This window comes from Cucumis melo, chromosome 3 (genome assembly GCF_025177605.1).
Source record: "Cucumis melo cultivar AY chromosome 3, USDA_Cmelo_AY_1.0, whole genome shotgun sequence".
Taxonomy (NCBI): domain Eukaryota; kingdom Viridiplantae; phylum Streptophyta; class Magnoliopsida; order Cucurbitales; family Cucurbitaceae; genus Cucumis; species Cucumis melo.
Window position 1 is genome coordinate 25973549 of NC_066859.1, and position 143065 is coordinate 26116613.

Below are 143065 nucleotides of genomic sequence, written 5' to 3' on the forward strand. Positions count from 1 at the left end.
TTTTTTTTGGAGAAAATTTATGGATTGGGTTAATAGTTTTTTTTATGTGGTATAATATTTTTTAAATTAGATTGTAAATATGAAAAAAAATTATTGCATACTTTTTTACGAAAGCGTCGAACCCGTCTTATTGCAAATAATTTGTTGTATGTGTAATGTTATTAAATTAGTACAGACAGTTGTCCAATTTAAAATTAATTTCTGAACATATTATGAAAATTTTATTAAAATTCATTTTTTAGAAAGACAAATTAATTATTTTGTATTTCTAATCGGCGATAGCGATGTCCTCCTATATTTAACATATATAAATAGCTGCTATAACGCTTTGGGAAAATTGTGACTATTTTCCTTAATTTTAAATAAACATTACGAAGGAAAAAAATAGTTCTTTACAATAGGAAATGCATAAACAGTCAACATCATACAAAAAAAAAAAAAGATAAGGAAATAATAAGCAACCCAGATCCGTAGAAACATAAACTATCTCGTGATGTCTCGTAGGAGAACTCTACAAAAGCACTCCCTCTCATCCTTAGACATGAGTACGAAACCCCGAAGGTCGTCCATACGAGACAGAAGATGCCTTTGCAATAGCGCCTTATCCAAATTCGTAAGTTCTGGCATCTCACGCAATATGCGGAAGAATTCCATGCGCACATGGTTGTCATTTGCAAGGGTGCGTGCAGGCCACTCTGCAATCATCCTGAGTTGCTTGTTTGTTTGGTCGAGCGCCAGATGTATGGCTTCAACTTCCAAGTCTCGCTGACTTCCTCTCTTCCTCTTGGATCCACTCGATCCGGTCCTACCCTCTGAAGCGCGAGAAGGTCGAGATGCACGTACATCGTCCTGCGAGAGGTCAATCCCCTGGCTGTACACGGGCGGGAACTCCTTGTTTTCATCCCTCATATCAAATCTGTCATATCTGCCAGGCTCGTTAGACCCCACGTCGGCGAATGTCTAGGCGAACCGACCCGTCGCCCTATCGCGACCGAAGACATATGTAAGTTCGTCGTAATACGGGATGGTCTGTTCAGGAGTCCCTTCGCTGCAGGATGCGACTGCGGGGAAAAAAATATCACGTATAATTACTGATTGAAAAATTATTAAGTAAATGTACATTGTGAACGTTGTATGACGTTTATATTATTATATTTAACTTAACCCAATTATCAAATAATTCTTTCTCTGCAATGATACATTTCTCTTCATCGTTCCATCCAAAGCCACTGCTCGTTCGCCCCCGCATTTCGACAATGGCCTGGAATGTTCGCTTCAGTGTCTTAATTCTACAATCAATTACAGTCGTTGCTCAACCAGATAGTTTCTCCACCATCATGCGTACCAACTGCGCAAGGTAACCTGGGCGGAACGTACCATTATCTGATTTCCATCCCCTCATTGACACCAACTCCATTAAAAATTCCACAAGAGTGCCCTCCTCCTTCGTCCAGACATGTCTCGGGACACGATTTGAGGTTGACATACTGAGAATGACAAATTATAAAAAATACATGGAGTACGTTAATAATTTCACAATTTCACATTTAACAGTTAATAACAAAAGGTACACGTACATTTCATATGCAACACCCGAAATTACTTTTTACAGTACATTTTACACATGATAGAAATTCAACATTACAATCGATGACTTGTAATGTAAAATTGTCTTATCTAAGCGTTACACAACTACCAATCAGTGAACATCGATTCGACTAGTTAGTCACGCCACTGAGACCACTCGTTTGTTGTCTCAATGTAGTGAATGTCTTCCGAAGCGGTGCTCATCGCGTACGTTGAGTCCCCCTCGTCCACGTCGTCAACGTCCTCGCAATATATCATTTCCTTGTTGATCAAATTGTGAAGCAAGACACATGCTAGTATGGTGCGACACTGGACTTGCAGATGATAGTACAACTTCCCACGAAGAATGGCCCAACGACCCTTAAGAACACCGAACGCGCGCTCAATGACATTCCTTGCCAAGGAGTGCTTCATGTTGAAGTACTCCTTTGGATTTGTTGGCGCATTTACAGCACCACGCCACTCTTGCAAATGGTACCGCTGGCCTCTATACGGGGAGATATACCCCTCCGCGTTTAGATAACCCGCATCGCACAGATAATAATATCTTGTTATTTAATCATTTGTTTAAGCGCTTTGAATAGGTAAGTAGGAAGCGACGATGTTTTATTATAAATAAGATATACCCTTTGGCACTTGTAGCCCATTTTCTCGTGAAAGGGCATCACGTAGGATCCACGAGTCTGCTGCAGATCCTTCCCAACCGGCGAGGACATAAACGAAATCCCCTTTCGTGTCACACACCCCCAGAACGTTTGTGGCAATTCCCCCCTTACGTGTTCTAAATGTAGGCCGATCTTCTGCGGGGACGTTGACCTTTATGTACGTTTCGTCTAACGCGCCAAGGCAATTCTGCAGGTTCAAATAAACACGCTGAAATAAGTGCGATGTACGTAAAGGTCAAATACAATGAACTTCTATCATGCCCACCTCGAAACACTTCCAACGTTGATCATTACATTTATTTGTATATACACATTATAAACCGAACAATATTTAAAAAAAACATGGTTAATCGCGATGTTCTACATAAGACAAAAAACATGGTTAATATTTGTACATAAGACACGATATAAAAGGTAAAAAAATAAAAGAATATTACATATACATACCTTATATGACGACAAATATTACCCGAAATCAACATTTAATTCGTAGCCTCAGAGTTCTGAAACCATTCAAAATAATGAATAGAATTCCATCGTAGTGGACACATAAAAAATAAAGAAGTAAACATGAAACGATAACAGACAAAGAAGGAGAGAAACATATAGCAAAATGAGGACAGAAACGTATAGCAAAATGAGGACAGAAACGTATAGCAAAAGGAGGACACAAACGTATAGCAAAAAGAGGACACAAATGTATAGCAAAAGGAGGACACAATCGTATAGCAAAAGGAGGACACAAACATATAGCAGAGGACAAAAACATATAACAAAAGGACACAAACATATAGCAAAAGGAGGACACAAACATATAACAAAAGAAGAACACAAACATATAACAAAACCAAATATGAAACATATATGGTAACTTAAATGAAGAATCGACAAAAAAAAATGAAGAATTAGCAAAAAATTAAGGCAGATTAAATGAACAGAATTAAAAAAAAAAAAAGATAACTTACAAAAGAGAAGATACAAACAGAGACAACAATGGAGTGAATGAAAATAGGAAACATGGTTATATATAGGAAAAAGATGGGGCAAGTTGGGAGGGCTTTAATGGAGGCAAGCCAAAAAATAAACAAGAAAGCATACAATGTAAACAGATGGAAGAGACAATAGTATGCAGCCATATAATTTTGAACCCAAAGGATGGAATGAACAATACTATGGAAGAAAAGTGTGTAAAGAACTTCAAACAAATGTTGTGAATACGAAATGAGGCAAGACCCGTGGTATGAAAACAATGCAGCAATGTAAACCAATGTAAAAGGTAAGCAAATGTTATCAAAACAATGTAAAATGTAAAGCAAGAAGATAGAATGGAAGGCCAAAAGAAGGTACAACAATGTAAAGCTAAAGCAATAAGATAGAATGGAAGGCCGCAAAAGCATGGATAACCCGTTTACATACATATATGAAAAACACGAGTGCTAAATTATTTCAATCAACACAGAACAAAATGCAAACAAATACCAAAATTCCAAAAGAAATAAGTTTGAATTGAAAATGGAAACTCATCATTGGCTAAAAAAAATTGGATTCAAGACTCAAATACCTCCCTACCAAGCTCCGTCGACATCCAATGGCAGACAACGGTGTGAAGTTTTTGTCTTATCAGTGAAGGGAATGACCAAATGGCAAGCGAAACACCCAGCCGCAACAATAGAACCGCGAGCGGCAAGGAGTAAATTACAGGGTCACCTTCAATAAAATGACTATGGAGGCAAAACCCTAGATTCCAAAAGGAAATCGTGTTTAGAGCCAACGATGTCGAACAGTCGGCTTCAACAAACACGAAAAACCTTTCGGGAGTGAGAGAGATGGATGAGAGAGATGCAGATAAAGATTCGGCGTCACGAAATCGGATTTCATCGCGAAAACGCAACGGACGAATGAATGAAGAAAATATCGACAAAATGCGAGTTAGGATCCATCGATTTTGCATGCAGATGGATTGAGGGAGAACATAAAACGATAGAAGGAGAAGCTGATTTCATTACAGAGAAGACAGAACGAAAGAATAAAAACTCGAAATTGATTTAATGAGGGAGAAGACGAAACGAAAAAAGGAGAGCTCAATTCCTTAAGGGAGAACACAGAAGAAGATTTAACACGGGTTCAACACGAAAATTAAAGAGATGTATCGCGGGATTGAGAGGAACGCCAAAACCGGGTTAACGAAATGGGGAATAGACGTATCGCCGAATTAAGGGGCAGACGAAATTGGCCCAAACAGGGGTTAGGGTTGGGCTAACCTAAGCCCACAGTCCCAACCCTAACCCCAAACGGGCCCTAAGTGTTTTATCTTAACCCTGAATAATGTAATTAAGGCATTTTTGTCTTAAGCATGTTAACATCTAAATTAGTTTAGATGCATCCAAAGTAAAATCTCGATCTTTTCTTCCGTTGCACTGGTATGCTTTCCATCAGAATTATAGTAACCCAACCCGTGTTTGGGGAAAAGATCATAAACGTTGTTTTAGGGTTATCATAACCTTTCTTCCTTCTCTCTCCTTTTTAAACCTTTTTCAATTCCTAATAACCCTATCTTTTCAACTCTCCCATAAAACTATCTTTCTAAACTCTTCCTCCAAACACATGTTATCCCTCCATAATCCAACCCTTCCACCAAACGACCCCTCAAATAAAAGGACACAAACTAATTATATAACTTTTAGGGTCAAAAGATTTACAAACATACACTACAAGAAAATATGTACTTTCCTATGTAGGAGCTCTATCGGAAAAGGTTAGCAAGCCTAACTCAACATAAGGCAACGTCGATATATGGTAATTTAATAGAAAAATTACAGACTTGTCCTGACGTCACGCATAACAATGTCAAAAGAAGTTTGTAATATTTTTTTATATAAGAAACGTCAAATATAAGAATAAGAAATGTCACAATAAACGATAATAACACATAGATTTGAGCTATCTAAAAAAAAATAAATTACACATCTAATCTCCAATAAATGAAATTAAACAATAGAGCCAAAAGACTATCAAATAAAAAGAGAGACAAGAAAGGCAAAAAGATAATTCATGATATGATCCCAAAAGTTAACTACTTCAAAAAGAAAAAGAGTAACAAAAGAAAAATGCACCAGTAATATGAACAAAACAAAGAAAGAAAATAGAAATATATGATAAACCCACAATTGTCAAGAGAGTTAAGTTAAACAAAAAAGACTCTAAAAAGCAATAATGAAACAGACAAATAAATATTTAAAAGAGAATAAGCGAACAAAAGAGAATAAGAGAACACAAAAAGACCTACTAAACCATCTGCACAATATCTAACAAATCAACAAGATCAAGAGAAGTGAAACTAAAAAGATATCACATACAATAAGAACAAAAAGAAAAAAAAAACGAAACAATTAAGATGAATATACCAAAAAGAGAATAAGCGAACACGAAAGTACCTACTAAACCATCTGTACAATATCTAACAAATCAACAAAATCAAGAGAAGTGAAACTAAAAAGATATCACATACAATAAGAACAAAAAGAAAAAAAACGAAACAATTAAGATGAATATACCAAAAAACACAAAAGATAGTAATAATATTAAAACAACTAAGATGAATTTACTAAAAAGAAACACAAAAAAACACAGTAATAATAAAAAAGTGAAACAAAAAAAAGCAAAATAAAACAAGATTAAGAATAAAAAAACAACACAAAGAGAAAAGGGCGGGGAAATATTTAAAACCATCACAGAAAAGTAGTCACTCGCTGGAAATATCAACAATATTGTCTAATATTTGGTGACTATTTTTGGAAGACCCACAGATTAGATTAATGGGCCAAATATCTTCAAACACAGAAGAAAACCCAAAAGTAAACCTCCCACCCAAGCTTGTCAGCTATTGGGCTTTGGTTCATTGTTGTAGCTGACTTTGTTGGGCTTGGGCTTATTTAAGCCCAACAAGAAAACTGAAGAAGTTTACTTGACAATCAACATAATAATAATAAATCTAACAAATCGATGTAGAGGTGGAATTGAGAAAATAATACACAAAAGTGAAATCCCACAATAGAAGAGTGATTTTTTCTAACAACCGTAGAACAATATAAAACAAATTTACTGTAAGAATGTAGAAACAATCACCAAAAAAGAATAGGGTTATAGTTACTGTAATCAAGAAGAAAATTAGAGTTATAGTTACTGTAAACAAGAAGAGATAATGTTAGATATCCTAACACGGTTAAGATATAATTAGAACTCACGTGCTTACAATATAATAGAACTCACCAAAATAATGGAGAATAAAACAAAGGAATGTACCAAATACTTAAATAGAGCCATACAAAGAAGAAGAGAACATTCCAAAAAAATTAACGATGTATAAAATAATTGTAAAACACACACAAAAAAAAGAAGAATCTGCGGTGCCAAAAGAAAATAAAATACTAAAAGACAAAAACAAATCAATAATCCATAAACTCAAATTCTCAAATTATAAAATTAAATAAATTAAAAAAAAATTACCAAACCTAGTCATGAAACAATAGAATCCATCATCCTCACAATAAAAAATAATCAACAACTATATGTACAATACCCAACAAATCGACCGACTAAACAATAGTGTATATGAAATATAATGTAAGAGGTGAAACTAAAAAGATATCACACAACAAGAAAAAAACTGGAAAAAAATGGAACAATTAAAAGGAACATAGTAAAAAAACACCATACAAACCATAATTTGTACCGAACCAATAATAATAATAATAATATAATTAAAGGGAAACAAAAGAACACACCCGACGCAAAATTGGCAAGCTTAAACTACAAGATTAAAAATAATGTTATAACTATAAAAGATAGACCAAACACAGACAAAAGGATGAAAAGATAGACCAAACACAGACAAAAGGGTGAAGATATTAAAAACCATCCAAAAAGAATAAACTATACATCCAATCCAAATTTTTAACAAAAGCAGTAGAACAACAGCAAAAAAAAAAAAAAAAGTTCAACCATCCTACAAGTTACTAAGTTTGAATGTCCCCTAGTCCCAATTGTTGAACTTAAAAAAACAGCAATAAAGAACAAGAGATGTTAAATAGAAAAATAAAAGTGAAGAGACAGACAGAACAAAGGAGAAAATAAGTGAATTGCACTCTAAAAGGCAATAATGAAACAAAAGAAAAAAATTCTTTAAAAGAGAATTAGCAAACGAAGAGAAGAATCAACGAGAAAAGAAACAAACATATACCAACACAAAGAAATTATCTTCTAGAAGAAATGTTATACCAACAAGAAAAGAAACAAACATATACCAAACAAAATTTAACTAGACTTTTGTTTCTTTGTGCCATGTCCAAATGTTATAGAGTCCAGTAAGATTAGGATGTACGTAATAAGAAATGTCATAGTAAAGGATAACAAAGCATAGAGAAAAGGTGAAAACAAATTGAGCTATCCAAGAAAAATAAATTACACATCCGAACTCCAAGAAATGAAATAAACAGTAGAACCACAAGACTATAAAATAGAAGAAACAGTAGAACCAGAAATGAAATAATCAGTAGAACCACAAGACTATCAAATAGAAGAAACAGTAGAACCAGAAATGAAATGAACAGTAGAACCACAAGACTATCAAATAGAAGAAACAATAGAACCAGAAATGAAATAAACAGTAGAACCACAAGACTATAAAATAGAACCAGAGATGAAATGAACAGTAGAACCACAAGACTATAAAATAGAAGAAACAGTAGAACCAGAGATGAAATGAACAGTAGAACCACAAGACTATTAAATAGAAGAAACAGTAGAACAAGAAATGAAATAAACAGTAGAACCACAAGACTATCAAATAGAAGAGAGAAAACAAAGGCAAAGGGTGAAAGAAATATAATCTAGACATGATCCCAAAAGATAAATAAAATAATCTACTTAAAACGAAAAAAAAAAAGTAACAAAAGAAAAATGTACCGAGAATATGAACAAAACAAAAGAAAAAAAATGTACCAAATACACAGAATTCAATCAAGACAGTTGAACAAAAATGGCTCTGAAAGCAATAATGAAAGAAACAAAAATAAATCTTTAAAAGAGAATAAAAGAACACAAAATAATATAATCAATAACCATAAGCACCATATCTAACATATCAACAAAATCAACATGAGTGAAACTAAAAAGATATCACACACAATAGGAAAAAAGAGTGAAAAAAATGAAACAATTAAAATGAATATACGAAAAATCACAAAAGATAATATTGGAACAATTAAATGAATATACGAAACATCACAAAGAAAAATAAAACAAGAAGATTAAGAACAATGTTCAAACTAAAAGACAACACAAAGAGAAAAGGGCAGAAATGTTTAAAACCATAAATGAAAAATAAATTACACATCCGATCTCAAAGCAATCAATGAAATGTATGATCCAAATTTTCAAAAGATAATACCCAAATGCATAAATAACAATGAAAAATTTAAAAATAGCAGTAGAAAAACAAACATGAATAAGAAAAGGCAAGAAAAAAAACAATTCAACCCTTGTTTGAGTGTTCAAGGTATGAATCCCCTAATCCCAAAAGTAGTACTTAAAAAACCATGGACAAAACAACAAGAAATGTTAAGTAAATGAGAAGAGACAGAACAAAAGAAGAATAGAACAAAGAAGAAAATTAATGAAAAATGTACTCTAAAGGCAATAATGAAACAAAAAAATAAACCTTTAAAACAGACTTAGAAAATAAAAAGAAGAATCAACAAGAACAGAAACAAGACCCAAACGCAAAGGGTTCAAGAAGAAACGTGTTAATATTTTGTGCCAAACAAAACTTAACTAAAAGAATAAGAAATGTCACTATATAAAAGAGAACAACACATGGAGAAAGGGCCAAAAGAATGTCAAATAAAAGAGAGCAACAACAAAATGCAAAAGGACCATGATATGATCCCAAAAGATGAATAAAATAACCTACTTCAAAAAAAATAACAAAAGAAAAATGTGTTGTTATCCAAATACACAGAATTCAATCCGAGATTTGAACAAAAATGGCTCTGATAGCAATAATGAAAGAGACAAAAATAAATCTTTAGAAGAGAATAAAAGAACACAAAAATATATAATAACCACAAGCACGATATCTAACATATCAACAAAATCAACATAAGTGAACAAAACAACATAAAGAAACAAACATACACACATAAAACAAAGGGAAGCATCAACAAGAAAAGAAACAAACATATACATAAAGAAAGTATCTTCCAGAAGAAATGTGTAATGTTTTGTACCAAACAAAATTTAACTAAACGTTAGTTTCATTGTACCAAACGAGTTATAGAGTCTCAAATGTTATAGAGTCACGGATTTTCCAATGAGATTAGTCAAGATGCACGTAATAAGAAATGTCACAATAAAGGATAACAACACATAGAGAAAAAGTGAAAATAAATTGAGCTATCCAAGAAAAATAAATTACACATCCTATCTCCAAGAAATGAAATAAACAGTAGAACCAGAAATAGAACCACAAGACTATCAAATAGAAGAGAGACGAAGGCAAAGGGTGAAAAAAATATAATCCAGATATGATCCAAAAGATAAATAAAATGATCTACTTAAAAAGAAAAAAAGAAGTAACAAGAGAAAAATAAAAAGTAACAAGAGAAAAATGTACCAAGAATATGAACAAAACAAAGAAAAAAAGTGTATCAAATACACAGAATTCAATCTGAGAGATGAACAAAAATGGCTCTGAAAGCAATAATGAAAGAGACAAAAACAAATCTTTAAAAGAGAATAAAAGAACACAAAAAGATATAATCAGTAACCATAAACACCGATATCTAACATATCAACAAAATCAACATAAGTGAAACTAAAAAGATATCACTCACGATAGGAAAAAGGAATGAAAAGAAATGGAACAATTACAACGAATATACCAAAAATCACAAAAGATAGAATAATATTGGAACAATTGAGATGAATATACCAAACAAAATAATATTAATAATATAGAAAAAGTGAAACAAAAAAAAGAAAAATAAAACAAGAAGATTAAGAATAATGTTCAAACTAAACAACACAAAGAGAAAAGGGCAGAAATATTTAAAACCATCAATGAAAAATAAACTACACATCCAATCACAAAGCAATGAAATGTATGATCCAAAATAATGTTACATCAAATGCATAAATAACGATGAAAAAATTAAAAATAGCAGTAGAAAAACAAACACTAATAAGAAAAGGCAAGAAAGAAAAACAATTCAACCCTTGATTGAGTGTTCAAGGTATGAATCACCCCTAATCCCAATAGTTGTACTTAAAAAAACATGGGACAGAACAACAAGAAATGTTAAGTAAAAGAGAAGAGACAGAACAAAAGAAGAATAGAACAAAGAAGAAAATTAATGAAAAATGTACTCTAAAGACAATAATGAAACAAAAAAATAAATCTTTAAAACAGACTTAGAAAATAAAAAGAAGAATCAACAAGAAAAGAAACAAGACCAAAACACAAAGGGAGTATCTTCAAGAAGAAATGTGTTAATATTTTGTGCCAAACAAAATTTAACTAAAAGAATAAGAAATGTCACTATATAAAAGATAACAACACATGGAGCAACAACAAAATGCAAAAGGACCATGATATGATCCCAAAAGATAATAAAATAACCTACTTCAAAAAAAAATAACAAAAGAAAAATATACCAAGAAGAATATTTAACAACACAAAGAAAGGGAAAAAAAAAACAAAGCATCATATACACAAAATACAATCCACAAATGTTAAGAGAGTTAAACAGAAATGGTTCTAAAAAGCAACAGACAAAGTTAAATAAAAAAGAATAAAAGAATACAAAAAGCTTTTTAAGAAAATATTTTCTATATACAATAATATTTGTACACGACTAACAAAAATAAATTTATAATAATAATAGGAACAACCAAACAAAATAATAATATATTAAAAACAACAAAATAAATAGTAGAAGAACCCGGAAAAATAAAACTAGAAGGAATAAAAATGTCACACAAAGAAAAGAAGTTCGAGAGAAAATGTCTTTGGAATTTTCTTTTCGAACATTTCATGCAAGAGTATTTTCGCAAAAATATTTAAAACAAAACATTTGAAAAAGAGAAAAAAGTCAGAAAATATTTTCGCAAAGGAGGATTTTTACACAAGCAAAACTGAAGAGAAGAAAGTTTGAAAATATGCTTAGGAAAGAGTTCTATTAGAAAAAGCGAATGGAAGAGAATAAAGTTCGAGATAATATTATTTTATAAAAAGTTCCTTAAGGTTTCTAGACAATTTGTGTCGTATGGGCACCAGACACGCTTCTCTTTGCAAATGAATAAAGAAGATAAAAAGTTTGGAACGAGAAATGAACAAGAAAAAAATTTTGCAAAAAAGAAAAAAGGATTGAAGGGAAAAAATGTTTCTGAAGGAGATATTGAAAGTTCTTTGAGAAATCCGTCTTCAAAAAACCTACAAATGAATGTTTTTGGATAGAACTTCTGCGAGAGTTTTTGCAAAAATAAAAAATAAAAAGAAGAGAAAAACGTTATATAGAACTTTTGGCAAAATTTTGAAGAAAGAAAACTTTGAGGAAAGAAAAAACAGTTTGGAAAATTTCATGAAAATTTCGCAAAAACAAATTAGGAAAGAGATTAATTAAAACAGTGGGAGAAAAAAGAGATATTTTTGGAAAATACGTTAGGAACGGTAGAAATTTTTGGAAATATTATGAAAGAGATTAATTAAAACAGTGGGAGAAAAAAGTTTGAGGAAATGTTTTTGAAAATTTCATAAAAAAGTATTTTTGCAAAAACAAAATGAAGGTATCAAAATATTTGGGAGAGAAAAAAGTTACAGAAAATATTTTGGCAAACAGAATTTTTAAACCATGGAAGAAAGTTCGAAAATATGATTTGGAAAGAGATTTTTTGGCCAAAAAAGAAGATTTGAGACAATATCGTTTTGTAAAGAGGTACTTGAAGTTTGTTTGACCGTATGTGCCGAATGCATGCTTCCTTGCAAGGCGGCATCTTCCGCGCACCGAGTGCATGCTTCCTTGCAAGGCGGCATCTTCCGTGCACCGAGTGTATGCTTCCTTGCAAGGCGGCATCTTCCGCGCACCGAGTGCATGCTTCCTTGCAAGGCGGCATCTTCCGCGCACCGAGTGCATGCTTCCTTGCAAGGCGGCATCTTCCGCGCACCGAGTGCATGCTTCCTTGCAAGGAAGCATCTTCCGCGCACAGAGTGCATGCTTCCTTGCAAGGCGGCATCTTCCGAGCACCCAGTGCATGCTTCCTTGCAAGGCGGCATCTTCCGCGCACCGAATGCATGCTTCCTTGCAAGGCGGCATCTTCCGAGCACCCAGTGCATGCTTCCTTGTAAAGCGGCATCTTCCGCGCACCCAGTGCATGCAGCCTTGCAGCGGCATCTTCCGCGCACCCAGTGCATGCTGCTTCAATGCTAAGTGACGGACACAACGGCAAACACCCTCCCTCTCTTCTAAAAAGAATGTTTTTGCAAAGAACAAGGAAGAATTGGAACCTGAAATAAACCAGAAGAATTTTGCAAAAACAAGATCGAAGAGAATTGGAAAAATGTTTTTGAAAGCTTTTTGAGAAATCTTTTTTGAAAAAATAGTAAAAAATTTGTAAATTCGTGAAAATTTAAAAGAAAAGTTTGAGATAAAAAATTTTAACAAAAGTTTATAAAAATTTGTCATTTAAATTCGTGAAAACAACATTAATCAAAATACATATATGAAAAATTCCAGAAAATGAAAAAATGAATGAAAAAGAGAAATTACATTACATGTTTGTCATTGAAAATTATAGAATACTGTGCAACCCATAAGTCAGAATCAACCGGAAACACACAAATTTTGGCAATTAATTTGTGTAGATGAAACCCAATAGGTCGAAACAACAAAATACACAACAATACAAATAAAAATCAGATAGGTCATCAATTAAATTCACTACTTCGACCTACCAAACTAATATGCAATAATGAAAGAAGAAGAGGGGAAAAATATGCGTAATGAAAGGGGAGAAGAGGGGAAGAATATGTAGTAATGAAAGGAGAAGAGGGGAAGAATATACAGTAATGAAAGGAGAAGAGGGGAAGAATATGCAGTAATGAAAGGAGAAGAGGGGAAGAAAAATGGTACATGGAAGACGGAAGACACATTCGATCGTTGATTATTATGATAGCGGCTTGCCTTATCAGGTCTTCATCGACGATTGCCGTATATACAAGATTTTCACCTACTAGCCGTTGCCAGTCTTGCATTATATATTGTTATTTTCTAGAGTAAAAATAAATATTGCAACGGCAAATTGAAGACAAATTCATTTCAATTACATTCAAAGAAAAATACAGTATTTAAAGTCTTAAAAATAACTACCCACTAACATCATGACCCCAAACTTTCTCCACTAACATCATGACCCTAAACTTTCTCCACTAACATCATGACCCTAAACTTTCTCCACTAATCAACATGACCATAGACTTTCTCCATGATTACAAATCATGAATGACTAATTCCTAAGAAATAGGAACAAACTTGAACTAAATTAACTTAACAAAGATAAACACACATAAGCATGTTTCAATCCTAAAGCACTTTCTTAACACTCCTCCTTGCTTTAGGAGTTGCAAACACCAAGTTTTGACCTTAGAACTCGAACTTGCAAGTAGGCAACGGTTTAGTTAATATGTCTGCAACTTGATCTTCTGTTTTGCAGTAGACAAGAATCACCTCTCCACTTTTCTGCACTTCCCTTAAAAAAAATAACTTGATGTTAAAATGTTTAGTCTTCTTATAAAACACAGGATTATGAGAAATAGCAATAGCCGCTTTGTTATCAACAAGAATCTCCGTGCTTTTCTTCTGCTCCAGATCAAGGTCAAGTAAAATTTTCCTCAGCCATAAAGCTTGATTGGCAGTAGCTGTTGCAGCAATAAATTCTGCTTCAGCAGTGGATTGAGCTACAATCTCTTGCTTTTTCGAGCTCCAAGAGAAAACACCAGAGCTAAGAGTAAAACAGTAACCTAAAGTGCTTCTCATATCATCAATGGAACCTCCCCAATCACTATCAGAAAAACCAATCAGTTTGAACTCCTTGCCCCTAGTGAACTTAACACCAAAATCACTTGTGCCTTTGACATATCGTATCACTCTTTTTGCTGCCTTAAGATGTAATTCACTTGCACAATGCATGAAACGAGACAAAATACTCACAGCATTCAAAATATCAGGTCTTGTTGCTTGTTGCTGTGAGATACATCAAGCAACCAATTAAACTCCTAAAATATCCTTCATCAACTTTGTCAACACCATCTTCTTTGCACAACTTCTCTTTTTGATTCATTGGAGTGCTTACAGCCTTACACTCATCCATCTTAAACTTCTTTAGTATTTCCTTTGCATATTTTTTCTGACAAATGAAAACTTCACCTTGCCCTTGCTTGATCTCTATGCCAAGGAAGTAGGACATGAGCCTGAGATCTGTCATTTCAAACATCTTTATCATCTCCCATTTGAAATTTTGAATATGATCTGCATTGTTTCCTGTAACCAGTAGGTCATCAACATACAGTGAAACAATAAGAATGTTAGTACCATTGTGCTTAACATATAAGGTTGATTCTGATAGACTTTTCAAAAATCCCAAGCTCAGTAAATGTTCATCAATTTTGCTATACCAAGCTCTTGGAGCTTGTATTAAACCATAAAGAGCCTTCTTGAGAAGATAGACTTTATTTCTTTCACCTTGCTTCTCACATCCTTCGGGCTGCTCAACATAAATTTCTTCTTGTAAGACACCATTCAAAAAAGCTGATTTGACATCCAACTGATACAATTTCCACCCCTTTTGTGCAGCTATTGCAAATAGTAACCTGATTGTGTCCATTCTAGCAACAGGAGCAAAAGTATCAGAGTAATCAACACCAAAGATTTGAGCATACCCTTTAACCACAAGCCTGGCTTTGTGCTTGTTAATCGAGCCATCAGCATTAAGCTTGGTTCTAAACACCCATTTAACTCCAATTACCTTCCTATCTTGAGGTCTGTCAACAAGGATCCAAGTTTTGTTCTTCTCTATCATTGACAACTCCTCCTCCATTGCAGCTATCCACCTTTGATCTTTCTTTGCTTCTGCATAGTTTGCAGGTTCACACACAGCAACATTGCACCTTTCATAAATATCAGAAAGCAACCTTGTTCCTCTCACGGAAGCATCATCTACTATTTCATTCTGCTTGTCATTTTCCAAGGTCTGACCTTTCTTCTCTGCATCATCAAAGTTCCACTCTTCATCTTCCTCGAAGTGAACATCCCTGCTCACGACAATCTTTCCAGTTTGTGGCTGGAAAATTTTATAGGCTTTGCTGATAGAACTATAGCCTATAAAGACACCCGGTGAAGCTCTCCTATCAAGTTTGTCACGCTTGCTCTGTGGAACATGAGTGAAACACAAACAACCAAATACTTTGAGAAATTTCAATGATGGTTTGTACCCATACCATGCCTCAAATGGTGTCTTTTCCTTCAATGCTTTTGTGGGAAGCCTATTTTGAAGAAATACAGCTGTATTTGCTGCCTCTGCCCAAAACTTCTTTGGCAAACTCTTTTCATGCAACATGCATCTTGTCATCTCCATGATGTATCTATTTCTCCTCTCACTAACTCCATTTTGTTGAGGAGTGTAAGGAGTTGTAAGTTGATGTTTTATGTCTGAATCTTCACAAAACTTGTCAAATTCTGCCGAAACATACTCCTTCCCATTGTCAGACCTTACCATTTGAATTTTGCAACCACTTTCATTTTCAACTCTTGTCTTGAACTTCCAAAAGACATGAGCAACCTCTGATTTAAACTTCAAGAAAAAAATCCAGCACATTCTGGTGAAGTCATCAATAAAAGCAATATAATAGAGACTGCCTTTTAAAGAAGGTGTTCTCTGAGGACCTGCAACATCTGTGTGAATGAGCTGCAATTTTTGAGTGGCTCTCCAAGATGACTTGGGAAATGACTTCCTATTTTGCTTTCCAAAATGACACGCTTTGCAGCTTGAGATTTCTTCACTAAGCTTGGGAAAATCAAGTGCCAACTCCGTTAGTTGTAGCAGCCCTTGATGATGATAGTGACCGACTCTTTTGTGCCAAAGCTGTGTTTCATCTTCTTTGAGAGCAAAAACAGATTGCTCCTCCTCTAAAGGATTAAGTGAAAAACTTTTTCCTTTCATTTTTACTTTGAAAATATCTTGATTTGCTGCATCCTTAATCAAGCAATATTCATTTTCAAAAGTAACTTTAAAACCTTTTTCAATAAGTTGACCCACACTCAACAAATTTTGGTTAATGTCAGGTACAAAAAGAACATCATGTATATGTTTTGTACCTTTACAACTGGCAATCGCAATAGTCCCTTTTCCTTTGACTGAGATGTAGTCTTCATTGCCAATTCTGACTTTGGTGATATTTGTTGGCTTCAGATCTTTAAACAACTCCTTGTCATGAGTCATATGGTTGGTACATCCACTGTCAATCAGCCAGCTTTCATTTGACTCACCACCCACGAAGCATGTTGCCACAAACAATTGATCCTCCCCCTCCTCCTCCTGATAAGCAATTTTGGCCTCTACACCTTGTTGTTGATTATTGTTCCTGCAAATTACAGCTTCATGCCCCATTTGGTTACATTTGGTGCACTTGGCGTTTGGTCTCCTCCAGCATTTAAAAGGAGGATGACCCTGTTTATTGCAATGTGAACAGGGAGGATAGGATCCCTTCTTGACTCCTGCTTTGTTGTAAGTTGAAGATTCTCTAGTAGAAATTTGATTCTTCTTGAAAAACTTCTTCTTCTTATTGTTCCTAACGTTCTCATGATGCTTCGCTGGCAAGGCTCCTTCAACAGCACCTTCTTGCCTCATGGCTCTTCTTTGTTCCTGCGCTTGCAAAGCATTGAGTATCTCTGCAAGAGTGATTTGAGTCAAATCTTTGGTATTTTCTAAGGCAGAAATAGATGCCTCGAATTTTTCAGGCACCGATACAAGAATTTTTTCTACAATTCTTGAGTCCTTGAACACAGAACCAAGTAATCTGATTTGGTTTGCAATGTCCAATAACCTAACAGAATACTCTTTAATTGATTCTGTTTCCTTCATCTTCTGCAACTCGAATTCTCGAATCAAGTTTAGCACACGCATTCCTTTGATTCTTTCATCTCCCTCATATTCTGACTTGAGATAATTCCATATCTCATATGCTGATCTCAGAGTCATAATTCTAGTGAAGATAGTAGATGAGACTGCAGCAAACAGACATGCCTTTGCCTTGGATTTCTTTGTCTTCTTCTCCTTTTGCGCTTTGATTTGTGCCATGGTAGGATTGTCTGGAAGAGCAGGAATTTCATAATCCTCTTCCACTGCTTCCCAAATATCCAAAGCTTCCATATAAGCTTCCATACGAACTGCCCAAACTTGGTAGTTATCTCCATCAAATATCAATGGAGAAATTGAAGTGAAACTAGAACTTGTTATGGCGTCCATGACACAACAACTCACACTCACAGATCCCTTAAGAAGAGAGCTCTGATACCAATTGTTATTTTCTAGAGTAAAAATAAATATTGCAATGGCAAATTGAAGACTAATTCATTTCAATTACATTCAAAGAAAAATACAGTATTTAAAGTCTTAAAAATAACTACCCACTAACATCATGACCCTAAACTTTCTACACTAATCAACATGACCCTAGACTTTCTCCATGATTACAAATGACTAATTCCTAAGAAATAGGAACAAACTTGGACTAAATTAATTTAACAAAGATAAACACACATGAGCATGTTTCAATCCTAAAGCACTTTCTTAACATATATAATGGTCTTCGCCCACTTGCCGTTGCCAGTGATAGAGCAGGAACTGCTAGCAATGGAGCGGTGAATTCAAATTTCAAATAAAAAAAAATAAAAACACATTAATTGTTTAATGGTTTTCGTTATAAAGACATTTAATAATAACTAAATGGGTCGGGTCGGTCTTTTGCTAAAAACCGGTCCGACCCGGTTCGAAATGTCATAAAATAATCGATTAAAAAGAAAGGGGGAAGGGAGCAATGGGCGTCCTTATCTGAAAAAGAAGCATAACCCAACCAAGAAGCTTCTGTGGTCGCGGCGGCCGAAGCGGTCGAACATGGTTCGATCGGCGGCGAAGCCATTAAAAGAAAGGAGATACCAACATTCAAAACACCGTCTCTGAAAGCCCGCTGCCATGGTTGAAGAGAGATGGAGGAGGCTGAAAAGCGAGAGATGAGAATCATGGTTGAAGAGAGAGGTTGAAAAGCCAGAGATGAGAACCATGGTTGAAAAGCGAGAGATGAGAACCATGGTTGAAAGAGATGGAGTGAACCAGAGATGAGGGATGGAGGGAGGTTAAAAAGCGAGAAATGGGTTTAGGGTTTCATTGAGAGAGAACCACCGGAAATATTAACAATATTTTCTGATATTTGATGACTATTTTTGGATGATGAAATGCATGAAGACCCACAGATTAAAAGGTCATACATTGGGCCAAATATCTTCAAACAGCAAAGAAGGCCCAAGCTTGAAGCTAATATTTGGGCTCAGTATATAAAGGACAGCCAACCTCATTGTTTGATCACACAAAGACAAAGTCATGGCTCTTCAATGGAAGACTTATAATAACTTTATGGCATGCTCGTATCCAGAATTATGGCAGAAGTGCAACAACCCTTTTGTCAGAGAAACTTATGTTATGCTTCTTTTTCAGAGAAACTTATGGCAGGCTCGACCGCTTCGGCCGCCGCTACCACCTTCTTTTTCAGATAAGGACGCCCATTGCTCCCTTCCCTATTTCTTTTTCTTGTTGGGCTTAAATAAGCCCAACAAAGTCAGCTACAACAACAACAAACTTCTTCAGTATTTTCGTCCTAATTGTTTCATTTTTTTTTTCTCTTTTTGTTCCTGTTGTTGTACGTGATATCTTTTTAGTTTCGCTTATGTTGATTATGTTGATTTGTTAGATATTATACAGATGGTTACTGATTATATTCTTTTGTGTTCTCTTATTCTCTTTTGATGTCTTATTTCATATGTTTAGAGTCTCTGTTCATTAGTTTAACCATATATTTTCAAATAAATATTTAGGTATGTTTGGGGAAGGGTTATAAAGGGGAGAATTAGGTTATACATATCCAACCATGGGGATGGATATAAGCATAGTTTTACCCTTCAAAACCTTTCTTAACCCTTCTTTGGCTCTTCCTTTTTTCTTTTTTTTTTTTCATTTATAATTTTTATATTTATGAGTTTTGTTAATCTTAATCTTTTTATTTTAAAATCATAACATTGAGTTATGAATTTGGTATAGTTACATTATTAAAATTTTAACTTTTTTCTTTATTCTAATTAATTTATTGTGATTACACAATGAAATTTTTAATTTAATTATGTTCGAATTCATATCAATATATTTGTGAAATTAAAATTTTAAGATCAATCTCACCCTCGTATTTTGTTAATTTGCTTAAACATCTAAGTAATGTCAATTCAATAAAAAATGGTAACATTCTAACAAACAAACTACCATAAATTGATTACAACAATTAGAAAACTATAAGGACTATTCGATTAAATTAAACATTAGTGGGTGCGTTTTCTCTATATTTTTTCACTTTCATAATGTTATTCTGGTTATTAAATTAAACTTGGTTAAATGAACATAACAAATCTTTTATTATAGAGTTGTAGGTTAACGAATTTTTTATCCAATAATAGTTACATAATGATTAAAATAAATATTTTGAAAATATATAAATCATCGTTTAAAAATATTATTTTAAAAGTATACTATAATAAATTAAAGAGAAATCTAAAACTAGTTTCATTATAATTTTTCGTTAGAAAACAAACTATGGTTGGTAAAAGCATTGATTGTTATTTTTTGTTTTCGGTACGTCGTATTTTCAATTGTTATTTGCACTTATTTACATGTTTATGAATTGTATGCGTGTCATATTCATAAAAAACAATTTATTGAAACGTAATGTATACTTTAAAAAAATGTTAGAAAATGAACATTTGTAGTTAAATAAATTAAGACATTGTTTTACGAAAATTTGGACGATTTGATAAATTAAATATACGAAATTCATGTATTTGATTTAAAATATGAAATTTATAAACAAAAAAAAATTCACACCTTACTCATTTGAAAAATGTTGAAAATGAACGTCGTATTTAAATAAATTGATAAATTAAATATACGAAATTTGTGTATTGAATTAAACCATTTGAAGATAAATTAAATATATAAACTATGGTATATACACAAATTATAAACTATGGTTGTTTTACGAATTTTGGTAAATTAAATATATATATATATATATATATATATATATATATATATATACACTTTTTAAAATAGAAAAAGTCCAGATGACCACCGTGTAAAATGCAAAAAATGTTCCATCAACCACGTCGTCAATAACGCGTGTAATATATTTATAATCGTTTAGATTTGGTTATTGTTTGATATGGCTACATGATCTTTTTTTTTATACAATTGTTTATTTTTTTACACGATAATTTATATTTGGCTACTCCAATCTAAATGATTTTTTTTAATATAAGATACACGATATTTTAGATTTTGCTATTTTTTGTACTGATGTAAAAAAAGAAAAAGAAAAAAGACGATGGAAATAAATTGTAGAAAAAAAATAGGAAAAAGGAAAGACGAAATTGTAGAAAGAATACGATGAAAGAAATAGCAGAAGACAAATCGCAAAAGAAATATGATAGGACAAACTTGAAATATTTAAAAAATGACTAATTTTATGGATTTCGTTATACGAGTCATGAATAGTAATAGTTTTGTGTTTCATTACATTTATGTAAGCTTTCCATAAAAACGAATTTCACAACACTACCTACATAATCATTTTCCAAACACATTTTATCATAATCCTTCATCAAATACATCTTATCAACACTTTCTCCATAACCCTTCCTTCAGACATATTTTATCATAATTCTATATTTATCATAACCTTAACCCTTTATAACCCGATCCTTCCTCAAGCGATCTTTTAGTATTTTCCCATATGAGATGTTATCATCGTCTTTTTAAGTATAAAAAATTAATATTCACTCGTTACATTGGAATTTTCCCTACGCCAAAAGAATAGTAAAACTAAAACATAATTGTTATTATTTTTGGATTAATTTTATTTATCAGTACAATTAATATTAATTAACAATGTTAACGTTTTAATTGATTATGAAAACACCCGTATGTTATATAGACAATCAATCTTAATTAATACCATTCATAATTACTATTTCATTTTATCACATTTAATATAAAGCTTATTTGTCATTACAATTATAATGAATAGTTTTTTGTAGCATTAAAATTAAATTATTTACATTTCAATATTATTTTCTTAGTGTAACGTACAAACATTGATCTATATACTTTTCTTAGACAATTATTTATTTTTATTCATTAATTAATTGACATAACACTACATTAAACCATACCCACATTTTAGTTAAGATTAGAATATCATTTTGGTTATTTTGGTTATTGTAGGTAAATTATATTCTATGTTTGTCATCTATACTTTAAATGTAAATTTTTTTGATTTTGGTGTATTTCACTAAATCCTTAACTTAATTTAAAGATTTTAGCATATTCTATGTAAACTTTTTTTTTTTCAATAAAGTTATTATTATTATTATTATTTAATATATTTCGACAAGAAATAACTTCTCGTAGTAGAATAAAGAATTGTAATTTTACGAACCTTTGTAAAGTTACGTATTTACACAATTTTAAGGGTTGTGTTCATTTAAACCATAAACTAATAATTGTATTAATTCAATCCTAAATTTTTTAGGCAAACCCTAATTAGTAATTGTATCAATTTAAATTTTGAATTTTCATACATATACCAACTTTAATAAGAGTATTTTAATGTTCAAGCTAAAAATTCAAGGTCTAAATTGGTAGATTTATAAAAGTTTATGGCCTAAACTGATCCAGTTTAGATTAAATTTAATTTAACCTCCAAAGTTTAGAGTTTAAATTGATATAAACTCCAAAATTTAGGATTATAAATCCAATTTTTTTTTAAGATTATTAGAATCAAATTACAAATTTACGAGGAAAATTAGCGTTACATTTGCAATTTAACCCATTATTTCCAATCGTGGCCCTATTTCTCATTTTTGCAAAATGATCTGATGCTTTTGTAATTGTTTATCGTGTCAAGGCAATGATGAGTTTGATAGTCACTTTCATCCACTTGTCCATCACACTTGCAATAAAATCCAACTATTTTAGAAATTTGAATAGCTGTAGAAACTTGCCTTCATCAGTGTCTAGTAATTTTAGTTCTGATCCTTCTTCTAAAGTTTGAGATAATTATTTCCTATTATGTTCTTCAGCATTGATTCGGAAATTGGAAAGAAATTAGAAAAGTTTAAGTTGACAGCCAGTACTTTTGATGGGGCTGTAGGGTTTTGAGCCCAATTATGGTCACAGAGAATTGGGACAACCTAATCGTTTACTTGTTTGATGGGCATCCAAATATTTTAGGATTAAACGAATTGTCCTATACCATTAATTAAGGTTCAAATAAGCTAACCCATAAACTCACAATATCAAAAAAAGAGATAAAGAATACGAGGCAGTTTTACGATAATCAAGCAACTTCTTCATATAACTCTTAAATCAATAATTGACCAAAAAACTTAAGTTCCCGATTGAAGTGAAATGTTATATATTATATTAAATTTATCTTTATTTATTGATTCAAGTGTCTAAGTCAAAGATACTTTTGCTTGAATTTGATGGGAAACTTCAAACTTGATACTCTGCTCCTACTTGATCATTCCATTATATATCTTTCGATTTTGAACTCCATTATATCAAAATGGTTTAAGCAAAAGTATCTTTGACTTAAAGGTAAGTAGAAGCGGATGACACTCAAAGTGAATGTGAGGTAAACGAGATACTCTATCAATTTTATATAATATAAAGGAAAGATTAACTATTTAGTTACCCTGAAATTAATTTTAGAATACCTCAAACCAATTTATTATAGAAATTGGTTTCTTCAAAACTTATTTTCTATAAAGATAAATACTTGAATAGTTAAACATAACACTCCCAGGATCACTATAAAACTAAAGGACGGACCTAAACTTTAGCTAAAAAATAAAGAAAATAAATAATTTGTATTCAATTCTATTTACCATTCGAATAAAAAAAACGAACATAATGTTATATCAATACTTTTAAATAAGTGTAATACTCGAACAAAATATACCCTCTTTTTCTCTACACTCTTTTATTGTCTTTAAAAATTGTTACGAATAACAAAAAAACTATTTAAAAAATATATAAGAAAAGTTAGAAGAAGTGGATAAACTTTGCAGTATTTTATAAAAAGTTCAAATATTTTGATATTTTTAAAAGAATAATGGTTATGAATAATAAAAAAATGAAACTATGCAAAATATTCGAATAGAGGATAATAAAAGTTTTTTGAAATTTATAACCATAGAATATAAAATTTTATTATAGATTATGAAGAGTTTATCACCTAATATTCGAAAATGTTTATTCTTTGTTATCATGGGAGACATGAAGATAGTATTTTTTTAGAAAGGAACCTACACGATAGACTATAGAGTGGAAGAGTGGGAAAAACACACACCATGTAAATGAAGGAAAAATTGATCAGTAGCGTCTTCAAATTCCAAAATTAGTTACTCCCTACGAACTCTTCCGTCTCATTTGGAGTCTCTCGATTCAGTTTCTTGCAAAAATGGAGAGTTTGCAGATACAAGAAGCGACTAATTTGCCTTTCATCGGTTGAGGAATATGAGCAATCAAAGCAAAATTGGCTCATTTAATTTCCTTCTTCATGAGTAAGAGTTTCGTTCCGTTTTTTTTCCCCCAAGAAATAACGTCTGAGCTCTTCAATTTCCCTTTAAAGCCTCTCATGGCAGCTCGACCTCAAATTCCCCGTTTATATATTCCTCTCTTTTCTCTGCATTTTCACATTTGCAGCTCTGTATTCATCTCCCCCTTTTTCTGTCTCAATCGGGGGAGAGATACAGTGTTGAGCCAAAATGAAAAACCGCGGCCTCAGAAAGGTTTCTGCTAAATGGGTTCCTTTCTTTTGCCTCGCTTTCTTCCTCTTTGGGATGCTTCTCACTTCCAGTGGCAGGTGATTGTTTCTCGCTCTGATTCTTGGATTTCTCTGTGTAATCGATTTCTATGTTGGGGTGTTTTTTTTTTTAAAAAAATCTTATTAGGAGATTATGGAATTGGGTTAATGATGTTGCAGGATGTGGACGCCAAAGCAATCGGATTCACGCCTTGTTTCCCGGCTACAAAATGAACAGCAACAACTCTGGAGTGTTTCTGAAGGCATCACTACGAATCAGGTGAAAGTCTAAAGTACTCAAATTTAAGAAGTTGGGTTTTGTTGTTAACATATTTGAGGATTGAATCGTTTTTAGAAATCTATGGAGGACAAGAGAGTGTTGGCGGAGTTTCACAAAACACAGGCAGCAATTCAGTAAGTGTCTTGATTTGGTTCTTTGTATTTTGATCAATTTGATTTCGTCTTTTAAATTGATAATCTGGATTGAAATTTCTGCGTTTTGTGGGGGGCGTTATAGATCTCTAGGCAGGCAAGTTTCTACATTGAAGACGGAAATGGCTGCAGCTCGGAAGGTTACTCCTCCTGACATTAATCTGCCATCAGATAGAAATCATTTCCCAAGGAAGAAGATGTTCATAGTGATTGGAATCAATACTGCCTTTAGCAGTAGAAAGCGGCGTGATACTGTGAGGGAGACATGGATGCCTCAAGGTATTTGGCACTTTCTACTAACTTGTATCTCAAGAAAATGATTGTCCACTGGCAGATTGATTAATTTGATATAAAACAATTTCTACTTGAAAAGCTACTTATCTTCCATTCAAAGGCAATTACACTGTAGATGTTGGAGAATAATACTATAGTATACCATGTTAATTTACCATAGAAAGCTAGTAGATTATGGTTTATTCAATTCTGTATGCATATATAGAGATAACTATGTTTTTTGCTTTGGGGCTTGTAAACACTTTTTGGAATCAGGGGTGAATCAGTAAAGCAATATATCTGCCCCTTAAATTTTCAAAAGAGAAACTTAGCTCGCCTATGAAAATTTCGAGCTCACCGCTGCTTGGAATAGCGAGATAGGACTTAATACCATGGATGTGTATATTTTTTAGAACACTCTTATGCATACATTAGGATCACCCTCAAGGATTATGGTACAGATAAGCATATGCATTCTATCTTAATCCTTGTTTGTATTGATAGCTAAAAAATGTCATTTCCTGTTTGCAGGGGAAAAACTCTTGCAATTGGAGCGCGAGAAGGGAATTATCATTAGGTTCATGATTGGCCATAGGTACCAATAACATTATTCCAGATTGCGTTGGTTATTTTCCTTGAATTGATAGAAGTTAACGTCTGTATTATTAAACAGTGCAAAGTCCAACAGTATCTTGGACCGTGCCATTGACTCAGAAGATGCTCAACACAAGGATTTTCTAAGGCTGGTAAGTAAGAAAGCACATAACACATAATATATGGATGATTAGAATTCTACACGTTGAGATGGACATGGAATTTGGTCTGAGCCGGTCGTTACTTCACAGGAGCACATTGAAGGGTACCATGTCTTGTCTGCAAAAACAAAGATTTTCTTCACCACGGCTTATGCTAAATGGGATGCTGACTTCTATATTAAGGTTGATGATGATGTCCATGTCAATTTAGGTATGCATTACCTTTTGGAATCACTTGCAGTTTCGTTGTAGAATAGTGGTCTGGTGTCAATTTGCTTGTTTTTCTTTGAGATTATCATCAATATCTTAGAGCATAATTGATAACCATTGTGTTCTTTTGAAGAAAAAAAATGCACATTTTATTGTAATTTCTCTCTTTGGAATTTAAACAAAAATGTACGTTTTCTTCGTAGGTGCTTTAGCTACAACTCTTGCGACTCATCGTACTAAGCCGAGAGTGTACATGGGATGTATGAAATCTGGACCCGTTCTCTCTGACAGGTAATTCTTTTGAACGCTTGATTAGCAATAGTTTGTGCATTATCTGTTTTCCCTTATGCTGATCTCAAGCATCTTATGGAACTGTGGAAGGGAACTCAAGCTTCTGATTCTTTTCTTGTAAACTGGAAATAGTATGAAGATTGCAGACAGACTACAAAATCTTACCACCTTCGTACTCCTTCAATTGCTTCATTGCATTTACCCTTCATTTTCCCTCCATTGATTTACTTGTAATGGAGGGAACGGCTAAAAGAACGCAGTTTTCTTTTTCTTTGTACCAGTGAACCTTACCTCAAATGCTCTTGTCATGCTTGATTAAAAAAAAAATACTCTGTCGTGACAGGAATGAGAAATACCATGAACCAGAATATTGGAAGTTCGGAGAGGATGGAAACAAGTATTTCAGACACGCAACTGGACAGATTTATGCAATCTCAAATGATTTAGCTTCTTATATCTCAACCAACCGGTGAGGACAATTGTTTATTTAATTATCACGGTCAATTAGCAGACACGCTGCCTAAGGAGCTCTGTCTAAACAATTTTATGCTGTTTAACCTTTCTATTTGCAAGGCTGTTTAAAGTTGTAAAATTATGTGACTGCAGGCAAATATTGCACAAGTATGCAAATGAGGATGTTTCACTTGGAGCGTGGTTCATTGGTCTCGAGGTCGAGCATATTGATGACCACAGCATGTGCTGCCCCACGGAACTAGGTATGCCTCTTGTTAAGACGTACATCATCAACCAACTAACAAGTCGGAAGTTTGAATTCATGTCACTTGTGTGTGAACTTAAAATAGAAAATGCAGAGTTTTCGAATGATCGTCTTATGTTATAAGTTTTGTGCAAACGGTGGATGCAGATTGTGAGTTGAAAGCACAAGCGGGGAATGCTTGCATTGCTTCATTTGATTGGAAGTGCAGTGGGATATGCGAGTCAGTGGAGAGAATGAAAGAAATTCATGAGAAGTGCGGGGAAAAGAATGACACTCTGTGGACTGCTTCCTTCTGACTTTCTAAAAGTTTTGGCATATAGATATAATATACAGACACAGAGAGAAGCTGTTCTGTTCATTTGCAAGGAGGTAGCTAACGAAGGGGCTGCTTCTTTTTCAGCTGTTGTGGAAGCAATGTGAGAGAGATGAATGAAAATGATTAGTGACGTTTGTTTTTTCTTGTTATTTACACTTGCCAATCCATAGCCTAATAACAATAGGTTATGTTTCTAAATTCATCTATTGGCATTTCTCTGTACTTAAAATTATAGTTCTTTGACAGTAGGGGAACTTCTTGTTCTCTATAGCTTAAAAAATATGATTTAAAGTTTCAGTTTTACATTGACTAAACATGAAATACTTGTTCCTGTAAATATAGATCTAAAAAAAAAAAACTACATACTTTCATATTATCCATTGTGCTAATAGTAATCGTGTTTAAGAAAAACAATTTGGGAAATTGCCAAAAATAGGTTAAAAAAAGAGATTTAAATGAATTTTGGGACAAGTTTTCAAAAGAAAGACTTTTAGGACAATTTGGGTGTGAATAGACAAAAATGCCCTTCATTAAATTTCTATCGCTCTCTATTGATTGTTTCGCCTACCCACGTTCGCTTTCCCTTCTCTTTCGCATAGAACACCTGAAGTAAAAAAAAAAAAAACATCTCCTTTCTTTGGCTTTTCAAATTTCCCGCTCTGCTCTTCGAAGATACTCCGACTGTTCGTCTGTCGTCGGTCCTCCAGTGCATTTCGTCGCTTCTCCTTTTCGAACCTAAGAATCAACTTTGAGCGTGTTCTCTTATTTCAGTGAGTTTTATCTGTAACCCATTTTCAATATATTTGCTTTTTCTTGGCTTGAATCATGACATCGACTTCAACATCGACCGACGGACCCTTCTACAAGATTAATCCTTCCCATCATTTTTATTCCCTAGTAAGCTGTTTGTCTCATTTGGAAAAGACAACACATAATATTAAGGCCAAACTCAAACCCGATCAATTAGCCTTATTTAGGAAAACAAAGTTTGGGCACTTTTTGGACCTAAATATTGTCTTCAATGGGCCACTCATCCACTACTTACTGTTAAGGGAGGTGGAAGATGAAGGAAAGGATTCTATAAGTTTCCTACTAGGGGGCGTTGTTTGTACTTTCGGTAGGAGAGAGTTTAACATCGTAACTGGACTATGGGGTCCTAAAGAGGACTATATTCAGTTGGGTGGGAACAGTCGACTGTTGGAGAAGTTTTTCAAAGACAAGGACTGTGTTTACGTTAGCGACTTAGAAGATATATTTTTGGAATACGAGGGTGATGACGATGATATCGTCAAATTAGCTTTAGTCTACTTTATAGAGATATCTTTGTTGGGAAAAGATAGGCGAACCAAAGTGGACATTGGTTTTTTGAAGATTGCTGATGATTGGAATTCATTTAATAATTATGATTGGGGTCGGATTGTTTTTGTACGCACGCTAAGTGCATTGAAAAGAGCCTTGGACAAGCAATATGCCAAGGGAAAGAAGAAATCAACACAGACAAAAAAATATACTATCAATGGATTTCCGCATGCATTACAGGTATTTGACTTCTTACTTCTTACTTCAAAACTTTAAAAAGATCGTTTAGTTATTTGAAACGATCGTTTAGTTATTTTAAACGATCGTTTAGTTATTTTAAACGATCGTTTAGTTATTTAAACGATCGTTTAGTTCTTTTTAACGATCGTTTAGTTATGTTAAATGATCGTATAGTTGTTTTCAAACGATTGTATAACCACTTGTTTATATATCTATATATATCTTGTGGCACTTTCTAAACTTGTTTGTCAAATGTGGAATAGGTTTGGGCATATGAGTCTATACCAACCATCATTGGATGTGGTGTAGATAAAGTAAACGATCATGCCATACCACGAATGCTGAGGTGGGTGTGCCAACAATCACCAAAGTCCCAAACTATAAGCCAGGTGTTTGACTCGCCAATGGTAAGTAGCAAGCAATAGTAACTTACTTAAGGATCGCGTGATTTTGTGCTTATTTCTTTGTCCTAAATACATTTGCCTTTTTCTATTTGCAGTTTATAATTAAGGCGGTCATTGAGATGACACCTGAAGAGGAGCAATTGAAAATTGCTTCAGGTGAACTTTTTGAAAACTTCCGCTCATCTACCATTATTCAGTCGAAGAATGGTGGTTCAAAAAGAGTACGAGAAGTTGTTAACGATGAAGATGAGTTGAAAAAGAGTAAGAAACAGAAGTCCAAGATTAAGATGAAAAAGGCTATTCGAAATCTCCAAGATCGAGTAGCGGTTGTTGAAGGCCAACTTAATACTATAAAATCCGATATTGACGAATTGAAGGGCCTGATGTCAACCATATTGAAGCACATTGGACTTCAAAGAAAGGTTAGGAATGAAACTGTTAAGTGTATTCACGTTAGTTGTTTCATATTTGGTAACCATGTTCTCGCTAATTCATTTTGAGGTTCCATAGGGTGACGAAGGGGACCACAAGGTGTCCGAAGGCTTGGAGGATGAACACATTGAAGTTAAAAAGAAGGTTTGGTTCCATGTTCATGCTAATATTGATGTTTAATTTCTATCATTATATACACTAATGCATTATGAGCTTCCATAGGGTGACGAAGATGTGTTGGAGAAGAAGGTTGATATTGGTTTAGAGGAGCCAATAGATGTCGTTGACGATGAGGACGTCATAGAGATAGAACCATTTCTCACTCAACGACCACACGTTCGGCCCGCCCGTAGGAAGCGTGCAAGTGTTTACCTATCAACCCCATTCACAACTCTACCTAAACGGTCTCTGACATCAACCACCAGCACCTCTGAGTCTGAAGCAATTGTTTATGATCCTATGCACAAAATACTTGACGTCCATTTAGATAGACTTCGAGCGTGGATTACAGACAAGCGTACAGACGATGAGCTGCGTGAAACCTTTCATGGGAAAAAATCGAAGGCTTTTTTCAGAGACTTGTTTATGTGTCGCCGGTGGTTGTCGGATGAGGTATGGGATTATCTTATCATTTATGCAATTATAATTTTATCATTGTTATGGTTCTATACATTTACTGCTTACTTTTGTTTGTATTAGCATTTGGATGCACTTTTTCTTTTCATTCGCTTGAAGATTAAGGCAGCCGGGATACCTTCTTCTCAGAACTTCACAACTGCGGACACAATCTTTATGGTTTGTAATCGTCTCGTTACTTTATGTATGTATTTGCGTTTGATATTTGTCTTTCGGTCTGATATTTGCGTTTGTATGTTTTTCTTTGCAGCGCATTTTAGTTTCGAAGTGGCCCCTATACAAAGAATGTATTAAAGAGAATCGCCCGTTTGACTGGGACGAAGAGTATAGGTTGGTTGACTATGTTGTCGGGTCAAAAGTGGACTTCCAAGATCCTTGGGCAAGTGTTGATTACGTTTACTCTCCATTCAATGTCCATGGCAACCATTGGGTTCTATTATGCTTGGATTTGGTAAGTTGTCAAGTGAAGGTATGGGATTCGCTTCCGTCACTTACAACTGCCGAAGAGATGACAAACATATTACTGCCCATTCGACAGTTGGTGCCAAAGTTGTTAGATAGTACTGGCTTCTTTGATAGGAGAGGTAGATCATCGACATACAAGGAACCTTGGCCAGTTGTCATTGTTGACCCAATTCCACTTCAACGAAATAATTGTGATTGTGGCGTATTCGCAATTAAGTATTTTGAGTACATAGCTGCTGGTGTTGGTTTAGATACATTATGTCAAGAAAACATGTCATACTTTAGAAAACAATTAGCATTTCAAGTATGGACCAACCAACACTCCTATGTATTGAAATATTAACATAAATCACAAGTATCAATTGGCTGTTCTATTATTGTGTATGTTGCATTTCAATTAGTAGTATCGATTATTCTCTATGTTGCAAAACTACTTGTAGCTAAACGATCGCTGAATTTTTTTATGATTTTAAGAATATCGTTTAGACTTTACCAAACGATCGTTTAGACTGTACCAAACGATCGTTTAGACTTTACCAAACGATCGTTTAGACTTTACTAAACGATCGCTTAATATTTTGACGTTTATTAAGAAGATCGTTTAGACATCGTTTATTAAGAAGATCGTTTACACTTACCGAACGATCGTTTAGACTTTACCAAACGATCGTTTAGACTTTACTAAACGATCGCTTAATATTTTGACATTTATTAAGAAGATCGTTTAGACATCGTTTATTAAGAAGATCGTTTATACATATGTGCGCGATGAGTATTTCTCTACACGAATATTTTGTGATATGTATCTAAACGAATACAAATATTAACTCAAATATTCTTTCTCAATTTTGGTCGCGTTTAATTGAAAATATCACAAAGTATTTATTTTATAACAAAGTTTAAAATTATAATATGTTATTCTCTCTATAAAAATTACATAAAAAAATTATATAAACGAATACAAATATTAACAAAAGTATTTATTGGCCCAAAGTTCCAGCACATATTGTTGTCTAAACAGTTTCATGTTTGGCACAGTTAGACAACCAAGGTCACTAGCAGTTACAAGGCATTCAACAAATTTGGTACAGAAAATTCCACAATCCAATGAACGCCCTTTCTGTAATGTGGCCTTCGATCTGCGTATTGGCCAAGGGCCATATGTGAAACGATCTGAATGGAGGTTGACTCCAATTGCAATCGCGAGTGAGGCAATGCATCGTGCAGGCATTTGAAGAGCTTCATCAACAAGTTTCTGCTCAACATAATTTGGCATTGAGTCGAACACGTAGATCCTGCATTTTCTCATATCAGCTGCAATAGCCAACCAGTGTTCTTTTATGTTGATGCAGGTAATCACGTAGTTGACATCTCCCCACCCTGGTATGTCGTTGTAATCACCAACAGCAGTGTTGAAATAGTATTCGACATCTTTTTCTGTCCATATACTTAGGTGTGCTGTTGGGTCTGTCCATTCAGCTTTCTTATTATCTGGTGTCACCAGATGAGTATCAAAAATGTGGTTCCAAACAATGCAGTCTGGTTTATTGATTCCAGTCTTCAAGAACAAGTCAAAATTTAATCAGAATATAATGATGCAGTTTAACTTGTATACAAAAAAAAAATTAAAGAATAACAACTTACCAGAAAAGAGGAATGTAATATTCTAAAAGAACGCTTGCAATGGTGCTTGAGATGCAACATTTTATTCTGCAAGTGGGCGAATAGCAGATCCAATGTCTACAAAGAAAAAATAAACGATCGTTTAATGAATGAAAGGAGAGGATAAGCGATCGCATAAGAAATGTACATGTGATCGTTTACGTAGTAAGCGATCGTGTAATATTAACTTAACGATCGTTTAGTTAATAGAAGCGATCGTTTAGTTAATAGAAGCGATCGTATATCAAATATAAGCGATCGTTTGGGAAGAGTACTTACGTCTCCATGTACCCATGTGTTTTCTTCAAGCTGTCTGAAAAAGTCTTTCTTTCTGGTTGTGGAGACTACTTTCCTTTCTTCATGGGTTGTTTTTCTTGATTTTTTCCATTGCAAGTATTCCTTCCATAATTTTGGATCCACTTTCCACATCGGATTATATGGATCTACTTCTCTGATTTCCACATCTGGGACAGGTGTTGTAGATACTGATATGATCTGAGCAGATGTTGTGGGTGGATTACCTTGTTCATCTTCATGTTGCACCTCTTTATTTGCTATTTTACATAGCTTTCTTCTCTTTATTGGTTTTTCTTCCACATCTTTATCAGGCACAGTTACTGGTTCTTTTTCAACCAAAGTAACTGCTTCATCATTTTTTTTCATCTCAACCTGTTTTTTTGTTGTTTCCTGCAATGTAATCGTATTAAACAAGTAACAAACTATTCATTCAAACGACTACAAATTTGTTGTGTATACATACCAGTTGAGATTCTTCATTTACAATTTGTACAGTTTGATCCATTGGAGCCAATTCACAAAGTGCAAGAGGTTGGCTCACATATGGAAGGGTAGTAATCATCTGTGGCAGGTCTGATTCTTTCTGAATTTGATGACTTAGACTATCCGATATATCTCTTATAGTCATTAGCAAGTCTGCATCCCTACCGTCTATGCTTATATCACTACCACGTTCCTCTTCATGTTCCCTAAACAAAATGAGAAGAAACATGAGAATAAGAAAAAAAAATACAATTGTTAGGTATTTATAAACTAGTAAACAATGAATGAAATGTTAACCTTTGGGTTTCCTCTTGACGTTCAGTATGTTGTTCTTCAGTAGGTTGTTGTTGAGTATGTTGTTCTTGAACAACATACTCATTGTCATTCTGATCAGTATGATCATTCCCTTGATTTTCAGTTTGATTCTAACAAACAAATAAAAACGAACATAAAATTAAAAAAATAATGTATTGTTAAACCATCGTGTATATAAAAGTAAACGATCGCGTAACTTTGATAAACGATCGTCTATCGAAGTTAAACGATCGAGTAACTTTGATAAACGATCGTCTATCAAAGTTATACGATCGTTTATCTAATGTATGATGAAAACAAATTTTACCTGGACCAATCTCTCCAGCATCTGCTTCATTTCATACAGCTCCAATGACTGCTTTGTGATTGTGTCATCCATCCTACAGACTATAGAAGTCAGTGTGGATAAATCCTTACGAACTTCTTTTATTTCCTTCTTCAGTTTCTTGTAGGATTTTGAATGACTTCGTTCTTCTTTGTCATTGGACTTCTTTGATCTGAAATGTTTCTTCTTGGTGATTGGATGCATTTCAGACTCCTCAGCCACTGTTTGACTTTGTTCCCTTTGGGGTGAGAGTTGTTCTCTTTGTGGAGATGAGTCTGATTGCTCCAATGATTTGTTGTTCATTGCTCCAATGGATTCATCCTCCTCCATTTGCATGTTATCATCCCCTCGAATTCGACTCTCCATGAAAGCCTTCTCTTGGGTTGACATCTTGAGTTTAGGTTGAACAACAGTCTGCAATGTAATTGTATTATTGGATTGTGTAATTATATTAAACGATGACTGACAGGTTTTACTTACATTTTTGTTGTCGAATATGTTATTCTGCAGCATTTTGTAAGATGGAGCTTGTGTACAATTCCATCTCAATATCCTTGGGATTAATCCCTTACTGTTTCTTGTGGCCAGGTGCTCATTTGCGGTTGAGAGTACTTCATAAGCCCACACCTACAACATTTAAACAAATATGTTAAACTTTGATGTTCAATTGGCATTTACTTAAAGTGTATGAAGAAATAAAAATCACCTGAAAAGCAAGGACGTAGCCTTTGATGTTATAGTATGACACTGCTTTGGAACTTCGTGTCTTCTTCAGCTCGTATGCTTCTTTTTTGCCTTGGAGACTTGTCTTTAAACTGTTGAGCAGACGAGTGTAGAAGAAAGTTGACCAATCGAAGCTTTTAAATGCTTCTTCATCATCAACTCTTCCCAAAATGTCCATGTCAAACTGTGTTTTCTTATCCTTCCCGACCATCACAGTTTCTATAAAGACGGCCAAGGCGACCTTCACAGCATCGTCATCATTTGTAAACTCAAAATTCTTGAAAATTTCCTCAATTTCCAAGCATGTTATTACTTTCTTATTTTCTGATCCGAATAGAAGACTTTGCAGTCGCTTGCTATCGCAATCTTTCTCCAATGGATTGTTTGTTGGCCACAATCCAGTTATGATGTTGAATTCCTTTTGGGTAAAACGGACGTTCTTCCCTAAAACCGAGAAACAGATTCCATCTGCGTTACCGTCTTCAGGTATCTGCCTCAGCAAGAAATGATGGATCAACTGGCCGTTGAATACCATGTTCACATTCAGCAATGGACCAAAAATTGTTTTTTCGAACATTTGCAGCTGGTCCTTGGTCAGTTTATCCTTAATAAGACTGCCAATCTTGTGCACTTGGCATGACACAGTGGCAGGGAAATACTTTTCGCTAGGTACAACCATCCTGAAATGAATATAATATATTGAAGACAGAAGTCGAACCCGAAACCCTAAACGCTTCACAATAATAATATAAGAACACAGTGATAGTTTTTGAAGACAGAAGTTGAAACGTTTGAAATATAAACAAAGGAAAAGTGTAACGTTATAGTAGGAAAAGTTCGGGAAAATACCTTTTAACGTTGACGAAAACTATGGACTGAGACAAAAATGGTCTGAGAGAACAATGGACTGAGAGAAAACGAAGGTGTCATCAGTGCGGTTGTGTATTGCGTAGTGACGAAAAACGAAAAGTGAGAAGGCGGAACGTATATATATATCGGTCGTTTTTACCAAAGGGGCAATATTGTAAATTCGCATACTTTTTTTGAAATGTTGAATCGCGGTTGTAAACAATTCGCGGGTGTCTTTCGTTGTTTCAAAAGATCGTTTAGTTTATGTAAACGATCGTTTAGTTTTTTATAGTCGATCGTTTAGTTAATTTCAAACGATCGATTGGTTGTTTTAAACGATCGTTTAGTTTTGTTCGACCAATCGTTTAGTTTTGTTTAACTGATCGTTTAGTTAATTTCAAGGTATCGATTGGTTGTTTTAAACGATCGTTTAGTTTTGTTTGACCAATCGTTTAGTTTTGTTTCACCGATCGTTTAGTTTTGTTTTAAACTATCGTTTAGTTGTTTTCAAACGATCGTTTGGTTGTTCTTAACCGATCGTTTAGTTATTTTTAAACGATCGTTTACATATTTTTAAACGAACATTTAGTTATTTTTAAACGATCATAAAACCAGTGTTTGTGTTCTTAAATGAATAAGTCAATCGTTATTTTCGTCTTCTTCATCCATTTGGACGCACAGAAAGTAAGAATGTTGGGACAAATCATTAAGAAAACACATCATTAACAAACATTCATTAATTAGTGTAATACTTGGTACATTGGTAGGGAAATTTCTAATCTTGTATGCTCGACTTGTCGGTATATGAAATTGGATTGGTACACGTTAATCTGTTGTGACCTATTTGTTTACACCGACCACACTTATGCAATTTCGGAGCTTCACCAACACTTGGAATCCTCTTTTTCTTCGGTCGACCAACTCTTTTGACTACTTTTGGAGGTAAAACAGTCATATGTACGTAGTCTTCGCTTGTCTTCCAATCTGACTGATTCCCAACTGGGTAGACGGCCTCCGCATATGCAGCCAACAAACATTCATTAGTGTAATAATTAGCACATAAACTATAAACATTTATATTACGAACCCGTGCTGCAGCAATGGCATGTGAGCATGGTAGTTGCTCAGCTTGAAACTCCTTGCAAGTGCATTCTTTAGTCTGAAGGTTTACGACCTCCTCCTTATCTAAATCTTTGACATGAAATTGGTAACAGTCAATTGGGTTGACCTTCATTGTCAAAGCTCCTTCTTGTTTCTTTTGAATAACTAACTCTGCCCATTTGGTCAATGTAGACGTCACTTTAATGCCTTCTTCTCGACGCTCCCAAAACCAACGTTGTAGCAAAGCTCGAACATTTTCAAGGAATGAAGCAATAGGCAAATCTCTAGGTTCTTTCAGTATAGAATTCATGGACTCCGCTATATTTGTTGTCATCATGTTATACCGTCTTCCTGGGCAGTGAACACGAGACCATCGTGCTATTCCAACATCATTTAAATATTTCCCTGAACCATTAGGAAATGAAAGAAGATGTCTCCACGCTTCAACAAACGTTGATTCACGATATGTTCTCGATGCATTATAAAACAAAGTAGCAACCGTGTCATTCTTATATTTATCATGCAAATTTTGACTCAAATGTTGGACACAAAGGCCGTGGAATGCAGATGGGAAAACTGATGAAATACCCTTGGCGAAGCATGTTTTCCGATCTGTCACAAAGCCTAGATTAGGCACCTCCCCTATTGCACCTTTCAATTTTTCTAAGAACCACTGTATTGAGTCATCTGTTTCTCTATCAACTACTCCAAAGGCTAGAGGATAGATCTGATTGTTACCATCTAAACAAACGGCCACTATCAACTGACCCCGATATTTGTTCTTAAGAAATGTTCCGTCCATGACTATGACCGGTCTAATGCAATTTAAGAATCCTCTAACACATGCACCAACAGCCATAAAAAGATATTTAAAGAAACGATCATCTTCGAGTTCCATGTGAAATATTGTACCTGAATTTGTAAATTTGAGTGCTTCACCATATCTACGCAAAAGATTATATGACTCTTCAGGAGACCCTCGCACTCGTTCATATGCATTTTCTCTGGCACGCCATGCTTTCTCATAACTCATATTTATGCCATAGTCTTGCCTCATGTCTTCTATGATATCACGTGGTTTGTATATGCGACCGGGCCCCTTGAATTTGGACTTGATTAATTCTCCAACAACCCAAGATTTTGCTTGCCTATGGTCACGATTCAAAAACTCAAGAGAACATGAATGAACTTTCACATACTTTTTAATCTTGAATATATTTGAATCCTTCAGTCTAACCGCTCGCAATCTCCAACCACACTTGTTGTCGATGCATCTAACGAAAAGAACCTCTTTTGTAGACTTTTTTACTACAAACTGAAAATTTTTTTTCATTGCCAACACACTTAATCTCATTGACAAATCTCTCTTGCAAAAAAATATTTGTCCTACATCCAACTCTTCACTTGTAGAGCTTTCTTCCGACCAGCCACTTCCTTTTGTCTTCAACTTCCGACTAGAGGACCTGTAGTCAACTTTACCTTTTCCTTTGCAATCTTTTGTAGGAGCATCTCTTTGTTCTGGGATGTCAAACAATTCATTGTACATCTCAACTGACTCCAATGTAAAAGTATCATCTATTGAATGATATGACTCATATGATTCCCATATAGCCGAATTGGTCCCTATCATGTTATGACACAAGCCACCCTCGACTTCACCAATATCAACTTCATTCTCATCTAATCTATCCATTCCAATTGGAGGAGGATGAGGGTTTAAATTTTGAACTTGGTTGCTCCCAGATACTGAATTGTAATCTTTGTTTAACACTTTCATGCTTCGATTGCTTGTAGGCTCAAACGATAGGTATAGGGGGACCTCCAATGGATTTTCACTAAGAATATAAAACTTCAAATCACGGTCATTGCTTAACTCAAATGGAGGAGCTTCCTTTTCCCCTTTGATCTCATATATACATCTTATCTTTATGTCAAACTTTGTAGGGTCAACTTCTGCAAGGTCATATAGTTCAGACTGTAAATCTTTGTGTGTTATTTCTTTAGGGACAACAATGCCTTTTAACACTCCTCCTTCATATTTTCTTCGTCCCTCATCCCATTCACCACCGTGACGCACTAAAATCCGAACATGTGCCATCCTTAAACTACCTTAAGTACTTTTGTATCTTAAAAAATTGATTTGAACTTAAGAACCTACAAAATGCGTGCAAGATGTAAAGAAATGAATTAGGAGGTGTACCAATTTGATTTTGAAATAAATAGTGGAAGTTTGGAACGTGCGAGATGTGTGCGAGATGTGTGCGAGATACGTGCGAGATGTGTGCGAGATACGTGCGAGATAAAGCATGAGGGCCTAAGAGAGTTACTAAACATGCAAAGAATAGCTCTAAATGGATTAGGAGGTGTACCAAGTTGATTTTGAAATAAATAGTGAAAGTTCGGAACGTGCGAGATGTGTGCGAGATACGTGCGAGATACGTGCGAGATAAAGCATGAGGGCCTAAGAGAGTTACTAAACATGCAAAGAATAGCTCTAAATGGATTAGGAGGTGTACCAAGTTGATTTTGAAATAAATAGTGAAAGTTTGGAACGTGCGAGATACGTGCGAGATAAGTGCGAGATAAAAAAAAAATGCGAGATAAAAAAAAAAAACCTTAATTCCTTCTATTCCTATTGCTTACTCCTCCTCTATTTGATCCAACTAAATCCTCATCCTCTAGTTCAATTCATTTTTCACTAGCCATTGAACATTGAACTTTCTAAGAACCTAAAACCAAAATTTGACTAAACTAATTTACGGCAAATAAGTCCAATTCCAAAAACCAGACAATTACGGATGAAAATAGCACCAAATACCCTAACAAACATTTACTTACAGCAGATAAATTGAAAATCGGTTATACATGAAACTCACCTAAATAAGACGCTCGAAGTTGATTGAATGGTCCGAATAGGAGCGACGAAATGCACTGGACAACGACCGACGAAGGGCAAGCGACGAAGGGCAAGCGACGAAGGGCAAACGACGATGGGCAAGCGACGATGGGCAAGTGACGATGAACAACTGACGATGGCCGGAGTAGGTTCAAGTGTTCTACACGAAAGAAAAGAGAAGGGAAACGGAACTATACGCGAAAGAGAACGAATCAGAGAAGGGAAAGCAACGTGGAAGAGGGAAAGGAAAGGAAGGGCATTTTTGTCTATTCACACCCAAATTGTCCTAAAAGTCTTTCTTTTGAAAACTTGTCCCAAAATTCATTTAAATCTCTTTTTTTAACCTATTTTTGGCAATTTCCCAAACAATTTCTAACTCGATCATGATTAAGGAACAGTAAGATCTAATTCTAACTTGGGTAAGTGAAAAAAATCATTCCATACTCGAGTAAAACTTGATGTAATTCTTCCTATAAATACATCATTTGTCCATATGAGAGATGTGAAACTAGAACTTTTTGATTTCTTCCTTTTATAGTTCATCTCTAATTTGTGCATCATAACCATTTTTACTTGTTTTTCTAGGCGATCACTAAATGAAATTACAACTTTTTCAAAGGAAACGGAAAGATTATTAAGATTTTTTTAGCTATATTTTGATATCAATTAAAAAGGAGTGCTAACTTGCAACACGAGTCTACAAATTAGGGATTTGATTTTCCACATATTGTTAATTAAAGATTAATCTACGTCTCAAAATTAAGTAAACGACAACTTATTTCTTATGATTCTGCTAAGAAAAATGAAAACTCTAGCGAAAAGACATAAACGAATCAAATTCCCAAAACCCAAAATGAAAAAGAACACATGGGCAAATCGAATCATACTTATTCAAAATCAAAAGAAAATGTATATGTGCAAATTAGATCTCTACATTCCAACCCAAAATAAAAGTCAATCTTTAGACTTTAGCACAAAAGAAAATGTTGGTGAAAGGAAACTAACCTTCAAGTGAGAACAAATAAAAGTAAAACAAGGTCAAATAATCTACGTATATAGCAAAATTCAGAACAAATTTTATAGTTCGTTGGTGAAAGAGAAAAAAAGGAAAAGACATAGAAAGAAAGCAGAAATATATATATATATATATATATATATATATATATATATATATATATATATATATATATATATATAAGGAACAAACTTTATCACAATATAGAAAAAAAAAAGAAAAAAGAAAAATATTACACGGAGGGGAAAAAAGATTAAATGTAAAAATATATTAAAATATATTTAAATTAATAAACAGACACTTTACGCTTATTAAATGGGATTGAATACTCATTATAACATCCAATTTATGTTATGTTATCTCCGTTGATAGCCTTATAGTCGTTCTATCATTATAACGAAAATACTCTCACCATATGTTGTTATGAAATCAAACAAATTAAAAACGTAAACCGTAGATAAACTACACAAAGATTTACGGTGACATTAAATTAATGTGTCATCACTTTTCGAAATTACTAATTTACACTCAAAATTAATAATTATATGAATTTAGAAATTAAATTAAATTAAATTTCCAACTTTTCATAAATATATCCATTTAAATATTTTCTTACATTTTATTTTATTAATTTAGAATCTAAACCGATATAATACACGTAGCTTAGAGTATAAGTTACCTTTTTCTCGGGGAACAAAACGCCATGAAAATTTAATATTATGTATCATGATCTCAATCAACCATTATTGAATGTAAACTATTTCGTTTCCCCACAACTGGACGAATGTTCTATTTAAAATTATTCGAATCTAATCTCAAAAATTCAAACCATAGATTGGAATACAGCCTTTTGCCCTTTTGTAAATTTACCAACACAAAAAGACCAATTTACCCCTTCCTTCATTCAACGCTCCCCCCATGTGATCACCGACGCCACCGATTTGCCAGCTGGCCCACACCCTAAACCCGTGTTCTTTCCCTTACTACACCACCTTTCGCTATCTCCTTAAACCCGCACTTTATGACCCAACACGTGTCCACCACACCACGTTTCATAAGTTTCACCCGTCAAAATTCATAGATTCCATTATCGTTATCATAGGTTCATCAACAGGTGAACAAAACTCAACGCGGCTCAATTCTTACACCGCAGTTCCAGGCTTTTCCCTCGCTTCTTTAATCCCTTTCACTTTACTCTTTATATTATCAAAAATCCTTCCTCCTCACTTCTCCTTCATCACCTCTTCTTCCATTTCCAAATCTTCGAATCTAAGAACAAAAAATCGAAATCCATGGCTCGACTTGTCATTCTCTTTGCTCTCATTATGCTTCCTGCTCTCGCCGTCGCTAGCCGCCCCGTCAGAACTCCGTTTGTTGTTCGTGGTAAAGTTTTCTGTGATACTTGCCTTGCCGGCTTTGAAACCTCCGCTACTACCTACATTCCCGGTATACACACACTCTCTCTCCTTGTTTTTTACTTTCATGTTGCTGAAATCTCGCGATCTGTCTGTTGTTGCTTTTGTGTGTAGTGATTGATCGTGTTCTTGCTAGATCTGTGTTGTAGTTGAGTTTTTTTTGTTGATTAGTGGCTTGCTTGATAGTTTAATGGTGGATTTGGCGTTTGATTCTTGACTACTGTGTCGATGGTTTGTGGAATATATTAGGGTTTCCGATATGATTTTTTTTTTCATAATTGGACCTATGTTTGTTAATAAGACTGTTTATATTATTTTATTTCTATGTCGTGCATAACTTTTATTTTAAGCGATTTTTAAGCAATAATTTTTTTCTAGCTGTCCGTTTAAATGACTTTGGTAAGCTTAATGTTGACTACTGGCTGGTGGTAAGTGGATAGAGCTATTGTTTAATTTGGATATGTGTATTCTTTTTAATTGAGGACTAATCTTGGGGCTTGATTAACTATATATGGGTGTATTTACTTCATTTTCTTCCTATGTTGTGCTTGATATTTTAATTATATGGGTTTATTTTTTTTCCAAATCTGGATCTATATAATGATTTTGTTGTCTTGTTGTTCTCTTATTTGATCTGCTGTCTTTACGTGATCTCTTCTAAATAACATTGTCGATTGGTCATCAACGGCTCATGATGCCTGTTAAAAATAATAATATTAAGGTTAAATTACAAAGTTTGATCCCTATGTTTTTGAAAGTTAGAATTTGGTCTATATGGACCTATTTTGCGTTTTTTTAATTAAAATTTATCTAGGTCTTGTAGTAATATTAAATGGTTTTAGAGTATGAGGTCTTATAAGGTCAAGGGTTTTGACCCTTGCAGTGTCTATCTTTTTCTCAATGGTTGGTGTCCATTTTTGGGTCTTGTGGCAAATTTTCAAGCCCTTGCGAAAATGAGGGTGGTTTAAATATGTACTTGCCTCTTCATTCATTTCAACGTTATAGCCAGTTGAGTTTGTTAAATCATCACCACGTAAGTTGACGCAACCATTTGATAGCCCTTGAGACTGAATTTGGATCTTAATTTGATCTCTCGGTATTCTTTAGACTCCGTTTGAAAACCATCTGGTTTTTGAAAAATAACACTACTTCCGAGTTCACCTCCCACCTTCCAGTAAGCCTTTTAGAAACCAAAATAAACTAAGTTTTGAGAACTGTAGAAAGTAGTTTTTATTCATGGAATTTGGCTTGAATCTTTTTAGTTTTCAAGTAGAAAAGATAAAAATCATCGTAGAGAAGTTTTATGAAAACAAACTTAATTATCAAAAACCAAATGGGAGTTTTGAACTTGGTGCTTATAAGATGATATTTTTTGGTGCTAAGTTCACCTAATTATTCAATTTCTTTGCAGGTGCTAAGGTCAGAATTGAATGCAAGGACAGGAACTCCATGGAAGTTCGATACACTCATGAGGCCACAACAGATTCCACCGGTTCTTACACGCTCTTAGTCAGTGAGGACCATGGTGACGAACTTTGTGATGCCGTACTAGTCAGCAGCCCTCAGGAGAAATGTTCGTCAGTAGCAGAAGGCCGTGACCGTGCCCGTGTGATCCTGACCCGTTACAATGGTATTGCCTCAAACGACCGTTATGTGAATGCCATGGGTTTTGCGATAGACGAACCTATGTCTGGGTGCAACCAAGTGATGAGTCAGTACCAGGACATTGAAGATTAGAGAAGTGGTTGAATCACTTAGTTGTATTTGTTTGGCCTGTTCTGCTTAAGTAAGCTAATGGTGTGCCCCATATCTGGCTGGACACTGAAACGGAGTATGTTATATTGCATTCTTAAAGTCAAGATGATTAATATGTTTTGTTCATTCACTTTATTATTGTCATCATCAGGATGATACTATGATCTTTATTTATGAATACAAAATAGTCAAAATAGCTTTTGTTTTTATTTTCTGAAAGGGTGAGCAGGTTAAGTTCTAATGAATAATGACTTCTAACCATATTTCATTTGTTATTTTTCTTTTAATCTATACTTTCTTAAATGCATATTTTTGAACTTAATAATTTTAGGCTTAGATTCATAACTTGCGTGCCAAATATACCTAAGGTTTATGCAAATACGACAAGCAATATGAGAATCTTGAAATAACAAAATTCAGACTCCTCTTCTTCCTCATATGCCGCAGAATCCGAATCGAAATAATCCACTTCGGTATCGGATATGTTTATGGGCCTCGGAGGCCCATACCACTTTTGAAACATTTGTAACCAAATACCGACTCATTTGCAAATTTTTTGCAATACAATAATTAGATTCATATATAATAGCAATTAGATTCATATATAATAGCATTTTTAATCAAATAGATTCATATATAACAACTAAATATAATCGATTAGATTTGTTTAGCTAAATTTATCAAAATCTGTGAATTTAGCTGAAATCTGTGAATGAGATAAGTTATCTATAATAGATCATAAGTTGGAGTCTATTGCCAAAAGAATTTGTATATTTGCGATTCTTAAAAAAATATTCTACACTTGATCATCATTTCTAAAATTGTTACCCCACTATTTGGTATTTAATAGATAAAAATTTTGAAAATAATAGATGTATAACATTGTTTTTTAAAAATTACAGATAGAACAAATTCTATCGATGATAGATTATTGTCACTTATATATATATTTGTATGGTGAGATTGAGATCTACCACTAACAAACTTTACTCTATTTGTAATTTTTTTTTTAAAATGTTGTTATATATGATAATATTTTGACTCTAATTGTTATATTTATAATTGTCTTTCTTCCACTAATTTTCTTAATACCCAAATCACCATTTTTTTCGTGTTATAATTATTTTATTTAAAATTTAGTAAAACAAAATTTATGAATTAACTTAATGGTATTAGACACAATTTTTTCCTGGCGAAGCATGAGGTTCAAATCCTACTATAGGGGAAAGTAGCCCTCACTCCACTAAGTTGTAGGGTTATCTTAAATGGGCTCTAAAATCATATGAAGACAATCCATGTTAACAACTCCTAAAAACAATTATATTCAAAATAATTAAGTATATAGCAACATTTTAAATAAATTGTAAATATAGCAAAATCTGTCAAAATCTATCAACGATATAAGACTTTGCTATATTTGCAATTTTTTAAAAATATTGCTACATACTTGATAATTATTCTAAAAATTGCTATCTTTTATAATTACTTTTTTTTTTTGGTAATTTGTTGGTGGTAAATTTAATTTGATTTAGTGATAAGAGTGTGAGATATAATAGAGTACTATAGGGCCCGTTTGGTAATGTTCTTGTTTCCTGTTTCTTGTTTCTGTTTTCATTTTTCAAGAAACAGAAGTGTTTGATAACGTTCCTTGTTTCTCGTTCTCAAAAAAAGTAGAAACGTTTCTCATTTTATAAAGAATTATTGGGAACAAAAAAAAGTAGTTTCTTATGTTCCGTTTCTCAATTACTTTTATTGGTTTCCTTTTTCTCAATTTATTTCTATTTGTTTCCTTTTCCTTTTTTTCAATTATTTTTTTTCCTTTCATTTTTCTCAATTATTTTTATTGGTTTTTTTTCTTTTTCTCAATTATTTTTATTGGTTTCCTTTTCATTTTTCTCAATTATTTTTATTTCTTTTATTTTCCTTTTTCTCAATTATTTTTATTGGTTCATTTTTCTTTTTTCAATTATTTTTATTGGTTTCCTTTTCCTTTTATCTCCATCGTCTTCTCCAAATAATCATCTTCTTCCTCTTTTACTCATCGTTTTTCTTTGCACACTATCTTCCTCTTCACCTCTCACCGTCTTTCTCGACAACCCGAACTCTTCCTCTTCGTCGGATCCATAGTTTTTGCCTGATTGTTCCTCTTTGTCGGATCCATAGTTTTCATCTTTCTCTTTGTGCAACTCTGAATTTTCGTTGTGGGTTTTTCTCTAAAGCATCATAGGTTAAGAGTTAAAAGTTAAATTTTGTTTTGTTTCTTTTAATTCTGAATATTGAAGACATAATAACTTACTTTAAAATTAATATTAAATTCTAGATGTCACGAAATAACAATGAGATTGTAGAAATTGATGGATTAAAAAGAGAAATTGCCGGAGTAAGAGATGATATTGCCAATCAAATTTGGTAACATTTGAAGGATAAATATAATTTTATGTTTATGTTATTATTTTTATTCGTGCATTGATACTTCTTCGTATTAAATGAATAAACTTTTGATAATTTTATTTGTTATGTTTGATGGATAGACCTATATTTTTGTTTAATGTTTAATTGAAGTAGATGTGAAAAATAAAAAATAAATCTAGAAGAAAATCAATAAACAAGAAACAGTTATCGAACACTTTTTTTGTTTCTGTTTCTTTTTTTTTTTCAAGAAACAAAAAATAGAAACAGTTATCAAACACATTACTGTTTCTTGTTCTAAAAAAGAAGAAACAGGAAACAGGGAACAAGAAACAAGAAACAGAGAATAGAAACGTTACCAAACGGGCCCATAGCTTCCCCGTTTCTAACGATAAAAATAATAATAACAACAATAATATAAAGAAATGAACTTCCCAAATTTGACCTCAATATTCAATTATGAATGAGTGAGTTTCCAAATATCAAAATGGTCAAAAGTAACAACTCAACTAAAGACCACTTGAACTACCGTAATTAGGAGTATTGAATAATAAAATATTTAACTTTTGATATATAATTAGTTAATTAATTAAGTTTTTAACAAAAGAAAACTTGTAACATTTATGTCCCAAGTGATAAAAGAATCACGTTTTCCTTACCATAGAAACAAGACTTTTATAATAGGGTTGAATTTTGTGGTTCGGTCAATATTGACCAAATCAATAAATATGTATCTATAGAGTATAATGAGAGTGGAGACATTCAAACTAATCCCTTATCTTTCTAACATACAATTGACCTATATTTGCTTTATTATTTCATTTTGGTAAGTTTAGAAATATGATAAATTTCATATATATTAAAATTTAAAATTGTTTAAGTACGAGTGAATATCTTGAAGCGGTGATAGTCGGTTAAGTTTTATTGGATTTGAGGCCAATCAAAAACCAAACCAAACCAATCGATTTTATACATAAGAAATTCAAACCAATGTACACTAGAGAATAAAACTAATGGATTGGTTTATTATCATATTGGTTTTTAGTTTTTGGCATTTTATTTTTTCATCCAAATTTTTATTCTTACACCACGTTTTTGTTTTGAATGGATTCTTTTTTGCTAACTTTAAATTAAAACTGTATCTATTTTCTTATAATTGAAATACTAAAAGATACCTAATGAAAATTTCAGTTTTAAGAGTATATTTATAACGTAGTTCAATTCATTTTTCAATTGTCTTTCTAGCCAAAATTTGATCCCATCCCACCCAATATTTTTTTATTTTCTCCGTATACAAACCCAACAATTCAATTTGATACTAAAAAATCAAACCAAACCATTGGATCCGTTTTAGATTAATTTAGTTTTTCGGTTTTTCGATTTTTTGTATCACTCCAACGTAAAACTCCGACATAAATTAATATACACAATAAATTCTTATAATCAAATTTATAGCTAAAACTTATTTGTTGGGTTAAAACCATAGTTAAAATTAAAATGGATCAAAAGGTTACTTTTGAAAAAGAAATAAAATGAAAACAGAGAACATTCTAAATAAAAACTATTGTAAATAACAAAAATAGTGAGAATATATACAAATATTAACAAAATTTAAAATTTTATCTATTATAAAAAATTAACTTTCAATCGAGAGTCTACAAGTGATATTAATATAATTTAAAATTATATTATATTTTATAAATATTTTAGTTTATTTTTATATATATTCGAAATTAGAAAAGATTTAATATTTGTCTAAAAGCAAATTTAATAAAATAAAAAAGAAAAAAAGAAAAAGCTTTGGTGACAAAAAGAAATCTATAAAAAGTAGTAATAAAGTAGAGCCTAAAATTGCCTTAAATTTCAAGTCAAAAAAGGCCAAAATTTTAAAATTATTTGGCTAATATTGACCCAAGGCCCTCCCCCACCTCACACTTGAAGAATATAATAGGAGCATATTCATTTCTTACATACACCTACCCAAAAATTCTTACCTATAAACATCAATCATCATCATCATAATAATAAGTATATTAATCCATCTTAAATTTGATATATGCCAATAAAATTTATAAAGTTTTACGTTTTACTTCTAAATTTTGAATTTTTTTCTACTAAATAACTCTGGATAGTTTTTTCATTGAAAATTTACGATTAAAATCATATATGATATTATTGCTAAAAAATAGGGTAACATCAACCTTAATTATGTAATAATTCAATTTGAAATACATATTTTGTTATTTCATGGATTGAAATTCCTCCGGTAAATAAAAAGTTATAAGTTAAAAGAAAAAAGTGGGTTTGAACGGGGAATGTGGGGCCCGGAGTGGGAGGTGGGTAGGTAAAGGAGAGGCTGAGCTGGAAAGGTACGTGACTTTAGCGTGCGGTCTGAATTTGAACCGGTCCGGTTTGTCTTTGTTAGGTTAGATAGGGGTTGTGGTGTTGTTTTGTTATGTTACCAAACCCGGACTTGAAAGCAACCCCGCTGCTCCTAACTAACTCCCAAAGTCCAACCCCTCCCCTCCCCTCCCCTTCCTTTTCTTTATAGAAAAATAATTTAAACTCATTTTATTTTTGCAAAGGGTGATGTAATAATTAACATATTTCAAAAAGAAGAAAAAGAAAAAACTCTTTGAGATCAAAACAGACCCTATGAAAGAGTTAGGAATCTCATAATTAAAGATTGTGGTGAGTTTAATCAGTCGAAGTCGGTTTTTCGATTAAATCGTTCTTGAATTTATTAGAGATGATTTGGTAAATATTTAATTTGATCTCAACCATGAATAAATGAAAACTTACTATTATTCGATCGATTGAAAAGTTTATCAAAAGCTTAGACTTGTTATCGACATATATATAATCGATTATCAAATGGAAGACATCGTCTTGTGAGAACAATACCAAAGGAAGAGAGCAATTTGCTATACTTTGTTTTTAAATGATGTAATACAAATATTCAAGAATAATTATATATATATATATATATATATATATAAATTATTTTCATCTCTAGGTAAATATGACAAAAAAAGAAAAACAATAATTCGAAAAAAGCATAACATAATTAACATTGTTATTTGAAATTAAAATATTTTAATGATTTATTGATACAAGCACAATTCACTACTCTTATTATTTAAGTCAAAATTTTGGTTATTGTATCCTCAAATTTGTTTGTCAATAAAAAATGATCGGATAGATCACTAAAAATAGGTTTATGTTCCAAATACATAAAGAAACACTCATCCTTTTCATCTTTTAAAATCTTGAAATTTGAAATATTTCTATTGGAATTTATATGTCAAATTAAGAAAATATTAATTAATTTTGAAATGAAATCATCTCTAACGAATTACCCAAACGTATTATACAAAATATTTAATAGTTTCATGATCTTCAATTTTATGTTTTGTAATCCTTTAATGTTATAGGCTTTGTTTTCCACATTAATTATTATAAACGTAAACTTAAATTTAATACCTAATTATAAAGTAAGTTAATAGGTAATCAACCTATCAGTCACACAATTATGAGATCAAAAAGCCTAAAAATGTTTATTCTAAACAAGTAGGCCTATAAATGTCTTTTTTAAATTTTAATAACCTATTACACGATGATTAGTCTATTTATATAATTAAACCATGATTAGTTTATTTATATAATAAACACAAACTTATAGTTTACTGCCATTTAAAAAAAACAATATAAAATAGTGAGTTAAAATATTACTTTGATTCTGTACTTTGGATTTTTTTTCTTTCGAAAATATATTAACATAGGCACAAAAATGATTATTTTTTTATACCAAATTTATTCAAATTTAATTTGATTGACCGAAATAAATTTAAGAAAACTTTCCTAAATATAAACCTATCGAAAATATCTAATATTTTACTCTCTGTATTCTTGTTTTGCGATTTCTCTTTTTTTTTTCTTTTTCGAATTTGAATAATCAAATTTTAGGTAACTAGATGGTGTATAAGAATCTTCCAAAATTTGGTTGAAATCGAAACTAAAAGATTGTCTATAAAAAATATAAAAAAAATTGTATATACCAAATTCTAAAAAAAATCCAAATCTAAACTATACCAAATCTTTTAGATTTGAAACCTCTCTAAACATAGATCACGAAGCCAGATATAAGCCAAATCTTTATTCGTTTTTGAAATTGTTGGCTGTTAAAAAAGAATCATTAATTTAGAGTAGCTAAAATTAAACCTAAATAAAATTAAAAGTTGGGGAAAAAATAATAGTTTAATCATTTATAAATTTTTGGTTTGGTAAGCCAATGTCTTTGTCCTTTGTGCTCTCCAAAGGTTATTTTGTTCCCAAAGTGCCCCAACCCAAACATTATAATAAAACACACCAAATTTGTTTGGCTTTTAGTTATTTTAATAAATTCAATCTCTCACTCGAAATTGAAACGAAAAGCCTTAAGATTATGTCAATTGTTGTCAAACTAGAAGTTAAAGAATAAAATTATATCAATCTTTACCATAAATTACAAATTTAAATTCCTAAACTTTTGCGATTATAAAAAATGTCTCAAATAACTTTAGATAGTTTATGTTTAAATGGTTGTTGGTATGCAAAATTTGTTAGGTAGATTTTTGTTTTCCTAATATTATATTTAATAAATTCCTATTTAATTGGACATTTTCTAAGCTTTGTGGGATATTTAGGAAAGGGAAAACCTCTCAAATATTTAAAAAATGACTAATTTTATGGTTTTTATTAAATATTTCATTACTTTGTTATATTTAATAGAGTTTCTTTTTTTCTAAATTGTTTCATTCTTGTTATAAATTTAAAATCTTGAAAATTTTAATTGTTCTATTACATATAAAATTGACTTTTACATCTAACATAAACCAAACTAAATCTTTTTTTTAAAAATAGAAATTATAATTTTTAGAAAATTAAATTAGAGTTAAACATAATGAAAATTTGTATGAGATGGTAAATTAATTTAAATACTCTTAAGAAGGTTAAAAAGAAATATATGTGATTTATAGATTTAGTCATTTAACTTTAGTTTGTAAATAATTTTATGATTTTATAACTGTTTAGTCAATGAACTTTGACATATAACAATGTAACCATTATTTTCAAATATGTTTCAATTTATTCGATAATATAAAAAGTTCATCAGAATTATATTTTAATTTTTATTATTTAATGATTTTGACTTTATTATATTTTGTAAAAATATCGAATATGAATAACTAATTAGTTTGTCGATTTATTCGTATAATAAATTTTAACATTAATTTTTACGATAATAATTAAATAGTTATAAATTTAAAAAGAGGACGAAATTGTTATCTAATATATTTGAAGAATACATTTAACAAATGGTTACAAACAAATGATTTAAAAGTTATATTTATCGCTATTTTGTTAAATTCTATAAAGGAGAGAATATAAAATTTTGATCGACATGACATTTAGACGTCGAGGAGGAGATGTTATTTGTCAACCTTTTGTGAAACCTACCACCCTGAGAAAACCTGCTTGGAGAGATCCTGGAAACTCGTAAGCCTACAAAATTCCTTTGTCTTTTCTAAATTTCTACTCCTAAACTCGCCAAGTTGTGGCCCAAAATTGACTCCTACTTCAACTCTTTTCCTATAAACTTCAGCCTTCACGCCTCCATTTTTCAATCTCTGCTTCGATTTTTTCTATAACTCATTTCGTTACCTTCTTGATTTCTTTATAATAATCATAATCATAGTCATAATCATATTTCTTTTTGGGGGTTTTCCAATTTCTTCAATCTTTCCGTCGATAACGACTCCATTCTTTTTTGCACTTTTGTAGCCTCAATCCCCATCTTCTTCCTCTTTCTCATAACCCCTTTTCTTATTTTGTAATTAACTCCAACCCCATTTCGTTTTTTCACTGTTTCTCTCCCTCGGTTTCATCGCTCGGTCGATATAGCAAGGTACTTTTTATTCTTCCTTCTCAGATCAGCATTTATGCTTTGCATTTTGTTTTTGTTGCGGCGCTTGTTTTTCTGCTTCTGGGGGAGTCTGTATTCTCCTGATTTTGTTTTGATCATGGGAAGAGAGTTTGATTTTGTGTTGATGATGATTTCGTTGACATCAGCGTTTGAATTTGATTGTTGTTTTTTATTTTGAAATGAACTGAGGATGAGAATTGAAGGAAAAATATTGTAGAGAAAGCTTTGAGTTCATGTTTAATGCTTTCTTTGCTCAGTTTGTCTTAAACCCATTTTCACATTTTGTAGATAATGATGTTTTGTTTTTCACATGATTGAAATTGTTCTGTTCAGAATACGAATTTGTAGTCTGTGTTTGTTGGTGTGAAACTATCCAGTTGTAAAATTTGGTTGAGCTTTTGTTCTTACCTGCGATCATTTGTTATTTTCAGAATGGCTGCAGCAGTATTTCATCAATCTCTCGGGAGTCTTCTTTCCCCCGGACAAACTAACAGTACAACTAATTTAACAAAATTGAATTCAAAGTCTTTCAAGGTAGAAGTTGGGGTCTTCAGAAATAAGTTTCCTAGATTCGGCAATATGAATATAAAAGCAATTCAAGCTTCTTCTTCTTCTTCTCCAACTTCAGTTTTTGATCACATTTCATCACCTTCAATCAACACCACCGAAGAATCGCAGAAAAAACAAAGTAAGTTGGTGTGGTTCTAGAAATTATAGTGTCTAAATGGTGAAGCTACATGTTTGTTGGTTATTCTTGGAATAATACAAGTTATAGGCTGAAGCTCTAGCTTTCTGAAAATATACTTTATGCTAATGTGATTTGGCTACACATCAGATGAAGCAGCCTTGATATTGATTCGACATGGAGAATCATTGTGGAACGAAAAGAACTTATTTACTGGCTGTGTTGATGTACCACTGACCAAGAAAGGTGTGGAAGAGGCAATTGAAGCTGGCAAGAGAATCAGCAATATACCTGTCGACATGATCTATACATCTTCACTCATTCGTGCACAGATGACTGCTATGCTTGCTATGACTCAGCATCGTCGTAAAAAGGTGATTTGAGACTTATAAATGCTTTGGACTTCAAAATTATTATTTATTTAACCTTAAAGATTTTACACCTGGATACCCTGCGTATCCTACTGTTTTACTAGTTGAATTAGAGAACCATTTCTGCTATATTTGGATATATCTGCATTTTTATTTGGGCGGTTGAAAATTAATGAGAGACTATATTGTTAATAGAAATCTATCAGCAATTATACTATATTTGCAATTCTTTAAATGTGTAGTTATACACTTAATTATTAACTGTAAAAGTGATACCATTGCAAGCACCCTTTTTATCATCGTCTATATCACCATGATAGTTTTTGCTGTTGTACCAAACCATATTTCACACTTACAATTGTATTTTCCTAGTTCTACTTTTATATTTCTTTCATATATAACCTCTTTACTAACAATTCATGCATGCATGTAGGTTCCAGTTATTGTTCATAATGAAACCGAGCAGGCAAGGGTCTGGAGTCAAATATTTAGTGAAGAAACCAAAAAACAATCCATCCCAGTAATAGCATCTTGGCGATTGAATGAAAGAATGTAATTGTCATCACAATTTTACCCTCTTTATTATTCATATTTACTTTGTCAAACCTTTTTCTAAAACAAATTTTGTTTGCAGGTATGGGGAACTACAGGGTCTCAATAAGCAGGAGACTGCTGATCGATATGGAAAAGAACAAGTTCACGAATGGCGTCGGAGTTATGATATTCCTCCTCCTAATGGCGAGAGTTTAGAAATGTGTGCAGAGCGAGCTGTTGCTTATTTCAAAGATCAAGTATAAATACTGCTCTTTTGCTTGTGTACCTTTTTCTAGACTGCATCAGGTGCCATTGGTGAAGATCAAGAATTTATCATATGAGATTTTGTCATCTGACTGTTCAAGCTTTCCTTTGCAGATTGTACCCCAACTTCAATCTGGAAAGAATGTAATGATTGCTGCACATGGAAATTCATTGAGGTCCATAATTATGTATCTAGACAAACTAACTTCTCAAGAGGTAATATATCGTCCTGACCTTGGGTTTACCATTTTATATACTGCGTACACTGTTATATAATAACGTGGATGACCATATCTTTCAGGTTATTAGCTTAGAGCTATCGACTGGAATCCCAATGCTCTACATTTTTAAAGAAGGAAGCTTCATTAGGAGGGGAAGTCCTGCCGGACCTTCCGAGGCAGGCGTTTACGCTTATACCAGGGTAGGCAACTTTAGCCTTCTCCTTTGTTCTTATGACCACCACAGGATTTCCCGGGCCCTACCTTCTGTTCTTGGTTGCTAAATGTTGTAGTTCTTATGGATTTGGTGCAAAACGGATATAAATGATGAAAACAACTCTTTCAACTTTTAATTGAGCAACTTGCTAAGACACTAAAGAAAGCTGAAAATGGCTTCCTTGTTAAACTTGAAAACTCTTTTCTGTCGGCTTTTTGTGATTCCGTTATAGATTGAGAACTAACTTCTGTTTAAAATTGAAAATTTTGGCAGAGTTTGGCTCTTTACAGACAGAAGTTAGATGAGATGTTAAACTAAAATAATGTCGCCAAAATACAGGTAACCATCAATACTAAACCTCTCTTTTCTCATCATTATTGTTTAATTTGGTTGATATAATTTGTATCGTTGATTGTTTTCAGGATCTTGCATCCAATTGCACTGCAACTATTAGTGACGTGCTTTTGTGGTAATAATTAGACTGCAAGGAAAAGGAAAAAGTTGCACGAAAAATGTTGTTGTAGGTCTTTTTTTCTTTTTCGAATTGAAAGTAAATGAATAGTTTTGTATGAATATCCTCCTTTGTTTATTTTTTGTTATTATTCTTGTTTAGGGATTGAATCTTTGTACCAAACTTGTAAGGTTAAGTTATCCCCACTGTATCAAAAGAAGACGTTTCTCAATGTCTGCTGTTCTAAATTATTGCAAGGTATTCCTACAATATTTTTCCAACAATGAGATCAAGTTATTTATTTATTAAAAAAACTTTAGTTTCAAAGTTAAAAGGGGAATATCGAAACTTCTGATGTTGACCTAACTTCAAATAGGTGGGTGGGATATTTCATGATTAACTTATCATATTACTATTTCAAATTTTTCTTTATTGTCATTTTACACTCTTTCTTTTTATTATCGTGTTTATTTCCTAATCGGATTACAATCGTTTGCACTATTAATACCCTGCAACCTTTAAAATGTCTTTCAAAAGTATGATTAAAACTTATTTCAAAGTTTATGATTAAAACTTATTTCAAAGTTTAAGAGTATTTTGTATAATTTAACAAAAGATGAAATTTAAGATGTTATTGTTATTAATATTAAGCAGAGCAAGAAAAATCTCTCATTAGTTTATCCTTTTCTAACACTTCAATTCCTATCCTCAGAATGAAAACAAAAAGGGGAGGAAAAATGAGAATGCTAAAATTCTCTTTATAAAGGCTCATTATAATTTATCAAGCATTTAGAGTCCTTACAAAGTTACTCAAACTTATCTCCTACAAATCCAAATAGGATTTGACATGAAGAGAAAATGACAGTGCTATGTTTCATTAGAACTCTTGAAATGGAGTGGACAGCAAGAAACATTTCCTTATTTATCTCTGCCCACAATAATGAAGTTAACTTCACTCATGTACTTAAAAGCTGCATTTTCCATTTTAGGCAGCAAGCAAACTATTGAAGTTTACTTCACATAATACAATCTCTTCTGTGTATGAAACGAACTGATTGTAATTACGCATCATATTACAACGTAGTGTTATTTATCCGCTGATATCAAACAAAGATATCTAGAGGATGTTCCACATCTCCAACAACCAATGAGTAGGACCCTTCTTCTATAATCATCACTCCCTCTTCACTAGCCTTACTTACATGATCACAAGGACTAACCAAAAACTCAATCTCACTTCTCTCCCCCGCGTTTATCTCCACCCTCTTGAATCCCACCAATTGCTTCACAGGACTCCCATTTATGGGTTTTGAAGGCTTTACGAAAAGCAATACTGAATGCTTACTTCCCATTTCTCCTTCGTTTCTAACTCCGACAGTCACATTCACAGTCTTGCTCTCACAGAACTTCTTGTCTAGCTCTGAGACAAGCCTGTAAGAGACCAAGTCAGAGTTTTTGGCCGGCTGGCTGGCTGTTGGATGGCTAAGTAGTAGTTTGCTTTCACTAACCGATGTGAACTCATAGATATGGTTGGAGTAGCTGAGGCCGTAGCCAAACTCGTAGACTTTAGGTCCATTATAGAAGCGGTAAGTGCGACCAGGATAGCCTGTTGAAGAGTCTGCTCTCATTCTCATATCTGTCATTGGAAATTTGATGAAATCGCGGGGATACCAAGTTAATGGCAATCTTCCTCCTGCACACAAACATTGAAAGTTAAGAGTAAATATCAGGTCAATCCAGTTCGTTCACTAAACGGTTTGAGATTTCAAGCATAAAGAAGTGATGGTTAAAATGAAACAAGACAGATATGATCACAAAAAGTTAAAATAAAACAAAATGTTAACCTGGGTTATGATCACCAAATATGATCTCAGCAATGGCAGTTCCTCCAGCTTGCCCAGGATAACCAGCCCACAAGATGCTTCCTATCTTCTCATTATACTTAGCTGAAGATATATCAACTGGGCCTCCAGAGAGAATCACCAAAATGACTGGTCTTTTTGCAGCTTCAGCAACTTTAGCGATGAGCTCGTCTTGCTTTCCTGGGAGCCCCAACTCCATGCGATCAAAGTCTTCTCTTTCTTGAGTTTGATCCAGCCCCATAACCAACACCACATAATCCACACTTTTCGCTATTTTCACTGCCTGATAAATTGTAGCCTCGGTACAATTAGCATAGTTGCAGCCTCTGTGGTAAAGAGTGTTCTTGATATAGCTATTCAAACCTTGAAATGGGGTAACAGATTTGCAAGGGATGCCTGCGTAATTTCCTCTGAGTGTTTTCGGGTCATTGCCATTGTGGCCTATAACAGCAAGTGAATACGTATTCGATTTGGATAGTGGAAGAAGTTTGGCTGAGTTCTTTAAGAGAACAATGCCTTCTCTTGCAGCTTGAAGAGCCAGATTTTGATGCTGCCGTGAGCATACTTGGTCAGGACCAATTTGGCCAAAAGGCAGTTTGGTTGGGTTGCCATCAAACAAACCCAATCTCATTCTAACGGTAAAGAGATTACGGAGTGCTCGGTCTATATAAGAAATAGATACTTTATTCATCTCCACAGCGGATTTCGTGTGCTCCTTCAGATACGTGCCACAGTTAACATCCATTCCTGTAAGTATTTGTATGTTTCGTCAAAAATCAAGACTTCATGATTTCTTTGAAGTATTTCAGGTTTAATTATTGAAACCAAAATGCTTAAAAAACAAGCCAAATGAAGGGTATGAAACTTTAGGTGATACAGAAATCTTAACTTCAACGAGTTGTTTCTCATTTAACTTAATATTAGTTCAAGTTATAATTCTACCCTCTTTTTTCTATTTTCATGAGTGTCCGGACCACCATAGACTACAACATTTTGGTGTCAAGACCATGACTTCTTAGTTATTTATTAAAACTATATCTCCTTTTTTTACCATTAGGTCAATTCGTGATAGTTCTAATAAATTGGTTTTCTCCAAATAAATTTAAGATTTAGGGTCATTTAGAAACATTTTAATATGTTATAACTTTAATGAAAATAACATGCATTTTTAAAAATGAAACGGAAGATCATTATAGATATCTTTTTTCTATTTTAAATATAACTTTTCTTAAGAGTAGGCTTTAATGTATGGGTTATCACATGTTCAGACGTGCAGTAGAGTTTGTAGTTTTCTGTGGGGGAAAAGTGAGACAAATAGAAAAGGAAGTTGAGATTGGTCCTCCACTTATCTTATTTGGGCCTAATGGGTCCACTCCAAAGTACTACAAAAAGAGTCCACATTTAGTCAACAAAGCCAGCTCTAAATATTGGACTTTGAAAGACTTTATACATATATAATATAAGTTTTCTATAAGAAAAATCTTTTTCTTTAAAAAATGAAAGAATAATCCATTATTTTAGGCATAAAAGGATATTTCGTGATTCATAGAATCATATCTAATAAATCATTGAGCTCTGAAAAAGTTCAACAAATTTGTAGATTCGTAAATTTTAAAAAAAATGTTAAATTGATAAAAAAATCTAATAGAAACAAAAATAAAAGTTAAAAAACTTGTTAAACTAAATATTAAAAGTTTGGAACTTTACAATACACGAACTAAAGACTTATCCAAGTTCATCTAATAAACCTATAATTTAATCAAAGATCCAATTAGATAATATCTGGAAACAGCTTTCATTAAGAAGAAAGAACATTACGAACGGGAGCCCACGCATTAAAAGAAGGGCCCGAGCAAAAGATATGTAAAATCTTGATTGTGTAAACTATATCCCAATTAAAAAGAGAACGATTAAGTCAAATTTTGATCAATAACTAGTTCCTATTAGTACGAGTCTCTCATAAGAGTTCATTAGATCTATCTAACTATTTCAAATTTCCTAATTTTACCCCATTCTCAAAAATATATATTATTAATTACGCATAGATTTCTTTTTTTAAAAAAAAAAAAGAAAGAAAGAAAGAAATAGAAGCTTGGTATTGAAATCAACATACCAGCTCTAAGAACATCAGCCACTGCATCTTCTGGACTTTTGGCGTAATCTTGTGCATCATGAATGATGGACACCGCATCACAGTCCGACGTGATGTACCTGATTATTTCCCGATAACCTTAATCAGTGGTAACATTTAAAAAAAAAAAAGTTATTTTGGAGAAAAGTCGGTGGCAGTAATTGTTAATTTGTCAGTTGTTGAAAATAAATTATACACAACTTTTTTACGCAAATTTAATAACTTTAAATTACATATGGATTAAATAGGATCTTTGACATATATTTAAGTACTATACAAAATTGTTTTTACTGATTTCAAAACTATTCTCTTTGTTTTGTTTTTATTATTTTTTGAGTACAGACTATTTTCTTTGTTTAATTTTACTACAGAAGGGTAATTAGAAAAAGCAAGGAAATCACTAGAAATTAAAAGCCTTTATTTAATACTAAATAGGATCTTCGGTAAAGAACAAGAGACAAGAGAAAGGCACATGTCTCGAAAATAAAAAATTATTTTCAATTTTTAAATGGAAATTTTATCATTTTTTTTTTCCAGAGAGAGAGAAAAAAAACTTTTTACAAAACTGTAATGAATTTCCCGATAATTATATACATTAATTTTTTTTAAGGACGAAAGACAAAACAACGAAACAAATTACATCACCTTTTTGAATATGCACTAAAATAACAAGAAATCTGTCCTCTAATAGAACTAAATTCTTGCTAATAAAATTCTGAAGTTTATATTCAGGAAAATAAAACCTAAAGTCGATTTTTTTTAGGTCCATTGATTTTTTCAAAAGAAACAAAATGTAATAAATTAATGCCTAGAATGAAAATTGAGATTTTCAACCATACACCCACGGTCCTCCTAATGGTACCCAATTGTCAATAAAGGTTATGGATTTAACACATAAGAAAATAGGATCAACCCATGTTGTCATCAACCTAAATTCTAACTTCTTTCCAAATAGGATCAACCCATGTTGTCATCAACCTAAATTCTAACTTCTTTCTAAAATTGGAGTGAGTTGTCCGGTAAAATTAGTCCGATAGTTATTTCAAGATTAGTCGAGTTCATAAACTAACTCCAACACTTAAAATAAGATTAGTTGAATTAATAAGCTAAATTTACATCTAATAGATAGCATTAGGAAAAAAAATACTATATTTAGTAGATTAAGCACTAAAAAACAAAAGCAACTATAATAATGAAGGGACAAAAGATGCAAAGAATAAATGCTAGAGAGAGTCATGAAATGAAGCATTGGATGAAGAGAGAAGAAAAAGAAACCCTAACCCATTAAATTTCCATTGCTTTCTTGCAGTAGCAGTCAAAAGATGATGATCAGCACAGCTCGGAACTCCATTAACTCTATTGTAAGCACACATTATTCCACTCGCTTTCCCTTTCTCCACACAGCTCTCAAATGGCGGCTGATACGTGTCCGCCATGTCCTGCATTGTCACCTGCATCCATTTTCCCAAAACCCCATCAATTCTCTTCCAATTCCTATTCCATTTCCATTATCAATTCGATTATTACCTTGGCATCGAATACATATCGAGTCATCCCATTCCACCGGTCCAGATCGTATGCAGTGAAGTGTTTGCAGCATGCTGAAGCTTTGAGTTCGTTTCCAAGCTTTCCCCCTTCAATGGCGTCCCCTTGAATCCCTCTCACATATGCTACTGAGTATTTTCCTGTCATCAATGGATCTTCTCCTGGTGTTTCTTGCCCTCTTCCCCATCTTGGGTCTCTGAATATGTTTATGTTTGGCGTCCAAAATGTCATCCCCTTCGCTTGCCCTGCATTGTACACAGCCCTTGCCTCTGTTCCTATCGCCTGTTTCATACATTCAAATATAGATTCATTCAATATCAATGGAAAATCAAATTCCAGAGTTCAAACAGAGGGTTTATTGCTCTGAATCATGTTAACCTACTAATGATGCAACTGAGCCTAGATTTGTGGGCTAAGAAATCAGCGCAAATTTGAAAGGAAAGGGCATCCAAAGAACAAGCAGAAAACTACAGAACCCTAAAACTTAAATGCGACTCCGATGTTTTATTTGTATTGTGCACGAAAATAGGAAATGGAAAAAAATCAGGGGAGAGTGTTTGGTTAGAGAAGTGAATCAACCTGTCCGATTTGGTACCAGAGATTTTCGTCGAAGGAGGCGGCAGTGAGGATGACCTGAGGGAAGCTAGTAGCAGCGGGGATAGTGCCGTTGAGACGGATGCCGTAGCCGACATCAGCGACGCCGTGGAGGGCCTCCGACCACCACTCGTAGGCAGGGATGCCAAGGCGGGGGATCGCCGGAGCGGTGTTGACGAGCTGTAGGACTTTCTCATCCAATGTGAGTCGAGAGACGAGATCTCGAGCTCTTAGTTTGATCGGCAGAGAGGTTCTGCAGAATGGGAGAGTTTTGGTGAGTGGGTTGGAAGAGTCGCAGGCGTACGGCGGTTGAGACGAGGAGCCGGCGACGATGAGAGAGAGGAAGGCGGCGGAGAGAAGGAGTGTTTGGAGTTTGATTTTGTGAGGAAAGAAGAAGAAGAAGAAGGAAGCCATTGTTAAGGGTGAATGAAGCTTCAGCTTTCTTCTTCGGAGACTTAATAAAGGGATGGGGGACCCGACAAGAGTCTTTATCTTATTAAAATATTTCCTTTTTTTTTTTTTTTTGTCTTTTTGGTGAAAAGTTATTTTTCTTTAGTTAAATTTTAAGTTACACCTTAGTCTTAACCAACCTTATGTTGATGTGGATAAGTTAAAAATAAAATTATATATAGAGAGAGATTAGTAAATAATATTTTGTGCTTTTAAAGCAAATTCAAACTTTTTTATGTATACTTTTTTTTGTTGTTTTTGCTTTATTATTTTAAATATTTTATAAGTTATGGGTCTTTTTTTTACATTATAATAGAAATGTATATTAAATGCTTTACTTTTCATTAAAAAGTTTTATACTCTAAGTTTCATTTTATAAAATTATTTTTGTACGATAATAGATTAATCAAATTTTAATTAAAAAAAATTGGGCTTAGATTTTAATTTTTTTAGTGAAATGTAGATTAGTTGAAAATGAGGTTTATAAACTTAATTTTAAAAAAAAAAACTAAGAATAAAATGGTGAAGTAATTAGAAAGAAAACATTGACTCAATGTTCATATAGTTACTATGGTAAGTGTAAGTTTTAACCATTTTGTCAATTTTTATATGTATTTTATTTCATTGTTTTATTTTACACTATTTTAGGGATGGTCAAATTTTGTATGAAAAGATGTTATGAATTGTGAGTTTCTTTTAGAAGTTTGAAAAGATGTTTAATAAAGTACTCTATCTAGTAGACTAATAATAAGATCACTTTCTTTTATAGAACTTTAACCAAAAATAATAATAAAAAAAAAATGTATAACATGAGGTTAAAACAAGTGCTTATGTAACACAAAATTTATTAAAAAAAAAAACGAGTGCAGCTACCGTTTTGGATGCTTTTTCTAAAATCTATTAAATTGATAACTGTCATTAGTTGTTATCAATAATTGTTATTATTAGCGATAATTTTTTAGTTTTCATCGATACAAGTCCTTCTTCACTATTTTCTCAAATTGAAAGTTATTGGTGATAGAAATTATCAACTATAACAATTGATACCTATTACAAGTTGCTAACACTGATAGATATGATAGCTTTCAATTTGAGAAATATGTTATCAACCACTATAATTGATATCATATACCAACGATAGACACTCAAGAATTGAATTGATATTTAAAAAAAAAATATCCATTGACTAATCAACGTTTACTAATTTTACAAACAACTTATTGTTAGTATTGTATTTTTAGTTTTTCTCCTAAATTGTATTATTTCCTGTAATTTTCTATCACGATAAACTTATGCAAATGTATGTGAAGGCATTAAAGTTTTAAATAATATTTAATTGTTGAAAAAAATAAATGTAAGTTATATAACACATTGTTTTATTCATTCTCGCCTATAATTTTTAAGTTAAAGTCAACCTTAATAATTAATTAATTTTCTAAAGTCGAGTCTATGATGTTTTTCTACCTTTGAGGTGAAAAGTTCGACTTTTTACCTATACAATTGTTGTGCCAAAATAAACCACAAAACTTTTATATCAATAGTAAAAATTTGTACGTCGTTGCAAATATGTTTTTTAATAATTTTTTTTATTTAAACAAATTGTGAAATTCTCAAAAATTTTATTTACTTTTATAACATAAAATGTTAATGCAACCTCTTTTTTTATTTTTTTCCAATAAATATTTTTAAATTAGTTAAGCTAACAAAGAATAACCCAAAGAACAACTCTTCTTGTATAATTTGATGAGTTGTAGACATGATCTCAAAATAATAAAAAGTAAATAAACAAACTTTTTTTTTTAATTAACTTCTGAAATTTTTGCATAGTAATTTGAAAAGGTATCTCTAGACAGTCTTGTGACTGCCCAATGAGATGTTTTAAAATTTCACATGTGTACAATATTTTTTTTATTTTATAAAAGAATATCTACATTGTTTAGATCATATTTATTATACTATTGTGAAAAATAATTATCATATAAGTTAAAATACTATTTTGTTTTCTACATTTTAAAAAATGATGATAAATAAATTGAAAACAAATCAACAACAAACATGGAGCAAGAGAGACGAATCTTTAATCTTTTTAGGAAAAAGAAAAAAAGACATATTGTCCTTTTTCCTATTTGGATGGATTTGTGACCTTCTTCGTAAATAAAATTGAACTGTACAGTCCTATCTTTTTTACCCTTTTTAATAGCATTTTTTTCTTTCCCCCTTATTGTGTGTATATCTTGAAAATTATTATGACAACTTAGCAAAAAGGGAAGCTGTAAAATTATTAGATGACTCGTAAATCTTATCACGAGTGCAACGAGGGAACTAAAAAATAAAATAGATTGAATCAAGTTGATCTAATAGTTTGGTTGAGTTGTATTAGACTCGATTTGGTCGTATTTGAAAAAGGATTATTTGCATTTGACATGTCAAACTAAAGATGTATTACTTTTGTTTTGCATGTGGACAATGTATAAACTTGGGATTTTCAGTATTTTAGTTTTTTAGACGAACCGTGAATTGTGGTCTATATGGACCAAATGAGAAGAAAAACTTCGAATTGGGCGGAAAGTTGAAAATCAAATTTTGTCGGTAGTTGATGTTGAACAAGAAACTTTGACCAATTAAATCACGCCACGTCATCACACCAAAATTGTGATAATTATAATTTGATTGGATTTGGGTAGTCAAGTTTTCTAATATCCAACCTAGTTCAAACCCCTGAAGAAAAATTGGGCCAAAGAAATAATGGACTTGAACCTAACCAACAAGTGGGCTCGAGTTCGAGCCCACCAAGCAAATGGATCCAAGCTCAAACCTGTTGAGCAAATGGGTTCGAACCCAAGCCTGTCAAGAAAATAGGCCTAAGCTCAAGCCCAATAAACAGATTGACCTAAGCCCAAACTCAACAGACAGATGGGCCCAAGCTTAAGCCCGCCCAACAAGCAAATGGGCCCAAACCACCTAAAACCCATAGAGATTCTCTATAAATAGAGATTCCCATTCATTTTGAAGATCTTTGGTTAAAGGAAGAATCGAAGCTCTGAAGAATTGAAAACAAAAACTTCTGAAAGCTTTCAAGACATACAAGTCATTATCAACCTCAAGATCATCCTTCTGAAAGATCGAAAACTTGGAAGATCAAACTTTTCTTAAATTCCAAAAGATCGAAGCTCGAATTGACTTGCAACTACAACTTCTTGAAGACCGAAGATAAAAAAGTTATAAGTTTAAATTATATGTAAAAGAAATAATCAAATGAATAAATATTAGAGATTGTATCAACTATATCAATCAATATACAAAATTTAATTTCACGAATTAAATTTCTTCTAAAATCTCGTATGAACAGTTGGCTCCATAATCGAGAAAATATAATATTTTATAGATTGAGTTAGTTTACAATTCTGTATAATGATTAAAAGTAGCATATAGTAAGATTATACAACATGTATTAGTTTTTATGTTAGGTTAAAATAAAAAAACAAATAAAACATTCATGAAATTTGTCGTTTGGATTCCAAAGTGAGACTCCTATTTTACCTTTTCTCTTGTGAGCCCAATTTGGATACACTGTTTGAAGTTTAATAGATGGAGAAAACCCATACATAGTAATGGGCTGGCTCGAGTGCATTCCTAAAATTCAAAGCCACGGGCCGTGCATCACATCAAGAATTGGGCCGCAATATTCCAACTAATGGGCCGTACAGCATATTTATACTGGGCCAATGGCATCAAGTAATGGGCTTCATGTCATAGTTAAGAGAGAGTTTTTCCCAAATGCCCTTTCATCACCATTTTTATATTTTACCTTATTGGAGTAAAATCTTATGCTAAAATCACTTTGAGTTACGTTCTCACCCTAAGTTTCTAACTAAGAGTCATGGTTGATTTTAAAAATTTTTAACATGTCAAAGATTCAAATCTCTGCTTCTTGTTAAGAGAACGAAAAGCATTTATTTGAGAAGATAAAATGAGAAATCATATGAAGTAGACATAATAAGGATTCAAAGGAAATTTCATTTTCTTTGATGTGTCCCATCATCAAAGTAATTTTCTATGAATGGTCCCTATGAAGTGACAAAATATTGTTAGTCAAGCATGGATGGAAATTTATCGGCATTGATAATTACATGGTAGATAAAGCAAAATATAATAGTAGGCATACTATTAAATGAATAAAAAAAATATATATATTTTTATATATAAAATGATCTATAGATTATGACGGTGAAGTGACAGTAAATTATCCGTTCTTAGTCAAATCATGTACATCTATCGTTATATTACTTTTCAAAATATAGTTTTGTAAGTGCAACGATTGTGGGGTGAAGATTAAACTTTTTGTCTTTAGATACGATAGTCATTTCAATACCGCTAAACTAATTTCATATCGACCACTTAAAAATGAAGTTGAAAAATAGTTTTGGTCACTGAACTATTATGAGAGTAATAATTTGGTCACTTAACTTTTTGTTTGTAGCATTTTGGTCTTTCTATTTTTTAAATTACAACAGAATACTGTCCCTAAACTGTAATAGTATCAATTTAGTGCATATATTTTACATTATAACAGTTTAGTTCCTATCATGATTGAAGAATAAAAAACCCCAAACAATAATATATATTATTAAGATTTAGCGAACTTTCATACCAAGGGTAGATAGATAGATAAATCCATCACCAATCAAATTTATTTATAAACTAAATTGTCACGTGTGAAACGTCAAGAATTGAATTATTACACATTAGGTACGAAGGTTTAATAACTACAAATTAAAATTCATGGACCAAATAATTACTTATATGAAAATGGGAGGGAAAAACCCTAAAATTTTATCATTGTTATTGTATGTTTTTTTTTTTTTAATAATAATATTTGAATAAGAATAAGAATGTATATGTTTTGGAATAATGTATTAAAGTGATTGATGAGGAGGAAAAAACCTAAGAATGGGGTCAAGCATATTTGTTGGACAAATAGCAATGAGAATAGGTGGGGAAGGGAGAAGGGTCAGCAAGTGGATGATCATGAGATTTCATTGTTATTAATATTATTATTTTTTGTATTTTTAGAAAGGGAAAAAAAATGTTATTTAGTTTTTTTTTTTTTAAATTTGAAAGATAAAATTAATGGGTTGGGAAAAGGAGATGCCAAAACCAAAACCAAAACCCAATTAAAGAAGGGGTGGATTGATATTTTTGGGGAGAATTTTGACTTTTGGCATATATTTTACTTTGATCAATTTGATATCAAAATATCTCACAATCTTTTATTATTAGCTTTTTTATATATGATAGGTTCATGTCACCTTTCATTCTCTCTTTATTATTTTTCCAGCTTGGCATTTCAAAGAAAAAAAAGAGAGAGAAAAGAATCATATGCATTTAGTTTTAATTTTAATTGAAGAAATTGCTTTAAAGGATAAGATGAGAAAGACTATAATATTTTTTTTTTTTTTTTTTGTATTTAACCTTAAAAAGGAGGAAGGGAAATTGGAAATCCTAGAAAATGATGTTGATGTTTTTAGAACGGGGATTGTCGTCCTTCTCTATCACCTTGTCGTGGAGCTCGATTGTTTGGATGTTATCCATGTTATGATCGATTGCTATTACATTTATTATTTGTCAGAAACACAGAAAACGAGTTAATGGATCGAGAAGATAACTGAAGATGGAGCTACGAGTCTCTTCTTTTCTGAAGTGGCCAAAGTTTGAAATCGTTATCATGCATAGGTCAAACCTTAAAATACTAAACCTTAAATCATAAAACTCTAAGCGTAAGTAAAATTTTAAGAACTAAACTCTAAAACAAAATACAAAGATGAAATTGTTTTTTATCTTCATCCTAGGATTAGGTGTAAATAGAATTAGTTTGAGGATATAAAATACAAAATTTTAGGATGAAAGATAGAAAATACAAATAATTTATTTAATAAAAAATACTTTTCAAAATGTTTATCTTAGAAAAGCAATTCATTTGGAAGCAAAGGATTATTTGAAACTAACAAGCTTTCACTATTATTACACTAATTAACCCTTAGAGAGCTCTAGAAGTTTAAAAGATAAATATTCTTTTTGAAAAAGAATGTTGAGCAATTGGGCACCATTGTGACATCCCATAGGCTAATTACTTAATTAATTGAAAAAAAAAACAACTTTAAAGAATTTCATTTAAAACAATTATTTGAAATTTTGTGTTAATTAACCATAAATTTATATTCCCACCACATTGGTACAATATCATAGGTGTGTTCATTTAATTTTATAATCAAAATTTTTGTTTAACTTTACTTTTAAACTTTCATCATCATATTTATACTGTCACAATCAATAGAATCATTGATCCATTAACTTATTTTCTCTTATGATTAATTTACAATATATCTCTACAATCAAATCAAATATAGTTAAACTTTGGATATTTATTAAGTTTAGATTATATTAGATACGGTTGGATGTTCCTTTTACCTTTCTAAAATACATGCATGATAATTATAAGAAAGGACTAAAGATATTTAATTGTTGAAAAAAAAAAGAAAAGACTAAAGATTTTTAATGTAGAAAAAGAAAAATCAAATATTCCTGTCAAAGCATAAGAGCAATAGCACTCCTTTTCTGAATTATTATGATGAAGATGTGCAAATCCTTTTTGAGAAAGCAACATATTCTTCTCAAATATCAAATTCCCAATTTGAAAGTTTTTTCTAAATGTTTTTTTCTTTCATTTTCTTTCCTTTGTCATTTTCTCTAATTTAAGGTTTATACGGTAGAATTTTAGGGTTTTTTTTTTTAATATATAAATCTATTTGTTCTCTTTCAACTTTTGAGAATCCTTTTTCTTTTCTTCTTTACAATAGGGTATAAATAGGGATTTGAAATTTGTATAAAATTAGGTCAAATTATGTTTATATACTTAGCTTTCAACCATGTTTTCTACTTAATTCCACTACAATATTTTCAATATAATTGTCTCAAAGTTTAATTTTAACATTATTAATTAATGAATTATAGTGAATTTAGTAAATATGAAAAACATAAAATATAATTTAAATTGTCAAACAATATCTAATTCAAATTAATTGACATGGGAACAATCTAGCTTAATTTGATGTATTTTGAGTTTTTTTTTTTCCTTTTTTTTTTTTTGGGCAAAGGTACATAAATTTAATGCTATCTGATTTCATGTAGTATCAAATTTTCAGTATATGTACTCCCAATCAAATATTAAAATTAACATTGTTAACATATTCTGAAATTATGAAAAAATGTATAATGTTTTTCATTTCATCGTAGCATGAAAATTATTATTATTGTTTAGTCAATCAATTTTGATAAAAGAAATAAAATTGAAATTTAAAATTTAAAAACTTATTAAAAATAAAAAAAACTAATATTAAGTATTTAAAAAAAAAAATACAGGAATTAAAGTAAAACCAATGGTAAAGTTTACAAACCATAATAATTAAAGAAAGGTAGAGGCATTACTTAACAATCTTTTTGTTCATTAATTTATTTGTTAATACAAAGGATCAATTACATTAAATATATGTTTCACAAATCACACACACACACACATATATATATATTGAAGAAATGCATGAAAGTACTTCAATAATTCATGTACAAGCCTATCATGGTATTCAATTCAACTCGTTTTAATTAATAATATAAATAAAAGTTCACACACACACACACACATATATATATATGTATATGTATAATAAGACAAAAAATGTGACAAATATTATTTAAAATAAATAAATTATAAATAATTATTATATCAGTATCGGTGACATAGGAAATTTTTTAATACAGAAAATAAAAATTGATGGAGATGTATATAGAACTCCTAAATTAATTATATATTTGTCAAAATCGATTAAACTCCTAAAAAATAGGGAAATATACGACAAATGCATATGTATATAATTAGAAGGACTAAGTTTTAAAATATAGTCTAATAAGTAATAAAAAAATTAGGCCCGATTTTATTATAATTAGTAAGTTTTTTATTATTAAAGAGAAACATTTTCACATTTAAAATTTAAAAAAAAAAAAAAAAAGAAGAAGAAGGATAATGTTGTCTTTGTTGTTGGGTTGCAGCTTGCGAATTACAAAGACGACTCCCATGGCTTTGTCTGGATGCTTCGCGTTTCAATACGTCTTTTCGTTGGATAAGGTTCCTTTTATAATTTCTTTTCTTAATTCATTTTTTAAGTTTTTTTTAAATAAAAAAATTTTGATAAACTATTTATGTATTGTTTATATTATAAAGCTAATTAAAATCTAAAAATTTATTACGAGATTGATTTTTCTTTGAATTGTAAATACTTTGTAAAGTGTTTTATTTATATTTTCTTTTCTTTTCTATTGATGATGTTCATAATAATTATTAAATAGATGCCAAATTCTTCGATAGAAAATGTTAGGTACATGCTAGGGTTGTGCATTGAACTTTTAAAAATGTATCAAGTTGGGACTTTCTTTTAATTCAATTGATCTTGGAGTCAATCGAGCTTTTAAATTTTCATAAGTCGATTAGTCTAAATAGTTCGTTATAATAAGTATTGATACATTAATTATCGAGCTAGTAAAAAACTTATGCTATTATCGTAAAAATAATAGAGCTAAAAACTTTTAGGGGTCTATTTGACAAAATTATGAGTTTTACGTTCACTTTTGAGATTTTTTTTCAAATAAAATGTAAGAGTGATTGTAAATTGATACCATTTTAACTGACTTAAATGAATATAATCTCAAAAGTTGGTATCTTTATTTGAAGATTTGAAGTTGACTACACGGTATATTGATTGATTGGGTCTTATCTTCGTAATCATTTCTAAATTCATATTTTTCAAATAATAATGTGTTTAAAATCAGTCTACATCAGACATCTAAACTAATACGTTTTATTAAGCTAAAGAGATACATATGAACTATTTTTTTATTTATCACATTATATGATTCCCTTTTCCTAATTAATTTCATCGTTGCCAAAATATGATAGACTATTAAATTAAAATCTTTAATATGGAAAAAGAAAAGTTAATTAAATTAGTTAACATTGAATTTTCTTCAATCTTCTAGAGATTTCAAGTAATTATAAAATATACAAAGACTAAAATGACTTTATAATGTGAACACAACTTCAATTAATATAATAGGTAGAATCACACCACGTTGTGAATGCTAGTGGAAAAGAAAAGGGAGAGAAACTCGTAAATGGAAAAAAGAATCAAAAGTCTCTATACCAAAAGCACTTTGGAGTTGGAGGGGGGCAACCAACATATTTAATAAAATTAGCGTTACAAAAGGCATGTGGTTGATTTTTAACCTATGGTTTCAATATCATATGGAGATAATATTATATTCCCCAGTGATTTTATAATATATGATTCCACACTTAGCTTTATGATTTAGAAATTAAATATATGTCTCGATATTTTTCATGTTTTATTATTTTATTTGTTTTTTTGGGAAAGAAATATTTTAGTTGTTGGGTCAATCGATGTACCATTGCTTTGCTGACTAGAGGCTTTTTGTCTTTGTTTTCTTTGAGTGATTGATAGTTGGATGTTTCAAATCAGCTATGTGGATTGAGCTTTTGCTTTAATTAAATTATTTGTATTTACTTTTGCAGTTTGTATATGTTGTGTTCATTTATTTATTTTGATTTTTTGAATTTTTAAAAACTTATAAAAACACTTTTTTAACCCTTCAAATTCAATTTTAATTTCACCATAAGTACATTAATTAAATTTAAGTAATTAACGACCTTTTTAGTTTTAAACTCTCAAAATATCTTTATGGATTAAATTGCTATAAAAAATTATGTTTTTGTAACATTTTCGAACTTTAACCAAAATTAAAGATTTGCTTCACCATGGAAGGATATTTCGTACAATTTACCATTTGCATATAAGAAATATTTGGACGTTTGAATTTGAACGATGTTGTCTAAACAATGAAAAATTCTTGTACTTTTGTGATAAAGTGAATTTGACCGAACTGTATTGTCCTAACTTTTTTCTTATGTCTATAAATTATAAAACTAGTTGTAATTACTTACTAAAAATGACAGTTGACAATAACTATAATTAATTAATAATTGACATGTGTTATATTAATCTAAAACATAATTTGAATTGCCAATCGAATGTACTCTTTACTTATCAAATGTTATTAATTTGAGTAAATGTTAAAGATTAGTCCCTAAAGTTATTTTCTTGTTAAATTTTTCCAAACATTTTAGTTTAAGTGAACATATCCTCTTTAAAATTTATGGAAATATATAAGGTAAAGTCTTTCCTTTCTATGTAAATTATTACTATTATTATCTGATAAATTTCGATAAAAATATAGTTTAAATTAATAAATTTTAGATTTATTGAAAATATAAAGACTACGATTTAGATTTATTAAAATTACATACACTAAAATTAAAGAGTTAAAAATAACAAAAAGAAAAAACTACAATATTTACAAAATATAACAATTTATCTACGATAGACAACCAGACACAAAGATAAGTCGCCTATCTTGATATTTATTTTATATGTAAATATTTTTAAAATTATTTTCTTTCAAAAAAAAAAAGTACAAGATTCAAAAGAAATTATATTGTATTTTAACCACTATTTTCCCCCTCCAACAACAACCTTTGTGTTTAGTTTGATGTGGGAAAAAGACATTTTGAAGAAAAGTAAATGAAAGGAAATTTGAAGACTTTAATGTGAAAAGTAAAAAAATTGAATCTAATTTAGCCATTCGTATGGATTTAATTAATAAATTATTTTAATGAAATAAACTTCCTAAGAAAATTCAAGTCTTTTATCAATAAATCAACCTCATAATCCAAGTCAAAGTTCTCTTTTATTTTATATATATATGTGTATTTTCTAAAATTTAAAATATTGGATAATTAACCATGAAAAGTCGAACCTATGAAAAATATGTCAGAAAATTGCATGGTGATCTTATAATATGTATTTACCACACTTTCAACTAATTAAATAGTTTTAAAAATATAATCCTCTAAGTTTAAGTTCATATATCTATTGATTACGCACGTGATTACGTTGGTTGAAGTTATTATTACTGTTTTGATCTTATTTATGTTGGGTTTCGTTGTTGTTTGGTGGCAATTTTAATCTTCAACTCCCTTCTACTTGATATGTGGTCTTAAGATAATATGAATTGATTTTTGTTGATTTTTGTAAGATTCCTCGCACTAATATTGTATTGAAATTACTACATCGTGATACTTATGTTAGTACGAAGAGATCAATTTAACTCAACAAAAAAAAAAAAAAAAGGGAAGTGAAGAAGTCTCTCGCATTTTGGGTGGTTGAACGAGATCAATCCATAGTTTTGAGTGAAAAATTCGGTTATTCATGAACTTGTCGTTTGACACATGCCTTGAATTATGTGTGATGATGGTAGTGTTTGACATGGTTTGTTCCACTTAAAGTTGCAAAGTACCAATCGAGATCAACCGGTTCGATTACTTTTTATTTATTTATCGATATACATACTCGGAGGTTTTGACATTTTCCTTTTGGGATGTACATTTTGATCTTGTGCCTCTTTTCAAATATCATATGGATTTCAGTCCATAGACTATGAGTCTTGTCTTAAACAATCTTCAACATGTATAAATGCTTGATATTTTTCTTATTAAAACATGTTTAGGTTAATGTCGAACTATTAATTTTAGCATCAGATTTGAGAATTGACACCATTCATTTTCATAAAATTTTGGTGGTTCACAAACTCTAATAAATTTATATCACAAAATAAGAAAATTAGTAAAGTTATTTTTAACAATTTCTACCTAGCAGACAGCAACTTGCTCAGCATATATCACATGTTTAATATTATTTCCCACTTTATACTGCTTTTTCTTCTTTTTCCTCAGTGTAGGAAAAAAAAAAAAAAGGAAGTATATGAAAAGTGTAATTATTTTTTAAAATATTATTATTATTTATAGATATTCATTTTAATAATTTGTTAAGACATGATGAATATGTACTTACATTACCAATTATAAACATATATTTGGTGAGCAAAAAGCAATTTGATTATTTTAATTATACATTTTTATTCTTTTTGAGTCAGATTGTACGTTTTTTTTTCTTTCTTTTTGTGGGTTGAAATTGAGAAAAGACATTTCTTTTTAATAATAACCAGCTTGTACCTTAAAGTTAAATGAAATGATTTTTTTGAAATTTGGCTCGTGGTGATATAGTAGGAATGTAATTTATTTATTTATTTTCGGGGGACAAATAGGTCAATGAGTTAGACTATTTACCAAATTTTAATTGGCCATTTAATGTTCTTCCCCTCTTTTAGTAGTTTTACAATAATTGGAAAATTGCCATGGATGGGAAAAGGATTTAAATTATTTACAAAATTTAAATAAAAGCTTAAATGGATGAGTGAGATTGTGGTGTGGAATGAGATTTTTTTTTTTTTTTTACTAATTATGTATTTTCACACCGTTTATCAAAATTAGTGTCGAAATTACAAATAATTGAATTCAAAACTAATTGAAAGTTAGAAGATATAAGTTGTTTAGTTCCAATGAAGTTAATATTTTTGTTATGACAGTTGGATTGGATATAATAATTTGGTCAAATTTGATATTATTATTTGAACTAAAGTACAATATAATTTTATAAATAGAGAAGTTTTTTAAAGTCATAAATTTTAGGTATTGTTTGACCCGAGGTTTATCACTATTATCGAGTTAGATTACTATAACTCAACTTTGTTTAGGGGAATGATTATCATAAACCATCTTCCTCCTCTCTCTTCTTCTTAAGATGTCTTCAATTCCCCCACAAAACCTATCTCTTTTATTTCCCCTATATTTTTACTATTTCATTTATTTTTAAAATTTTACTCTTTTATTTATCAAATCTCATTTGTTTTTAATTAATTTAATGATCTTAAAAAGAATATCGTTTTTAAATTTATTTTATTTACAAAATTATTTTTAATCAAATATTAATTGGAATTAGTTTACGTATTTAGTTCTCATATTTAATTATTTTTTATTTTTTAAAATTTTATTATTTAATATATTTTATTTGTTTTTATGAAAATTATAACAATTTGGTAAATTAAATATACGAAATTAGAATAAAAACTTTTAAAAATGTATAAAAAATAAATTTCATAACACTACCTTCATAATTATTCCCCCAAACACATCTTATCATAAACGTATATTTTAAAAAATTTCTCTCAAAACATATGTTATGATAAAATTACGTTTATCATAACGCTAACCCTCCCCAACCCATCTCCTAAACGGTCCCTTACACTCTGAAAGGTCTAGAAAATTTGAGTATAACTCCAATATATGTATGTTTATTTAATTTAGTGCATACAAACAGATCACTCATGTATTCATATTATAAGCATTCTAACATAATTGAAAGTTCAATAATGGTCTACAGATGTTAGGTAAATGCAAACAACTATAATTTTTTCTTAATACACCAATCATATTTGATGAATTATAGTTTTTTATTTGAAAAAGATTTTGAAATATTTATTGATTTTTTTGGCATTTTCGTAGGAGAAGCGAAAGGTATAGTTGTTCGTATTACATTTCAATGGGTCACCATGACCCACAAGCAGTATGTCAAATCAACCCAACACTTCACAGTTTCCTCTTCCCTTTCCCCTCTTTTTCATAATTGCATAATATTCTATTTCTATGTTACAAACTAAAATTTAAATAAATTTTTTATATATATATATATAATCTATATATAAATAAATAAATAAAAATAAATAATAAAAAATAATAATAATAAATTAAAGAGAAATATATAATCTACTATAGAAAATAAAATGATAAAAACTTGGAGTAATTTGGATGTAATTATTGAAGTAAAAACATATATTATAGTTTATTTCAAATCCGGACCCATCTTTCCTTTCTCCTACCTAACGAATTAAAATAACATATTTTTGTTTTTAAAAATATCACTGAATAATAATAACAAAATACTTTTATTCTCTCTTGATGGAAAATAAAATCATTATATATATATATATATATATATAAATACAATATCTTTGAATAAAATGTTAAGAGATATTAAATGGGGATTAATTTAACAAATAATGAAATGTTAAAGCAATTAAAAAAATGTGTTGGAAGGGAATGGGTTAAAGAGAAAGGGAAAAATATGGACAAAAATTTCGCCTTCAAGAGGGTTTTGGTTTTTGGCTTTTGATTTTTGCCATCGGCGAGTCTGTGCCTTAATTAGATGGTTGGATAGGGCCCCACGTCCTTAAAACTGAGAGATCCTAGGCGGTGGACTTTGCTTTTTCCTAACCCAAGCTGAACTCTGAGTTCCACCCCTAACTCGACTATGGTTAACTCCTTAAACCCTATTCTTGTTTTCTCTTTTTCTTTCTTTATTATTATTATTATCACGAGACTATTACAATATTATTTAAAAAATATATATATATATATATATATATTTATTATTTACTATCGTTTTTACTATTTGACACATATCATTTTTTTTAATTATTTTCCGTAATATTTTGCTGGTTTCTTTTAACATCAAAATTATTTACGCCACAAACACATTATATTATGATTCAAACAATAAATTACACTTTGAATACAAACTATTATAACTCAACTATAGTAATCTAGGATTGTAATAACTCACTTATTGTTCCAAACACTCCAAAAATTTCAATTTAAATCTCTTGAACTATTTTTTTAAGCATAGTTATATCAAGAAAAATATTCATGTGCTTTCTTATTAAATATTTGGTCTATTCCTTTTAATGTTCAATAAAAATATTTATGGTCGAAAGAAATATCGGTAGGTTTGTGTTTAAGTACTATGATTACAGATGAATATTTGTAGACGTTAAAAACAGTTTTTCAGTTAAATTGACATCGAACCAACTATGATTGATTTGGTAAATATTTAAATCGACTTTATTCATAATGTAGTACTAATCAATCAATTTAGGTTAGTTTCAGCCTTTGAAATTTTTATGAAATATTGTTGGTTTGAAAATTTCTCAAACCGACATGAAAGCTTCTCATTTTCTTTGATAGAATACAAATTGGTTGATTTGATTTTTTGGTCTATTGTGTTGCCAAATAAGTGAATAATATTTAATAGAGAGAGAAAATAACAATACAAAAACTTGAATTTAAGATATCATAAAGTAACATACTCTAAAATTATTTTATATCACCGATTCAATAAAAAAAATTAAAATTGGGAGATTGAGATAAATTTAAATTTAATATAATATCCATATATTCCCACTATAGTAATTAAACTCAAACTGATATAATACAAATTTTGTACTGTAATTTTTAAACTGTGTTTGTAGTTTAGGAGGAAGACGAGTAACGGCAGTAGGGGGGGTGAAGGTTCCGTTAAATATGAATGCCACGTGTAAGGAGTGAATAATATCAATGGAGTTCGTGGCGCATAGATGATCACGTGGACATAATGAATCATAATTGTGGACAAAAATGCCACGCCGCTACTTCCCACCTTTTTTCTTTTTCTTTTCCATTAAAAGTACAAAAAAAAAAAAAAAAAACCACTTTTCTTTTTTAAATTTACAACGGAGTTGAAATTGTCAAATATCTCATGTAATTTTTTCAACTGACAAAATATTTATTGTTTTTTTTTCTAGAAAGACTTAGTTTTTTTAATTAAAAACTTGAAAACGAGACCATTAAATTAAATTGGCTCAAAAAGAAATTATGTTTGTAAGGATTATGTATAGGCCAGAGTATTTAAGTTGGTTAAAAGAAATACATATACTTTAAAAAGATTAATCTAATTAATCAAATTTTATTAAATTTCGTTACACGTGTCTTAAATAAATTTCTAAGTTAAGGCGTTGGATTAACGTACAAAATCTAGGCATTTAAATCTAAAAGGAAATCATTTTTCATTTTGAATCAAATAATTCAACAACGAAACAGGAATTTAATGTAATCCAAAATCTATATTTAGATGAAATATTTTAAATTGGATGAAGAGATTGGAAGTTGGAATCTATTGGTGGTTAAGTGGGACGTATCCAGAAGGGCAATAATGGTGTACTCAATTTGTTCCTAAACTTAGATACCTTAACCAAAAAGGAAACGGCCGTTTATAAAGAAACCGGCGGTTTCGCTGCAAAAGCCCACAGGGTGTCCCTACCTTTCTTCTCCACGTCACCACTCCGATTCCGTTCACCGAGCTAACTCACTCCCCAACCCGTTCCTGTCCCGTTCAGTTTTTTCCTCTATAAAACCAAGCTCTCCTTAATTCTTTTCCTCGCTTTCTTCAACACAACACACTTTCCAGACTCTTCCTTTTTCCTCTTCAATTTCCCTCTTCTTCTTCTTCTTCTTTTTCTTCTTCTCTCCATTGGTGCCTTTCTTTGAACTTCAACTCAATCCTTCTCTCTTCTCTCTCTGTTTCATTCTCCTTCGTTCGTTTCTCCTTCCATTCAGGTATATACTATTTCATTATTGCATTCTTACTCTTTTCGTTTATGCCTTTGTTTTGTATGTTCGTCAATCGTACTTCGTTGCGTCAATTTGTTTGATGATTGGTTTCATTTTGGATTCTGTTGTGTTTCGTTCATCCTCGTGTTGCTGTTTTTGTTTAGTGATCGAGGTTTGCTCGTAGGTCGATGGAGCATTTTCAGAACGACGATCTTGAGTATATTGTGGATGATTATTATGAAGTCGAAGGGTTTGACGACGGTCGTGTTTTCTCTGATGATGAATTTCATACTAATCAGAATACGGAGCACGTAGACTCCGACTTTGAGGACGATATTGATACAGTCAGTAATTGTTACTTCTCTGTCAATTAAACTTTTCTTCTGTCGTATTGGTAGCCGTTATGAATTGTTTTGATTTTATAGACGACGCCGAGGACGGATACCTCTGCTTTGGATGTTAGGAATGGGAAAGATATCCAGGGAATTCCTTGGGAGAGGTTCACCTTTACTAGGGATAATTATCGGGAAAATCGTTTGAGCCAGTACAAGAACTATGAGAGTCTGTCGAGTTCTCGAGCGGAACTGGAAAAGGTGACTTTCCCTTCGTTAATTTTCATTGCCCTGTATTTCTGGCGTTTTGCTCGAGTAATTTGAGCTTTAGGCAGAGTGTTTTTGCTTGGAATTAGTAAATTCTGCTTCGAGTTTTGCATGTTTTTCAATCTGTTCGTCGTTGACAGGAATGCTTGCAAGTGGAGAAGGGGAATAGTTTTTATGATTTCCAGTTCAATACGAGGCTTGTTAAGTCAACAATTGTTCATTTTCAGGTATAGACTTTAATGAGCTTTTTGATTAAAGATGAGGGTTTGTGTTTCATTTATACAAATTTTATAATCCCGTCCGTCCCTCAAGAACTAATTAGTCATGGTAGAAAGCAAGAACTCCTAAATTAGAAGGGCTGAAATCTGCCAAACAGAATTATTTTATTAGACCATCCTACGCATTTGCTTTCCCCCAAACTTTTAGAAATCTTCATTTCATTGAATGCACAGTCCATTAACTTAATACTAGATTCATTGTAGGTTTTTGTGCACTAGATACACGTTTCATCATCATATATGATAAATGATTGGTTCTAGTTGGCTGGTTATCGTAGACCTCATTTCTTACAAGCTATGCAATTCTCCGAAGTCGTATTTGCTGGAATGGCAATGTTTTTACTAAAACTCTGCGCTTGGTCAGGACACGTTCTCGGTTTATAGTCTCTTGATCATAATATTACAGCCATCATTAGCATTGTAGTTTTGCAGGTTTTATATATTTTTATCCTTTATGGATATGTTTATAAATGATTCTAGCTCTATGTCCTGATCATACGTTTTGAGGTATGAAGTCCAAAATTCTTTTTATGTTGACTCCATTTTACAACTTGTTCATTTGCGATGAATTAAATTGTCCAATGCTAACCAACTTTGAGAAGTCTTTCAGCTAAAAATATGGTCCAGTGAGGCCACGATTCAGTGCTTGTTCAGGCATGCAATTGCTGATCTAATTTCTGTAATCTGGATGCTTTGTTTACCTGTTAAGCTTTAATTATGGATGACGGTGCCCACTTCTCTTACAATTATATCATTTCAATTTAACCTCTGAAATTTTGAAATGCCGCTCTTGATATACTTCGGCAGAATAGAATACTTTCTGTTATTTATAGAGATATGATTGGTGCCTGCTTTCTTTTATGGTTTTGCTACCATATCTTGGACAGTATATAGTTTGCTTTTAAAAGCTTACACCGAGGATGCAATTATCAATATTTATCAGACATCATTTACCTAGTACCTTTGATCGTTGGAATTACATCCAACTAATGTTAGTTTCTTCCTGAGGATGTTAGTTTTTTTACCAGAAAGTGCAATAATTTTATTTTTACTTTTAATTTTCCTGGACACACCTTCTTGGTCTGGAGTTTCCTCTTACATATTTCTGGGACAAATGACAACTGGGGAATCCCACGTTTATTTTATTTTCTTTTTGATATTTGTTGCAACTACCTTTTCTCATCAGGGTGTTAAATACTACTTTATCACTTTAACCTATCTGTGGCATTTAGGAATGCTATTTCTGTTTATTTCAGCCTTTAAAGCAGACTGGAAGTTTTATCTGAGCAGCTGCCAGGACGTTTTTATATGGTACGATAGGAAAATATACGAGCATTTAAGACACCTCTGTAGCAACCTGTGGTTCAAGTAGATTTTGGCCTTTTGAGGCTAATTTAAATCCTCTAATGAAGTTTATTCCTGATAACTACTAGATTTTCATTAATTGAATTCGAGTTGACTTTCTTGTGTGTTTTAGATTATACTGTGTTCATGATATTTTATTTTTTAGTTGAATTACGCTTTTGATTTTTATATTTTTTAAAACATGAACAATTATACTTGTCCTGAAGTTGTAACTTGTAATGTGGGTGTGGTCACGAGATTCTTGTCAGTCAACTTTTTCAATTATTTATTTGTTTTCTGTTTTTAGAGTACCTTCTGTTTTTATGTCTGTCCACAGAGTAGTCACAATCAGTTGTCTGCTGATCTGGGCATTCGTTGTGGAACTTAGTTTTGTGCCTATGTTGTTTTCCCTGCATTTTGATAGCCTTATTATCATTCTCCATTTATCTAATTCTACCTTCTGTACACTCTAAATAGCCCAACTTGAGGTCCCAGTTCAATTTTCTTTTACAGTTTGTGAAGTCTGATAATTTTAAACATCTAAACCCACCTCTCGTTCAGTGAAACTCTATCTCACGTGTCCTCATTGCCTTCTTCCTTGTTCAAAATTATTTCTTATCTTCTGAGCATTCTTATTTGTTCATGCACTTAAATCACATCATAGAAGGATAGAGTTGAAGGTATAACCTTTCAACTGCTGTTGGCGGCAGCTACTTTTACTTCTGGATTTGGTTACTTACGAGTTATTTAATTCAAGGGGCACCTTATAATGCACATCCCTGAAGCCAAAATGAAATCATTGCATCTGCATGTTGTGTCATGTGTGCGAGAGACAGTGAAAAGCGAGAGTGAAATAAGAGAGAGAGAGAGAAAAGAGTATGGATTTATGCCTTGATTTAAAATATTTAAATGTCGTCTTCTAATGACAGTAACTGACTTGTTTGTTCCTACCTTGCAGCTGAGGAATCTCTTGTGGGCAACTTCTAAGCATGATGTATACCTTATGCAAAACTACTCAGTAATGCACTGGTCTTCATTGCTTCGGAGAGGCAAAGAAGTACTCAATGTGGCTAAACAAATTGTTCCCACTTTGGTATGTACATGTACTCATAAGCTGGCCCAAGGTGCTTAAAGTTTTGTTTTGATTATAAATTAGTTACTTTACTTATAATGGGTTCATCTTGATGATCTCTTGAATAGAAACGCCCTGGACTCTCATCCCAGTCATTGTCCAGAGTGCAGATAAGTACAATGACAGTTAAGGAGAACTTAATCGTGGCTGGTGGTTTTCAAGGAGAACTAATTTGCAAGGTGTGGAGATTTTTATAAGCCATTTTATCAATGGGGTTCTCAAATATCTAATTCACTTTTTCCTTCATGGTGCAGTACTTGGATCATCCTGGAGTTGCGTTTTGCACCAAAATGACAACGGAAGAAAATGCAATCACAAACGCTGTCGATATATTTCATAATCAAGAGTAAGTGTCATCCCTTCAAAGGCGTAATGGAGTAACATATTTTCATCGCCTCAGGGCATACAACCTTATGTCGCCCTTTTCTTTTCAGTGGTGCATTGAGGGTCGTTGCAGCAAATAATGATGCAAAAGTTAGGATTTACGATGCCAAGACTTTCACCTGCCTCAATGGCTTCACCTTCGGCTGGTCTGTGAATGTAAGTGATGCAAACTCAACAACACCATATAATGATTCACAATTGACTCATTTTTATATTCCGGTTGTTTTACTTTCTTTTCTTAATTTTGGCTCTTGTTTCTACAGAACACCGCTGTGAGTCCAGATGGAAAGATGCTTGCAGTGCTTGGAGACAGCACAGATTGTCTGCTTGCAGATGCCAACTCCGGCAAAGTAAGTATCCTAAGCTTTTCTACCGATTCATGAACACTACTATATCTTGTCTCAGATGTCGTTAAATTTATAAATGTTGACGGTATTCCATTGGAACAACAGGTGATAGAGAGCTTGAAAGGGCACTTGGATTACTCATTTGCTTCCGCTTGGCACCCTGATGGACGCATTTTGGCAACTGGGAACCAAGACACGACTTGCAGGCTGTGGGACATAAGGAATACGTCCAAGTCCTTAGCAGTACTCAAGGGAAGAATGGGAGCAATCAGGTGTGTGAAATTCAGCTCCGACGGTAAATTCTTATCAACAGCGGAGCCTGCAGATTTCGTCCATATTTACGAAAGTCGCACAGGTTACAAACAAGCACAAGAAATTGATCTGTTTGGTGAAATTGCCGGAATATCCTTCAGTCCGGACACGGAAGCTCTATTCATTGGTGTCGCTGATCGAACCTATGGTAGCGTATTAGAGTTCAACAAACGTCATCATAATAAGTACATAGATTCCATCTTCTAGACAAGTGAGAAGAATGGTTAAACAATGGTCCAAAGTGAAGCAAAAAGAAGAAGCAGATGCTGCTGACCGATTGATTGATGGAATTTGTATATAAGAAAAGAATTATGTATTTGGTTCCTTTTCCAGTTTTTGTGTTCAAGTGTTTTAAGAGTCGAATGTAGCAAAGCGAGCAGCAGATTTTGGTTGATGAATGATGAATGATGTCTACAGAAATCGAGAGTAAAGAAGCAGACACCATAACCATTACAAGGTCTCTATTATGTACAATTGTAATTGGTTTTTGAAGGTTATCTTCATCAAGGTGGTGGAAAGAGTAGAAAGAAAAAAAGGAGAGGTCTGCCTGAAGTTTTCCTTTTTAGTAAATACTTTGGGTGTTGGGTGTGCATCGCATTTTCTGACCTCCTTCCTGATGTTGCTGTCTTTTGTGTCATGTTGGGCGTTGGAATGAATATGGTCAGTCCATTTTGAACAGATTGGTTCCATTCATTTCATTTCTTACATATATGTATATTTATTTCAATTTTGTACAGAATATTTTCAATTAGTCTTTTCCTTTCTCTTATCTGACATGATATTTTTCTCCCTGTTCGAGGAAATTCATTATGTGGATAGGCTATTGGTTTCTAGTGTTGGCTTGTTTGTTTAGTTTAAGGATTGTTTGGAAAGTTTGAACGTTGAACGTAGAACTTAAATTGGATTCAAACGCGGAAGAATATTACTTTCTTGCATCGGTCATAGTATACGCGGAAGATGTTTATGGTATATAGAAATATGGGCAATGGCAGGCAAGGTTTCATCCCTAGTGAGTTTAACCTTGCAAAGATTGCATCGTTGGAAAATCATCTCAAATTGCTAGGGAGTATAGATGTTCTGTCCAAATGTCTGCAAAAGGTTTAAACAAGTTGTTCCCCACGCGAGACAAGAATGTCACGATTAAAGTGGTAGGCCTAGCTATTCCAAATTATACAATGTGCTGCTTCAAGTTAATGACAAATTTGTGAATGTGGATGGAGATATGTGTTGCCATTGCCACCTCCTCTTCTACATCCATCCTTAGAACAGGCTTTGGAAAATTCAATTGTTAAATTTTACTACACAAAAAGCATGTGACAATTGTACATTTATCTGGGAAACAAAAAGCTACTTTAGTAATTATGTTGTTGGTGTCGATCATTTGTTTCACCGTACTTCTTAGAAGTATTTTATTGAATTAGCAATGAGGGGAGTAGGTCATCTTATAAGGAGTATGAATCTTCTTGATTTTTCGGAACTCTCAACATCTCAATAAAAAGCACGATAATTTGGCCGAAAAAATGACCGATATTTTAAATCTGAAAGTTTTTTAAGATGTTAAAAAGGTATTACTACTCTTCATTTACTTTAACATGATTTATTAATTTACTTAATTTATTTAACCTAATTCACATGTGGTGGTAAGTAATGAAGGGAGTATAATAAAATAAGAAGGGGGAGTCTTTATGAGGAGGAGGGTGAGTGGTTAACACGTCAGATTTCACGTGGCTCATTTTGGAGTTGATTCTCCAAAATCAAGCTTGGGCCCACAAATCCACTTCATTTCCAATTTTGGGCCGCATATACGGCCCACTTGACATGTCTCCCACTTTAAAAAAGCCGAAAAATCAATCACCAACACCAACACCAACCCAGAATATTCACATAACATTAGTGCCTACGCTTTCCTCAACTCATTTGGTTAAGATATTATTTTCTTCATGAATATTATTCCATGTCATTCCAAAGCATCACATTAAGTCAGAAAAAAAACAAAAACAAAAACAAAAACAAAAAAAAGCCTCAGAATGATTGGTGCAAAACGTTCCCAATTGATGAGCGTTACAATCACTTTATTCACACATATTTCCATCATGTACAGAGCAAGTTTGATGCTGTTTTTCATTTTGGATTTTTCTTCCCATTAATGTTGAAAAAATGAAAATAAAAATAGTAAAAATAAAAGTTGTTTTAGGTTCTCGTTTAAAATAATAATTTCAAATTTTCTCTATTAATTTCCTATTTGATGATAGATGATAAAATTGAGTAAAGAAATTTGAATAAACTTTGTAACCTTCAAAATCTAATTCGGCATTGTTTGGCCTCACTTTTGTTTGCTTTAATCTTTGTCTTTATATTGATGCTGAACACATCTCTATCTCACGGGTATATCAATGTCATTCTTCTTCTTTATAATAATAAACACACTATTTTGCTTTTATTACTATTAAAACAATTTTCTTTTATAAAATTAAAATTAAAAACAAACAAAGTCTAATAATATATATAAAAATATTTGAAAAATTATAATAACCAGCTAAGAAGTTTTGGCAGCTACCTTGCAAAGAGTTACAAACTTACAAGCCACAACGTGATAAATGTTCTACTTTGGGTTTATGCTTATCTTTTATTTTCAATATATACGGAATCTAATATTTGATATCGAAGTTGATAGTACGTTGTTTTAAATTAGTTAAAAGCTATCTCATTTTTGTAGACTTTTAAGGTATAAGTTAGATCATCTATTTGATAGAAAATTTTAAGTCATTAGTTTAGATATTCATGTTGAATAAAAAACATAAAGAGTCTTTAATATCAACGTTATTTGGGGAGCTTACTCAAGATCACTTTCGAAACATAGGATTATGTATGTATATAGATACTTAATTAGTATTTTCCTTGTATACTTATTAGTTGATAAGATAAATATTTTACATGATGATCATATACAACTTGATTTTAATTATGATTGGACTATGAACACCTGTCAATGAGGATTTATCTTTTAATTTATATAAACTGAGAATGACAACTTTTGTAATCAGTTTAACAAACCTTCTATTCTGAATAAGCTACTAAAAGGGAATTCTAAAATAGTCTCATAGTTGTATATCAAAATAGTAAAAATATATATATTTTGAAGACACTCGTGGTGGTCTACAACTTGTTCATGATCTAAATTATAATAAATCAAAGGAGCTTCAAATGTTGTAGTCCGTGAAACTCTGTTTTTCCTCAATTTCAAGCATGTTTTATTCGTTTAATTTAAGCACGTTGAGTGTTTCGATTCAAATTACTTATGTTATGATAGCATGTTTTTCACTATTTCATCGATTTCTCGTTTTAGTATTTTGAAAGGATTTTTTTCATTAAAAAAGAATAAGTATGGTAAAAAAGAAAAGCTAACTTACAAACGACAGAGGATAACCAAATAGACAAATCGAAATAATTGAAAGTTAATATAATACATATAAGTATTGGAATTAAATTTGTTTAAGAATGAGAAGAGTTTGGTTTTCTCCAAGAAGGGAAGTTAAGAAATTTTGTAGTAAAGAAAAGGTGTGCTTTTATTAGCCACAAAGATAATTGTAATTTGTCTTCAAGTAAATAAATTAGGAGTCCCAACCTTTGCCTAACAAAACACAACTTCAACATCTCCTTCTTAAATATTTGACTGAAAATTTTGAATAATCATGTTTTTGTGAATTGTGTGTATGTATGTATATATATATAGTGATATGACTACTTTTTATGGATGTTCTTCTAAAGAATGTTGAGTTACTAAAACTAATAAGAAATATAGGTTTTCAAAACTTGATTTTTTTTTTTCTTTTCACTTTCTTCCAAGAATCACTAAAACCATGATTGAAAAATTGAAAAGGATGAATGATAAAACCATATCCTCTTAACACTCATCTATAATTAAGTCTATGAATTTTTAATTTTATGTCTAACGAATCTTTGAATTATTTCACATTTTTTAGAATTTGCGAACATAATATACACAAATTAAGAGTTTAATGCCTCATTCAACGTAAGCTTTAATTTCATATCTAATAGATTTGTCAATTTCAAAAGATTTAGAATTTATCAAACATAAATAAGCATAAATATAAACTTAAAAATTAAGGGATAATTTCAAAATTTGCCGTCAAGTTGGTGTTAATAACACCACATCACATTAATAATAGACAACAAGAGCTCAACTCAACTGACATATGTATGTGTTAAAAATCAAGAGATTCGTAGTTCAAAAATCTCACTACCATTTAAACGAGTAACTTAATATTTTCATTTTTTTTTTTTTTTTTACTTTTCACATTTAAACACAAATTTACTAACTTCTAACACATTAGTAAATGATTAGGTCGGAGAAATGCAGAGAGGTTAACGTGGAAAAGAAGGAGGAAGGGAAGTGGAAGGTGAAGGTGAAGTTAGGAGTGAGTTATTGAGTATAGGGAAATGGGTAGGAAGTGGCGTGAAGAATTATATTGTTTACAATATCAAAATTCTCACACTATCATCCAAATCCCTTTTCAAAATGACCCTCCAACCAATCCCTTTCAACCTTTCCATTTCCATTCCCTCATTCTTCACATTTCAACCTTTTCTTCCTTCTTCCTTTTTTTCTAAATTAATTATCGTTTTTATCTCCATATTTTAAATAATAATAATTCTACTAAATCATATTTCAATTAAAATTGCTTGTCCATATTCTATATAACTTTATAATTCTCTTCTACTAATTTTTTCTTAAATAATTCTCTCGTGATAGTCATGGCATGGTCTCATGTATCATTTAAATTTATTACAATACAAAATATATATATATTTTTTTTTAAATGAATGAAAGAGGGGGGGAAAAGAATTCAAAGATGGGGTTTTAATGATTTGTAGAAAAGGGTAGAAGGATTTTGATGTTTGGACTTTTTGGTAATATTGAAAAGACAATATAATTTATAAATGCCTGCTTCAGAAGGCTACCTGTCATGTTATGACCAAATTAATTTCACATTAACATAACTTTAATTTGTTTACTTCTATTAATTACTATTCCCTTTCCTTTGTTTCCCAACAAACAACAGTTTTCTTGAGTCTGACATAATTTTTATATATATATATAAACCGAAAGTAAATTAAAAACAATACTCTAAATCCTTTGTGTATTTGGAGAGTGAAATTCTTTAAACTCTGATACTTACACTAATAGGTAGAGAAAATCATGGCAGGTAACATATGTCCATTGATTTAGATTAAAATGTGAGAATAATAGTTTGGTTGGAAATGAAGAAATAAACATAAGTTGGAAGAGGTAGTAGAAGATTTAACAAGTAAATAAATAAAAGAAGAAGAAGTAAATGGGGAGGAGGTGGCAGAATATAAGTGGTGGGTCAACCAGAAGAAAAAACGGCCGCGTGATGAGAGAATTAAGAAAAGAAAAGAAAAGAAAGAAAGTTAGTCAAAACCGCGTAACAAATCTTCTACTCAATCTGCCTTTTCCTCAATAACAAACAATAAGTTGTTTACTCCCATCTTTGTTTCACACTCCCATATTTGGAATATTGCTAACCTCCTCATTATATATTACTCTAATAAATATGAGATACTAAACAAAGTAACGAAGAGATATTTGAAATAGTAACATCGTAGTTATAAACACTAATTATATAATAGTTATAACCTTAGATATAGAGTACACTATAATAATTCACTCCATCCTACGTGAAAGTTTAGGGTCTAAAAACATCTTTCGTAGTTTTGCTTTTATAACCACCCAAGATGCATCACATTAACAAAGATAATTGTTCTAGCTTATTTATATCTACTATCAATCTTTAACAAATACTATATGTTTGTTTGATTTCATTGTTATTATTATATTTATCTCTTCTTTTGAGACAAAAAAGTTTCAAACTTGACTCTTCTCATTGGACGGGTATTTAATAATAACAATTAAACTTACTATACAACAGTACACGGGTTTATTGTTTTAGAATGTGGTAAGTTAGAGAATCAATACTGTACATGAAAAGGAAAAAGAAAAGTTTAATGGGTTATTTCAATTTAAAATTTTTGTATAGTTTATGTGTTTCGAGAGGAGTGCAATTCTTAATATTTTTTAGCATGGCAATGGTTGTTGGTTCTTTCTCATGGTAATAGTTTTGTTATTTATTTACCAAGAATACGTACGTTTGCGAATTTAACAATAATGCTTTAGATTTGAGATGACTTCATCTCAATCGTTTTGAAAATAATATTAATTCATTCGTTGTCTATTTGATTATTGTTATATAATACAGTTCTAGAATAAATAAGGGTATGGGCAAGGAACTACAACCCATATAATACAATACAAGACGTTGTATTTAATTTGGAAGAGCCATAGACATTAAATACAACCTAACCTTCCTTACAACTCAATTGACTTCAAAATCAATCTTATTTATATCTTCAATTTTATTATTAATCATAACCTAAGGTTTTTATTTTCTTTAAATTTTTGGCTGCGTTATTCACAAATTTTCTTTTTTCTTAACTCAGATTGGTCAACTAACCCAACCACTCTCTTTCTTCTATTACAGACTCACGCGCCCATACTTCGTGTTGATCCCAATTCAAGGCATAATTGGTTCGTAGCATACAGTTGTGGAGAAAGAGCGTGGGAATGATGAAGGCTATTAAACCAAAGTTGAACCCGAGGCGCCGAAATTGAAGCAGTTGTCTCCGCCGCACGTGACTTTTGTCTATCACTTCAACTTCCAAACCCTAACCCAACTACATGGTCAACTCAACTACCCTAGTTAATTTACCCTTTATTCTCTGCCTGCGTTCCCATCCTCCTTCCATACATACCCATTACAGCAGCCCTTTGATTTTCTCCCGTTACCTCATAATGACGTCTTTATTCATTTTCCTTCGGCATGTGTTAATTGCATTAAACAAATTGTACAAACAAGAATTTAAATGAAATTAGCTATTTGTTTATGGTCAATAAAAACGTCTATTATATACCAATAATTTTGAGGGGTTTTATCTAAAGATTTCTAACTCCTGGTTTTAAATTTATACATGGTGTGGAATTATCAAATATGTGGTCTATAACAAACAAACAAGGGAATAAATTTAATGTCTAACTTTATACTTTAGAAATGTTTGGTATAAACTATTACATAATGGCGTCTTGAAGAACTACATGGCAGGAGAAATGGGGTATAAATATTAGTAAATTAACCAAAGAAAACAATGATTATTTATTCCCATTAATTATAAGAAATAAATCTATATTTCTTTCCATTTTGATTGGTATTCTAAGGTTAAGGCTAATAAATTAAGGCAACTTTTCTCCCTCATATTTGATTAGTACTATAAAGTTAAAACCAAAGATTAAGCCAACCTAAACATTGGGTTTAATGAGTTAGCCAACCAAAAAAAGAAGCCACCAATGAAGAATTCAAAAGGGAGAATCGTTGAAGAAAATTAGAACCAATGGAAATAAAAAAGGATATTTCAAGTGGGTCTTAGAAAGCTCATTTTTTAGGAAAAAAAATGATTATCGTGAATCTTTGTTTATCATCTCTCATCTTATAATTATCGAACTAAGAAGAAGACTAACTCAATTTATAAATGTATACAAAAATATTTATCGTTAACCATGTCTTCTGTTTGTTGTTTAGGGCATAAATGATTTTAAATCGAAATAGGATTCAAACCATCTTGATATCTTTATTTCATCGTTGTTTATTTATCAATCTATAATTTCTAGGCTGTATCCAACTATCCAATATCACCCAACTCTATTAATTCACATATTTTGCATTATATAAACATAGTTTGGAAGCAATTATGTGATTTCACCGAAGTCATTTAAGAAGTAGAAAAGATGTCACGATCATGATTAAAATTAAAGTAATATGAGAATAGAGAAGCTCCACTAGTAAATAAAATATAAATATAAATATGTGAAGTAATTTGTTTATAAAAAAAGTTTAGAAAAAAGTAGTGAAAGCATTTATTAAATTGATGGGTGGGAAAAAAGTCAAAGCGATGTGAAGAGTTTTGGTACAATCATTTATGATATCAGGAAGCCGTCCATTCACTTCTCCATCACTACACAAAACTTATAGATAAGGTTTCTTCCATTTTATTTATTCATTCAAATAAGTTCAACACTCATACAATATACCAATTCATAAATAAAAATTATGTTTACATCGTAAATTATCATATGAAGAATGTATTTGTATATATTTTATTCGGATGTGTGAATATACAGAGTATAATCGATCGAAATAGGTGTACCAAAAATCTCCAATAAACAAGAGGTGAAACTAGCTAAATTTAATGAGTCTCAACCACACCACACTCTCTTTGGAATGAAGAAAAAGTACTTCTAAGAAAACAATACACAAAATCACTATTACAGTTGTCAACCCTAACTAACACCGGGCAATATTACTAAATTTTGGGCATTTGGTAAACAAAGCCAACTGGCAATTTCGTCCACAAGAGTTTGTGCTTTTAGGAAGAAAGATCCACATTCTCTCTAGTCCCTACCATAATAATGTCAAACGAGTAAATGATTATGACTCAACAAATAGGGGGAGGGGTAACATAGTGTTTCAGAAAATTTGAGAATGAAAACAAATCGTAGATAATAGTATGTCCTTCCAAAACCCTTGATTGCTCGTGGAAGTTCGACCTTCATACACCCTACACCAACGAGAGATTTAGAGTCACACATTACCTATTTTAAAAATAACGCTGTTAAAATAATGTAGCTAAAAGTGTTTGTTAAATTTAATTATACAACCAACTAAAGTAATTAGATCACATCAATAATTGATTAATTTATTGTTATTGACTCATTAAAGTATTACCATTCGATTATAATTTTTTAAAAAAATAAAATGATAATTAAATGTATGGACTAAATTTTGTTGGATTCTTCTGGAGGAAGGAAAAGATAAAAGAAAAAAAATAATAATTTGTATCGTTGAAGCCAACTACAATGTTAACCATTTTAAGATTAGATTACTAACAAATATTTTAATGCACGAAAGATAACATAGAAAATTGAGGAATACTTAAAGCTTTCAATAAATTATTCAAAATTTTAGGTCGATTTGATATTCAATAGAAAATTTCTAAGTTTTGAAAGTGATAAATTTTTAAACTTATTCTATACGTAACCAATATTCATAGCAATAAATTACGATGGAACTAACCGAACAAAAATTTTCTATTTTTATTTATGTAACCAAAGATTATTAGTACAATAATTGAGTTGAAAAAAATTGATTGGACGAAGAATAATTGAATAGGATGAGGGCTATGTACCAATTAAAGTTAGGGAGGCAATAAATTTCAAAATCTTCCTAAAATACTCACATTCCTTTCTCACAAAGTAATTGTTAAAATAAGTAATTTTTTTTCACCATACATCAAATAAAGATTTTTATTATTTTCTTATAAATATTTCAAAATTTCTTTTAGAATAGAAATATGTGAAAATGAGAATTAATATTGAAACTTGAAATAGTAGGGTGATTTGATTTTTGTATTAAAAATAGATGTGATGAGAAAGATGGATGACTTGTTTTTTAAAAAGGGTAGGAGAGTTGAATTGTATTTTATATGACAGTGAAGGGAAGGTAATGAAAAATTAGAGATGGGATTAGACAACCATTAATCATGATTTTGTTTTATTAATGGGTCATTATTGAAGTTAATATAATGTATTTTATTTGTCCAATCTACTTTGGTTAACATATGTGTTTTTTTCTCCCCTCCAATTACGTCAATCATCTTATCCTTAATCCTATAACTTTTTACCTTTTTACTATTTATTTTCCAATTAATAATAATAATAATAATCAAAAATACAAATTATGCCCTTTTAAAAAAGTTGGTGCTTTAAAAAATAATAAAAAAACAAAAACATTTACTAAATGGTTTCATAAGAAAAAAACTGTTGAATTTATGAAATGTAAATATTTTATTTATTTTTTTTATTTTTGATAATTTTCTTAGGCATTTTATGTTTTAAATAAGTAATGATTTAGTTTTAAAAAACAAATTCATATATATATATATATATATTTAAATGATATGAGTTACCAAATTAAAAAGTTTGAAAGGGATAACTTTGCAATTAGGAAAGAAAATCAACAAATAAGATGGGACCCACAGCATTACATAAATAGAAAACAATATAATTAATAAATAAAAAAAAAAAAAAAAAAAAAAGAGAAAGGAAAAGAGAGAAAGAAAGTTGAAGTATGAACACCGGAGGGTTGGGGTCAGCAAAATTGAGAAGAGGACAAAGCAAAGGTTGCCAAAATAACCGACACCTGACGGTAGTCGAGAAGGACACGTGTCGGTATGCGACTCGTGTCATTGTTGGATTGGTTGCGGCGCCTCGGATAGTGAAGTCTGACGTCAGACAGAGAGTGGGTGTAGATAAAAGAGAAAGAAACAAATAATGAGGCGTAATTACAGTGAGATTAATGGAAATTAAAAAAGTGATTAAGAGAAGTAATTTTGGGCTCCGACTCTTATAAAAACCAAAGGTTGGAGGTGAGGGTGAAACAGAGTGAGGCCGAGCGAAATTCACATTTTCAAAAAAAAAAAGAAAAAAAGTGAAAATTTGAGAGATTTTTCAGCGACTGTTCTTGTTTTCGATCTTTCTTCTTCATCATTCCCCCCTCTGTAATCCCCGCTTCTCTGTATCCCTTTCTGTTAATCATCTGTCTTTCAGTTTCTGATTTTTGGGTTTGTTTTAAATTTCAACACAAAAAGCAAACTTAAGAAAAAGGGTTTCTCGAAAGCGCAGGTGTTTTCCAGAATCGAGATCCAGTTTTTTTTTTTTTTTATATTTTGGGTTAAATTCTTTACTACATCTGTTTGTAAATCATTTTGGGCTTCATTTCTTTTTTCTGTTTTCGTTGTTTTTCAGATCGACTTCGAGGGTTGTTTTTTTATCCCGCTTGGAGTTGAAAAGGGTTGATTATTACTGTTCATACCCTTCTCTCTGTAGAAATTCTACTTGTTTTCTTCTTCTTATAACATTTCTGTTTTGAACTTAGTAAAGAAATTATGGCTGCTTTGATGGATTTGTATGGTTGCAGAGAGTTTCAGTCAGATCCATTTGGTGGTGAATTAATGGAAGCAATTGAACCTTTTATGAAAGTTGCTTCCTCTTCTTATTTTCCTTCTTCTTTTCCGGAATTCTCTTTCTCTTCTTCTTCTTCTTCTTCTTCTTCTTCTTCTATCCCAACAGAGTCCACTTCTTACCCTTCTGATTGCTCTCCTCCGATGACCCATTTATTTTCCGATGGGTTTTCGGGTCAAGATTTCCGTGGCGTAGAGCAATCACCTTCTATTGGACTTAATTACTTAACCCCTTTTCAGATCCAACAGATCCAATCTCAATTCGGTCTCCAGACACAAATCCAGCCAGTTTGGGGACAGATCAACAACCAGGTAGAAAGAAATCAGAGCAACACCGCCGGAAATCTGCTTGGACCGAAGGGGATTCCGATGAAACACGTGGGATCTCCACCGAAATCGACGAAACTATACCGAGGCGTGAGGCAAAGGCATTGGGGAAAATGGGTGGCTGAGATCCGTCTTCCGAGGAACAGAACTCGGCTGTGGCTCGGCACCTTCGATACCGCCGAAGAAGCCGCTTTAGCTTATGACAAAGCCGCTTACAAGCTCCGAGGCGACTTCGCCCGACTCAATTTCCCTCACCTCAAGCACCATGGCTCCTCTGTCGGTGGCGATTTCGGCGAGTACAAACCGCTACACTCCGCCGTTGACGCTAAACTCGAAGCCATCTGCCAAACCTTGGCCGAGTCTCAGACAAAGGGGAAATCGGATCGGAGAAAGTCGAAGTCATCTGGTTCTTCAACCATTGCATCGGAACCTCAGGCCCCAACTGTCATCGATGCCGACGACGATTTGAAACCGGCGGATGCTGGATCAAGTGGGTCGGAGATCTGTTGCAAGGCGGAGAACTCCTCGTCACCGGTTTCGGCCGAGAGCGACGAGTCAGCAGGGTCTTCGCCGTTGTCAGATCTGACGTTCCAGGATACGACGGATTCGACATGGGAACAAGCTACAGAAAGCTGTATGTTGCAGAAATACCCATCGGAAATCGATTGGGCTTCGATATTCACAAATTGATGTGCGTAATAGTTGATTTATCTTAGGTTGGATTCTGCGACTAAGTTTTTGCAGTTGGCAGAATCAGTGTATGTGATTCGTAGGAACTTCAAAAGGGTTTTTGTTGTGTTAAGTTTGGTTTAGGAAGGGAAATATCTCCGGCACTGCCATGACCGGCGGCCAACTTTTTTGAGCTGTCCGGGCGGCGGAAGGGAGGATTGTACAAGTAATGTTGTTATGATTATTAATAATTTAGTGGTTGGTTGTTTATTTATGGGTTAGGGATTAGGGATTAGGGTAAGTACATTTATGTAATTTTTTCTTCACTTATATATATATATATATATATAATATTATGTATTATTATGTTGTGTTTATTCAATTCTTACTTACTCTAAATTTATTTTTTGTATCATTGCTTCTCTCTTCTTCATCTTACACTTTTGGTATTTAAATTTCTTTGAACATATATTAACATATGTTATACAATGCAACAATTTAGCATGTTAATTCATCTTTTTATTACTTAGATGAATTAAATTTTTAGTCTATTTTTAATATAAAAAACATGTTTCTGGAAAGTTACATTTGTATGTTTCAATTGAAGTTTGTATATTTAATTTTAAAAAAATGTATAAAATTTTGGAAGGATAATTAGTATGTAATTAACATTATTGGAATAGATTCTTATAGTTTATTATTGATAAATTAATATTTACAACATGATCTGCCATTAATATTTTTATTATTTATTTTTATAATATTTTTAAAATATTACTATATATATATATATTTATTTTATTATATTGAATCTAATAACTATTTTCATCTATGAATGAAATCTTAAAAGAAAATCAAAAAATTGTATGGTAAATTTGTAATTTTAGAATTTAGGGCATTAAGTTGGTAGAAAAAATAATTTTTGGTACTAAATTTGATACGTTCGTTCTATCATTAAAAATCAGTTTCATTGATTTAAAATTTAAATTTCTCAATTATATTCCCATTACCAAATCATTTAGATAGAGTGATCTTTATCATGAAAATGAAAAATCCAACTCGTTTTTTTTTTTTTTTTCAAGTAAAAATACATCCAGAAAACAAATTCTCAACAAGGGACAATCATAAATCAAATGATGCCCATAATTATAATAAACTAATTGGAACCGAAAAGATCCGAGAACGTAAATTGATAATTTAATAAACTTTGAAGATTAAATTGATGAGAGTTCAGTTATGCTTAAAAGAATGTTAGATTATGTCATCAATTATGTTTCCAAGTTACTAACTTTCAACATAACTTGAAGAAATCTACGTAACATATGAATATGATATTGCCATTTTTTGTTGTTGTTGTTGGTAGAGTGTTTGAACTACTTGGATGGTTTATTATTTACACGAAATGAAATGCTTTGAAAAATATGCGACCTTCAACCATCACAAAATTTCAATACATCTTTTTTTAACTCTCATAGATTCATTTTTGCCGAATCTTTTTGCTCTAACATCCAATCATCAAATAATTTCATTACAAATACATCCTATAAAATTTGTTGATTCAAACAAAGATAAAAAAACTATTGTTAGATTTTTTTATTATAATAATAAATAAGACCTATGACAAAGTGGGAACCACTAATTTATTGTCGAGATTAAAATTAAACAAACAAATAAACAAATGATAATATGATAATAACAAATTTAAAGGAAAAAAAAAGGAGTGGTGTTCGTGACAGTGACCACGTGGGCTGTCGCCGACTCACCACTATTCCTTCTAATCATTTTCTTAAGAAATAAAAGATCTGAAAGTTATGATTCTAAGAGAAGAATTTGTGTAATTTTATTCCGATTCTATGAATTTGAACAAAAAGGAATTATTAGAGACTTTGGGACCTAAGTGGTTGGATTGTTGCAATCCATCTTTCAAACTCCTTTCTTCTTCTTTTTGTATATATCATTGAATTTTAACTTTAAACTTATTGATAATATTTATTTTCAAATTAAAGAAAATATGTTATACTAATTATTTATTTTAATCTTTTGTTATAGTAAGTGGAAAGTAGATTTTATGAACTTAAAATTTAGATGTAAAAGGCATCAATTATTAGTCTATTTGAAGGTGTTCATTTTAGGAGAAATTCGATTCAGGGAGTTGAACTTGTGTTGATGTTATATTTATGTTGATTTGATGTGACGTATCTTTAGAATTTGATCATTTGATTGATTCTCTCGGTTGAATGCTTGCCTGTGATGTTTTTGAGGTTAGAGTCTTACAAAAAAAACTTAGAGATTCAATGGAAAATCTTCTAAATCTTGGAAGAATTCTCTCATCTTTTAGTCAATTGAATAATAATATTTAATTAAACCAAATAAAGAGAAGTCCTCTTGTTATTAAACTTATTTTTTGACTCAATTGATTTTGATCCAATTGTTATAATAAATAGACCTGACATCATTAGAATAGTCCAATTTGTTTTTAAATTTAATGTGTCCAATTTAATTTAGGACACGCCAATTTTTTCAATTTTTAGTTAATCCCATTGATTCCAAAATTTCTTATTGAAGATAAAAGTTTCAAAAACCAATTGTTTCTTAAATAAAAAAAAATGAAAGAAAGAATATTAGGTTAAAAATCCACTTTCTGGTGGAGCTTCCTTTTCTTAAATGCAAAGATATATATATAATGGTGAGGAAGAAAAGTAACATAAAATTTTCAATTTTCATAAAGTCCTTTGTATTGGAGGGTCCCTAATCAATTCTACTGTCTTTGTCAACCACATACATAGTATTATGTTAATAGTTGTAATATGTAGAGTGCAAGCTAAGGAAAGGAAAGTTATTGATTTGATGGTGCATTTTCCCCCCCAAACTATATTTTACTTAATAAAGGATTTCTAACAAACAGTATGATGCAATATTGGGACAAGTTAAAGTCTTTTCTTGGTAATAACTTTTGACCTGTGGGGTGGTGATGGTAATGGGTGTTTTATCCAATGAGTTATGGTCAAAAATTGGGATCTAATAAATAATGAGAATCCTGTCTTTACCTCTTTCATGTGGATATTCACATTTACGACAACAGTTAAAAAAAAAAAAAAAAAAAAAAAAAAAGTAAACAAATGTTTTTAAATATGAAACAGAGCTGGGGAGCTCAGCTACTTCTCAACCGAGTAAAATCATGGCAACAAATTTCAACCATAATCTAATACAACGAACTAACCGTTCTGATTCTCTTGATTTGATCATTCATCATCAGAGATGGAAATTGTTGCCAGGTTCTGTAACGTCAACAACTCGAATAAATATGTCGTCTATCAGCTGAACTTACCAATCTCCATCTTCTTCTTGATCACTTTCTGACCATGGTATATGAATGAATCTAATATTCCTGAGACGGTGAAGATGCCTGGATACAGCCGCCATAAAAGCATTTTCCTCATTAGTCATTCCATTCGATAAACATACACAAGTTCATTATTTTCTTCAACAACGTAAAGGACTCATGCTTAAGACAGCATTAGAATGAAAACTACACCGATACTACACTAGTCTGAATTAAGAAATGTATTGATGTTCAATTATATTCACCAGCAAGAGAGTACCTGCTGTAACAAGGTTTCTACCAAACAAATGAAGTTAGGAAATTCAATGGGAGTTTTTTTGTTAAATACCTCCAACTATAGCGCATACATTTGTCAAGAAGTGGAGGAATGACACATGCCCCTCAGTGAATGTGACCTATAACATACAAAGCAAATCAGCTCTATGGGGGAAAGTGAATCTGCCGTCTCATCACAAATTGAACCACACAAGAAAAACCAACCTTGATAGGAGAAAGATCGTAGAAGAAGAAAACTGCAGGAAGTGACTGAAGTCGACCAACTTCCGCAGTCCTTACGTGTTCTGTGACAGAGAACTGCAACAATCCATTGCTGGCATCATTATGCATTGCCAAATTATGTAGTAACAGTTCATAGAAATAAAAAAGAAAAAGAAAACTTCTGGGTTTAGGAATATAAACCTGGTTCGTCTGGATGGTATTCCCACTAACGTCCTTGTAAACAGTAGGTACAACCTGCAAAAACAAGACATAGCAAATCATACTCTGCTTGGCTCACTCCAGCTATTCTACTAAGAACGATGTGGTACATGATATAAAACATAATGTATATAAGTTGTGAAAGAAAACTATCAGTAACTAACCTTGATAAAATACTGGTATGTTGCACTTGGTGTTTCTTGTTCCCATTGCACGCTTCACCAATTAAAATATCAAATAAGGTCATAGTACAATGAGATCTCTATGTTAGCTAGAACCTACAAGAAAAGAAGTGAAGTCCTACCCATCCAGAGGATTCACTACGCCAGGGAAATATTCTCCAAAAGCTAATCTGTTAATCTTGTGACTTATCTGAGTCCAAAAATGGAATTAAATTAAATTAATAATCAAAAAACCCAAACTGAATCTTAAACATAGGACTTCCATAAAAATGACAAATCACGTTAACACCATTTTCTTACATTGAAGCTATCCTTTTGGAAAGCCAACAGATCGTGAACATGAACATTTGACTGTTGAAAACTTTTCCCAGGTGCGAAGTGGAAATTTCCAGCAACCTTATTAACCTCCAAAAACCCGTATATATTGCATCCTTCACCATCCTCATCTTTGATCCGTTGAAGAAACCCTTCTCTTTTGCACTGAACGTCATAAAGATTTAGTATGATAATGAATAAGACAAGATCATCCTCAAACTTATCCCATTACTGTAATCCATATGGTATTAGGTAACTAATATTATTCCAGATGACACTTAAGAGAATTTAAGGGTCAGCAAGGTATCCCTAGAAAAACTATATTCTTGAATTGATGCTTCTTGCATACAACAAAGGCCACATGATAGTGGAAGGAAAAACAATGTTCATAATACCCAGTTCAATAATGAAAACAATAAAGTTTCATATGAAAGAATTAATAAATAGAAAATCTAAAAAGACCAATTATCCTCAATAGCAGATGCATTAGTAGAAAATTATCTAAAGATTGCTCAAGACAACTGGATTGTACATAAAAAGGCTGGGGTAAGCTATAGTTCAATGAAATCTCAAATCAACATTGTATCCCAGATATAGGTCTCAATCAACGAGCATCGTCAAAGAATCTTTAAAGTATGGGATTATTATGCTTTCAAGATCAGATGCAAAAGTTCACATGTATGTCAAGAAGTTATATCACAAAATGCAGAGCAGAAAAACATCATTGTGGCCAGGATGACCAAAAGTTTCATCCAACTTCCTACATTAGATGGAAGGTGTCACTCACCTATGTCAATCAGTAGATAAGTTAAACACAAGATATTTATATTTTAATAAAATTCAAGCTCCGAATTTAAAAAAAAAAAAAAAAAAAACACTCAGGTTGGTATGAATACATTTGTACAATTAATTTCAGATAAACGAACTTGGTTGGAAGCCAACTTCAAAATTGTATGGATAAAAGGAATCTGTAAAATAGGAGCCTTGTCCAGACAAACCTGGTCAATCAAATCTGGGTTTGACAAAGCCCAACCTTTCTTTCGATAAGCCTCACGAACTTCCTCACACGAATTGCAACAATGATCATCTGCCTGCAAATATTAGAGATTTTTTTTTCATAAAAAAGGGTTAAGTGACTGTGACAGAGCAGGAGGAAGGATGTAGCACCAAATATGTTAATCTACAATGAGCCACCTCTTAAAATGAAGAAAAGAGAACAAAAAGGAATCTTACAAGAAGAAAAGAAAAAAATGTTAACTCAAAATCACATAACCACTGCCAACGGTTTAATTCATTCAGTCCAATTACACTAATTAAATTTATCAAAATAACTAGACATGGTCATATGATATCACTTATTGGATTGCACAGTCAACCTAACACCAAAACAAACTCATCAGCTTCTATAAGAATTTCAAACATATCAATTATTTAGAGGTAAGTCATGCAACCAAAAAACTACATTCAACAAATACTCATATGACAAAAATGTTCATATTTTTATGGGTTTCTATTTTTGTATCCCCTTGTATTCTTTCAATTTTTTGACAGAGAATTCAGCTATTCATAAAAATAAAGAAATAAATAAATAAAACTAAAAAGAAAAAAGAAAAAAAAAAGGAAAGAAAAGAAGTTCTCACTGATTCAGCTCCAAAGCAGGAACCACAATATGTCTCATTGTGCTCAAGCCTGCCACCATGTCTCTGTAAGGGCTTTTCAATCTGTGCAACGTCAAATGAAGAATAGCCAAAAAAGAAAATTAAATAACAGCAGTAATGACAGATTAAGAAAAGGCATTATTTTCTATGAGAAACATCGATGGTGATTTCATTGATCAAATGAAATAACAAAAGGGTATAATAGGAGTAAGACTGTAATCACAAAAGAATGTGGTAAATTTACACCAAGAGAAAGTTATGCATGTGAGATGTTAAAAAAAAGAAGAGAAATCCGAAGCTTTGACATCAAAGATTCTCTGGTCTCGTTCAAACCAGACAAGCCAAAAGAAGGCTTTAATAAAGCAATTCCAAATGACCTCTTTTTCCTTTTTGAAAGGGTGACTAATGAGGAGTGCCACTAGGAGGATCAGTGTGTCATCACGAAAAACCATGTGGTAGTTGAGAGCCCCCAATAACTTAAGACCAAAAGGCATGAGCAGATTCACAGGTGATGAAGGGGGGCATAATAGTTCAATCGTTCTTGCAACAAAAGGTACGCTAGTTAGGGGCGGAGATATCCGATATCCACAGGGCTTTTCAGGTCAGCACATCGGCAGTGTTGATAATTAAAAAAAAATAAAAATCTAATATTTTTTTGGAATGAGTCCTTTCCCAATGATAGTAGAGTATGAATCTTTTAGATGGGTGATTTCACTAGAAAAAGTTCATAGGATAGAGACCTAACTGTGAGTCTGTGAATGATCCTTTTGAATCCATGGGCCATTTTCATCCATCCTCCATCAGGGGACAGGGAGGGGGAAATAATTGTAGATAGGTGGGGCCATTCGATCATTTCGTTTCCAGTGAGATGTCTTCTCAAATGTAAATCTCAAGATGTAGTCTTATTAATCCAAACAGCAGCAATATTGGAGTTTTCGTGAAGGGTAAGAGCATATAATCTGGAAAAGCATGCTTAAGGGGGTAAGTGCCAACCCAAATATCATGCTAAAAAATGTGCCCCATTTCCAGTTTGCACATAATGTTGTGGAGAATCAAACCCTTTTGCTGGATGATAAATTTTTGTGGCCTCTTGAACAGTTTGAGAGTAGGTTGGCTCGGTTGGAGAGAAGGGATATACTTCGCATCAATAATACTTTTTTATTTTTGGGATAAAAAACCATTTCATTGAATGAATGTAATAGATGAAACCCAAAACCTAAAGGTGCGTACACCTCTAGAGGGCAAAAATTTCCCTAAGGTATCTCCATATCCACTTGGCAAGGAGGCTTTGTTTTTTAATTTTAATGTCAATCAACCCAAGGCCACCTTCGGAGATGAGGAGTTTAATCCAAACATCCAGTGTTGTGGAAATACAACCTTTGATCCATTTCCTCCATTTGATCCCAAATCCTTTAGCTGTCAATATATTGTCTATGAAGTCCCAATCAACAATGTTGAAAGCCTTTTTAAATGACAAGTTTAATGACCGCCCCCTCTTTTGTCCATGATTAATAAGCAATGATGTGGAAATACAACCTTTAATCCATTTCCTCCAGTTGACCCCAAGTCTTTTAATTGTCAATACATTATCAAGGGTTTATAGTCTTCCACCATTCTCTCATCTGATTTTTTGGGGATGGGGGAGATAGAACTTATAAGTCTGGTTAAGGTTGACGCTAATCATAAAGTTATCAAAAAAGTCTCCGGACACCCTCGTCTTATCTGCCTTAAGAATGTTCCAAAGCTTTCTAAAGAATTCCCTGGTGGACCTGTCTAGTATTGTGAAGGTTGGACATAGCCCTCCAAATCTCTTATTCAGTGAACGGCCTCTCGAGTTCTTCGACTTGTTCTGGTGTGTTAAGGTCCCAATTTTGAATGGGAGGGGAAGACCATAGGTCAATCTTTTAGTGTACAAGTCTGTAGAATTCAATGAATTCAGCTTTCATGTTTGAATCCGTTGTGAGAAGAGGATCTCAACCACAATATTCTTTTCTTTTTTGAGTGGACATGTCAGATGGAAAAAGCGGCTGCTTTCATACCCCTCCAGATTCACAGAAGTGTAAAACCAGATTGACAGAAGGCATATCTACGGGCGAATGGTTTTATTGATTGGATTTAATACCAAAAATTCATGATGTCCAACGACACAGAAGTTTGCATCAAAATGAAGCTAGAAAAATAAAATTGGAACAACTGGCACAATGAAAGATATTTGTATACAAGTTTCCTGCATGCCTTTGTTTTCTCGAAAATGGTTATAAATTGAGTACGACTCGGCATGAGAGGCACTCGGATAAAAAATGGTTATATGTTACAAAACTCCTAGACATGTTCTCTACCAATAGCACCAATGATTCTTATCCTCTCATCACCTAAAATACCAAAATCATTTACATTACATCCATGCCTTTAAACCATCATTTATCATATTGCATCCATTCTATCCTACATTGTTCCTCATCCTTGGTTCACCTGGGTTGTAGATTAAGCACAATATCATTTTCTTCACATCAATGCAGCAAAGCTTTAACTCTAAATCATTAATCTTCAATTTAAACCAAACCCAGTTCACCAATCTTAAAATGTTCGCAGATGAGCATCCATACTCTTCAACTTAGGAAACTAAACCCACTACACCAATTTTTGTGTTGCTGATATGATATTTCATTATCTAGCTGCAAGTGTTTTCCCCAATTACATTCTCACAAAGATACACTGCATATACAAATCTATCCTAAAAAAAGAATAACAGAGTTCTAGTCTAATGGAACTGCAAATACACCATTTGTTGGTTGGTTTTGGATTGGTCCAATACAGTAAGACTAAATAAAATCAACCATAGATCAACAACTATCAATAAATCATTTTTCAAAAATTTATGGCAATCTAAAAATATATATAATCCAAAGCCGAATCATTGGTGATTAGATAAGAGAGTTTCCTAGTGAGCATAGATTAGATTAGTTCCATATGGTTCAACAAATGGGAAGAGAGAAAGGAAGTAATAGGAATTTAACTTGTCAGAACATTACGAACCTTAGGTGCACCAATCCCATCCGGTCTAGCTTCGATAGCATTGCCGTGAGAGTCCAACCTTTTTTTGATTATGTCATGTTTCTGCATACAGGGGAAAACAATATGTAAATCTTGCACCACATATTCATGGCATGCACTCAACAGCTCAATTTCAAATAATTTACATATTTTAGACAAAGAGAGAAAGGCTATGAATCATCATACGCACCACATCCAGGTGTTGCTCTCCACTGATGTCCATGGCATCAAGACTTAATAAAGAACAAGGAAGGGCAGGAAACGTAACATCAAACTGCAAATAGAAAGGAAGATGTATAATTTCCAAGAGAGAAAAGAAAAACAGATTTTGATGCATAATATTAGAAATATCCAGAAACAATGTGGGGTTACATTGATACGAAGGGTTTCTCCTCTAGATGTATCAACTACGAGCTTGGTTTCTGTTACAGCATGGAGATATAACCCTGCAACCAATGAGAGTTCAAGCATATTAGCGGTTAAAAAAAAAAATCTCGAAAACATATGCTCAAGCAAAAACAGCAAGAAAACAGAAAAACAATTGCACTGATACCAAAATACAGAACCCCCAAGGACCTTAATACTTTCCACACTATACCAGTACCTTTCTGAAGCAGAAGGAGGAAGTTACTTGGAGTGTAAAATAATGAGTGCACGATATATTAATAAACACATGACTTCAACTCTGATAATAAACATATGAACTAAACTCTGTCGATAATACATAACCCCAATGCAATCTGACAAAGAGAAAACTAATGGCGCCAACAAAAGTAAACGTATGACTCAATAATGTACCACATTGAACAACAACCGGGAAGTGGTAAACACCAATCAATGCTTAAATATACACACACACACACAAAAAAAAAAAAAAAGGCTCTACACAGAGAAAAACATAAAATTGAATTGTAATACACATTAGGTTAAGACTAAGACGTAGATTCAATAATACACGTAGAGAAGAGAACAAAAAACGCAGGGAGGGAGAAACCTACGTAGCTCGGATATGAATAGCAATAGCATGAGAATGGATGAGGCCAGCGTGATAACGCCACCGGAAAGCGTGCGGCTGTAGAAATCCTCATTAATTTTAGGGTAAGCATCCAAGTTTCGAAGTTTGCCGATTATATTATCCATGTCAGCCTCGGGGGTCTAATTTGCGATCCCAGGAAGGAGGCAAGAGGAGATAGATATTCTTCGGGATGTCGATCTATAGGAAGAGAAATTGAGGAAGCCAGATAAGAAGAGGAGGAAGAGATCTGAATGGATGGGTGGAGGATGATTTTGAAAAATAGAAAGCAAGAGGCAGGCGGCGGGGAGAGAAAGTTGGATTGTTGCCGGAAATTGGGAATAGGGGAATTGAAGAGGGGGTTGAGGGAGACTTGAGGGAGACCCGTGAATTGGTTTGGTGAAGGGAAGAAAGATCTAAGAAGAGAAAGGGAGGTGGGTGTTTCCCGGGATATAGGGGGTTGGGTCTTCGTCTCCGATTGGAAAATCTGCAAACCTTTGATCCTTACGACAATTCCCTTTTTATTTATTTATACCTTTTTTTCTTCTTTTTAATATCTAAACAGAAATTACCCTCGCGCGTGTATGTGTGTATGCATACACGTGTCTGTCTAGCATGGTCAAACCTCAGTCAAATTTTCCAATAATGATACCAAAAAGTTCATCCCTTTCACCATCCATCTTATCTAATTTACCGATCAAAAGTTAGGGCATATTATATCTCCCCATGAGATTTTTAACTCCATGTTCCAAGAATTAGGGTTGGAATTTTATAGGAATCCATGAAGAAGAAGAAAGAAAGAAAGAAACAGTGAAAAAAATTGTTGACTCGTGCAATTTTATTGACCCTATTGGGCCCATTTAATTGGAGCGCGATGCATTTTGGGCCTCATGAAATCGAGAAGGATTGCCTCCGTGTGTTACGGTTCAAAGTGGGCCGCTTGAAGCCCACAATTCCAATTTCAATCTCATATATGTACACGAGATGGTTGGCTGACTTTGATCCCACTCTTAACAATCTCTTCAAACATATCCTAAACCATAGTCTCTTTCTTTTCATGCTCCTCAATTCTTTCTTCTATCCAACATGGTTAGGTTAGGTTCGGTTCGGTTAGAGACATGACTCCTAATCCTAATATTGTTAAAATATTAGAATTTTTCACGTATGTCCTAATCCTAATATAGTTTCTATTTAAATAGCATCATTTCAATAGAGATGAACTATCCATCTTTCCATCGTCTAATCAGTCGAAGGCTTAAAATGTTGATATCCTCGTAATTGTTAATAAAAAGTTGACGTCAATGGATAACAATAATTTCAAAAAAAAATAAAAAATTGTCTATGTGCTCATTACTTATGTTATTCTAGGTTATAGACATTTTGTTGCTTATATTGCATCGTGCAAATTTTTTACGATATAATAGAAATCATGACGATTGAAATGTCAAAAATGCTAACATGTTGACCTTAAAAAACAATTTCGATTAGTGAAATTCAACTTCTCTTTTTTTTAAAAAAAAAAAAATGTCATCATAACTATACATGGTTTTAGGTTTGGTAGACAAGGATGATTGAAGTTTTGAATGGTTGAAACAATTGTCAAGTATACTTTTTTGACTTGAGACTCCATTTATAAACGTGCGCATGTTACATATCTTATCAAAATTGATAAAGAAAAAAAAAAACCCTTTTGGAATTTTGGTGTTTCAAATCAAATAATATTCTATGTTGGAATTTGATCTCATATTCTCTCTTTCAAGATATTGTACTTTTTCTTTCTTTTGAGAGAATGATTATTTTGTGTCTAATCACATAATTCCTCTCAAATTTTCCATTATAGATTTTAAGATTATTAGGGCAATGTCAAGTTTTTTTTTTTTTTTTTTTGTTTAGTATTATATACGAGTGTAATATATTCTATTTCTTCACTCACATTATAACTTTGATGTTATAAATATATATTCTTCAATTTTAATAGATTCCACCACTCTAGTTCTAATTAAAATTAGGTTGACATGACAATTAATAAATAATTTTTTCTCAGTAATGTGTTATTTGAAATTTTCCTAATTGTCACTTATACTCGGTTGGTAGCTAATTTGATTTTTTTTTTAGTCTTTTTTTTAATATTTTTGTTGGTGCAAATATTCCTTTAATTTTTAAGAGACAAATAAAAAAAGAAAGAAAAAAAAAGCTCAATCAGTGGAAGCATTATTAAAAAACTTAAATTTTTATATAAAAGAATTATAAAATAGGGTTACTAATAAAAGTTGAAGATAAGTAAAAAAAGCTTAAAGGTTTAGGAAAAAGACTGAAATGTATAGAGTAAAATAAAAAATATTATCTTTTTAAATATATATATATATATAAATCAAAAATAGTTACAAAATATAACCAAATCTATTAAATTATGTACCAAAATTCGATAGACTTTCACCATATGAATTCGATGTGATGATCATTAATCTATACTTAACGGATGTTTGAAGTACATTTTCAAGTGTTTAATTCAAAAAATAAGTTATTTTGAAAAAAAATTAGAGTATTCGGAAAGCCACTCATTATAGTTTTTAAAATGTATTTTAAATATTTTTCATAAAACAAAAATGAATTTTTTCAAAAACATATTTTTTTTTAAGTCAATCCAAATGGACACCAACTAATAAAGATTTTAAGAATTAACAAAGGGTTGAAAGTTAGCATGAAACTAAATGAAAGGGTGCTTAGTAATAATAAAAGAAAAAGAAACAAAAAGATGAAAAGTGCTTTTCCATTTTTTTGTGCAGTATTTAGGTATATAGATAAAAGATTGTTTATATATAGTGTATGAAATAACTTTTTTTTTTTTTCCAAATAACCTTGATTTTTATATTAGCACTTTGTTAAAAATAAGTAATTTAAAGTAGGTTAGATGATCAAAGTGGATTTAAATCTTAATAAATATTGCAACTAACAGATGGTTAATAAAACCAAATATCTATTTATTAATATTCCTTAGCTTGAAAAATGTTATTTGTAATATTCAAAAGTATAAACTAAAAATGAACAAAATTATAATTTCAAATTGAAGTCCATATATTGAAAAACGAAAGATTTCATGTGTCACAAATCATGAAATATATATATAGCTTATCTAGTCCCTAAAGTTCCCACTGTGAATGTAGAATTTAGAGCATAGAATAGCTACAAAAATTCAAATGCCATTAATCAATGATTCAATATGCACTTTCCAGATGAAGAGAAAAAAGAGTATTGTAATTATATTATTATTATTATTATTATTGTTACCATTATTAATTTTCGTACCAACGAAGAAAAATGTGAAAAAGTTAGCTGCATGCCCAACATAGCCTTATAACCTAACTATTGGATTTTATAAATATTTATAATAATTTTTTCTCTGAAAAAAAACATATCTATATTGGTGACAATCAATTATATATTGGACTATATATATATACTAGCTACTTAGTGCCAATGGCACTAATGGAAAGAGAAAAAAAAACAAAACAAAAGGGCCTCTCCAAGGCCTCGACAGACTTGAGGGAAAAATAGGAAAGTTTAAAAAAAAACAACTCATAGTATCTTTTCGTTGTATGTTGTGAATATGACAAAATATATATACTCTTTTTGTCGTAAGTCTCTAGAACAATCTTGAGGTTTTTTGAGTCATCAAGTGATCATTTTGAGTGTAAGTAAGAGTATAAGACATTAGTTGCCATTTGATCGTGACATGTTTGATTAGCAAAAAGAAAAGAAAAAAAAAATCAATTGATAAGAAGAAGTGCAATTCGTTGATCTTTTTTAATGTGGGGTTTTCAACGTCTATTCAAGATATTGTCTCTTTTGGTTCATTATTATTATTGGGTTGTTTTTTCTTTAATTTATTTATTGAATACTCACTTGAATTTTTATAGGTTATGATACCCTATTCAAGATAAAGTAATGTAGAGGTTCCATGTCAAAATTAATTCATAATGTAAATAGTAATTTATGTATCTTATAAAGTCTATGATAATAAGGAAAGAGAGCCTTCGATTTTAGATAATATGGGCTTGATTTGATGTTTTATGATTATAAGTTCACATATATTAACTATTTAGTCTATAAAGAAACTTTGTAGGTTGTATATACTATATATATCTATATCCTTTGAATTGAGCTAGAACTAAAATCTCATTTTAATTCTTGAGCTATTATAATTTTGTTTTTTTTAGCGAAACAAATGATGTGACTCGACAAATTAGTATGTATTATCAATATAGGCTTCATAAGCTATACATATATATATATATATATATCGTTTGAGACGTGTCCTTAAACAAGACTAAAAATTAAATCTATTATATATATTCAAGTAATTCAACCACAATATTATTATGGAAGACAATGTTCACTATTAACATGAATTTGATTGTGTATATATATTATTTTATTTTGAATTGAAAAAATTATATACAATCATTATATAACAACAAGTTTGAACTCTCTCTCTCTATATATATCTATATAGATATATCTTGTTGGTAGACACCTTATCTTAGCTAAAAATGGAGAAGAAGATAAGGAAAAAAATAATGATAATGGAAGATTAATATTTTAAGTGGTGTGGATAAACTTTTCAAAAACAATAATGATAAGAAAGTAAGAAATTTAATTAGTTAGGGGTTTTGGAAAAATATTTTGGCATGATTCAAAATCAACGATATATATAGAGTGTGCCAAATGTAAATAGTCCAACCCGACCCACTTCTTAATCTTAGATTAATGTTTCCTAAATATTATAATAAGCAATCTACTTTATACGATCAAAATCACAAAATTTTATATAACTTTCTAACTCTTTATTATATCTTTGTACTTTCCTCCCACCCCTTTCTCATTTTCCCACATTATAATACGATTTAAGTCTTTAATAATTCAACCAAAGGTGGACTAAAGTGGGTAGTGGAGAAAAGTTTTCTTTTTTCTTTTTTCTTTTTTTTTTCTTAAATGAAAACAATTAAGAGAAAAAAAAACTATATTATGTAATTTAATCATGTTTTATTGGGTTAAATGGAAGTACTATTATGTACTAAATTAAAGAATGGTTTTAGTTCTTTATGTTATTAAAACCTTTTCTACTAAATATAATAATAACCAATGATAAAACTTAATTAAAGACATTTGAATAAAAATTAGGGTAGTTTTTAAAGCTTTATCTTTTTGTGATAAGTATTCATACAGATATATCAAATCTATTGTTATGATTTTCTCCTACTTAAGAAGATTACAAAGTTAAATTGATTAATCCTTTTGAAAATTTTATTTGCTAAGCTCTTATCTTGTTGTATTGTTATTAATATCCAAAATTGTAACAAAAAGTACTATAGAGGTAGTGAGTAGATGTTAAAATTATGGTGGTGACCTTTGAAGCTCATGCGTTGGTGAGGAATCGTACAAATAATCAAGGTTATAAAATAAAAAGAGATAAAAAGAAAATATCATTTCAATGTAAGTATTTTCAAATATATTGAGTTTTAGTTTGTATACTTTCAATCAATTTTAACATTAGTATTAAGAAATTAAATTTTTATGGGAAATAATAAAATAATAATAAATATTTTGTTTAAGAAAAAAAGACCATTTATCATGTTTATAATAACTAATTTATTTTATATAAAAGTGACATTTTTAATATAATAAAATAAAGTAAATTATTTACGTATATAGTAAAATTTAAAATTTTATCAATCAGATTTTTATTACTATTTTATGCATATAACTAATAGAAGCATGTTAGTGATACATCATTAATAGGATTTGAAATTTAAAATTTTGTTATATGTCGTAAATATTTCGTTAAATTGACCATTTTTGACAACTTTACGATATAAAACATAATTGTACGTTTTTTTAAAAAAATTAGCTCATTTAGAAAAGAAAATGTTTATTAAATTATTAAAAGGAAAGAAAGAAAGAAAAAGAAGATTGTGGGTGGAGAAAGCAAAAGGGGTGGGGTGAGCACTAGTTAGTGGGGCCGGATGAATCATTGCCAAGCCAAGATGACATGTCAAATCACACAAGTGTGAAAAGTGGGACCCATTTAATTAATTAATTAAATATTCAACAATTATTATTATTATTATTATTATTATTATTATTATTATTATTATTATTTTTCGTGAAAAAAGCGAGGAGGGGGGGAGGGGCCCATCATTTGTAACCGAAAGTCCGGTGGGTATTTGAAGAGACAGTTATTTCAGTTAGGGGTGTTTTTAGTTTTTTTGTATTTGTATTTTTTTTTATATTTTATATATATATATATATATATATATATATATATATATATATATATATATATGCCACGTCAGATGATGACATGGACATGTCTCTCTTGCTGGCTTTCCTAATTTGGCCAAGTATCTACAAGTGGCTATGCCTTTGGAGAGAGAGAGAGAGAGAGAGAGAGAGAGAGAGAATGAGAAGTGGGAAATAACAAGTTGGTAAGTTGGTAGATGGGAGCGATCTGATCTTCTCCCTATTTCAATTCATACCCATACCCAAAAGAAAAGAAGAAAAAACAACACAATTACTTTTTCTTTTTCTTTTTCTTTTTCTTTTTCTGTTTTCTAAAGAACAAACACTTTGGTTTCATGACTTTTGTTTTCATTCATTATTCAATGGGGGTGCTTTTCACTACATTTTTAGGTTTGTTTCATTTTGATACATTTGTATTTTCATTACTAAAGTTTATTAGACAAATTGGGTGAAGAAAAGATATGAGGAGTTTGAAGATGAGAGAGAGGAAAAAGATATATATGTGTTAAGTGTTGTTTGGCAAGAAGAAGATGATCATGAAGGAGGAGGGAAAGTGATGGAGTTGGGAGAAAGAAAAATATACTTATAATTATGAAAAAGTCATAATAGATTCAGATAAAAATGTGGTAATTAGTAATAAGTGGAAAGAGAATATGAAATTGATGGGAAAGTTAAGAATGTGTTATTGATAGATTTGAAACTTAAATATCATATATACTAAAAAGAGCGTAAACATATCGATTTTATTTTATTTAGATAAACATCGTGTGAGTCTATTAATTTTATCGATTAGGTCCCTAAGCTTTCATAAATGATTTAATTTGGACTCTAATTAATTAAAATATTCTTTAAAGATAGTTCATACATTTCTTTTAATGGTTTGTTTTATCAATCAAGTATTTTTTTTAAAGAAGTTGACGAAATGTTTAAAGAATTAAACGTATGAACGATTTTATAAGGCAATATTTATAAAGGTAAGTTTAATGAAAATAATCATGTCTCACGTGATATCGTGAATAAGTATATCGTTATATACTAATTGATTTAGAATTTAAATTAATATAAATTTCTAAAATTTATACAGGTGTGAAATGAAATATGCTAAATATATTTTTTTTATTAATTAATTGATATTTTTTTATAATTTTTCTAGAAATATGTACCTACATCGGTATTTATCGTTATTTCCAATAAATTTTCTATAAATTTGAGACATCAACATTGACATTTTAAACTTTGATCATATCGAAAAATAAAAATAAGAAAAGAAAACAATAAATTAGGCTTTCCTCTATATGATTAGCTCATATCTAATGTATCCATCGATCAAACCTAAAAATCTTATTTTGAAATGAATGAATTAAATAGAGACAAGTTATATGTTGTGTTATTATATATTAATTAAGAGACCAAAGATATGGTTCCAAGATTTTGAGCCTACTTTGGAAACTTGGACCTTCCTAACAGCATTAGATCCTTTAATTCACCAATAAAGCTGCTAATTGGATTTGGAATTTTGTTAATTATTAATTATACCATAAAACTTATTTATTTTGGTGGAATAAAGGCCCTCTCACCAATTACATTTCAAAAAAATTTTCCGAGGACAAAACAATATTATATTTTATGATTCATATTATAATTAATTAATCAGCAAAAAATAAAATAATGTCTAAAGTCTAGCTAATTAATTATATAATTTGATTCTAGGGGTGGATGATATATAATCACTGGTGTTGGAATAAATAAACACACATTATAAAATATTAACCCTAATCTAGAATATCTCTCCCTATATATATATATATATATCATAGGGAGTTATATATATATATATTACAATCTCCAAACATTCCATACAAAAATATTCTTTCTAAAATCCACGTCAAATTGGTGATGTTTTTCCACGTCAAGATTTATTTTCAATTAATAATAAAAACGACATTATTTATTATTATTATTATTATTATTTTAGAGTAGTCGAATTTGATTTGTCTTCTAGTGAAATTCATTTCATATGGAATATAAGATTTTTAAGTGAATATAAGCTAACTTTATACTAAGAATATTTCTTAAGAGTGGTGCACTTTATAATATATATATATAACATTTAAATGAGTGACATAGTAAATAGATCAATAATATAAATTTATACTCAACTGTATTTGGTTGGTATTAACAATTATGTCGATTTGATCGATATAAATTGTATAACACGCGCTATATATATAAATAACGATAATATCGATATAAATTGTATAACACGCGCCAACATTGTATGTGTCGTACTTTCTTTTTCAATAGGTTTCTTTCATACTTTTATTGTGGGTAAAAAGCGGATTAGTAATTGTGCAATTGTAAGTTTGGATGTGACCTTTGAGATAATTACTTGAATATGAAATGAATATTTTGATTAAGAGTATTTTTATTTTTAGTGTACATCAAAAAGGCAACTTTAATTTTTCTCATTCAATGACACGTACATGTACCAAAAATTCCATTAGAATGGGAATTAATTTCGTCTTCTCTCCATTCACAACTTTTCTCTCTATATGAGTTTTCTTTAATTAGATAATTTTAAATATTCACGTCTCACCTTCAAATTGGTCTATGATGATTACAATATATTGTTACTAGAAGGACAAAAAAAAAAAAAAACAATAATAGAGGTTTTTAAAAGAAAACGACTACTAACGTTATCATTTAACTAGAGTAGTTTATCAAAATGGTGACACTCTTAGAATCTTATGTATATATATATATTCTTCAACCCCAAGTTATTCCAAACTTTGTATTTAGCTCCCTATTTCAAACATTTCCTTTTCTTTTTTATCTGCCTAACTCTTTCATTCTTCTTCTTGATCTTCATGAACCACACAAAACTTTTTGACCCTTAAGCCATATTATTATTCCCTCAAAATATGGCCTTCCCCTACCCCCTCCTTAATTATAATAATTATGTTTTTAGGTTCATATTCTCTTTCTATTACAATTTCAGTAACTTACCCTACTTTTCAACGTTCAAATATTCCATCTCAATTGTTCATGAACTAACATATACATTGATCGAGAACATGTCTATGAAAGTAACTTATTGAAAGTGTTAATTAGAACCCTTTTTTGGTCGTTCTTTAAAACTATTATCAAGTTATTTTTAATTCTTTTAAATGAATTTTGATGATACGAATATTAGTTTTGAAAATGTAAATTTTAATATTAAATAAATTTTGAAAGATTAATTTTAATAATCTCAAGCATACATTTGATACACAAATAAAAATGCATGGACATTGGTTTACAATTATATTGACATCAAAGAAAATTTCAATGTCTCAATTTTATGAAAATACCGACAAAATAAAACGTCGACGGTGATAGATATCTTTTTGGTAAAATTGCATAAACAAAAAAATTTAAAAGTATTTAAATTAATAAGTAAATATTGGTAGGTCTTCTAAACTAGTTAAAATATTTATAGTATTATATATATTTATCTTTTGAAAAATTAATATAAATGATAAAATGCTAAAAATATTTATAAAATATAAAAAAATTAATAGAATCTAAAATTATGTTAAAGTTTGCTTTGCTGTTTTTATGTCAATATTAAATGGAATATATAAAAACATTCTTGAAGTCGGGACTTAGAAATTAAGCACTTCGGATTTGACTCTGGCGAGAGAAAATGAGGTTTCTAATAAAGAAGACTATTGTACTACTGATAATGAAAAAAAATATTCGAATTACATTACATTTTATTCTAAACGTGATTATTTTCCACCTTTTATTCTCATTTTTTTCGAGTTCTTTTTTTCCTCATATAAGAAGCATAGTTATCTTTTAATTTGCTCGAATAAAAACCAAATTATTGTTGTTATATCAATGCCCATCAAAAAATTAAACTTCGGTTTTTAGAAAGCAATAGGATTTTTAAAATAAGTATCATAATAATAAATCGGTTAATTTTCAAAAACTAAAAATCAGAAAATAGTAAGAGAAAAATAAAACGGTTATGTTATAATTTAAAAAAAAGAAACTTAATTTCCAATTTTTATGTTCATCTGTTAAATTAAACATGTGTAATATGTTTCATAAAATCATGTGGATTTTAATATTAAAGATAAATTATAAAGACTAAATTATTGTTAATATTTATTAAAGTTTATAGACTAAATTAAATTTAGGAATGGAAAGAACTAAAATTGTTAAGAAATTTAAAGGTATAGAAATTAAAGGGTTAAAATTAAAGTTTTGAGCAAATTATATTTTAATTTTATAAAGAATTATTTGTATAAATAACATTTTGTAAAATTTTCGCCTTAATTATTTATGAATTTTAATCGATTACATTTTCCCAAATACATAATCATGGGAAAAAGGAAATTAATCTTCCGACAATAAAAGGTTAATTCTAATACATTCTTTTCCAATCTCATTTATATGTATATTGAAAAAGAAAAAAAAGACAAAAAAATTGACTTTTGAAAGAGCTAGAAAGTCCAATTTGATGTTATTTCATTTTCCTTCCCATTCTATTTTCCACTTTAATCACAACTTAAAAATAAAAAAGAAGGAAAAAAAAAGTAGCTCCTTTTTTTCTAATATTAAAAGGTGCAACTTATTTGTTTTATTCCAAAAATTTAAACCCAATATGATAATAATTTAACTTCCCCCCCCCCCCCCCCCCCCAATAATATTATTTGTTTTATAGCAATAATAATATATTTACTTTTTTTTTTCTCTCTATTTTAAATGTATTTATGAAATGAAAACTAATAAATAATTTTCAAAAACTTGGTTTTTAAAAGTCAAAATGGTTAGCTACATAGGATTCTATTTTCATTATTATTTTTAAAAAATTAAACATGATTGTTAACCCTTTTTTTCTTTTCTTTTTAATTGCCATTGTTTTTTTTTTCTTGAAAAATATAATGCTAAGGTTCTAAATATTAAAAGTATGGAATAGAAAGTTCATTAAAAAAAAAAAAAAGGAGAAGCTTTTATAAAGATGTTGAAGTGCACTAAGTCACAAATTAACCTTACAATTAATTAAGCACTAAACATACCAATCAAATCCAACATAATGTTTAACAATAATATTAATTACATTAATCATGCTTCACATTCTCAACTCATACCATAGTCATTGTATTAGTTTTATAATTGGAACATCAAAAGATATATATATATAAACAAATTGCATTAATTTAATAACTATATTTTTTTCATCAATCATTTATGGATATAATAAAATGTTACCGTCTATCATAGATAATTCATGATAGACCTTTATAATAGTTTATTAGGGCATAACATTCTACAATTATCTATCACTTACATGAAATGACATTTTATTATATTTGTAAATATTTTTGTTCTTACTATATTTGAAAATAACAATTCTTTTTTCTAAACGTAAAACTTGATATTATTATTATTATTATTATTATTATTATTAAAATGTAGTTTGGACAAAGGTGAAAGGCTCGCATAGAAAATTTGTGAAGACGAAATCAAACTAAACAAAGCTAAAAGCAACTTGAGCTATCAAAACAAAATCTAGAGCTTCTTACCGTTGGGATCAATTTACATTATCAGATGTTAAGATTCTCGTTTTGAAATCATTGTGCATTATTTACACATGCGTATAAAATCTATTTTTAAGTACAAATATTAATCAAATTGGACCTTAACATCTGTTATTCGTTGATATAAGTGGTTTTTCATCCCTTTACCTACGTATGATAATAAATTTACGAAAGTATAGTCAGATAATTTAAAATTGATTTTTACATCTAGTTTATTTATTATTAAAAAAACACACACACACACAAGAAAACCCTTGTTGAGCACTAGCAAACCCAAAATAAGAATGAATTCAAATGTTTGGAAGTGGGGTTAAGTGGTCCTTTTTCATTTTTTTTTTCTTATTTCTCTTTAGTGCTCTAAGATAGAGCTAGCTTGCAACCACACCCATTATTCTTATTATGATTTCTTTTCCTAAATATATACATCATTTTCATTTGCTTTTACCAACTCTTGGCTTCCTATTTTCATCACAAACCCCCCCCCCTCCCCTCCCCTCCCCTCCCCTCCCCTCCAATTGCTCTATATTATTCCACACAATATTTAAATATTTTAGTGTTTTCTTTGTTATACTGCAAGAAACGGTTTCTTCATATGTATACACAATCATACGATACTGTTTACTTTTAATTTATGTCAACATTTTGATCATCATATATGAGTTTGTTTCTAGATTCTAAAAAAATAAAATGAAAAATGTTTGTTGTGAAGATATTCTTATTCATAATCACGTGTCAAACAAAATGAGAAAAAAAGAGAATCATACAAAAATTAGGTTTGAATTTTAAACTTTTCTCTATCTCTAATCATTTGTCCCATAGTTTTGTTATTGGGTAGAAAAGTTTCTATTGTTATCTCTATTCATATTAATAATATTTTAATCTATGTTGTTGCGTCTAATATTTTGATATATAGTCTTTGGATGATGCATCATCATGGTATGTGAGGGGAGAAGAGAAAAATTGTACGTTTAACCTTTTAGTTAAAGATTAAGTTCTTTAGTTACTGATAATATTGTAAAACTATTCTAATGATCGAACAAGAATAAGTAATTAAGTAAAAAAGATATTATTTTACACACCATATCATATATTATTAAACTATAGAGAGAGTGTTTGAAAAATTAAATTCAAGTTTTAGAGAGGAAAGAATAATATTCGAGTGGCTTTGTGGGGTATGAGAATGGTGGCTGAAAAGTACAGAAACTAAAGCAAATAATAATAATAATAAAAAAGATGAATAATTTGTTCCATTAATTCCATGAAATCTCTGTTATAAATTCACCCTTCCAATTCTTCTTCTTCCCCCATCGAGTTCTTCTTCATTCTTCAAAATCCCAAATCCCATTCCTCTGTTTTTCCTCTGTTTTTTTTTTTTTTTTTATTACTTTCAAAATCCACAAATGACCAACCAGAAAGCTTCTCTTCCCAAATCCAAATCACGAATCGGTGTAGCCTTTACAGTCGCTAGAATTGGGGGATTTATGGCTAATATTTCTAAAAAGAAGCTTTTCAAAAGAACCGAAAATGGGGGAAACGGTGGCGGAGGTTTAGGCCGAGGCAGAGCCATTGCTTCCTCTGTTGATTTGATGAGAGCTTCTTCTCCCACTCGTCTTAACTCTCCTATTTCTGTTTCTCAATCCCCTTGGATTGTAAGTTGTCATTTTTTTTTTTTGCTTTCTTAGAAATCGAGACTCTCTCTCTTTTTCTTATTTGATTTTGATTCATATTTGATCTGTTTTGATATACATTGCAGTTTCAACTTCCTTCCGCACTCAACATGTTCGACCAAATTACAACGGCTTCTAAAGGCAAACAGATCGTCATGTTTTTGGATTACGATGGCACTCTTTCCCCTATCGTTGAAGATCCCGATAGAGCATTCATGACAAATGAGGTTTGTGTTCATTCAAAAAAGAAAAGACAACCATTATTTGATAATGATTGATAGACAACCACATTGATACCGTTTTATTTTAAACAGATGAGAGCAGCAGTGAAAAACATTGCAACTTGTTTTCCAACTGCCATAGTCACTGGAAGACGTAGAGATAAGGTCCGTATACACTATAAATGGAAGTCGATAAAACTAGAGTTAAATTGAATAGAATTAATTTGGGTATGAAATGTTTTTGTAGGTTTATGAGTTTGTTAGGTTGGGAGAGTTGTTCTATGCAGGGAGTCATGGAATGGACATACAAGGCCCAACAAAAGGCTACAATAATAAATACAAAAAAGTATGTAAAAAGAAAATCATAAATTTAACAAAGTGAATGAGATAATAATAATAATAATTATTATTTTAAAAACTTGTTTTTGAAGGGCAATGAAGCAGTGCTTTTCCAACCGGCAAGTGAGCTGCTGCCTATGATTGAAGAGGTTTGTTCTTCAAAAGAAAATTAAAGTCAAATCCAATTTTCATTTTTGTTTCTATTTTTCTAAATTTCTAATTTTACTTTTTTTTTTTATTTTTTTTTATGAAGGTACACAAAACGTTGTCAGAAATAACAAAGTCCATTAATGGAGCTAAAGTGGAAAACAACAAGTTTTGTATTTCTGTGCATTTTCGCTGCGTCGATGAAAAGGTAACTTTTTTTTTTTTTTTTTTACACTTCAAATAAACAAATAAATAATTGATTTCTTTCTTCTTCTTTTTTTAATTTTAATTTTGGAATGAAAAATTTGTAGAGATGGGGTGCATTAGCGGAGCAAGTTAAATCGGTGGTTAATCAATATCCTAAATTGATTATGAGTTTAGGAAGAAAGGTATACTTTTTCTACTCTATTTCTTTTCTTTATTATTTTAACCATTTTTTTTAATAAAAAAAACCTAAATTTTCGTATAAAAATGTATATTTTATTTTATTTTTTGAAAGAAAAAACTCAATTTCTTTTTTAACATAAATGGAAAAATCCTAGTATCTAACACACACGTGCCAAACCTTGTACTTTTTACACAGCTTTTGTGGGTCTTACACTTCAATATATATATATATATATATTTATTTATTTCTATAAAAGAATTGTGTATTTGTTTTTATATTTTCTTGTGTTGAATTTTGTGGCTAACGAAAAAGACAAAATAATGAACAGGTACTTGAGATTCGGCCAGCAATTAAATGGGACAAAGGCAAAGCTTTGGAATTTTTGCTTGAGTCATTAGGTAAAAAAAAAATTTAATTAACATTAATCTACTATTTTAATCAACATATATAGCTATTCCTTGTACCTTAATAATTACACTTTTTTTAACGTAAAATCAATGTATTGATTGTAAGATTTTTTTTTTAATGTATTTTTTTATAGGGTTTACAAATTCTAGTGATGTTTTACCTGTTTATATTGGAGATGATCGAACCGATGAAGATGCATTTAAGGTATGAAAATTTCAAATATTCAAACAAAATAAAATAAGATGGGTTATACATGTGGGATTTATATTTAATTAAATTGGTGGGGGTGAAATTGGTAACAGGTTTTGCAGAGTAAAGGATTAGGGTTTGGAATTCTTGTGTCAAAATTTCCCAAGGAAACTTGTGCTTCTTATTCATTGCAAGAACCATCCGAGGTAATTAAATCAATTGATAATTTCTCTATGTACTTTAATTTTACATTTTCATCCAATGAAAATTTGTTTTTGATATTGAAATTGTAAAATGTTTTTCTTTTTTTTTCTTCTTTTTTGTGCAGGTAGAGGAGTTTCTTTGTCGTCTTGTAAATTGGAAAAGATCAATGGGAGCATTACTATCCAAACCCACGTTATCCGATTAATTAATTAACAAATAGAAGGAGAGTTTAATTAAAAGGAATTTTAAGTTCACTCAAAGAGTGAATTTTAATATATTTTTATTTTCCAATCAAATTGTCTTTTTATGTTTGAGTTTTAATTTGTAGCCCCCCATTGTGTTAATTAAATGTCAATTATATTATCTCTCTAAATCATTTATGAGAGACTATTAAACACTCTCATAATATATTAATTTGGTATTACTAGAGAAAATATACGTATGTTCTATGTATGACCCTTTGACCTAGCTTTGAGTCAACGTCTCTTTCCTCTACTTTTGACTACGGTTTGAGTTTGGCTCTTAAATGTAATGTTCTCGACGAAAAGAAAAGAAAACGCATCTTTCATTTTGTGATATATCTCTCACTTCTCTCGTATATATTATTAGCATATACGCGAAACTAGTGAAAATATGATGAATGTTAAACGATATTATAAGTAATTCAATTATTTAAGTTTATGTTCTTTTGTTTTTAGACAACATAATGACATATCTATCTCTTCTCTTTTCTCTCGTGATCAATGGTTTGAACACGAGTGTTTGACACATACACCACTTGTAATTCTATAAAATCTCATTAACTTTATGTTTGAAAAGATGCTATTAATCTTCATCTAAGACACTACTTACTATTTAAAAAGTGGATGGTTTTGTTACAATTCACGACTCCATTCACATTTGTTGAACTTTTTGTTTATAAAAAGGGAGAGAACTAGAAAAAAGTTGGAAGGTGGTAGTGCATGTATCTGAGTGATTGGAGACACTCAAAACAAAAGCCATAGAACACACTAGTTTGTGTTTTTTTTTTCTCTCTTTTTTGTGTGTTACATTAAATTGTTGAATATAAAAATATCATTATTGTAGAATAGGGGAAAAACCATGGCAGCACCCCATTTCCAAACCATTACTACCCATAGTTAAATTATTCTTTCACATTTCAACATCCCAATACCTATATGAATACTATAGACATCCTCACCAAGATATTGTAATTAAGAGGAGGGTTTCTCAATTTTGATAAAAACACATGTATATATTACTCTACGTTCTCTATTTAACAAAGATATTAACGTTACATGGTTTTTTTTACTAGAGATTAGAAGATTAATTGGTGTATCAAAGTATCTCAACTATGTCAATATATTCTTAACACTCTCATCAAACGAACTTAAATCATATATATGTTAACAACAAAAAAATTAGTATAAAAATAGGTTAAGAGAAAAGTCAAAGTCACATAAGAAGTAGAAGAGGTTACATGAAGTTACATAAAAGCATTTCGAGAGAACAATGACGGATGAGTCGTAATTTTTTAAATGATTTAAATTTAGTCTATGAAACCTCGAAGCTGATCAAAAAGATTTGTTAATGGTCGATAGTACAATCTTTCCCCTACCAATGTTAAACATATAAAAAATTCTAACTTTGATGTTTAAGAAATTTCCCCATGCAAGTTTATTTTATTACTGTATGAGAGAGAGAGAGAATGAATGGTAGTAGACACAATGTTTTAAAATGAGTGTATGTATGGCCATCAAATTGATGAACTAAGGCATGCAACTATTTAAGGCAGTTAAAAGGCAAAAAGGCTTTCTTTTTTTTTTTTTCTTTTTCTTTTTTTGGCTTTTGAAACCAAAAAAAAAAAAAAATTGATCCTCACAAAGTGATCAAAGTTATTTAAACTTCTGACTTATGATTGTGATATGGTATCAACTTCAACCATGATTAAAAAAACCCAAAAAGTAACACTTCTTTCTCTCCAACCCCTAGCTAGCTTGTGTTCTGCAATTTTTTTGGATAATAATTAATCTCATTTATTACCTTTTTCTTTTTCAATTAATTAAATCATTTATAAATTAGAGATCTTATAGAATATATCTAAGAGATTGTATAAGATAATATAATATATATAGGTATATAGATATATATATATCCAATCTCATATAGCATTTCAATGAGAGTTTATTGGCATCTTTTCTACTGTTAAGAAAAGAGAGAATATAAATATATATCCATAGAAAGAGTAATAGGAAAAAAACTATATAATGTCACATAATTAAGCATGCAACAACATCTTAGAGACTATTGAGATGATGCTCTAAATCTATTATTCCACTCTTTGAACGATTTAAGTTGGATAGTATTTATATTATTTATGAATTTAGTTCTAGGATTTAAAAGAATTGTACTACATAAATTCTCTTTAGTTCTACATGCATCCACGTCTAAATATGTCATGTATGATATTTATTTTTTTTCTAACAATAAATTGCTCTTCCTTCTTTTACTTGTGAACACACGAATGCGAATGGTTATTAATTTTATTTTAAACTACAGCATCTAAAGATCACAGTGGAATTTTAGCAGTGAAACTATTCATAAGTTTCATTTAGAAAGCAATAAATGAAATATTAAAAGGAATCTAAGAGGGTGTTTTTTGTGATTGGATGATGGTGGTTTTTGATTAATGGGGTTATTTTCAAGGAGTTAGGTGGTGAAAAAGGAAAACCCACTACTTCTTGAGGAAAAAATAAAGGGGGGGAAATCATTGTTGAAAGTGGAGTTGGATTCCACTTCTCTTCACCTTAAAAAAATAAAATCACAATTTTTTCTTTCTTTCTTTTCTCTCTCTGATCTCTCTCTCCTTTTATGTTTTTAATATAAAAAAAAAAAAAAAAAAAAAAAAACTTATTAATATCTTTCTTTATTATTATATACATTATATGAATGGGTGTTTTACACACCAAAACTATATATACACAAACACAACTCAACATCCATCCCTCTCTTAGTTGAATCTTTTCATTTTTCAGACGTGTAAAGATCAAAAGCTTCCCATTTTCCACTTCAAATAATATTTCCAATCCCATCATTGCTCCCCCTCTCTCTAAACCCTAAAAACTCTCCAATTATTGCCCTAAAAGCATCTCTGATCTCTTTCTCTCTTTTTTTCTTCCGACTCCATTCCCCGTCCTCCCACCTTCTAATAATTACACTCGACCTACACACACGTTATTTGTAAGTGTTATTATTGTATTACCTTCCAGAAAAATCCCGAGTGAGACTGATCGTTTCTTCCATATTATATTATTAGTCAGTCTATATAACTCGACGCGAACGTCCGGCACGGACAATGTTTGTTTTGTTATGTTTGTATGGAAACAAAAATGTACCTGATGAGTGCAGGAAGGGGGCAGGAGCATTATTATTAGAAAATGGTGGGGGCTTTACTATTATTTTTTTGTTATAGGGTACTGTATCTCTGTGTGGACATTCATTGGGGGATACCCACCAAGTGAAGGGGACTGTGTCTTTATTTTTTGCATAGCGCAAAAAGAAAAAGAAAGGGTTTTAATAATAATAATAATAGGAACAACAACAACATAACAATAATAATAATAATAGTAGGGTGGCCAAACCCTAGCTGGTCCCTGGGTTGGAGGGGTGCCCTATGGATGCCATATATTATTAGATTTTGATTTGCATGTGACCTGAAATAATATATATATGTATGTATATATATATATATATGACCTTTCCCAAGGGAACATATGCCTCAGATGTTTGCTTTCTAGGGGTTTTTTACTTTTTACCCACAACATCAAAAGAGACGCAACAATAATATATTTGCTTAGTTGTTAAGAAACTCTCTGTGTTTCGTAACATGATTCTAAATAGTCACTAACTGTTCTTAGTTTAGGAACGAAGAATCGAAGTATTTCGACTTTGGTTGAAACATTAGATTAGTATTCTCATTATACTAGAAGAAAACGAGAGAGATTAATAGACCAAAAAACTGATAAGTCCTGTCCGATACCCCTATTCCGATTGTGTGCCCTTTATGAGTTTCTTTGTTTTATCTATATTTATAGGATTTATATATAGATGATAATGATATGGTACTTTAGCTTAATTTCTAAGCACTGATTATTAATGTGATGACCCAGAAAAGGGAGAGATATTAATATATATGATATATGATATATAATGAATGGATGGGCAGCATGGAGACAGAATTATTAGCTAACAATTCATTGAACAATGGTTTTCGATAGATCATTGGAGAAGAATCTCTTTAATCTTAAATTAATTAGTTGCTTTAGTGCATTCTTAACTTAATCATTATGATTTCTTATCATGATTTTCTGGGGAAAAAATCGTTAAAAATGAAGAAAGAGTTGACGTGGCAATTTATGGGCCCTTCATATTGATTCAAAAATCTCAAATTGAAGATAAATCTCTCTTCAGTTTGTGGAGTTTCAAGTTAATATATATAGTGATAGAGATTTTTTTTTTCTTTCTTTTTGGAGAATGATTCTTATTTGTATAATTAGAACCACTAATTCAAGTTAAAAGGCACAATGATAACATTTTTTTCTCTATTATAATTTTTCACCAATATCAAATAAACACTTAAAAAAAATTCTAGTCAAACTCTAAAAGAAAATAAAAATTGAAAACCGTGCACATTTTTTTCTTTCAAAACTTAGCTTGAAATTTGAATACATGAGCAAAAGTTGATAACAAAAATTATGTTTGAATTAATTTCCTAAGTGAAATTAATCCAATGTGAATTTACTTTTTAATAACCTCAATTTTAAAAAAATAAATGATTATTCAACAACTCATAAATTATAAGTTTAGTATTTGAAAGTTGCGAGGGTTTAATTTGTGCTTATTTGATTCTTGAACTATACGAGAATTCTCGACGTCACATTAATTTAAGCTCATGTCAAATAGACCCATTAGTAATTTTTGAAATTTTCAAATGAATATTTTAAAAATTTATAGATTAGTTAATTAGGTGCAAAGTTGTAATTAAGTTAATTCATCCAAAGATTTATGTTTAGAATTTGGAGGCTAAATAGAGATATATTAAGACTATATCACAGATGGCAAATAATTAACATAACATAGATCAATTTTGAGAGAATAATTCTGTCTAATAATTTGTAGTGGAAAAATCAGAACCTTAATAATTGTTAAATTAATAAGCTATAAACATGATTAAACAAAACCCTAATTTCTAGAAACTAAAGAAAGAATAAAACTTTTAATTTTCCAATCATTAAAATGCCGTACTTTGGCACTATCTTTATGCATTCCCAAAAAAAATTATTCCCAACTTTTTAACAAAAATAAATATCTTCATGAATACCAAATAAAATATATTTAAACAATGATAAATAAACAAATATAATTTTGGTTCCTATACTTTTAGATTCTTTCTATTTTAGCCTCTTTTTATATAATCTAAATTTGTCTTTTCTTTCGCTATAAAGCTCATAATCTTTGTTTATTACTAATTTATTTCGAAAAGAAAAATATGAGTCTTCTTTTTATAAATTTTGTTATTATATATTCCCATAATATCTTTACTTATATACAATTTTGATTGAATTACAAATATGATACATAGATTTTGTGTTATATGATATATCCAAAATTTTAAATTTGTGTTCAATGAATATTTAAACTTTTTACTCTGTTTAGATTATTAGAGAATTCAAAATGATCTACCGATTGCCGAATATGTATTTGCAGTACTCATCATGAGTTCTAAAATCTCTAAACTTTATATATGTATGTATGTGTTTATATATTTGAAAATGCAAATGGAAACTCACTTTTTTCAATTTTGAAGGGTTTCTTACTTCTGATATTGAAGGTGATGATGGGGAACTAAAAGAGTGAAAAGATGAGAACTTTATGGAAAATACTGCGAGGGATGTTTTTTGTCTCCTTCAATTTTTTCAAGAAAAAAAAAACAAACAAACAAACAAATCCCACTTCTATTATTTCGAGTCACCAATATTTACATTTTTACGTCAATTTTATCACATCTCCGTTTCCTATTTTAACATTTTCTATTCAAAATTATGATATTTTTATTTCTATAAATACAAGGTTGACACGAGTGATGAATCGACATTCTTATTATATCCTTAAAATCTTCGGAAAATACAAAAAGAAAAGTAATAATTAAAATTTCACTAACCATTCAAATATGCTTTAATTTATGTCGAAGAGAAATGTAGAAAATCTATATATACTAACTTTGTAAATTTATTTTTATAATTGTTTCTTAAAAATATCTATCTAAGATTTACCTAATATTTTTATCAACGTCGATATTTCAAATCATGTAGTATATCCTATAACTAACTATTAGAAGTTTATTGATAGGTCAATTTTCGCTTTCTTTTGTAGGGTTTAGTCTCTTGACCTCTAACAAATTGACCATCATTTTCTTTGTTGCCAAACCTATTAAGTTTTAGGTTTAAAATTATATTTTATTCTCTCAACTATTTCTGAGTTCCTAAAATTAACTATATTTTTCTTTTCTCTTTCTTTTATAAATAAAATAAGTGAAATTCTTGAAAACAAAATAAGTTTTTTAAAACTGTACATTATGTTTTGTTTGCTTGGAAACATCCATAGAAAGTAAAACAAAACAAAGAATTTAAAATAAAATGTATTCGTTGCCTTATTTTTCAAACGCTAAATCATTACTAAACATCACCTTAAATGTTCGATTTTAGTGTTGATGTCGTGTATATATATACCCATAAATCTTAAAATCAGTTCATTAAAACTGATTTATTGTGAAAATTTTCAACCATCTTTGGTAAAACTGATCTAAGTGTCATCTTTGTTACAAAATTTGAACGATAATAAAATACCAAAAAATTATTTTAATCTAAAATTTATCTGCTGGGGTGTGGCAATCTTAATTATTTATACACACATATATTTAAAGAACTAAGAAGTTTTGAATTTGATGAATTAGTCTATATATATATACATATATATATATATATGTAGAGAGAGAGAGATTGAGCTAATGGTTTGGTAAAAAATTGAGTTTGGTTTAATTTTGAAATTCTCATGGATGGTCTATTTTTCTTTTTATTTTATTTTTTATTTATTTATAGTATTGAGATGTTTTATAGAATTAATTTAATAGTGTTTTTAAAGGTTGGGCAATATGTGGATTGGACTTGACCAAGTCCGATCCACTATAACCCAATAAAAAAGATGGCCCGTATTAGAGGGAAATTGGGTCAATTACATCACAAAACCCATTGCGTCTATGTTTGTAGAATTCAAACCAAAATTTTTGAAAACTTAATATAAGTAAATTTAATCAAGAAATGCTTTTGAAAGTCAACTAAGAATTCAAGGAAAAGAAAAAAAAAATTGTGATTAATTATAAAGAAAATGTGAGAAAAAGTAATTTTAAGAATCTAAGTAGTTATTAAAAAGAATGTAGATGTGTTGTCATATGTGTATTGTTTGAATTTGTAGTTCCACATTATGTAAAGTTTAAGGACACACAATTCAATCTTTTTTAAAGTAATATCATTAACTATAAGTTCATAAAACAAAAACTACTTATTTAAAGATCGTTAAAAGATTCAATTTTCTTCTTTAGTTTCAAATATAGTGACATCCCACCAGTTAATTAATTATAAATAAGAGTAAATAAAAGGTTAGTTCAAATCTCATACTACTTCTCAAACATTTCAACCATGTTTACACGTACTAAAAAAATGAATTAAATTTTGTAAAAGTAAAATAACAAGCAAACAACTAATGTAGGTTAAGTGTTATTTTTTAATATGTTACGAGGATTTAGTTATTTGCTGTTTATAACAAAATTTGATCTATGAAGATATAAAATATAGAATAATTATTAATGATCACAATTCATAAAGAAGTAAAATAGACTAGATTTTTTAAATTATTATTATTATTATTATTATTATTATTATTAAAATTCAAACACCAAAACTATTTTTTAACCTGAAAATGAAATTAATTATTTGGAGGGAAGATTATTTAAACTTAGAATAGTAATTATGATTTAAAGAGAGAGAAAAAGAAATTAGTCATCATATGAACGTAGGCTATACTCATCATTCTTACAATTTCTTTTTTCTTTTCAAATTTTCAAAAGCACAAATGAAGAAGAAGAAGAAGAGGAAGAGGAAGAGGAAGAAGAGGAAGAAGAAGAAGAGGAAGAAGAAGAAAAAAGAAGAAGAAGAAGAAGAAGAAGAAAGAAGAAGAAGAAGAAGAAGAAGAAGAAGAAGAAGAAGAAGAAGAAGAAGAAGAAGAAGAAGAAGAAGAAGAAGAAGAAGAAGAAGAATCATACAAACAAAATACAAAAACACAAACCCTAAAAATCATTGATTTAACAGAGAGAAATTCGGGTAAAAAAATTAAAAAAATAAGAAAAAGGATAAAAACTGTCCTTACATCGAAACCAAAGGAATGAGAGATATGATGTGGATCGTCGCTTACGAGAGATATGGAAATTGAAGCCAAAATACCAACAAATTTTTCTTCCTCTTTTTTGGACGACATGCATATATGTTGTACCGTATCGTGTCATTGGCGTTCACTTTCACAATCTTGCGACAATATTCGTGAAGTTTTACCCAACGTGTTGACAGTGAAGCTACAAGTGACAACAAATTTGACATTCCGACGATTCGACAGTCGTCCCTTCGTTTCGGCAAGAAGATTCATCTTTAACGACAAGGAAGTGTGGAGCTTCGTCTTGCTACTTTTCATCCGCCGTTGCAACTCCTTGGGGAACGCCGATTTGGCGCGAAGTGACAATGCGACATTTTTCTTGGAGCCATGGTCTTGACGAATGAGAGGGAATTTAGTTGTGGCAAGTTGGCTTTTTCGGAAGGAGAGGGAGACACGTGAGGGGGATTTGAAGGAGATGGAGCCGGCGGAGTTAGGGTTAAGAATATCAAGGTTGATATTGAAATTGCGTGTGGACGGGGTGAGTTTGAATTTCGTAAGCTTAAAGACAGGGGGTTTCGGAAGGGCGATAAGAGGAGGGATGAGGAGGGCTAGGATGATGATGAGGAGAAGAACGATGAAGATAGGGAGGAAGATGCGAAAGCAACATGAGCGACGACGAGAGGAGGTGACGACGGATGGGTTACGATGACGTTGGACGATGAGGGCATTTTCGGGGGGAGGGATACGGTAGATTTGGTCTTTAGGGATTTGGACAACATAGGTACCAGAAGAGAAGAAAGGAGGGTCGGGCGGAGGAGGAGGAGGGTGAACCGGCTCCAGCTCCAGCTCCGCCATGGGGAGAAGAGGAGGAGGATGGGGTGGGAAAGAAGAAGAAGAAGAAAAGGAAAGAGAAATGGGGAAAATATTGAAGAGTAATGGTTATGGTTGTGGTTCAGGGATTGCATGCATTGCATGGAGAGAGAGAGAGAGAGAGAGAGAGAGAGGAGGAGAAGGAAAGAAGGGGAAGATAATTGGTTGGTTGTTTTTTGAAACCAAATCCGAATTCTAAGCCATTTCTTTTTTCTTCTTACAATTCATTTGGTTTAATATTAGAGAGAAGGGGTTGGGTTTTGGTTTTACTTGGTCAACGTTTTCCCTATTTTCTTCTTTTCTTTCCCTTCCATATACAGCATTCATAATCATAAACATATATTTGCTCCTCCTGCCTTAATTATATTAAACTTTTCTCCCATTTTCAATTTGAGTGAGTCAGTGATTCGAGGAAAAATACTCAACCCTACCTCTTACGAAGATATCAATCTACATAATTTGATAGTTTGAATCAAATATGGATCTTTATTTCTTGATAATGGAGTTTAGTTTAAACCATAATGATCAATAAAGTTTACAAATTTATGTGTTCTATCAAGACTAGAGATTCGGATAATCCTCCCAACCACGCTAAACTTAATTATCCACATATTGTAATACTTCTTGGATGTGAGTCATGTTACACCTAAGAAAATATACGAAAATAAATAAGTATTTAAGATTATATTTTTAAAAATTATGGTATTATTTAACTCAACCAAAAATAAAATCTTGGAAATGTAGAACTTTTTTTTTTTATTAATTTTTGTATTAGCTAGTGTTACAATCTCCTAATGGTAATCCCTCTAGTTCTAATTTACGTTGGATGGGTATTTGACTCAAAAGCTAGCCAATACCAGTTCTTAAACATGATAATTTTTTTGTATTAATCTCTACCTCTTCGTTCATCCTCAAACTTATATTATTGTTATAATTTCTATAATTACTTAAGTTTGAAAGTTAATTTTAAAACTTACATAAATTTTAAGGTTCAAATTTACGATCAAAAGTGGTTGAATATAATTGTAATTACTATCGTATTTTAGGATAATTATGGCTAAGTATAAAAACTAAATTCAAATAAATAAAGAGTAATATATTTCTATTGTTTCATATGGAGTAAGTAAGTTGAAATTATTTTTTTTAATATAAAAATTGAACCATTGTATTATTAAAATATTCAGAAATAGTTGAGTTAAGTTTGGTTGACAATTAACATCCAATAGTTATGGTATTAACACATAATTTTCTAAACGATCAGAATTGGGAGTTAGAAAATCGACTCCACATCTCTTTTTAATTTAGTCTTTCTAACAAAATTTAATTAAGCTAAAATGAATATTATTATCATCATAATATACTAAACAACACAGTGTAACATATTATTCCTAATAGTGACACAAAATTCATTATGGACTTCAATGGATATAACAAACTTCTGGCTCTTATATCATTTAATGGATTACTTCAATCAGTGAGAGGAGGTTGGGAACAAAAGTTTGAGATATAGACGTCAATATAAAATTCAAGTTTTTTTTTTTTTTTTTTTTAATTCTCTAGAAACATCTATAAAATCATTGATCTCGATGGACAACTTTTGGAAAATTGTAAAAACAAAATAAATTTAAATTAGTAAATAATAACCACTTTATTAATTTGAAATAAATAAACATAAATATTACTTATACTAATTACATTTTAATATTTAATTTTTGTGTTTTTTAAGATTGTTCTATAAGAAAATATCGATATTAAAGACAGAAGTATAGATGAAAATTTAATATCATCTTATTTTTTATTCATAGTCCAATTGATTAGTAACAAACTCTAAACTCTTATATATATATATATATATATATATAAATGATGTAATTTGTAATATAGTATACGTTTCCATTTTTCATTTTTGTGGTAAAGACAAAATTACCTAACGGCTTTGGTTGATAATTGAACAGCTTCAACAGATTATGTTGAAAACATTAAATAATTTAATTCAGTTTAATTTATTTCTCTGTCCTCTTTCACTTCTTTAATCTACAAATTTCTCTTCACTTTTATATTCCAAAAAATTCAAAATATAGTTCTTTTTTTCTTTCTAAAAAAAAGTATAATTTTGTTTGTACAAAGTTTAGTGATTTTTATGTTGACATCAAAGTCTAATTTTATATACATTAATATTCTATTACTTTATTATTATCATTTTCCTTTCTGACTCTCTCACAAAGTAGCTTTACTAACCATAACAATATTAAAAAAAGTAAACTAACTTTACCCGCTTTATATTATAAAGTTTATACATTAGAAACATGTAACACCCACGACTATAGATCGCATAGTTCAATTGTATTTATTTTCTAAACTTTTTAACGTGTATTCAATATACTTTTTTAAATCCATCAATCTAGTAATTGTATTTATAAAATTTTAAAATTGGAGATTTATAAGGATTATATAAATTACAAAATGTATAAACTTAAAGTTGTGATTGAAAGATTTGAAATAATAATGGAAGGTAAGAGACATCAGACTCAAAGTAGTTGAGCAAAAACAATTAATAGAGATGTAGATAAGGAATTGTTTTTCTTTTCCGAGTAATTTGCCAACTCTGACATTGTCTCTATTATTTCCACTTTTATTTATTATTTCCCATTCAATTTCCATGAGAAAGGGCTCAGTTTTTCCACACACACATTTAATATCTCAATTCAATCCTTCTATCAAATTTAGCCCAATACTTTTTCTTCAATTTCTTTTCACCAATCTTAAATATATATAAACAACAACGATGAATTTTAATTATTATGATTCAAGTTTGAGCAAAATTTACACCCACTTGTTAACAACAGCCCATATTTTTGGATATGTATATATAAACTATATCTCCAACTATAGGCCTATTCTATTTGAGAATAATTCATTAACTAATTTGTGTCATTATTAAAAGTTTTAATGTTATTTTATTCTCTTTCATAAACGATATTCTTTGTTTTGGTCAACTAACCAAAAAGATTATGGTTATGGGGTATTGTGGCTTTATTTATCATATATATAACAATAGTTTAATTGGATTATCTTTCATATATCTAAATTATTCTGATATTTTTTCTTTTTATAAGGAGACTGATTTTCATTGACTTCAAATATACTTCCAATGCTTATGAGAATAGATTTACAAAAAATACATTAAATATTTAATTTCACTAATTATAAGAAGAAAAAAAAGTAGAGTTAGGTTAGGTTTTTTCGCATATCTAATTTTGGGTTAAAATTGATTAAATAATCGTAATAATTTTAAATATATTTTCAAGATTTATTGTAAAAATAGTAATAAAAAATAGGAAGTAATGAAAAGAGACTGAATATAAATGATATTTTAATATTTTAGATAAAAAGGAGGGAAATTAATAGTAACATTATAGGGAGAACATTTTAATATTTCTTTTTATAGGAAAACATTCCGAAAATAGGCATTTCCTATAATAAATAAGTAATTAATATAACTTGAATAATAACGCTAAAAAGTTTTTAGTTTGAAATTTGAATGGGCCTCAAAGTTGGGCCTGAGGAGGGTCCCACTAATATTTGGTCAACGGTCAACTCCTCCTCACACAACTTGTCTTCTCTCTCCCACTTGGCCTTGCAGGCCGTTAATAAGAACGAAGGAAATGAAAAAAAAAAAAAAAAAAAAAAAAAAAAAAAGGGAAAACAGAACGATCCTTTCTTTTCTGTTCTTATTTAATTCGTATTTCTTTTTCCCCACAGTTTCCAATGGCACAACAACAAGAACAACAACAAGATGCTTCTTCTTCGATGATTCATACCAACGATCATGACGGCTTTGATTCTCTTCCCGATTCCCTCATTCTTCTGATCTTCAACTCTGTTTCCGATGTCAAAACTTTAATCCGTTGCAGAGCCGTTTCAAAGCGTTTCAACTCCCTCGTTCCCCATTCCGATTCCCTTTCTCTCACGGTCGATTGCGTCATTTCCTCCGACTCAGATTCCGATTCCGATTCCGACCAAAACTCCTTCCTCCTCTCTTTCTTCAAATCCGTCGTCAAATCCTTTCTCGATTTGCTTTCCCCTATTCTCGTCCAATCCGAAACACAAAACTCTCCCGCACAAATCCTCCGTCAGTTCCTTCAGATCCAGCATCTCCAGATCGAGTTTCCGACTACAGATCTCAAGGTCGAGCGAGTCGTTAAATGGAGAGCGGAGTTCGGTGACGCGCTTAAGAGCTGTGTGATTTTGATTTTTCGTGAAATTAGGAAGGGAGCGATTGAAGAAGATGATGTGGATTACAATTTGGATTTCATTGGAGGGTTGAAATCGAAGGTGTTCATGACGATTAGTACTCTGATTACGGCGTCGGCGAGGCACCACGTGTTGGGGGAGGTGGTGGAGGAGCATTTGGAGATGGAGAGTTTGGTATTGAGAGACAGGGGAGGGGAAGGCGTGGTGGTGATGGAGAAGAAGGGTTTAGAGGAGTTGAGGAGATGGAGAATGGGAGACGGAGGAGAAGTGGCGGAGTGGAGGAGGACGAGAACGAGGGTTCCGAGCACGACGGTGAGGATGAGGCACAGGGGGAGGGTGGAGGTCCGGCGAGGGATGTGGATGGAGGATGCGACGTTGGTGGTGGTGAGGCCTAGTGGAAATTGTAGAAAGAGTGGAGATGGTGACGTGGATAAAGAGGATGCGGAGGTGGCAGTTAAGGCATTCGAGGGTGATGATGTGTACAGAGAGGCAGTGGAAGCGTTACTGAAGAAGGGGAAAAGGTATCAGTTAGAAATGAACTCTTTCTAGATTTTTCTTTTTTTTTTTCTATAAATATTTATATTGTACATTTCTAAATTAAATTTATCTTTAGATGAAAGTTATAAATATATATTTGTTAAACTTTTGTGTATAAATAAATGTATTACTTTTATAATTAAAAAACAAAACAAAACAAAACAAAACAAAACAAAACAAAACAAAAGGTGTACATAATTATTGGGCCTACATATACACGGGCCTAGTCATTGGGCCCTAACTATTTGTCTTCGAAAGTGAATTGAGAACCCAATTTGATAACTTTGAAATCATACCGTAGTGGTAATAATACCTAGTCTTCTCAATTAGTATCTAAATAATTTAGTAATTGATCCTTCTAAATTAATTAATCCTTACCATTATATTTCTTTGATTTAAAACATCTTAAGTTGATCCTTAAATAGAATAAAAAATCATGTGAGTACATATTCATCCCATCAATGAAGAGAGAGTGGGGGAACATTCCATCATATATATGTTGGCCACATTCCACTCTTTATGCTAAAACTTCACTTCATTCAATTATTTGTTCCCCTACTTTTATTCATCCCATATGATTTTTCTTTTAATATTGGCCTATACATGCAACCATCTAAAATGTGAATGAAGCCTTATTTTGACTTTAATATCATAACCCTTTTCCTGATCTATTCCCACTTATCGACCTCACATTTTCAGTTTGATGGATTCAACAATCTAACATTTAATTTCGAAATTGAATAGATATATGGTTTGTGTCATTTGGGCTTTACAAAAAACTTTATGGGTAAATTATAAAATGTTGAGAGTAATTAAAAATTGAAATTCCAATAAAAACTATAGAATATAAAAGGGAGGAAAAGAGAATAAAAATAAATGTGACACTTGGCGGAAGGGCAAGGCCCCTAGAAGAAGAAAAGAAAGGTCTTAATGCATATATGGTTGTTAGGTTGGTCCGTTTTTCTTTGATGTCATTTCAATTTAATTGTAGTAGGCCTCTTTTTTGGATTAACCTACACAACTAAAGATATTCATGGGGGAGGAATAATGTTGATGTGAGATTATTTGGATCCGTATATTATGAAGTTAGACGTCACTTTTTAGTACTATGTCCAACGCTTAAATTATTAAATTAAGATATTATATATCATTGTTTTTCTCTTTAATATGACGACTCCATTCTATTTATATTAGTGAACTACATTAAAGTCATACATAGTGACATGAAAAGTATGATGAATATGTACACATGTATCGTCTAGGTAACCACACAACTCAATATATAAGACGTAATATCTTTATGTGTGTGTCATTGTTCCTTTGCTCAACATCGAAGTCTTTATAAGGTATCTTAAGGAATCTCGTGACAGTGAACTTAGGTCTCTAATTCATACTATAATAAGCATATGAGAAAGAAATTATTAATACTAAACTTTATTTTAGTATGATATTTTTTAATTAACCTAATATGAACCAAACTTCCGTCGCTCCACCAAAAATTCTTGCAATCTATTTTTTCAAAGCCTAAAGTTTAGGCTTTGTTGACTTAGGTGCATTCTCTATTTAATCATTTATATAGCAACATAGTTTATAAGGGTAGGTTCAAATCTTTTATCTTTTATATTTTATAACATAACACATAAAATAGTTTTAATTGCAACCACCTTTGCTTTGCTTTTAAAGAATCTTTGAGACATTTTTCTTGAACTTAATTCTTTTTTTTTTTTTTTTTGATCTTATGATTAGTATCGTTGTAATAATTGAACTCATTCATTGTTTTGAGTTTGATTTGAAGTGCATAGAAATCTTTTGATATGTTGTAGAATAAAGAAGTAGATTTCATATGTTTTGGTATCGAGAATAAGAATATAATAATGAGATGATTGATGATTAAACCCTTAGGAAGAATGAGTATTATTGTAGCATACCCTAAACCAAAACTAGTTGATAGAATTATTGGATCACTAAACATTACTCGTGGGGGCTTCCTTTCTCTTTTCCATTCTTTTATATTCTAATAATAATAATAAAGTATATATTCATATAATAATATATTAGCATTTTATATTCCATTTTGTATTTAGGTTAAAATTACAAAAATGTCCTTATATTTGCCTTTTGAAAAATGCTTATCCTTCACCTTTCTTATATAAATATGTATGTGTGTGTGTTGTGTAAGTTTGGGTGTATGTTTGAAAGGGCTTTTAAAAATGGTTGAAATCTCCAATGTTAATTTCATATTTAATTTTATACTTTTAATTTGAAGAAACTTTCCATAACTTCGAACTTGGTTTTAAATTATTAAAAAAAAAATTTCAAAGTGATTTTTACCATTTTAGAATCATTCCTAAACATAACCTCAAGTATAAATTAATTGGAACTATGATTACTCAAAACAAGAGTCTGATCTAAAAACAAAGTAGCAATGTATAGAATCACAGTTGTCATTCTATATTACTGTTACATCATTTTTTGTCTTAATTTCTATAACATAGATAGTTTTAAAAAACGTTTATTATATAGGGAAAGCGAATTTACTCCAGAGTAAGTATTACGGATCGAATCTCTCAACTCCAATTATTGTACCAAAAGAATGAGTTTTTCTCAAAACGAAGTAGAAAATTCAACTATGGAATAGAACTCATCGTATGTATGTCTATCGTGTGTTAGTAGAGGGTAACAAAATCTATAAGAATAGTAGCATTCAAACTCTTCTAACTGGCTGTCTGTCAATCTAAACCTAACATTCAAAAGCATTATATCCTAAGTTTGAAAATGTTGGATGTAGTCCAAATATTTAGAAAGAGAAGAGAAGAAAAGAAAAGTGAATGGTGAATAAGAAAAGCAAAGACACTGTAAGACACCCCATTACAGAAAGATCAAAAAAGGGATAAAGAAGTAAAGAATGGTTTAAGAAATTAAATAAACTAAAGAAAAAGAGAAAGAGAGAGATGTGATGATAAAAGAAGAAAAAGTGAAGCATAAGCTGTCCTTTAACATTTCTCTCTTTCTTCTTTCTCTCTGTTCTTCTTTTTAAATCTCTTAAACCCCAAATTCATTCAATTCAATTCAATTCATTCATTCATTCATTTCACTCTTTCCACAAATTCACAAATTATGAGATCCATGAAGAGAAGAAATCACTCCAAATCAAAGCCCACTGCTCCCCCGGCCGATCTTCTCGTCTGTTTTCCTGCACGTGCTCATCTCACTCTTCTCCCAAGTCCGGCCAGAGCTCCGGCGGAACCCCATCGTCGTCACTACCGGAAAGCTCAACCAAGTCCTCTTCCATGGGCTAAGGAGATGTCGTCGGAACCTACTTCGCCCAAGGTCACCTGCGCCGGCCAGATCAAAATCAGACCTCACGCTCATCGATCAACCAAGAATTGGCAATCGGTTATGGAAGAAATCGAGCGAATTCACAACAAAAAGAAAAACCCAATTCGAAATCAAAATCCTCTCGGTTTCAAGAGAGAAATTGTTAATTTCCTCTCGTGTTTACGGGGATTCCGTTTTGATTTCCGTTGTTTCAGAGGCTTCCCTCAATCCGACATTACAACAGATGATGAAGATGATGAAGAAGAAGAATTCGAACAACACGAACCCGAATCCGAATCCGAATCAGAATCAGAAGAGGAACCCACAAGAGGAAGAACGATGTTCTCAGAATGGTTCATGGTTTTACAGGAAGAAGAAGAAGAAACCAAACCCATAAACAACGACGCCGTTTCTTCACTCGAATTCCAACCTTCCTCTGTTTCTGTTCCTCCCCCAAATGCTCTCTTACTTATGCGTTGCAGGTCAGCCCCAAATTCTCTCTTACGAAAACCAAAACAAGAACAAGAACAAGAACAAGAACAAGAAGAGGAGAAATCGAAAATCAGCTTGAAGTTGTTGATGGAGGAAGAGAAAGAAATGGTGACTGCGAAGAAGAAAAGCTTGATGGTAATGGATTATGACGCTGATTTTTACAAACTTTCATCAGACATTGCTAAAGAAACATGGGTTGTGAGTGGATCAAGTACTAGTAGCAGTAGTAGTAGATGTAATGACGATCCATTGTTGAGAAGTCGAAGCTGGAAGAGATGATGAAGATCGAACAACTCGATAAGAAAAAAAAAAAAAAAAAAAAAAACATATATCTCTCGTGTTCTGTTTCCCTTGTTTCTTATTTTCCATGAAATTTCTGCCAAGAACTTGAAAAACCCATATGAGATTTTTGAAGATCTGATATGGGTTTTGTTTATTTTCTTTGAATTTGTAATAGATTAATATGAATATGATGTACAGTGAAATTTTCAAAGTTTTCATTGACTTAAGTTCTGATAGTGTCATAAATCTGACCAATTTTTCTTTGTTTCTTTTTGTTGTGGAAATTTGGGAATTGTGGAATCTACATCTCTGTTTTTTTAATTTTAAATTAATCTCACTACCAATACAAAGATGCAATTAGACAAATTGTTCGAAGATCGAGATTAGACGATTAGATAGAGTATGCAAAAAAAAAAAAAAAAAAAAAAAACATTAGTATAGTATAATCCCAAATGTACTTTTATGTATTTTATGTTTTGTTTCAAACGTCACTCAAATCCTTAATTGTTTTTTCTTCTCTGTCCTTTATAACTTTTTCTTTTTACTTTAAATAAGAGAACTCTTTCAATCTTTACCCCTTCAGAGCAACCGACTATTTCTATTCTAAATTCTTAATTTCATCTATCCTCTTCTAGACTTTAATATATGGTCGACTCTTACTGTGACAATACAATATCCTATCACTTTTTGTTGTGGCTAAAATCGGTGAATTTTATTGCATTGATTTTTATTCGCTTTCTAATCATAAGAATAGGAAATCGAATGGCTCGTATTTTTTTAGTACTGAGTATGTGAGAGCTAACATTCGACATCAAAGAAATGAGGAAACTGTGTACAACTCAACTAGTACGAACATGAAGAGTCGAATTATTAAAAAAAAAAGAATAAAAGTAAACCCTGCTTTAAGTAGAAACTCTGGTGTTGACTTCCTAATCAGAAATATTGTGTATTAATGATGACTACAAACACACATTATAAATATTTTTATTAATTATATAAATACTTGTAATCATAAACCATTAATTCTTTCAGAAATGTTATATATTTTTTTACTAAACATAAATATTATTTTATAGATTTGACAGTTTGATAATGATAAATGAAAATGTATCATTTCTTACGAAAATTTTTATAAATATAACAAATTAACGGTGAGTTAGTAATTATTTAAATATTTCAGATCTGTCATATTTTGTATTTTCTTATTATGGGCCTATGAATTTTTTCGGTTTTCAAAATTGTTGTATACAATATAAATATTTTGTCTTTATATTCTTTTAAAAGACCCATTATTTTCGTGGTAAATCCTGAACTTTTTTTTTTAAGGAATTTAATTATATTTTATAATTAGAAAATGGATTTTATGTACAAAATAATTTATAATTAGTGTTTGAAATTTTAATTTTTTTAATTCACGAGTTTATTAAAGATAATTGAGGTAAGAAATTTTGACTCCATAAATGGTAACAAATATAGTTAATAAAATATTTATTTATTTATTTATTTATTTATATTTGGAAAGGTAAAAGTAATTTTTTTAACGTTGCATTGCATGACATTGATGACTTTTAACAAATAAATAATTTCATGATTGAATTAAGTTAAGAGGGTGAAACTAAACCAAGAAAAGAAGATGATAAATAATAAAATTATTATTATTATTGTTATTGTTATTATTATTATTTTTCAAAAAGGCTTTTGGAGTTGATAATGAGGCATGGGATTATGATTATGTCCACTTCCATTATTACGACCACACATCATGATTATCACTTTTAATTAAGACTTTAATCTTCATTTTGTCCTTTACACTTAATCCCCATTACCTTTGCTCTCAATTTATTTCTTTTAATTTAATTTTCCTAATAAGATTCTCATTTAGCAAAAAAAGAAAAACCAAATTAATAAAAAGTCAACATAAAACATATTTCTAACTTATTAAGACATTATATCAATAAACATAGGTACACTAAAATTTTAAATTTTTGAAAATCATCAACAAAAGGAATTGGGTTTTTGGACTATGATTGTAAGGTTAAATTAGTGTTTATTTCTCTAAATTTTCAGAGAAATATTTAATAACTTTGATCATTCGATTTAGTGTTAAATTGAACAAGTTTGACACATTCGAAACCTATAAAAAACTTAGTTGTTATATTAAATAAATTTATATCAATTACACCTATGAAACGAACTTAAAAACTAGTAAATAATGTAACTGCATCATTTGTTAGTTCATCAAATAAGGTGGTGTCAAACAATTCCAATCTCTATCACAGTAAACCTAGAAATCTTCAAGAGTTCAGTAATGATTCCATTAAAAAAAATAATAATAAAAAGAGGATAAAAATACATTTCAGAACCGCAGTAATATAATGAAATGAAGTCAGAATAAAATGATTGTAAAGAATGGAAATGAGCATATAGTTTGATCTCTCAGCATCATAACCAAATCAATTAATCAATATAATAATGATAAATAAAAATGAAAACCCCAAGTAATGGAAGTAAAATAGCCAGATGACAACCAAAAAATAAAAAACTGAACTACTAGACACAAGACACACAACACAACCAAGTACAAAAGAAAAGAAAAGAAAAGGAGAAAAACATTATGGAACACAACCCAATTAGCAGAGACTTCCATAGTTGTTGACTAACCCCAAAAGTTAAAACCTAACAACATAATTTTTTACCCAAACCAGATGACAATTTCCAATAAACACCATATGCATATCATCCACCCCCCACCCCACCAAGTGAAAGTATTGAGTTTTGTTAGAAACCTAGATGATTTAAACCAAGGCAATGCTGCTCTCACCGCCTGGTGGTTTGCGTACCCCGCCTAAGTAGTCTCGGGTCTCTACCTTTCCATCTGCAAATATGTCGTTGCCACTCATCTCCCGCAACTTTGCAACGCTCAACGGTTTCTCCATAGACGATGGAGGAACGTCGCCTTTGAAGATGTCGTTTCCTGATAACTCTGAAAATTTCTTGTCGTAAATCTTCTTTGCTGTCTTTACTGAAGGTTCTTCTCCAGGGATTATGCTTCTCTGTTTTGGTTTCCCATTAGCAAGAATGGAAAGGACGTAATTAGGTAATTAATTAAATGATATTATATGTGTCTTAAGGAAAAACTTAGAAGAAAAGTAAACTAAAAAACCAAGCATAAAAGCCAACAAACAACTACCGGCTACCCGAAGCCATATCAGCTTATCAGATAGGGACATATGCTTGATTATTCAGAAAAAGCAACCCCACATAGAAAGATTTGTGATGATTGTGCACGCATAATAAACCAACTGGAATCCTAGGATTTCATCATTGTGAGCTTTTGGCCCCATCCAAGAAAATATGGTGCAAAGAAACAATTAAACTATAGAAATTAGTGAATGCACCGCCCTTGTGATAGATTAGTTGCACGTAGATTAACCAACTAAATCCTAGGATTTCATCATTGTGAGATTGATTCCATCGAGGAAAATATGATGCAAACCAAGTAATATTCATTATAAGAGTTTGAACACAATATCTCCTACTCTAATACCATGGTAAATTCAGTACTAAATTCAAAAACGTAAACAGATGGATTGCTTTTAATATATCAATACTATAACACAATGTGCCACCCTACTATCCATGTTTCCCAAAGAACGAACAAGAGGCAAGAGGAATATGGTAAAGAAACTCGCTCGATGGCTGCTTTCAATTTCTAAAAATTGTGTTGGTTTTTTCGCCGTTTCTTCACAAATACAATTGAATTCTTAACCAAACTTCAAATTCCAAAAACAAGTTTTTAGAAACTACATCTTCAATTTTCAAAACTCAGCTTAGATTTAAAAAACATTTGTAAAAGTAGGTGCAGAAGAAACAAAGAAACAAATGAGCAGAAGTAGGCTTGATTTTCAAAACCAAACGGTTACCAAATGAACCAAACTTAAATTATATAGTTATAAGCAAAATGAGTGAATGGCATTTGTGGGAGTGCCTTCTAAATGGATGTGCGTGAATGAGAGTGGCTAGAATTTCATCCAGAAAACTACTTAACAAGAGATTTTGGTGGAGTACTACTTACACTATCAGGCTCCCCAATCTCTATGCTTCCTTTTAGATCCAAAGTGCGAGCTGTTGTTGGTCGAGGCAAAATCTCAGGAGGAGGAGCAAATATGTCATGTCCACTAAGCTCCTTGCATTTGGCATCAGAGAGCTGCTTCTTCAACTTTGCATCGGCATCACTTTCTAGGTTCCCACTCAACTCACGCTGCTTCGCAACCTCAGGTACCGTAGTAGGCTTTTTAGGAGAAACACTACCTTCTTCACCAAATGATATATGACTAATTCCAGCCAATGTTTGCTGCAGTTTGATCGATCAATCAAGATTACGAGTTAGATAAGAATTGGCTTAGAACCCAAACCACAAATTCGCTCACAGTTCACACTTAAAACTACAACAATTGATCTCGTTCGATGGATACCTGGTACATACGTATTCCTGTTTTATTCTGTAAAGGGTTGGCGCTTCCAGATTCTAGTTCTTCATCTCCTTCATTACCAACAAAAATT

At 31.2% G+C, this 143065-nt stretch overlaps 15 protein-coding genes and 1 long non-coding RNA gene across 23 annotated transcripts in view; 10 read left to right on the forward strand and 6 right to left on the reverse strand.

Moving 5' to 3' along the window:
* Nucleotides 1-346: 346 nt before the first annotated feature.
* Nucleotides 347-2692, reverse strand: LOC103488415 (uncharacterized). 2 transcript variants are annotated; one of them, XR_007819458.1, is made up of 3 exons: nucleotides 2214-2692; nucleotides 1166-1487; nucleotides 347-1061 (listed from the first exon to the last, which is right to left on the reverse strand). It is a non-coding gene; the product is annotated as an uncharacterized LOC103488415 (long non-coding RNA). The 2 variants fall into 2 exon arrangements; XR_007819457.1 differs by having other exon boundaries at nucleotides 347-1487.
* A 21266-nt stretch (nucleotides 2693-23958) lies between these two features.
* On the forward strand, nucleotides 23959-27787 carry LOC103488414 (beta-1,3-galactosyltransferase 7). Its single transcript, XM_008447134.3, has 12 exons — nucleotides 23959-24247; nucleotides 24390-24549; nucleotides 24670-24769; nucleotides 24845-24903; nucleotides 25007-25200; nucleotides 25726-25789; nucleotides 25868-25940; nucleotides 26040-26160; nucleotides 26363-26450; nucleotides 26794-26919; nucleotides 27057-27166; nucleotides 27316-27787. Exons 2-12 carry the CDS (start codon nucleotides 24452-24454, stop codon nucleotides 27462-27464), a joined length of 1182 nt encoding a protein of 393 aa, XP_008445356.1. The 5' UTR covers nucleotides 23959-24247; nucleotides 24390-24451; the 3' UTR covers nucleotides 27465-27787.
* Nucleotides 27788-27915: 128 nt separating this feature from the next.
* Nucleotides 27916-29532, forward strand: LOC127148461 (uncharacterized). The gene is made up of 2 exons (XM_051082153.1): nucleotides 27916-29023; nucleotides 29287-29532. The coding sequence occupies exons 1-2, from the start codon at nucleotides 28310-28312 to the stop codon at nucleotides 29446-29448; spliced, it is 876 nt and encodes a 291-aa protein (XP_050938110.1). The 5' UTR covers nucleotides 27916-28309; the 3' UTR covers nucleotides 29449-29532.
* On the forward strand, nucleotides 29528-31337 carry LOC127148460 (uncharacterized). The gene is made up of 5 exons (XM_051082151.1): nucleotides 29528-29849; nucleotides 29938-30003; nucleotides 30082-30471; nucleotides 30559-30654; nucleotides 30746-31337. The coding sequence occupies exons 1-5, from the start codon at nucleotides 29547-29549 to the stop codon at nucleotides 31301-31303; spliced, it is 1413 nt and encodes a 470-aa protein (XP_050938108.1). The 5' UTR covers nucleotides 29528-29546; the 3' UTR covers nucleotides 31304-31337.
* A 538-nt stretch (nucleotides 31338-31875) lies between these two features.
* On the reverse strand, nucleotides 31876-35459 carry LOC127148462 (uncharacterized). Of its 2 annotated transcripts, none has more exons than XM_051082155.1 (8): nucleotides 34749-35459; nucleotides 34523-34669; nucleotides 34025-34456; nucleotides 33700-33827; nucleotides 33383-33608; nucleotides 32902-33291; nucleotides 32605-32700; nucleotides 31876-32518 (listed from the first exon to the last, which is right to left on the reverse strand). In XM_051082155.1, exons 1-8 carry the CDS (start codon nucleotides 35442-35444, stop codon nucleotides 31928-31930), a joined length of 2706 nt encoding a protein of 901 aa, XP_050938112.1. In that variant the 5' UTR covers nucleotides 35445-35459; the 3' UTR covers nucleotides 31876-31927. The 2 variants fall into 2 exon arrangements, with proteins under 2 accessions (XP_050938112.1, XP_050938111.1); XM_051082154.1 differs by having other exon boundaries at nucleotides 32902-33309.
* Nucleotides 35460-41695: 6236 nt separating this feature from the next.
* LOC103488413 (protein DOWNSTREAM OF FLC) lies at nucleotides 41696-44005 on the forward strand. Its single transcript, XM_008447131.3, has 2 exons — nucleotides 41696-42072; nucleotides 43453-44005. The coding sequence occupies exons 1-2, from the start codon at nucleotides 41919-41921 to the stop codon at nucleotides 43776-43778; spliced, it is 480 nt and encodes a 159-aa protein (XP_008445353.1). The 5' UTR covers nucleotides 41696-41918; the 3' UTR covers nucleotides 43779-44005.
* Nucleotides 44006-51631: 7626 nt separating this feature from the next.
* On the forward strand, nucleotides 51632-55142 carry LOC103488412 (2,3-bisphosphoglycerate-dependent phosphoglycerate mutase 1). 2 transcript variants are annotated; one of them, XR_007819459.1, is made up of 10 exons: nucleotides 51666-52152; nucleotides 52602-52858; nucleotides 53006-53229; nucleotides 53660-53778; nucleotides 53861-54017; nucleotides 54139-54240; nucleotides 54326-54445; nucleotides 54733-54798; nucleotides 54882-54979; nucleotides 55073-55142. XR_007819459.1 is itself a non-coding variant. In XM_008447130.3 (9 exons), exons 2-8 carry the CDS (start codon nucleotides 52603-52605, stop codon nucleotides 54775-54777), a joined length of 1023 nt encoding a protein of 340 aa, XP_008445352.1. In that variant the 5' UTR covers nucleotides 51632-52152; nucleotide 52602; the 3' UTR covers nucleotides 54778-54798; nucleotides 54882-55142. The 2 variants fall into 2 exon arrangements, 1 of the variants encoding a protein (XP_008445352.1); XM_008447130.3 differs by having other exon boundaries at nucleotides 51632-52152; nucleotides 54882-55142.
* A 520-nt stretch (nucleotides 55143-55662) lies between these two features.
* LOC103488410 (probable beta-D-xylosidase 7) lies at nucleotides 55663-61564 on the reverse strand. The gene is made up of 6 exons (XM_008447129.3): nucleotides 61028-61564; nucleotides 60431-60730; nucleotides 60185-60354; nucleotides 58886-58983; nucleotides 56755-57519; nucleotides 55663-56603 (listed from the first exon to the last, which is right to left on the reverse strand). Exons 1-6 carry the CDS (start codon nucleotides 61454-61456, stop codon nucleotides 56014-56016), a joined length of 2352 nt encoding a protein of 783 aa, XP_008445351.1. The 5' UTR covers nucleotides 61457-61564; the 3' UTR covers nucleotides 55663-56013.
* Nucleotides 61565-77821: 16257 nt separating this feature from the next.
* On the forward strand, nucleotides 77822-83143 carry LOC103488408 (uncharacterized WD repeat-containing protein C2A9.03-like). 4 transcript variants are annotated; one of them, XM_008447127.3, is made up of 10 exons: nucleotides 77822-78002; nucleotides 78161-78340; nucleotides 78422-78589; nucleotides 78736-78822; nucleotides 81176-81310; nucleotides 81418-81528; nucleotides 81604-81695; nucleotides 81784-81889; nucleotides 81997-82083; nucleotides 82186-83143. In XM_008447127.3, the coding sequence occupies exons 2-10, from the start codon at nucleotides 78185-78187 to the stop codon at nucleotides 82597-82599; spliced, it is 1356 nt and encodes a 451-aa protein (XP_008445349.2). In that variant the 5' UTR covers nucleotides 77822-78002; nucleotides 78161-78184; the 3' UTR covers nucleotides 82600-83143. The 4 variants fall into 4 exon arrangements, with proteins under 4 accessions (XP_008445349.2, XP_008445350.2, XP_050938114.1 ...); XM_008447128.3 differs by having other exon boundaries at nucleotides 78181-78340; XM_051082157.1 differs by lacking the exons at nucleotides 77822-78002; nucleotides 78161-78340 and adding an exon at nucleotides 80130-80184 and having other exon boundaries at nucleotides 78527-78589.
* A 9754-nt stretch (nucleotides 83144-92897) lies between these two features.
* Nucleotides 92898-94920, forward strand: LOC103488407 (ethylene-responsive transcription factor RAP2-4-like). Its single transcript, XM_008447126.3, has one exon. The coding sequence runs from the start codon at nucleotides 93487-93489 to the stop codon at nucleotides 94576-94578; it is 1092 nt and encodes a 363-aa protein (XP_008445348.2). The 5' UTR covers nucleotides 92898-93486; the 3' UTR covers nucleotides 94579-94920.
* Nucleotides 94921-97555: 2635 nt separating this feature from the next.
* LOC103488406 (uncharacterized) lies at nucleotides 97556-105353 on the reverse strand. Its single transcript, XM_008447125.3, has 13 exons — nucleotides 104804-105353; nucleotides 104178-104251; nucleotides 103996-104079; nucleotides 103788-103868; nucleotides 100734-100814; nucleotides 100092-100184; nucleotides 99079-99258; nucleotides 98901-98968; nucleotides 98761-98812; nucleotides 98579-98632; nucleotides 98381-98473; nucleotides 98229-98295; nucleotides 97556-97963 (listed from the first exon to the last, which is right to left on the reverse strand). Exons 1-13 carry the CDS (start codon nucleotides 104943-104945, stop codon nucleotides 97872-97874), a joined length of 1161 nt encoding a protein of 386 aa, XP_008445347.2. The 5' UTR covers nucleotides 104946-105353; the 3' UTR covers nucleotides 97556-97871.
* A 12664-nt stretch (nucleotides 105354-118017) lies between these two features.
* On the forward strand, nucleotides 118018-120848 carry LOC103488405 (probable trehalose-phosphate phosphatase D). Of its 2 annotated transcripts, XM_008447123.3 has the most exons (11): nucleotides 118018-118354; nucleotides 118459-118599; nucleotides 118687-118758; nucleotides 118841-118939; nucleotides 119025-119081; nucleotides 119186-119287; nucleotides 119391-119468; nucleotides 119796-119865; nucleotides 120009-120079; nucleotides 120178-120270; nucleotides 120393-120848. In XM_008447123.3, exons 1-11 carry the CDS (start codon nucleotides 118106-118108, stop codon nucleotides 120471-120473), a joined length of 1113 nt encoding a protein of 370 aa, XP_008445345.1. In that variant the 5' UTR covers nucleotides 118018-118105; the 3' UTR covers nucleotides 120474-120848. The 2 variants fall into 2 exon arrangements, with proteins under 2 accessions (XP_008445345.1, XP_008445346.1); XM_008447124.3 differs by lacking the exon at nucleotides 118841-118939.
* A 7783-nt stretch (nucleotides 120849-128631) lies between these two features.
* On the reverse strand, nucleotides 128632-129690 carry LOC103488571 (NDR1/HIN1-like protein 13). Its single transcript, XM_008447369.3, has one exon. The coding sequence runs from the start codon at nucleotides 129602-129604 to the stop codon at nucleotides 128882-128884; it is 723 nt and encodes a 240-aa protein (XP_008445591.1). The 5' UTR covers nucleotides 129605-129690; the 3' UTR covers nucleotides 128632-128881.
* A 3586-nt stretch (nucleotides 129691-133276) lies between these two features.
* Nucleotides 133277-134503, forward strand: LOC103488404 (F-box protein AUF2). Its single transcript, XM_008447121.3, has one exon. It carries the CDS (start codon nucleotides 133388-133390, stop codon nucleotides 134420-134422), a length of 1035 nt encoding a protein of 344 aa, XP_008445343.2. The 5' UTR covers nucleotides 133277-133387; the 3' UTR covers nucleotides 134423-134503.
* A 3033-nt stretch (nucleotides 134504-137536) lies between these two features.
* LOC103488403 (uncharacterized) lies at nucleotides 137537-138499 on the forward strand. Its single transcript, XM_008447120.2, has one exon. It carries the CDS (start codon nucleotides 137537-137539, stop codon nucleotides 138497-138499), a length of 963 nt encoding a protein of 320 aa, XP_008445342.2.
* Nucleotides 138500-140947: 2448 nt separating this feature from the next.
* LOC103488402 (uncharacterized) overlaps nucleotides 140948-143065 on the reverse strand; it is a 3287-nt gene continuing 1169 nt past the window's right edge. Inside the window, exons 3-5 of the mRNA XM_008447119.3 lie at nucleotides 142978-143065; nucleotides 142578-142856; nucleotides 140948-141555 (exon numbers count right to left, since the gene is read on the reverse strand). The exon at nucleotides 142978-143065 is cut by the window's right edge and continues 45 nt beyond it. Of these exons, the coding sequence (XP_008445341.1) occupies nucleotides 141298-141555; nucleotides 142578-142856; nucleotides 142978-143065 (625 nt within the window). The 3' untranslated portion in view covers nucleotides 140948-141297. The remainder of the gene's footprint in view (nucleotides 141556-142577; nucleotides 142857-142977) is intronic.

What these genes read in the sequence shown, in the direction of transcription:
- LOC103488414 (XM_008447134.3), top strand. Translation starts at nt 24,452, where the DNA reads ATGAAAAACCGCGGCCTCAGAAAGGTTTCTGCTAAATGGGTTCCTTTC. An exon ending in ACAAGGATTTTCTAAGGCTG is followed by an intron (nt 25,941 to 26,039) that starts GTAAGTAAGAAA and finishes GTTACTTCACAG; the next exon opens with GAGCACATTGAAGGGTACCA. An exon ending in GTGCTGCCCCACGGAACTAG is followed by an intron (nt 27,167 to 27,315) that starts GTATGCCTCTTG and finishes CGGTGGATGCAG; the next exon opens with ATTGTGAGTTGAAAGCACAA.
- LOC127148461 (XM_051082153.1), top strand. Translation starts at nt 28,310, where the DNA reads ATGACATCGACTTCAACATCGACCGACGGACCCTTCTACAAGATTAAT. An exon ending in GATTTCCGCATGCATTACAG is followed by an intron (nt 29,024 to 29,286) that starts GTATTTGACTTC and finishes AATGTGGAATAG; the next exon opens with GTTTGGGCATATGAGTCTAT.
- LOC127148460 (XM_051082151.1), top strand. Translation starts at nt 29,547, where the DNA reads ATGACACCTGAAGAGGAGCAATTGAAAATTGCTTCAGGTGAACTTTTT. An exon ending in GCCGGTGGTTGTCGGATGAG is followed by an intron (nt 30,472 to 30,558) that starts GTATGGGATTAT and finishes TGTTTGTATTAG; the next exon opens with CATTTGGATGCACTTTTTCT. An exon ending in CTGCGGACACAATCTTTATG is followed by an intron (nt 30,655 to 30,745) that starts GTTTGTAATCGT and finishes TTTTCTTTGCAG; the next exon opens with CGCATTTTAGTTTCGAAGTG.
- LOC127148462 (XM_051082154.1), bottom strand. Translation starts at nt 35,444, where the DNA reads ATGGTTGTACCTAGCGAAAAGTATTTCCCTGCCACTGTGTCATGCCAA. An exon ending in TAAATGAAGAATCTCAACTG is followed by an intron (nt 33,310 to 33,382) that starts GTATGTATACAC and finishes ATTACATTGCAG; the next exon opens with GAAACAACAAAAAAACAGGT. An exon ending in TATTACATTCCTCTTTTCTG is followed by an intron (nt 32,519 to 32,604) that starts GTAAGTTGTTAT and finishes TTGTTCTTGAAG; the next exon opens with ACTGGAATCAATAAACCAGA.
- LOC103488413 (XM_008447131.3), top strand. Translation starts at nt 41,919, where the DNA reads ATGGCTCGACTTGTCATTCTCTTTGCTCTCATTATGCTTCCTGCTCTC. An exon ending in CGCTACTACCTACATTCCCG is followed by an intron (nt 42,073 to 43,452) that starts GTATACACACAC and finishes ATTTCTTTGCAG; the next exon opens with GTGCTAAGGTCAGAATTGAA.
- LOC103488412 (XM_008447130.3), top strand. Translation starts at nt 52,603, where the DNA reads ATGGCTGCAGCAGTATTTCATCAATCTCTCGGGAGTCTTCTTTCCCCC. An exon ending in ACAAACTAACTTCTCAAGAG is followed by an intron (nt 54,241 to 54,325) that starts GTAATATATCGT and finishes CATATCTTTCAG; the next exon opens with GTTATTAGCTTAGAGCTATC. An exon ending in GCGTTTACGCTTATACCAGG is followed by an intron (nt 54,446 to 54,732) that starts GTAGGCAACTTT and finishes AAATTTTGGCAG; the next exon opens with AGTTTGGCTCTTTACAGACA.
- LOC103488410 (XM_008447129.3), bottom strand. Translation starts at nt 61,456, where the DNA reads ATGGCTTCCTTCTTCTTCTTCTTCTTTCCTCACAAAATCAAACTCCAA. An exon ending in GATATGTATTCGATGCCAAG is followed by an intron (nt 60,355 to 60,430) that starts GTAATAATCGAA and finishes AAATGGATGCAG; the next exon opens with GTGACAATGCAGGACATGGC. An exon ending in GGCTGATGTTCTTAGAGCTG is followed by an intron (nt 57,520 to 58,885) that starts GTATGTTGATTT and finishes AAATACTTACAG; the next exon opens with GAATGGATGTTAACTGTGGC.
- LOC103488408 (XM_008447127.3), top strand. Translation starts at nt 78,185, where the DNA reads ATGGAGCATTTTCAGAACGACGATCTTGAGTATATTGTGGATGATTAT. An exon ending in TTGAGGACGATATTGATACA is followed by an intron (nt 78,341 to 78,421) that starts GTCAGTAATTGT and finishes TTGATTTTATAG; the next exon opens with ACGACGCCGAGGACGGATAC. An exon ending in CAGATGCCAACTCCGGCAAA is followed by an intron (nt 82,084 to 82,185) that starts GTAAGTATCCTA and finishes TTGGAACAACAG; the next exon opens with GTGATAGAGAGCTTGAAAGG.
- LOC103488407 (XM_008447126.3), top strand. Translation starts at nt 93,487, where the DNA reads ATGGCTGCTTTGATGGATTTGTATGGTTGCAGAGAGTTTCAGTCAGAT.
- LOC103488406 (XM_008447125.3), bottom strand. Translation starts at nt 104,945, where the DNA reads ATGGATAATATAATCGGCAAACTTCGAAACTTGGATGCTTACCCTAAA. An exon ending in ATACCATCCAGACGAACCAG is followed by an intron (nt 98,474 to 98,578) that starts GTTTATATTCCT and finishes GGATTGTTGCAG; the next exon opens with TTCTCTGTCACAGAACACGT. An exon ending in ACGATCTTTCTCCTATCAAG is followed by an intron (nt 98,296 to 98,380) that starts GTTGGTTTTTCT and finishes TGTATGTTATAG; the next exon opens with GTCACATTCACTGAGGGGCA.
- LOC103488405 (XM_008447123.3), top strand. Translation starts at nt 118,106, where the DNA reads ATGACCAACCAGAAAGCTTCTCTTCCCAAATCCAAATCACGAATCGGT. An exon ending in TTCGCTGCGTCGATGAAAAG is followed by an intron (nt 119,288 to 119,390) that starts GTAACTTTTTTT and finishes AAAAATTTGTAG; the next exon opens with AGATGGGGTGCATTAGCGGA. An exon ending in ATTTTTGCTTGAGTCATTAG is followed by an intron (nt 119,866 to 120,008) that starts GTAAAAAAAAAA and finishes ATTTTTTTATAG; the next exon opens with GGTTTACAAATTCTAGTGAT.
- LOC103488571 (XM_008447369.3), bottom strand. Translation starts at nt 129,604, where the DNA reads ATGGCGGAGCTGGAGCTGGAGCCGGTTCACCCTCCTCCTCCTCCGCCC.
- LOC103488404 (XM_008447121.3), top strand. Translation starts at nt 133,388, where the DNA reads ATGGCACAACAACAAGAACAACAACAAGATGCTTCTTCTTCGATGATT.
- LOC103488403 (XM_008447120.2), top strand. Translation starts at nt 137,537, where the DNA reads ATGAAGAGAAGAAATCACTCCAAATCAAAGCCCACTGCTCCCCCGGCC.